At 45.8% G+C, this 144,179-nt stretch overlaps 3 protein-coding genes across 5 annotated transcripts; 1 reads left to right on the top strand and 2 right to left on the bottom strand.

Annotated features, from left to right (window-relative positions):
* The first annotated feature begins 4,955 nt into the window (after window positions 1–4,955).
* si:ch73-330k17.3 (IGFBP domain-containing protein) lies at window positions 4,956–7,884 on the top strand. Its single transcript, XM_061222560.1, has 4 exons — window positions 4,956–5,307; window positions 6,743–6,830; window positions 7,003–7,198; window positions 7,762–7,884. Exons 1-4 carry the CDS (start codon window positions 4,956–4,958, stop codon window positions 7,819–7,821), a joined length of 696 nt encoding a protein of 231 aa, XP_061078544.1. The 3' UTR covers window positions 7,822–7,884.
* A 3,377-nt stretch (window positions 7,885–11,261) lies between these two features.
* On the bottom strand, window positions 11,262–19,308 carry parp16 (poly (ADP-ribose) polymerase family, member 16). Of its 2 annotated transcripts, XM_061222145.1 has the most exons (7): window positions 19,215–19,308; window positions 17,134–17,330; window positions 16,543–16,680; window positions 14,320–14,526; window positions 13,768–13,939; window positions 13,474–13,618; window positions 11,400–13,148 (listed from the first exon to the last, which is right to left on the bottom strand). In XM_061222145.1, the coding sequence occupies exons 2-7, from the start codon at window positions 17,320–17,322 to the stop codon at window positions 13,013–13,015; spliced, it is 987 nt and encodes a 328-aa protein (XP_061078129.1). In that variant the 5' UTR covers window positions 17,323–17,330; window positions 19,215–19,308; the 3' UTR covers window positions 11,400–13,012. The 2 variants fall into 2 exon arrangements, with proteins under 2 accessions (XP_061078130.1, XP_061078129.1); XM_061222146.1 differs by lacking the exon at window positions 16,543–16,680 and having other exon boundaries at window positions 11,262–13,148.
* Window positions 19,309–48,458: 29,150 nt separating this feature from the next.
* LOC133111941 (immunoglobulin superfamily DCC subclass member 3-like) lies at window positions 48,459–115,460 on the bottom strand. 2 transcript variants are annotated; one of them, XM_061222582.1, is made up of 14 exons: window positions 115,356–115,460; window positions 107,885–108,190; window positions 75,098–75,242; window positions 73,648–73,778; window positions 72,501–72,638; window positions 64,372–64,530; window positions 61,924–62,089; window positions 54,225–54,472; window positions 52,022–52,186; window positions 50,724–50,912; window positions 50,257–50,391; window positions 49,544–49,679; window positions 49,160–49,364; window positions 48,459–48,666 (listed from the first exon to the last, which is right to left on the bottom strand). In XM_061222582.1, the coding sequence occupies exons 1-14, from the start codon at window positions 115,417–115,419 to the stop codon at window positions 48,517–48,519; spliced, it is 2,337 nt and encodes a 778-aa protein (XP_061078566.1). In that variant the 5' UTR covers window positions 115,420–115,460; the 3' UTR covers window positions 48,459–48,516. The 2 variants fall into 2 exon arrangements, with proteins under 2 accessions (XP_061078566.1, XP_061078567.1); XM_061222583.1 differs by having other exon boundaries at window positions 50,287–50,391.
* Window positions 115,461–144,179: the final 28,719 nt, after the last annotated feature.

The following is a 144,179-nucleotide window of genomic DNA, read 5'->3' as shown; positions in this document are numbered from 1 at the left end:
GCTGGCAAAGAACTGAGATCAGTTTACAATTGTCTAGTATAAATTCATCAGTCATCTTATTCAGAGACGCTTTTAACCTCAGTTAGGACTGCACAATATCAGTGTGAAGATAAAGTGGGACTGGTTGTGATGTTTTTTTCCCCCCTGCTCACCACTGATGGATCTCGACAACAGAAACTTAAAAATTGCCTTAACATTGTGCCATTTACAAAAGCAAATCATAATTCACGGGCTGAAAATGAATATCCTCTTTACTTCGGGTTTACTTTATTACAATGATGGTTAATTAACAAATTAACATAAAAAAGTAAATGGCATTCTGCTTTTTGACAACCATCTGCTTCATATTTTTGGTGAAGGAATGTGATATTCTACTACACAGCATTAGGAGTGCAAATATACTTGAAAAGAATACAGCAGCCTGATTTCACATCCAGTTTCAATGTCTTGGGCACCAGCAGCCTTTTCAGTGACTTGCTTCAAAATAACAATCTCCTGCGAATAACAGAAAATAGCATTTAGTAGGCCAGATCTGTTCGATTCCAGTTTTTCTCTCTGCATTTTGACAGACTCTGTCTCCTGGGAACATAGTGACCGATGCCTGCAATGGCCTGCAAATTACACTGACCACAATTCTAGCAATGGAGGGGTCTCCATTCTAGACACAAGTAAAAATTGAAATGTTTTGTAGGTGGTTGATTTATCAAGTGATTACTTCAAAAACTGCTTCAGCATGACACGCTGGATATGGCTGCTAGATAGCTATGGTTAAACTCAAAGCAATGTTTCAATAATTATTCAATAGTGATAATTAAAATACATTGCATGTGTAAAAGTATCATCTTCTCTTGAACATTATGGAGAGGGACAGGGTAGTACATTACATTTACGGCATTTGGCAAATGCTCCAGAGCGACGTATAGTTCATTAGACTAGGCAGGAGACAATACTCCCCTGGAGCAATGCAGGATTAAGGGCCTTGCTCAAGGGCCCAACAGCTGTGCGGATCTTATTGTGGCTACCCCAGGGATTGAACCACCGACCTTGCGGGTCCCAGTCATGTACCTTAACCACTATGCTACAGGCCGCCCTGTACAGAAAGGGTAGCATATGCAGGAAGTTTGCACAGGGCAGACTGGGGGAGACACCCCCTGCTCATGGGAATAGTAGGCCTGGGGGAAATGATCAGGTACATACACTCTGTTCCTGACTTAGTCTTAAATGTCTTATATTTTTACAGCTGGATACTGCAATTCAGGCTAACGTCCTTGCGTTAAAGCACAACAGTGCCTTACCCAGGATTCCAAAAGATGACCTCACCTTTTCACACCTGGTGTTCCACATTGACAAAACCAGAATCTACAATAATCTACACAACCTGAATAGTTCCAGCCTTACAGTAACCATGAAGCACAAAATCAGTTTGATCTCACTTTTTGCACCACTCAGATATGCTGTTTCTGTAGCTGGCACAGGGACAAAACAGATTGGCCAAACTTAACATTAGTTCACAAATAAATTAGTATGTTCTCTATTTTCTTCATGCACACACTTCTGAATTTTTGTGATTCCTGAACTCAAACGGTGCTTCTGGGGGGGGAAACTAAAAAACTTTTACCTTCGAATTGCGAGTCAACGGAAATGACAAATGCTGACTGGATCCAGGCCAATTTCTTATGAGCTAGCCAGGTGCTGGAGAGCCTAAGCTTTCCAACTCTCTTTAAACCAATAACTCACTGCACAAGTAAATCAAACAGATGTGGGACAAATCTTTCTGAATTAAAAAGATTAAAATTAGAAAAGAAATTCAAAGTGAGGAGCCATGAATGGAAATGAGCAACATTAGGACATGGACATTAGGAAGTGGTTACAGTACGGAATAGATTTACCGGGTCATGTAGTGGAGGCATGACCTGGCCAGTGGGCTTCAGACCAGGCTTGATACGGTGCTAAATACTCTCTAGCTCTTTGGTAAACTAAGCATTAGATGCTGTACAATTTAGTGGTAGGAAAAGGGCTCCATGGCCTGGTTGTCATTAGGTTAAATGTTTTATTAAAATACTGTAGATATTCTACTCTTTGTAAAAGTATTTTTTTTAAATGCATTTCACACAGCCTATTGATTTGGTGAGATGGCAACAGGTTTATTTATTTGTGCATATACTCTTTAACCGATGCGGGCCGACGTTGACAACCAAAGCTCGATGTGCTTTAAATAACACAGAGCATGCAAAATGGCCAATTTGGTTAAAATAAATTATGTTGAATGCATCTATAGCGGCTATAGGCTCAACCCATTGCTGACAGTGCAATTAAGTTCAAAACTTTGATGCTGATAGGGTCCATTTACACTATTTTGTACACTTTTCTGCATTCATATCTGAGTACATCCAGCTTGAAATGTTTTTTTTCAGATGAGGTGCTTTTCCAGAGGTAAGAGATAGGTGACCAAAACCGTTTTAGGATGTAATCTTCATAGCACTCAGTAGTAGTGGTACATACCTCCCTCTAGTGGTGAAACACAGTCCTGGGTCAGTTTTTAGGGATCCAAGCAACACTTGACTTGAAGGTTGCTCCTGCTGCTTATGTTCTATATGAACATGGTTTCACAGTGTGACACAACTAAGCACGTACAAATCTGTGCGCCACAAACCTGTGTGATCCTTGCCATTCTCATCCTGATAGAGGCAGAAGGAATGCAGCATAAGATGGCTAAGAAATAAATAAGAATTAAGTTGGTTTGAAAAAGCCAAATGACGGTTCTCCTTATTATTTCTTTGACTTATTCTTATGCCACATAAATTCTCTGTATGCCGGTCCTCCTGACCTACAGCTTTTCAGTCAGAAGTACCAAAACTGGTATAGCTTCAACTAGAATGGGATTAGGATGTGATTTACGTTTTTACATTTAGAAATCTGCCATTAATGAACACTTGGAACGGATGTCACAATCTGTTGCTGCAGATCATGTCTCTTGTGAAGTTTCTAATATATGAAATCTCTGTCAAGTTGAGGAACGTGCATCACTGCAAGTTCAACTGAAACTAAACTAGTTAATGTTCTGTTAGCAAAAAAATAACTGCCACATCTACAGTACTACTAGTGCAATAAACAGAAAGGCTAGTTTACTTCTCTTTGTCAAGCCAACATAAAGTTTGACATCAAACTTCCCTTTCTGTAATCAGTATTTAGAAATGGTTATCATCAAAGGACCACAGCCTGCCGGAGACAGAATAAATCCACACCATATGAATACATATGAAAATGTAGTTTAAACTACATGATCAAAAACCATTCCTGCAACATGACGAGTGTGAGAGCAATGCTAGTATCTGGTAGTTCGGGTCATATATTAACCCTAAAATGACACAAAAGTAGACACAATTACTGCACAAATTTGAATGTAGTTGAACTACCAGCAAACAGCAGCAAAATGAAATTATAGTACTAGATGACTTGTAGTTAACCCCTTAAATATCGCCCACAAGCTTAAAAATGACATAACCAATATAAAATACTTACTATTCTTCAACCCTTTTGACAACAGGCATAATCCCCATCTCTTCTGAAAGGTAACCCTTTGGGATTCATTTTCCAACAGTCAGATTTTGTAGATTAATGTGGCTGTGGCTGTTGTGCTTAGAAACACAACGGAGCAAAGTCACAACATGGGACAAATCCCCTTTCAGATTTGAGGACAATATCACCAAAAATGAGCATTCTACATTGTTTTTCTAATCTACTATGGCTAGGCAGTTTTCTAAAAAGTACGTTTGGAGACTCTCAAAGGACACATGGAAGCTAAACGATATTATGGGTCTGCATTTTGCTTACTTAACTATACAACACTTTCTATACTGAGCACTTCCACCCTGCCTGTCACCTACCCCTACCTCTCTGTCCAAAACTCCCTCCCCTTGTAGCTCTCCTCAGACAACAACAGATTGAGAAGATCATAAAAAATAAGTACAATAATCACAATAATAGCACCTTGTATACCACTATATTCATTAAGGTCCATTGATTGACGTTTTTGCCAATTACCCAACCCCCATCAACAAGTCACACACATTCCATAATTTCACTTGTAGGTGAGACTTAAGGGGTTAAACTACTCCACGATAATCCAAGTGCCAGATAACCTAATTGTTGTTGTTGCTGCTGTACCATTGAGTGAGGCACTTTGCATACCTTAACTGGCATATAGTAGGTGCTCTTCTTCAGAGTCATTTGCACAGATTACATTTTTTTACATGCAATGTGCTTAAATTTTCATTGTTTGATTTGTTTAATTGTGTGTGATGCATTAGCATTTGATTCATTCTGACAGAGGGACACCTTTTATTAGGCTGCAAATTTGTGCCAAAACTACAATTTTATCATATATAAATCTGAGAAATATATGACCACCTGTGTACTGTGCCAAAGATAAGGACCCAGATAGATGGCAGTCACCTGACCTCAGAGACGTCTGTGACAGCGTTCCACTCGAACCAGACAGTGGATTCTTTCTTTTTTTCATTTTTATTACGACCATGCCGACTTATGAAAAGCACACAGGTTTGCTCAGATAACCTGCCAATGTCCTAATCTTCTCCTTGTCAGAAACAGCTGATTATCAGATCATACCCTGAATTGCCCCTCTTTCAGAGTCATGTGACCAACATCACAAAGGGACCAGTCTTTTCGCTCCGCACGAACTTATCTAAAATTGCACAAAAGGAAGAAATGGTCGAAAACAAAAAGAAAACAACAGGGAGATCGTAAAGATAACACCGGGGGATAATTAACGGGCTCGCAGACGCGTACGCGCGTACGTCAAACCCCCTCGTCCATTGGCTGCTCCGGAGGGAGGTGGTCATGAAGCTCGGCCAGGGCTGACCCGCGTCGAGCCGCATAAAAAGGCAGCCCCGGGCCGTCTCCCCTCAGAGCAGGGGAGGTAAGCACACGCAGCGATGAGCCTCAGGACACTGGAGATGCTGCTGGCGTTGGGCGCTGCCCTGCTGGCTGCAGGCGCAGAGACCCAGGAGGGCGAGGCCTACTCCCTGCAGGCGCTGCACTGCCCGCCGTGCGAGCGCATCCACTGCACCCCGCGCCGCGCCCTCCGGCAGCAGTGCCAGGGCGGTCTCACCACGGGCATCTGTGGTTGCTGCCCCGCCTGCGCCCGCACCTCCGGGGAGACCTGCGGGGGCACCTGGACCTACCTGGGCAAGTGCGACGAGGGGCTGGTGTGCGTCTACCCGGACCCGGCCCCGGCCCCGGCCGACGGCACCGCGGAGGCAGAGCGGCACGGGGTCTGTAAGGAAGGTAAAACACCGTCAGCAGAGAGAAGGCTTTAGGGCGGCCTGTAGCGTAGTGGTTAAGGTGCATGACTGGTCGGTGGTTCGATCCCCGGTGTAGCCACGATAAGATCCGCACAGCCGTTGGGCCCTTGAGCAAGGCCCCTAATCCTGCATTGCTCCAGGGGAGGATTGTCTCCTGCTTAGTCTAATCAACTGTATGTCACTTTGGATAAAAAAGTGTCAGCCAAATGACATGTTAAGTGATCAGTGTAGGAGCATCTCATCCATATTGAGGAATGTGGATAATCTGTGTCGAGAAAATGGTACTGCATTGCATTGCATTGCATTGGATTGTAAAGTAATGCACTAAAATTCAGAAAGGCGGAAACCCATTGTTGAAACATATAGATTTGCAGAGTTGAACATGCCTAATTAATTGAAAATTATCCATTAGCAGCTGATTATATTTTCCATGATTGCATCTCGCCACATGCATATTACAGAAAATATCCTTTATTATAATGAAAAATAACGAAACTCCAATTGCTTTGTTGTACTCATTACTCAATGTAATGTAATTATGACTAAATACAGTGGGAAAGAACAGCAATTGCACATTGGATTAAGTCATTAAATCATCTGCTGATCAGTGACCCATTCATAAATTTGCAAGCTAATTTTTTTTATGAAAACCAATTAAAAAGATTTCCCTTGAACACAAGTCCTCTAACTAAAGTGTTTCTTGCTCACACACCAGCACTGGGTGTAATATATATCATAACCTCAGTGGGTCACCGGGCAATAGGAATGGACAGCAATTCACTTCCAAGAATTTAATATACAGTTTCTAGAGACTTTTTGACAGTCATATGGCTAGCTGGACACCTAGAAAAAAATGATTCTTCAGGGAGAAAATAGCTGGTGTTAAAAAATCATTAATATTGTCCGATAATAATAATAATAAAAAACAGAAATGGATGTTATTACCATTGAAGTGCAGTCCATCCTCTTGTGTTGGAAGTATCCATCCCTGGACCTGGGTTGCACAAAAGCATTCAGCTAGTTTTAACTGCAGGGAGCTCTTAGTGATAAGCACCTGGCAGCGTCAAAGGCAATCTGATTTATGAGCTGTGAAGAACAACAGTGCGGTCAAGGCCTGCTTTGATTCAAATGTACTCTCTGAAGTCAGTAAAGTCATAATTACCCCTCTTATCTCAGCCATATTGCAAAAAAGGGGCCCATTTATCTAAACTATAGATATGCATCTGCAGAATAATAGCAAATTCAACTGTCTTAGAATTCTGCATATTTACGTACATGAAATCAACACATTGGGATTTGAATACTTACTGCATAATTTCTGAAAAGTAGATTCAATAATTTAAGAATAGAGTTACAGTAGCCTTTGCAGGATGCTGTTAAGAGCCTTAAAAATGTGTTTTTTCTTTTTTGTGCTACAGTACTGAATCTCTTGGAGACCGTAACTTGTCAGCCTGCATGCACCTGGGAATACTGCCGAGATCACCCCTCTGCAACATGCTCTGCCGGGTAAGCAGGGTCACGCTGTCCTCCAAACTGATCCAGAATCAGCTCTCCCAGAACCCTTCCTAAGCAGATCCATCAGCGTTAGAGTGGGATAATGTATGGGGGTCAGGGCTCGATGACAGGGAGTGGTGTCCACCACACAAGCCCTCACAAACCAGCCCCTCTCCCCCTGCAGGTCTGTGGCCCTGGGGAAGCAGGACTGCCATGGGTCCTGCCAGCACACCTCGTGCTCCAGCTGCCTGGTGCTGAAGCCCCCGGCCTGCACGGAGCCCTGCGGCCCGGCCGACTCCGCCTGCCTCCAGCGCTTCGGGAGGTGCGTGCACAGCCACATGGGGGAGACGCTCCACTCCACCTGCCACCAGAACCTGCACGTGAGTCCAGCGGCCACTGCATTACATTACATTACAGGGTTCGATCCCCCGGTGTAGCCACAATAAGATCTGCACAGCCGTTGGGCCCTTGAGCAAGGCCCTTAACCCTGCATTTCTCTAGGGGAGGATTGTCTGATCCAGAGCAACGTACAGTTGAGTAGACTAAGCAGGAGACAATCCTCCCCCGGAGCAACGCAGGGTTAAGGGCCTTGCTCAAGGGCCCAACGGCTGTGCGGATATTATTATGGCTACACCGGGGATCGGACCATCAACCTTGTGGGTCCCAGTCATGTACCTTAACCACTACGCTACAGGCTGCCGTACCCAGGGGCCACAAAATTTGTAGGGGCCACAAAACACTTGCTACTCATCATTTGGTTATCATTGCAGCATTTGTTTTAGCTAAAGTTTCCCCTAGTGAAATCATAAATACAATATTTTTCAAAGTATGCTGTTGAATTTCACAGGCCAACTGTACTTCTTCAGGGTAGCACAAGGTTGCTGCTTGTGCATATCTGTTTGTGGGTGAAGACTACTCAATAACGCAGAGCTGCTTTCCACAGAGTAATGCAGAGGGGTACTTCCTGTGCCTGATGCCTACCTGTGCAAGCACGGTGAGCTGAAGAATTATTTTCCCCTCAGGAGACCCACAGAGTGAACCTTCACTGAAATGTAGCAACGCTGGCAGCTATTTTACGATACTGATTTGTATCAATTTTCAAGAAAACAATTCCTTTGTCATTTAACACTTTTAAAGTGTAAACATGTAGCATATTGTATGGTTTACGGAAATAAAAGTTAATATTCTGAAACTGTTGTTTAATACTACCTGCCATTTGGAATTAAATGCACTGCAAATACCACTTGTCCCAGTCTCAAATTATTATGCATGGTTAGTGATTCCATATTGATGATATGTCAACTGAAAACAAGACTCTTGTGACTTTGCAACTTGATGTATTTGGTCAAGCACAAAACAAAGGCTAGTCAAGGTGTAAATCAATAAACAATGTCTAAATGAGCAACTTTGGCATCAGTTAATCTGGAAATAAATGCTTACTGAAAAAAGCTAGTTTTCCTTCTGCCAGGTTGTCCGGTAAATGACACATGAAGGCTAGGCAGCACGTTAAGCAGTTTTAGTACCATTTAAATTTGAATGCCTGCTGATATCTATGAGAGATGCATATTTAGAATCTGAATGGCATAAACTAAACTATCAAAATGTGCTCATGGCCCACCGAGGACAGAGACATGAAGACAGGTTACTGTATAACGTCTTTTATGGGCCTGCAATTAGACCGGCTAAAAGACAAGAATAAAACTCGGACCGACAATGGGCAGTTCTGTTCACTGTCCTTTTGAAGTTGGTCGGGTATAAAGATGCTGGGAAGAAGAAACAGTTAATTATTAAAAATGCCCCTCTCTCAGAACTAACCTTTATGAGTTTATGAGAAATGGCCCAATCACCGTTTTTAAAGATGTTATTTAATAACAAACAGGGTGTTTTCATGCTCTGGGAATCAGGCTATTCCTTTATAGGCCTATATTTTACCACAGACTTACCGCAGAATTGGGAAATCAACACTATCAAAGTAAAAATAAAATTGTACAAAGGTTTTTATAATGGTAAGGATTGATAAGACCACTATGCAATAGGTCAAATTTGAACAAAGATGTTATTCAATTACACAGACCACAAAAAAAAATGTGCACATCTATACATCTATTGCACAATCAACAATTCCAGCAAGGTATTTTGCTTTACACATCTGATCTTTCAATGCGCTGAAATTCAGAAACTACAAGGATCCAGTAAGGTAGATACTCTCACAAAATCTCTGCAACATGATCAGTCTCCACCATACTGGGTTCTCAGACAACAGTTCCAAAGAAATTAAATGTAAAGTGCTTCCTGCATAAAATCTCCATGTAGTGGAAACGCAAGACACAAATGAAAACAAACTGCCACAGAATCCACATATAAACCATTCACAGTTTAGCATCTTCTTAATATCAAATCTAATTGGGTATACTAACAGAAGTCCTGTAACTGTGCATTCACGCAGCCAAGCCATTTATCAAACTTTGATTAAACTCCATTTAATCAAAACTACACTCACTGAGCACTTTATTTGCAAATATTTAATCAGCCAATCATTTTGCATCAACTAAATGCATAAAAGCATGCAGACATGGTTAAGAGGTTCAGCTGTTTTTCAGAACAAATGTCAGTAAGGGTGAAAAAATATGATCTATGCGACACTGACCATGGAAGGACTGTTGGTGCCAGACAGAGTGGTTTGAATATCTCAAAAACTGCTGATCTCCTGGGATTTGCATGCACAAAGGTCTCTAGAGTTTGTAGAGGAAAAAACATCCGGTGAGCAGCAGTTCTGCAGGCAGAAACGCCTTGTTAATGAGAGAGTTCAGAGAGGGCCAGGTCAAATCTGACAGGAAAGTGACATTAATGCAAATAACCACACATTACAACAGTGGTATGCAGAAGAGCCTCTCTGAACACATAACACGTCAAAACTCTTAAGTAAATTGGTTCCAACAGCAGAAGACCAATAAGTGAAATAAATACCTATTAAAGTGTGCACTGAGTGTACATCACAATTCTCATGAGAGGTCACCATGGGATAACATGGACACGTATCGGTTTTTGACCCCGAGGAAGTCAAAATGTCAGTCTCCCCTGTACATTAAACAGGGTGCATTTCCCTGAGCTCAGGCTGCTCCACCATCTAATATTTGTGGCTAATCCCTGTGAAGTTGCCATGGTAAGAAGACTTTCTTCCTGACTGTACAACGATACTCAATCTTTTCAGAAGGACCTGATCCACGCAAAGCAAATGACCTTGATTGTGTAATTTTGGGCCGTGATTTTTCAGTGAACTCTGGAGGGAAAGAAAGCAGTGCGTTCCGTTACCGAGCAGTGAACACAAGCGAATGCGTAACCTCACTATAAACCAAAGCCGCCTTTGTAATCCACCCCATATATCATCCTTGTTATTCTTTACCGATAACGGCAATCTGATAAGAGCGGATCTTAAAGGTGTCAGGGCCATAAACCCATCTCACAGATACCACACACTTGGGTCAGTTCTTTGCGTAATGCAAACCCCAACTAAATTTCTGAACGTTTTGAGCAGGAAGCAGACAGCTGGTGGCTACATCATAGAAGCCGCAGCAGAGAAAATAAGCGATACCATCAGTAAAGCTTAACAGCCTGTCTGTAGGGGACAGTGGTCCTCTAATTTGATTTGGAGGACTACACTACCCAAATACAAGGTCAATTTCACCACAGATATGAAGTTTACATAAGTTTGTGCTGGAGCCATTTCTAAATGTAATTGTACCTTTCTCCCTATGGGTTCTGAATTTTGCGCAGTTTAAGACTGTGGGAATGCTGTGCAGCAATTGCAATGTCACCCCTAGATAAAGCATCTCAACAGCACAGCTTCACTTAAATCACCAGATGTCCCTGTGCTAAATTAAGAGCACCATTCACCCAACAAATCAACCTGTTAACTATTCCTCTTGAGACGGGAAAAGAGCATTGGCAAGCAGCATGTCTTAACCAAGGCCATGAGCGAGGCCACGGCTATATTACACACCAAAACATCACTGTCGCCGGTTATTATTGAGAAATGGAAAAGAACAGCTCAAACTACAGACATCTTTTGTGTGCAAGTGCATACATAAGCACTACGCTGAGGGTTTCTGTAGTATAATTAGTAATGGATACCCATGTAGGAACAGGACGCAAGATTATTTAAGTGGAATTAAACTGAATCCCAGACTCAACAGGTTTTATTCAAGTGAGGACTGGAACGTGCAGAAGACTCTTAAACGACTCGTCACAGTGAAACCTCCGTTCAGCAAGGGCAAGAGAGGCCGTACTACTGCACGCTTTATATTTTCTAGATGATATAGTTGTTTGTGTGCTTCATACAAATTCATGAATTGCAGAAAATGTATTCAGGAAACATATTTACATAGACTCACTGGTGTTGTTGGACAGTATTACTTGTAAAAATCAGGTGAATGCACTCGAAAGTTCTCATTGTAAATTGTATAATTATATTGAAAATAACACCATGAACATCTGCTAAATCCATCCATCCATCCATGTAATGTAAAAGTCTTCCTGAAAAGATTCATTAACACACAACTTTACACATTAACAGAATAGTCCAAGAATATACACAAGTACTTTTACTGAATTATCATCCCATTTTTTACAGCTAGTTTGCCAGGAACAAAATAATACAGTGCACGGATAAAGAAAATATTGCCTTAAATTAGGGAATGATAACAAAACTTTGTGATTAGACTGAATGGCCCAAACAGCTGCAAACTCGTGACGTCTTTAAACCAGCACAAGAAAAAAATAAAATGGCTAACCAATGATTTACTGTTTTTAGGTAAGCAATAGCAGATACAGGACCTGTATTTGCATAGAACAAAAAACAAAACAAAAAAACACAGAGAAGTCCTAGATGCCAAATTATACATATTCTGATCCCCCATTTTATATTAGATATCACACTATATTAGACAAAATAGAATTAAAATTATATATATAATTATATTTAAAAACCTAAGCTTTCATCCATACTTATATGTTGAAGAAAGTCCAGAGACCCCTCTGTTTAGAAGACCTGGAGACAGTGGGCAGGAAGTACTTATTGGTTGTCTTGGTCCAAACTCACAACATTTCAAATTGTGAGAGGAGACATCTGCAGGTGTCATCTGGAGGTAGAGTGCAAGTAAAAGGATACACTAAATGTTTCTATACACAAGGCATGACTGAATACATTACATTTCAGCAACCTTGGCCAATTTTTTGTGGTCGTTTGAGGGGGTGGGGGGGTGTTTACAGTGCTGAATGTGGTGGTGTCTCATTGCCCTTCCCGACAGCTGAAGTCTTAAGTACATGATGTCTCTTTGTCTCTGACACAAAAGTTCCACAAGAACAGTGTGTCTTCACACATCAAGGATCAGGGGCAAAGATTTAAAACATTATATCACACCCAGGCATCACTAGTGGCAATTATGACTCAGCAGCATGGATGCGCTGGTCACATTTTACATTAGATTAGCCTTGCATTTGTGCAGCTACATACCGTATGTAAGCATGAAATCACACATTAGCAGATAGAGTAAGAACATGTCCTTGCAGAATACTTATTTGCATATACTATCATTTCAAAGGAATAAGGCCACAGCAATGTAGTGTGACTGCAGAACATAACCAGGGATGGTTGTGGATAGATTTGAGTTTTTTTTCTAAGAATAGGCCTACGTTCAAGAATGAGGATTGGAATGTAAAGAAGATTTAGAGACAGGATGCAGTGAGCCCTTGGGTAGGACCTTGGAAGGACAAGCATAATGACATCTTATTGCATACTGCCAATAAACTTACAATCTTTCTGTCTGACATTTATCGACATGGTTTTCTGAACCGAGCTAGGCCAAAGAAATGAGACCAGGCTATCCACTGATATGGGACTGATATACGTCTTTGTTTATAATTTAGCTAGATTTCCACTCCTTACCAAGCGTGGGGCTTGAAGCATAAACAGAGCAAGCTGGTTGAGCAGCCAATACCAACAATTGATACATGTACAAAAATATGAAATATTGCAATTAAAAAAAAGAGACAAATGAAGGAAATAAGGTGTGGGGAAACTTCCTTCCTCTCCTGCTAAGGGAAGAAGCCACACGTCTCCTGTGTGATTGTCCTGCTGAGCATTAGAGAAGGCACTTCGGGCAGGGATGGAGAGAGACGCGTGCCCTGGTCTCCTCTCACCGGAACAGTCTATGCCAGAAGGACTGGAAGGTGGTGGAGTTGAAGGCACCGATAAGGATGAGCAGCAGCAGGTACAGGCTCATCATGATGGCAAAGTGGTTTCGGACCAGCCAGGACGTCCCTTGAGTATGCCTGGAACCCGGCAAAAAAACCAACAAACATTCAATCCACTCACACACACTTTAATATCTACTGGTGCTCTCAATCCACACTCACCTCGACCAGAAACATCATTACACTGGAGACAAATGTAAACCTTGTGTGGAGATGGACCCTCGCGGGGTAAACACATTAACATTACAAGAAAAGGTCTTTCAGAAGTTCATAGAGCACCTTATTTGAATGATTGATTGACCATCTACCATGATCCCCACAGAGGTGCCTGTCTTAGGTTTCGCAACAACAAGGATCACTTCTTTACTAAGTTTGAGCACCTACAGTTCCGTACGCATCTCACCTGGTGCGGTGCTGCTTTCGGGAGTAGACCAGCAGATACTTGACACGGAGGAGCTGATTGTTGGTGACCACAAAGTATTTCTGCGGTACCTCACCCCCTTCGCTGTTCCGCGCCCTCGCCCTGTGACGGTCAATGCCCTCAGAGTCTGAAACGAGGTTCAAACACCAACAAAATACATGTATTACCCCCAGTAACAGCCATGATATTAGGACTGTTAATATGGGTGTATTATCTCCAGGATGGATCGATTTGGGGGCGGGCGTGCGTCTTAATCGACGTTCTGCTCAATGTTACCTTTTCTCTTCACTTGACACTTCACGTCCGGGTGGTCGATGACCTCACACACGGCGATGCAGCTTAGCAACGGTCCCAGAAGGCTCTCCCGCCAGCCATTGCCATGGGGACTGTAGAGGACAGCCATGCTGAGGTCGCTAGTCAGGTAAGTGCCTTCGCCAAATAACGAAGTCTGCGAATAAAATAACTATAAATTAATAAAATAATTGACTGCCGATGTTGGCCACAGCCTTTTGTCTGTCACCTGCACACTGGGCAGAAAAAGTCTTGTTTGTTCATGACCATTGAACCTTGCAAACGCGTGAACTCCTGTCACTTGTGCCCGAATGTGAATAAAAACCATTTTTTTAATATATAGGATTCACTACACAGCAGTAACATGTTAATTCAGAATTAAAATAGCTATAGCTTAATATAAGGACATAAAAATACATAAATACATTTTAAATACTACAGCTACTGTTAGCAACCGAGCCAGGGCAAGCAGTAGTAAAGTTTCCAAGCAAAACAGAACAGCAGGGAGATTATCCTGGTTACGAGGAGACCACTGGCCTTGTTCAGGTGACAGTGTAAACCGTTGTGAATGATGGAGTGGAAGTTCTCCAGCCGGCTGCCGTGGAAAGCGTAGAGGAGGTCCCGCTCCCCTCGGGTCTTCTCGAAGCGGGCGTTCATCTGCTCGCAGTACTCCAGCTCAAACAGGAAGTCCGGCACAGGAGGCGAGGCCCCCTCGCACTCCGTCAGCTCCCGAATCCGAGTGAACTGATCCGGCGGGGCACAGAGAGGAGAGGGAACCGTTGGGGAGAAGAACACAGAGCACATACGACTGCCTGATCTCTTGCCTATATGCAGCTGAAATACAAGTCAGGAGTACACTTTAAGGTGTAAGACCAAAAATATGTGATCTTAACTGAACATTACATCGCTGATGTAATTGATGTAACCAACTGATAATTGAAAACATGGCCTGTAGTGTAGTGGTTAAGGTACAGTGGGAGCAATAATTATTTGATCCCTTGCTGATTTTGTAGGTTTGCCCACAAAAAATGGAACTGTGTAGAATTTTAATCGTAGGTACATTTTAACATTGAGAGAGAGTATCACAAAATAACACACAATAACAACATCATATAAATTTTATCGTATTTTTGCATGAAATAAGTATTTGATCCCCTACCAATCAGCAATAATTCTGGCTCCCACAGACCAGTTAGTTTTCCATTAAGAAGCACTCCTAATCTCAACTCATTACCCAAAACACCTGTGTCAACACGTTACATCATTATGTAGCTGTATAAAAGACACCTGTCCACACAATCAATCAGATTCCAACGTTTCCTCCATGGCCAAGACAAAGGAGCTGTCTAAGGACATCAGGGACAAAATTGTAGACCTGCACAAGGCTGGGATGGGCTACAAGAAAATAAGCAAGGAGCTTGGTGAGAAGTTAACAACTGTTGGAGCAATTATTAGAAAATGGAAGAAACACAAAGTCACGGCCAATCTCCCTCGGTCTGGGGCTCCACGCAAGATCTCGCCTCGTGGGATATCAATGATCATGAGAAGGTCAGGGATCAGCCCAGTACTACACAGGAGGAGCTCGTTAATGACCTGAAGGCAGTTGGGACCACAGTCACGAAGAGAACCATCAGTAACACACTACACCGTGAAGGATTAAAATCCTGCTGCGCGCGCAAGGTTCCTCTGCTGAAGAAGGCATATGTACAGGGCCGTCTGAAGTTTGCCAAAGAATACCTGGATGATCCAGAGGAGGCTTGGGAGAAGGCGATGTGGTCAGATGAGACCAAAATAGAGCTATTTGGCATCAGCTCGACTCGCCGTGTTTGGAGGAAGAGAAATACTGAGTACAACCCCAAGAACACCATCCCCATTGTGAAGCATGGAGGTGGAAACCTTATGCTTTGGGGGTGTTTCTCAGCTGAGGGGACAGGACGACTTCACCGTATCGAGGGGAGGATGAATGGGGCCATGTACCAGGATTTTGGGCGACAACCTCCTTCCCTCAGTGGGAGCACTGAAAATGGGTCGTGGATGGGTCTTCCAACATGACGATGATCCAAAACATACAGCCAAGGCAACAAAGGAGTGGCTCAAAAAGAAGCATATTAAGGTCCTGGAGTGGCCTAGCCAGTCTCCAGACCTAAATCCCATCAAGAATCTGTGGAGGGAGCTGAAGCTTCCAGTTGCCAAGCGACAGCCTCGGAACCTTAAGGATTTGGAGAGGATCTGCAAAGAGGAGTGGACCAAAATCCCTCCCAAGATCTGTGCAAACCTGGTGAAAAACTACAACAAACATCTGACCTCTGTGCTTGCCAACAAAGGTTTCTCCACCAAGTATTAAGTCCTATTGTTCTATGGATCAAATACCTATTTCATGTGAAAATATGATATTAAATTCATAAAATTCATATGATGTTGTTATTGTGGATTATTTTGTGATATTATGTCTCTCAATGTTAAAATGTACCTATGATTAAAATTCTACAGTTCCATTATTTGTAAGTGGGCAAACCTACAAAATCAGCAAGGGATCAAATAATTATTGCTCCCACTGTATATGACTGGGAACCGCAAGGTCGGAGGTTCGAAATTGTGGTGTAGCCACAATAAGATCCGCACAGCCGTTGGGCCCTTGAGCAAGGCCCTTAACCCTGCATTGCTCCAGGGGAGGATTGTCTCCTGCTTAGTCTCATCAACTGTACGTCACTCTGGATAAGGGCGTCTGCCTAATGTAATGTGAAAGCTCCTAGCCCCCACCTCCTCCTTCTGCAGCGTCTTCACAGCGAAGTTCCTGGAGGAGAGGACCCAGTGCATCAGAGCCAGGTGCTGCTCCCCCTCTCCAGGGCCCTGGCGCACCAGCGCCCTCACCCCAGGCAAGGAGCTCGCGTCAGCCAGCTGGAGGAGAGGCGAGACAGGCAGTCAGGTTGCTCCGACGTAGCGCAAACTGTTCACCGCAAACACGTGTGCGTGCATGTATGTGTGAGTAGGGTATACGTAATACGTATGTGTTTGGAGTGCGTGTTAGCGCTTGTGCATAGATGATGGATAGCGACGAACATAATTTCTGTTTTGTGGTACATTTTTGGGGTGACATTGGCTCAGGCGGCAAGAGCAGTTTCTGGCAATGGGAGGGTTGCCGGTTCAATCCCCAGCCCAGGCTGTGTCGAAGTGTCCCTGGACAAGACACCCAACCCCTAAATGCTCCTGACGGGCTGGTTAGTGCCTTGCAAGGTAGCCAATCACCGTTGGTGTGAGTGCGTGTATGAATGGGTGAATGAGAAGCATCAATTGTACAGCACTTTGGATAAAGGCGCTATATAAAATGCCAACCGTTTACCATTTACTCACCAGGGCATCGAAGTCTTTGCTGTCCCCGCTGACATAGCGCGGCGGGAAGGGTCGGAGCACGGAGTCCCGCTTGTAGCTCAGGGCAGCGGCCACGAACAGGCTGCAGCGGAGGTCTGCCGCCACCGGGTCTCCGTGCAGGTGCAACCGCACGAGCTCTCGGGCTGCGGCAGGCGGGAGCGGGGGCTGCATTCCCAGCACTACGACACAGACGGGCGCGCACGCCATTAGCTACACGCAGGGCTAGCGCGTGGGGAACCGATAAAATAACAAAATAACAGTAAAATAAACAAGGAACAGATTGGTTACAAAAATTTTTTTAAACGGCCTGAAACCTGTCTGACTAAAAAGGGTAAATGATTTACCAATAGCACTGTGTACCCGAGTATGACCCATACTCGAAACATCTAGCTGTTGTTTACTGATATGCATAAAACACAGCCAGGAGTTATAACAGGTTTTCGGTGTATTAAGGTGCATAAGTGTGCAAACGAGGAGCACAAACAAACAATTGCAAATTATATCAGAATTCGACGGTTGTTGCTAAAAAGCCTACAAGAACTTTCCGTCAGTCAAGACCAGGGCAAATTTCGCTGTTGAATGGAAGTGAAAAGATTCCGTCACATATAAATGGCGACAGCCAATTCAAGCGGCGACTTTGATTTTCGCTGACCACACGGTGTGTGAAAACCGTGTTGCTTTGCCAATTTCACCATATGTATTTGAGTCTGATTTGGCCATTTTTGGCCTACTGTCAAACGCCCAAAAGGTTATTTGTTTATTATGACCCGAAATAAATTGAACAGATATATGTTCAGAAAAATGCAAAATTTAGAAATGAGCCCCGTTCGGTACATCCATAAATTGCAAAATAGCTGTCACTTCCACAGTCAATTAGGCTATGAGCTGTTTTGGGAGAAGGGAGAGATTTGAGAGTTTTAGCCACAATGTGTGGGAAAGATTTGACAATTGGTCCTATTAAAATGATTTCACTTTCAAGGAGGTACAGAGAGAAAAATCTATTACAAATTTCATTATTCCATGCTCGCAAACCAAAAATGTGATACAATATATGCTTGCTTTTGCTGATAATAAAACAATAGTCAATGGAATATGTTCCTCAAACCATTTTGTATTTTTGTTAGGCTATAAGATTAAGATTACGATACACAAATAGTGAACCAAATAAACCATCAGTACCAGATTATATTCCTAAATAATCTACCCAACACTGTGAAGGTGCAACAGCTGCTAAAAACCAGAGACCTGGTACCCAACTTGCTACAAGCTAAGCAGCCGTTTTGCTCTCACGGCGAGTTAAAACCGTTTGGTTCTCTAACAACGTTCTCATTAACTACACGAACCGCACTTGAAAACTGCGATATCCCCATTTGTTTATGTTAACTAACTCCACTGTCATGTTAACATCACGAGAAAAAAATTCCTGCAGACGGCCAATAGTCTTGGCCAATCCCAGTATCATTAACTAGCAAGGCTAGCTCTTCAACTTGCGGTTAACCAAGTAGCTAACCAGCTAACAGCGGAGCAAGCTATTCGGGGGAATGCAGTGCAATTGGTTAGGTTAACGTTGTGAAGATTAACCAAAGTAGCCAGCTAAGTAATGATTGCTTGCTTTTTTAGCAAGCTCTTTTCCACTCGCAAATTCGCCACACGTCGCTCCCCCAAACTACTGAACTACAAAACAGGAGGCCGACTAAAACAACTGAACAATTTCCACTAACATTAGGAAATCTGCTAGTTAAATATACATATTTCGAACCTCGCCATGCGAACATAGGCTAGCTATTTATATTTTTGTACAACCAGCCATTACCGCGTGTTGACCAAATTGCCGTGTATGTTTTAAAGTAAACATTGGCGTTCCCGATAGCTGCAGAGGCTACCATCGCTTGCTACAGTTAGCAAAACAGCTGGTGCAAGAACAAAAAGTGTCACTTTTCTGAATGGTATTGCATTTTAAGGCTATTAAAAAAGGTTGGTACACACATAACACATTTTCTATCACAATTGAGCTCAGGCAGCATTCAGAACCTAAACATTAACTGCTGACTTGTCTCACTCACCTCAAGCACACACTGTATAGTTTATGCACTTCTGTGGGTTTATCCGAAACTGGAAGACCCACTGCTGTCTACGGAAATGCCTGAACGAATTTCTGTCTCACAGGAACAAACATCACTGCCATCTAGCGACATACGGCGGCATACCACCTATCTTTCTTGTCAACCAATGTTTGGGAGTATTACCGCTACCAACTGGAAAGGCAATGCGTGCGGATCAGGATTCTATTTCCTCAAATTATAAACAAACAAACAAACAAAAAAACGAAGACCGCTAGATCATACTGATCAACCCCGTGCTTCTTAAAAACTGAAATACAACATTTATATACTCAATGAGCACTTCTGCTGCTGTAGCCAATGATCTTCTGCATACCATGTTTGCGTTGTTATTTGCGTTACTGTCACCTGTTAGCTTTGACCAGTCTGCCCATTCTCCTCTGACCTCTTTCATTAACAAACCGTTTCTGACCGCAGAACTGCTGCTCACTGGATGTTTTTTTCTCTCTCGCACCATTGTCTGAAAAATATAGAGACTTGCGTGAAAATCCGAGGAGATTTTTTTTTTCCGAGGAGCGGTTTTTGAGATACTCAAACCACCTTGTATGGCACCAACAATCATTCCAAGGGCCAGACTGGTTGAAGCTGATAGGAAGGTGACAGTAACACAAATAACCACACATTACAACAGTGGTATGCAGAAGAGCATCTCTGAACACACAACGCATGGATAGTCTACAGAAGTAAAAAAAAAAAAAAAGTCTAATAAATACCTAATAAAGTGCTCACTGACTATCTTCTGCTACAAGCTGCCACAAGCTACCCAATTTTCTCTCTTTGAGTATCGCCATGCACACACAAACACACACAAGCACGCACACACACATCCACACACGCATACAAATAGTGTTTCAGAAAATATCTTGTTCAGTCTGTTTGCCCTGAAAAGATGGATTTTTTTTGTTTCTTTGTCATTACGCTTCTCCCCAGTCTTATCTTTGTCAGGCAAAGGTATATCTTCCATAATGCTCACTTGGGATACCAGGATTGCTGACACTATCTGAAGGCACTGCAGTGCTGTGTGCAAGAGACATTAAAGGGATGTGTTCACGGACTGAATCTCATTTTCAATAGCAACCTTAAACGACCTCTGCACCATAATTATTTTCCACAAGAGGGCAGTATTATATCTTGTTTCAAAACTAGATTGAAGACTTCAGAATAGGTGGCACCATGACTGCAGTTCAGTAGTACATTTTTGTCAGTCAAAATGTATTTGGAATATTATTGTTCTGATTTGTATTAATTTCCACAATGGCTTTAAGTTATTTGCTGATTAATAAAATCAACAAATAGTGTGTTAATTTTGAATTATATTTTAGATTATGTTATAACACTAACATATTGGTCCCCAAAACCCAATCACCACCATTCCCCTCCCCTCCCCTCCCCTCCCTGCCCCCAGTCTGGAAACATACCTAGAGCAGCCAGAAAGTGAGAGCCATGTCTGTGCACTCACACAGTTCAAAGGCAAGGTCAATGTCAGTCAGTACTTAGTGTCTGATGCTATGTTTAAACCCTTCGTTCCAGCAGAGTGAATGGTCTTTCAAAATGACAGTGCCTCAGTACTCGCCCATAAGTTTGAGAGGCATTAGCCATAGATCACAGCTTTGTTGGCCACCAGATCTTAACCGAATGAAGAATTTATGTGATATTCTATAATGAAACCTGAGACAGAATTTTCCACCTACATTAAATAAGTATGAGTTTAAGAGTGGTGTGTATGGCTCTTGCAGAATTCCTGACCCTAGGAGACATACAATGCCATATTAAGTCCTGAAACCATAATGGCAATGTAAAATTCATTTTATGACTTACCAATTACTCTATTTTCCGTTAAATTAAAAGCCCTGAGGAATCAATATCACACTGTTTTTTTCAACACTTATATTGTGCATTATGATCTAGAAATTATATTAGGCCAATTGTATTGAGTATTAGATTCCTGAAAGAGATACTAAAGAAATCAATAGCATAACTGTGGTGGGCTGGCAATCAGAACACAATCAGACTTGAAAGGAATAACCAGAACACACAATACATATATACAAGGCTTTAGCACTCATATTAAAAAATGACACACGTACATGAAAACAACTTTTTCTTGTAAATAAATGAATCCTATTGAACACTGTAATGCAAGAAAAAAGGTTGTTGTGTTGGGTCTTTTAACAGACTGCATCTTTGCAGTTATAAGCTTTACCTTACCAGTCAGAATGGATAGATATTTGTGCAGATCAGTCACAAGAGGTCACTGTGGAGCAGTATTGGGAAGGACTCCTTGTTGTTGATTATATCAGTGGACTGAGAGCCAGTTCCAATGTATGAGAGCCTAGATCCAGCAGTCAGACGTTTCCAGTCACAACAGAGGGAAACCGTGTACTGCAATATGATTCAACAATTTCTACTTTGAGTTGTATCTTTGTTTTAATGGCTTTATTGCTTGTTCCAATCCTTGTGTACAAAACATGCACATATGATCTGTGCATATTGCTAACATAATGTAACTACATTATATTTTAATGCTAATATCTGGAAACACTGATAGGCAATAATAATGAATATATTTGGACTGGAAAATTAATAGTTAAAAATCCAGACAGATATTAATATTAATTTCCTGATAAGTAAAGAGATATGATCAAAGGATAATGAGCAATAAGCTCTCAATTTTGGACTCTGTGACATATCCCCACTTTGCCTAATTACCTAATTAAGGCTTATTTCCTATAATTTTTTTTTTTTCCCTTTTGGACTAACAACCTTATAATTGTGTGACTGCATTATTTTAGAGATTTAGGAAGACATTAAATATTTATTTAAACATTCAGTGTGCTGCGTGCGCTTATGTACCCATGCATAATTATCTGAATATAAACCCCCCGTTCTCCTTTACTCATTAGGCAGCAGAATGCCATTGCCTGTGACTCATCGCCATTTTATAGTTCAAAATTTTGACAGTTAATCCGCCTGAATTAACATCTCATGATAATCATCTTTAATCTTTGTTTGTGTGTGTGAATGTGTGTGTGTGTGTGCATGCGTGTGTGTCCGTGCACCCTGTGCGCATTTGTCCATGCGCATTTGTGAGTGTGTGTGTGTGTGTATGTGTGCGCATGTGTGTGTGTGTGTATGTGATTAAGGAGATTTCCTGTAGGTGAGTATCTGAGGTATGAGGAATAGACAATGAGTTTTTGCTAAATGTGAAAGACTCTTTGTTTGTTAATGAGAAGATGGCGGTGTACAGTGTGAGACCCCACTGTGAAGACAGCAGAGAGGCGGTGAGAAGGACCCCATGTTGGTTACTGCTGGCAGGGTGAAGCGTTCAGCCTGTCTGCGAGAGATAATGGAAGAGGAAATAAGTGTGGGGTGAAGGAGCGGACCCTCACACCTGCCTCTCACCTGCGGGGTCCTCCAGAGATCCACTGCAGGAAGCTCAGCCGGATGCCTGCTGTGGGTCCTTCTGGTATCTGCGAAAATTTCCATGGAAAATTTTGCACAAACATTGATAAGAGAGGGCATTTGTGAAATCTAGCAGCCACGCGCCTGGTGCCTGGATAAAAAAACAAAACAAAACAGACAGATGGAAGAACAGTGTGTGAGTTGGTCTGTGGTGCTCGCTCTTAAACTCTCTTTCCTTCCCCTTCTCCTCCTGCATAAGTAGTTTACAAAATTTACTAAACTATAGTATATTATATATAATTTGTTCTTTCTTTGTTTTAGTTTTGTGGGCTTTGTCAGTTTCATGTAGGAGATAGCAGGTCTGAAAAGATGAAAATATTCTCCGAAAACACTCAAACCTGAAACACATTCCTGGTCTGACCAGGTGGGGTTCCATTCCAGAGAGAGTCTTAATGCAGACTGCTGTAATCTATGCTTCTCATTTACCATCTCAAAATAAAAAACAGTGAAAGACATGGATATGATGTGCAGCTGCAACAGGACACAACTCCATGGCAATTAGAGTGATGGCTGATACAGCTCATTATTTTCCTTTTCTGAATAGCAGCCTGCTTGTCTTTTGTATTAGTTGAATGAGAAGGTCTATACGTAAAGTGAATGGGCGTTTTGTGGTCAGACCTCTTGACCGGTATCTGTAGCGCTTGCATTCCCCTAACCTTTCACGTGGGACCTCTCCGAGGGCCACCTCCCACTGGCCACTCCACTCCTAAAACCACTCTCAGCCAGGTACAGATGGGTGGAAGGGTCATATCACAAGGGCAGCCACCCTGCACCCCAGGAAAAGAGAGCCCACTTGAGGCTTGCTCCGGGGGTGGGGGGTTGTTGGACTCAAACGGTGGGGGTGGGGGTGGGGGTGGGGGGGGGTTGCCTGTAGGAGTGAGAAAGGAGTAGGAGTGGGAGGTACCCCACCCACCCCCATTGTGCTCCTCACGCTCCACTCTCGTCAAAAACCCCCCCAGCCTGCCTACGACTGACCTGAGGCGCGGAGGTGGGGTCGGGGCGGGGCGGTAACCAGGCAGCCATCCCTGCTGAATAGCCCAGGAGGGGGGGTGGGTTCTCTGGCTGGGCGACTGTGGGTTACAGGGTCCCCTTTCAGGGCATCCGTGGCTCTCCCTGCGGATGGGGGTTGGGGAGACGCGTATTGTGCCGGATTATAATGGCCTGTCTGAAGGTCAGGTTCACCCGGGTGGAGGTTGTGGGGGTGATGGGGACCGTATAAAGGCCTGAAAGGAACAGCCTTGGTCCCCCAGCACACCTTCTGTGCTTCCCTTCCAGCCAATCAGACACTCCGTGGCTATATGGCTGAGAAAACAGGCACTTCAAAGAACACTCCCATAGTACCCCTATGCTGCCTGGCGCAGGCTTATTGAAGTCTTCTTCAGGCAGTACCTTTCAGCCTATCTGTATGGCCCGTGCATGACATAGTGCTGTTTCTATAACTGATGTAACACCATTCGAGCATCAGTTCACGTGTATTTCTGAATTATTCCTGTATGTAACTTTAAAAAAATGAAACGCCTACTAAACACATTCATTCAAGGTAAAGGATGGATCACTTTGAAGTTAGACTGAATCGAACTGTAAGCCTGGACTGCACTGAGCACAAAAGGAAACTCTTCTTACAATGTTTTTATATGTTGCCTGTAAATCAAAGAGATTTTAATAATTTCTTTAGCATTCAAAACTGAATTCTATGTTCAAGTGTAAAATCTATGAGCCTTTTAATTGAGAAGCCACCTTAATTAATTCAGTTTGAAAGCAGAAAAGATGATGGAATATTGCATTTAAAGAATAACTGCTGGGTTGATAGGCAGGGAAGTCAGCTATATGAAAGTTTTGACCCACCTAATACATTTGGTGTTATATCATCTCTTCATCTAAAGGTTACTTTGCATTCCAATGTTAAGTTATTGAATCTGCCAGTAGTCAGATTTCCATTAGAGCGTCACAGCCCATTTACCTTGAACAAAACAGGCAACAAGAAAATTGTGTCCAAAAGGTTAGCAAAAGTATAATCTACCCTTTAATCATTACAATTATATTGTCTGAACAAGCCCTGAGGATGGTTATTTCTATTCACATAAGGGTGATTTGGATATTTATGAATTTGTAAATGTGCAAAGATGTACCCAATCATTTTGCAAACATGGCTAAGGTTTAATGTTTTCATAAAACTTTTTAAATGTCCATTCTTTGTTTCCAGTAGCCATGTCGCACAAACCTATGAATGAATGTTCTAATATAACACTAAATGAAATGTGGCTTCGGCTACATGAGGGGAAATTCAAGCTTTCTTAACTTCAGATGTTCAGTACGTGATGTGGCAGGGTACAATCACGACCTCTCACACTAGGCCTCTGCTACAAGAAAAAAACATCACAGACAACAGTCCTGCTTTATGCATTTGTGGTAAATCAAAGCTGGAACAGTACAGTTTCCAGCATCCTCCAGCATGCTGTGAGTGTCTGGTAGCCCTGCAGGAGCTCTTCGTGACAGGCACAGTTGCCAATAATAATAATAATCATTATTATTATTATTATAATAATTACTATTATTATTATTTATGTGGCCAAGTTAAGTTACCATGCATATGATAAAACGTGCAATATGTAAGAACATACACTCAGTGACCACTTTATTATATATTTATTGAACTTATTTTTTAGACTTCTAATGCTGTAGCCTATTACAGAGTTATGATGCGTTGTGTGTTCAGAGATACTCTTCTGCATACCACTGTTGTAATGTGTGCTTATTTGCGTTACTGTCACCTTCCTGTCAGCTTTGACCAGTCTGGCCATTCTCCTATGACGTCTCATTAACAAGACATTTCTGTCTGCAGAACTGCTGCAAATGTTTTTCTTTTTGTTTCTTTAGAAACTAGCACGTGTGAAAATACCAGGCGATAAGCAGTTTCTGAGATACTCAAACCACCCTGTCTGGCAACAACAATCATTCCTCAGTCAAAGTCACATAGATCACATTTGACTGATGTAAACATTAACCGAAGCTCCTGACCCGTATCTACATGATTGTATGCACTGCACTGCCGCCACACAATTGGCTGGTTAGATAATCGCATGAATAAGTAGGTGTAATAAAGTAAAAATGTTCCTAATAAAGTGCTTGGTGAGTGTATAAACAGAATGTGCAGATACTATATAAATAAATAATCAATTCTTTGACCAGACACATCCCCGAAGAGCACCAAGCATTGCTTAAAAGAAATGGAGTCAAGCACACTTTCACATGCCCGGACGCACTGAAAATCCACGGGGAGCTCCGCAGTATACAGCTGAGGAAGATGGAAGGAGAGGCGTGACCCAGGCCCTGGTCTGTGCCAATCGCAGACAGGAGGACGGCTTGCATGTCTGGCAAATGAGGGAGGAACATGACCCTATTCATCTGTCTCAGGCATTGATCCTTTCCACAGAGGATACAACTGGAGGCCATTAGTACTCTCAAACACTTAAAGAGCTTTTAATAGCTTGATAATTGTGTTCTGCGGCTCGGTGGACCTGCTCAGCACTCACTGTAGCGCAGCAGAACATTTGAAGGGTTCAGAGCATTGTTCTGGAGCGGTGTGTACATTTTATGACATGCGAAACACATTTGCGCTGTCACAGAAGTTCTGCCATATTCTCTGTCTCCCGGAAGTGAGGTCCAATGGATCGTTCTTAATACACGTCACAAATCATCTGACCTTGACTTATCAGCCATGCTGGGGGATGGACAATATTGTTTTTAAATCTCAGGTCAGCTACAGCATATACAGCGAGGGTGGGGGTGCTTGTCAGGCACCGTAGCCACTAGGGCAGCCTGCAGCGTAGTGGCTAAGGTACATGACTGGGACCCGCATGGTCGCTGGTTCGATCCCCGGCGTAGCCGCAATAAGATCCGCACAGCCGTTGAGCCCTTGAGCAAGGCCCTTAACCCTGCATTGCTCCAGGGGAGGATTGTCTCCTGCTTAGTCAACTGCAAGTCGCTCTGGATAAGAGCGTCTGCCAAAATGCCATCAATGTAGGCTATCAGCCGCCCTGTCGATCATTGATGGCAAGGCAAAGATCAATTAGTGGTGAAGGATTTCCAGTGTTATCACATGCTAACACAACTCATTCTGCCTCCTCTTCCTCCGGGGCTGTGGAATTTCCTCCCCCTTTCCCTGATCCCCACCACAGCTCCTCAGGCAGAGAAGAGAACGACACACGGCCGATAACCTCCTGTGCTGACTTACCATCAGGTGACTTCACCTCCACATCTCCTCCTGCCTGAATAAAGTGGAAGAACACAGGAGGAGGGTGGACTGTGCTCTACGTTATTAAAGGAAAGTTCTAGTCAAAAAAATCCAACTCCACCAAACTGACAGCTAAATACTGTGAATAGTGTGTAACCGACACCACAGAATCAGAAGTCAGCTATTCTTGAACAAATGATTATTGTTCCACAGAAATTCTGTGTAATTATTGTAATTAGTCAAACACACCACAGAGGCCATGGGCTGCCTGTTTGGCTTGGCATGAGGAGGAGGTGGAAGGGGAGTGATAGACTTTTCACCCTTGCAATAGCAGGCAAGTTTGACAGGTATTATGTCACACAAAAGAATATGTGGCACTGCACTTTTTCAAATGCAAATACATAAGAATCTGACGATAATGGATGGCAAACATCAGCAGAATTTCAATAGTAAATCAAGGCTTCAATGAAACTTAAATTAAACAATACTAGATGATGTATAACCATTATCTGGAATCCTGCTAATGGAGGAGTCAGAAGAAGAATTGTGATCCTGCTACATTTAATTGATGTGCTTGTTTCCTGGCATCTGTGCTGACTACCAAGTATCTGGGTCGTGTTATCTGCCCTCATTGAGTCGGCTTTGCGCAACAGAGAAACATTTGTGTCTATAGAAATGTGTGTAAATGTTTGTGTGTGTGTTTGTGTGTGTGGGATTAACTTGCAGAGAGAATATCAGTCATATCTCTTCAGAAGATGAAACCACATCTACAGGGCAGAGATCGGGTTGCAGGTATCAACCACCAGTGGGATCTGCTGAGGCAGAGCTGGGAAACAGGGATACACTCCAGTTCCTGTGCTGTTTGTTTCATAACACACACACACACACACACACACACACACACACACACACACATATATATATATACACACACACACACGCATACATATATATATATATATATATATACACACATGCACACATGCCACATGCGCACACACACATATACATATAAATACACACACATACATACACACACACACACAAATACATACATACATACATATACACATACACACACACACACATACATACATACACACGCACACAGGCACATGCGCACACACATGCACATACATACATACATACATACACACACTTGCACATACACACAAACACACATACATACATACATACATACATACACATGCATGCCTGCACGCACGCACAAACAAACACACACACACACAAACACCAAATAAACATTATTCTTTTATGTTGACGCAATGGGTAAAGCAATACATATTACAGTAAATAAGACATTCCATGTATAAGACAAAGAATTCAATGACACTTGAGGCCACTTATGAAATCTAACTGTGGTTAAATTTACAGGCTGAGTGAGAAGATGTGGGAGTAATCTGCTGAACATTTGACACCTGTGATACAACAAAGGAACAGGTGGGTGCAGTAATTACAACAAGTAAGGGAGTTGTGCCATCGCACATACAATATGCTGCGTTCACCCACAGCGCATTTCTGCACGCGTACTGCCTCCTGAAAGCACTACTGTAGCACAAATTAATTTGCTACAAGAGGGCTGTGGTCTGAAACCAAAGACAAGGCACAAATGCTGTGTCCATCAGTGAGGTGGTTCACTTGAATCGCTTTGGTAAACACACAGCTGTGAAAATATTTAATATGTAAACTACATGAATAGCTCCAGGGAAGGTCATCTGCTAAGCAAGAAACAAAAAATCGAGATGCTAAGCTTTAATTGCACATCGTTCTGAATAACTCAAAATGCTTGCAAGTAATTTATTGTAGATTTTGATAATAATTGAATAAACATGCAGGTCCTTCTAGTGATTGTAACTCATATGATAGGAGACACTATTCTTTTAAACAGGACATCTTGACATATTCATCAGTTCAGTGCTAAAAATAAATCTCTTTCAGATTCTCAGATCGATTTTTCCACCGTGTGCGTGGCATGATGGACAATAATGGAAAAGTGAAATAACATTAATTGGAAAAGGCTGTGGAGAAATTACCTATTTTATTTGGTGAAGGACACACAGGTTACTAGCTGGCACATGTAGTAACTTGCCATTACCTGGGAGAAATGTGACTGCTCCCAGCTTTATAATATTCATGATATATCAATCTTTAATTTCAATCCATTTAGTTTTCTGATTGATACTGGGCATGCGTGTATGCACATTGATGGAGACAGAGACAGAAAGAGAGAGAGAGAAAGACAGAGACAGAGACAGAGAGACAGAGAGAAACACAGAGAGATAGAGACAGAGAGAGGGAGAGCTAGAGAGTGAGCGAGAGAGAGATAAACACAGAGAGAGAGAGAGAGAGAGAGAGAGAGAGAGAGAGAGAGAGATAATGCTTATGAGCTCTGGAGATTGGTAACACAAATCAGACATGAGCCATCATAGCATCTGACATAAACGCGACAGGAGTTGCGGTCTGAGAGGGCCTGAAATTGATCTCTCCTGGGAAGCTCACAGAGGATATCTGTGCTTCCACAAGGTATCGATCCACTGCAAATTCTGCATGTACAAATACCATGAGCCAAATACCGCAAAAACATGCAGGTGTAAACTGCCAATGAAATAAGAGCAGACTCAAAGAATAGAAAGAAAAGAACATTCTAGGAGGGACACAATTTGCATGAAGTATTTCACAACCTGAAATGGGTCAAATGGATCAAATCGGTGTGTGTGCGCATGTGAGTGTGTGTGTTTGTGCATGCCCGTGTATGTGTGTATGTGTGTGTGTGTGTGCATACGTGAGAGTGTGTGCATGCGAGTGCATGTGAGTGTGAGTGTGAGTGTGAGTGTGAGTGTGAGTGTGAGTGTGAGTGTGAGTGTGTGTGTGTGTGTGTGTGTGTGTGTGAGTGTGTATGTTCCGCCTCCTCCACAGTCTGACTGAGACTGAATTGCTGGTCTCCTCGAGGAGATGGGCTGTAAAACTACAGTGATATATCGCTTGACTCCTTCAGCCAGTGATTGACAGCCGCTCTGAGAGACAGTCCCCAAGTGCTGCCCAAGCATCTCCCCTTCGATGACAGAGCAGCACTGGATGTGGGGGAGCAATGACGGACATGACAGCACAACACACAGCGAGAAGGAAAATACTGCAGGCCTGAGCAAAACAAGGCTCGCTGACGAGTGGTCTAGCAGGTGCTACCTGTGCTCCCTGTACAATACTGCAGGTCTCAGGTGTGACTGGCATGATGCTCGTTCCCTTCCTCTGTGTGGTTACATGACTATTTCTCAAAGAGTGTGATTAGGAATCGAGAATGGTAGCAGCCCACAGCTGACAAACAGCTGAATCCTCGCAAATGTAGTCTCGACATATTGTCCAGCTGTTGGAAGGAATCAAGAACATGTAAGAAGAGAGGACAATCAGCTTTGCTCAGTATGCAGTGAAATAGAAACACACACATAGCCTGCACATTGTTCTTTCACAGGACCCATAGTTGGACAGGAAGAAGAGAGAGACCGCTGATAAATACTTTCCTTCTCACAAAGCCCCAAAAGCTAGCAACCGTGTTTTCACATATCCACTGGTAATGGGCTTACACCAGAGATTGGGCATGTAATTGGATAATGTCCCAAACACTGGACCTCACTGGAGCTCTAATATAATGTATAGTATAATGAAGCAGCACTGAAAAGAATGAAATTTTCCTCTTACTTTTGAAGACTAATTAAGGGAACACATTGTTATCACTGGAGCACATGGGTATTGGCTTCACGGGTGTTTATGATTAGCAAGGTGTGTTCAAGTGCTTTCTTGTTGTAGGTATAATACAGTTTTCAGTATCTAGGCTTAGGTTTTTCGTTGCTTTCGTCTGTTATCAGTGTTTGTGAACATAAAGAAAGTCAAGGAAGCCATTATGACACTGAGAAATACAGTCACAGAAATTGTTGGGAACAACTGTTGGGAACATCATTAAGAAGAAAGATAGTAGGAGTGAGGTCAGTAATTGCAAAGGACCTGGTAGATAATGAAAAACCTCTATCATTGAGGAATTCTAACCATCATCCTGTCGGACAGATCACAGACACTCTTCAGGAGGCAGATGTGGATGTTTGAGTGACTACTGTCTGCTGAAGTCGTAATGAACAGAACTACAGAGACTATACTGCAAGATGGAAACTTTGTGCAAAGAAGTACCTAAAATAGCCTGCAGAGTTCTGGTTTGGGTGTAATGGTTTGGGCATGTACGGTGCCAAGCTTGATGATTCACTTGTCTTCATTGATAATGTAAATGCTGATAGCCACAGCAGAATGAAGTGTGAAGTGTACAGAAGCTTCTTATCTGCTCAAGTTAAATCACATGCCTCTAAGCATATCCAGCACATCACCATCATCATCAACAAAAGCGTTTTTCAAAAAATAAATATATTCAAAAAAATAATATATAAATATATAGTCATTTACCTGACCTCCAATCTGATTGAAGACACATTCATATGCTGAAGAGAAAGTAAAATTAGCTCCCGAAACAAGCATGAGCTGAAGATTGCTGCAGTCCAGGCCTGGCAGAGCATCACCAGAGAACATACTCAGCACCTGGTGATGTCTATGGACATACTGATGCCAAGGAGTCATTGCATGCAAAGGATATGCAACACAATACTAAACATGACTGCTTTCATTTCCATAACATTAATACACTCAGTGACCACTTCATTAGGTAGACCGGTACACCAGCTTGTTAATGCAAATATTTAATCACCCAATCATGCGGCAACAACTATATGCATAAAAACATGCAGACGTGGTCAAGAGGTTCAGCTGCTTTTCAGATCAAAGGTCAGAATGGGGAAGAATTGTGATCTAAGTGACTGCTGATCTCCTGGGATTTGCATTCGTAACAGTCTCTGGAAAATGGTGCGAAAAACAAAAACTATCCAGTGAGCAGCAGTTCTGCAGGCAGAAATGTGCTGTTAATGAGAAAGGTCAGAGGAGAAGGGCCAGACTCATCGAAGCGGACAAGAAGGTGACAGTAACGCAAATAACCAAAGATACAACAGTGGTATGCAGAAGAGCATCTCTGAACACACAAAAAGTTAAACCCCTAAGTGGATAGGTTAACGCAGCAGAAGACTTAATGAGTCTAAAAAATGGGCCTAATAAATACCGATGAAATAATAAATGTCCCAAACATGGGGACCCCATTCCTTGAAATGGGGGTGAAGGCTACATAAAAAAAGTTATAGAATTTATACCTGGTGAAAACAAGTGTATAAACATACCCTTAAATAAAAGCTGAAAGTGTGCACTTTAACCACAAAACTCCACAGAAAAGCTTTTGTCCCAAACATTGTGGAGCTCACTATGAGAGATTAGAAAGGGAAACAAGGGGCCAGCACTAAATGAAGGAACAGACTGGGAGGAGATGGACGTCGGCATGGTGGATGACATGGTTCACTGTTCAGAATCAGTCTGTGAGAAAGTAAAGGTGTGTTCAGAGAAATGGAAAACCTGAATGGCTGGCCAGAAGATGGCAGTATCTTTCTTCCCTGTCTCAGAGATGAGCAGCTACCAGAGCCTGGTCTTGGGGCTTTTGACCAGTGGTCATTTCTCGAGTAGAGCTCTTCAGATAAGAGAACAAAGAGCAAAATACCAAAAAACATAAACTGATGAAATAATCAAATGGGATCATGTAGGAGGCAAAAGCAAGGCAAAAAATGACCATGACAAAAATCAAGAAAAAAGTACAAACCATCCCCAACTTAACAGCTAAACAATGACAACAGCAGCAACCATTCCCTACAACTCTACCAGTGGTTAGGCCAAAACTTGTTCCCAGGTCAAAAAACCCCAAACTACATACGCCTGTAATGGAAAAGAGCAAAGAGGAAGGATGGAATCATGAAAAGAGCGAGAGAGAGATAAAGTAAAAGTAGAGGCAGAGTGATACCCCGGTACCCCGGTGAGCCATAATGCTAATCATCTGTGTATCAGCCTCCTCATTCTCTGCTTTATGCATTATGATCTTTACCATTTAAATGTTATTTATTGATCTGGGATTCACAAAAGATACCAGCTTCCGGAAGCTGTTTCAGTGACATATACCCCTCGCTGATCGGTGGGGTTTGCCCGCTTTGAGTTGACCTGTCTGTTGGGAACAATAAGCAGACTAGAAGTCAGCGACCTGGATGAAACCGGACTGCATGACCCCCTGACCTCATGTTCAAAGACACGCCAACAACATCTCCCTTCAGGCCTCAGATATGTTCTGGCATTATCAGTCGTTTTTCAAGAAGAGAAACGCAACCAAACCCTCTGTGTTTGGAGCTCTCGAGTGTGATGTAACCAGCATGCAATATAACTGCCCCACCGATCCACACACAGGCCTCGGGATTAAACAAACTTCATTACATAACTTGTGTATTTCCAAAACAACATAAAGTATCCTACCTAATCATCGAGCAGGTCTCGGCTGTCACAGGGAAATAACCTGATTATGTCAATGTGCACAGTGGAAAAAGACGCCATTTCTTTGGTTATTCCCGAGGGAACATTTTGTATCCGGGGAAAAATGTAATGGTGGTTATTTTTAATATTTGTCATTAATTACATACTTTCCTTGGCACTGTCACCCTTGGCTTGCTTTTATGGGAGGTTTTGCCTGAGGTATGCACTAACAGGTGCTTTATACAGCATTTTACAGCAAGACATTTTCTAAGGGAATTTGGATTAAATGTCTTACCTAAGCATATGACAGTGGTATCCAAACAGTTATTTAAAGGCTAAGAGGGCAGAAAAAAGAAGAAAAAAACAAGGATTTTTGCATAGAATTATGTGTCAATGGTGTAAGAAAGATTTATTCAGTAAAACTTCTTAAAGGTACAGTAGGTAACAACACTGTTTATCCCTCCCCCTTCTCTGTAAATGCGTTGATGTTGAAACACCATTGGCTGTGGTAATTAAAACCAATTTTCAACCAATGAGCTTGAATTATTGTACGGTTATACAATGTTTTGGTACAGAGTGTCGGGCCGTCAACTGTATAACTGTATAATGATAGGAAGGGATTTACAATGGTATTGTAACAATGTTTTAACACAAAAATCTTACCTATTGTACCTTTAAAACAAGGAATAACATATTAAATAGAACAAAACAATGCTAGTGGAACATTTCTATCTTAAAATAAATTAATCTTAAATCAACAAGGCTGTTCATAATGAACATTAAGATTTAATTTTCTGCTTTGCTGATGCTTGCAGTAGCCACAAGTGTCCTCTTCATGGCAAATTTATTTCCAGACTGATTTACTTACCACCTCCCTTTGATGACTACAGACAGGAAGAGTCCTAATATCTGGGGGTGTGACTTTCCCAACTAGGGCTCAAAGGCTTAAGGGGTAACCCTAGACTACCTCCTCAGTCACCCCTTTCGCCAGGAGAGACGGACACATGGGGACGATTACATAAACTCCACTCTACCTCCTGGCGGTGGAGGCAATACTATGCAAATGAATTCCAAACAATAACTTGGCCCTAAAAGTCCCCCTCAACCTCTATCTGAGCATGAGTTGCAGTAACAGATTGGCTTACTAGAGATGGAGGCTCTACAGCCCTCCATATGGACTTACTAGTTTAGCAACTAGTTTAATACATCAAATGTTACCATGTCAACCTATAGACCAGAGGAGGATGGGCATTACCCTATAGCCGGGCTTCTCCAGAGATTTCGTCCGATCAGCAAATTCTTTCTTGCCACTGTTTGAGGGTTTTTCTCCCCATAAGGGCCTCGTTTGCTATTTGGTGGCTTAGGGCTGGTATTTTCTCTTCCCTTCTATTACTCTGACTTTTGGACAGTGTTCTGAGAAAAGCGCAATACAAATAAAATAGAATTGCATTGAGGTTCTATTGGAGAGGTGCAAAAGAACATGAGCCCCGCCTTTATCTTAAATTAGAGGGGCATCACCCTATCGTACTGCTCGGTCAGCCATGACCGGGAGGCACACCAAATAAAACAGATGCATGAAGAACCAGGGATACACTCGTGGTTCTGACGGCGAAGTGCATCGAGACATTAGCATTTCATTCCATTTCATTCAGTGCCAGACCACTGGGATCCTAATCAACTAAAAACTAATAAAACTGGCGCAGAGCACCAGAGCGTGTAAAATAAAAGTAGAGCCAAAATTACTTCAGAGACTAAATCTGCAGCTTTTCTACAGAATGATGCTCACAATGTGTGAGGAGCAGAATGGGGTGAAAATAGCACTTATCATCAAATGGTCAACACCACCACCAGCAGAAGAAGAGGAGGAAGAAGAGGAATAGGAAGAGGAAGGAGAAAGAAGAAGAAAAGGAGGAAGACAGAAGAAGAAGAAGAACAAGACCAAGACCAAGACCTTAATCACTCCCGCCTTATGGTTCCCTCACTACGAGCACCTGGTGGTTGAGCTGCACGTTCACGCTCGATTTCCGTTCTGGTTCCTCAGTGGTGGAATAACTTGCCTACCACTGTCAGGACAGCAGAATCCCTCCCCCTATTTCAACGCACACTAAAAACACACCTTTTCAAACTGTACCTCCTGATTCCCCCCCGCTTTCCCATATCCCTCTTGTCTAAACCCAAAATTGCACTTACAATGACTGTAGTTTTTGTTTAGAACAGCACTTCATGTGTATTCTACTAGTTATGGATGTGATGCTTTAACCTGTGGAACCTATGCACTTGTAAGTCGCTTTGGATTAAAAGCATCTGCCAAATGACTAAAATGTAAATGTAAATGTAAATGTAAGAACAAGAACAAGAACAAGAACAAGAACAAGAACAAGAACAAGAACAAGAACAAGAACAAGAACAAGAACAAGACGAGAAGAGGGGGAAGGAACACAGGATTGGTCAGGGTCACCCTCAGAGTGAGTGATGGGTCCGCAGGGGGAGGTAAAAATAAATACACAAACCGGATGTGCAAAGCAGATCCTCTGGCCTCCACGCCAGCACTCCATCACGCAACCTGTGGGACAGCGATGCTAACGCAAAGTTATTACAGGAGCGGTGCCTTCCAGGTGACAGGGGCCAACAGGGCGATAAGTCACAGAGCCACGGCCGCGGTCTTGAGTTTCAGCGCGGCGTTGGGGAAAAGAAAATAAAACAGACAGGGATATGCGGCAGAAGACAAAGGAGAAGAAGTGACATTCCCGCGGGACGGGAGCTTCGGCGGGATTAGTGGGGTCGGCGGACGAGGAGGGCGCGAGCGCGGAGAGAGCGAGGCCAGGCCAGAGCGGGGAACCGCGGGAAGGGGGAACGCGTCCCTTTTGAAACTGATATGCCGACATTTTCTCTGCTGCGGATCACAGGGGCTGCTGCCGCCACCCCCCCTTCAATGCCCGTGTCCTCTGTGATTTATTTGAGTATCATCGATTCAGTTCCCCCCCCCCCCCAACCCCGCCCCCTGATTCCAACTGGCCCTAGAGACAGCTGGGCAAACACTGACCCATAATGCACCGCCCTCCCCAGCTTCACCTCGCCAGCATAGCAACCGAACCCGCCCACCCACATCACCGTGCGTTCTCTCGCCGCGTCTTTGAGCGCATGTGAACCGGGGGGGGGGGGGGGACTCGCTTAAGACTAACGGCAAACAGAAAGGGTCAAATGCAAACATTAAGAGGCGACGGGCGTTGGAATACGTAAACAGGGATGAAAATCCCGTCGAAAGGAGAGGAAACGCGGGTGCGGGCGCACGCCTCCGGGGCGGGAGAGGGGTTCCTCTCCCCGTTTGCGAGCCGGGGCTGCTCGTTGCCGCCTCCCGCATTTAAGCGGAGCGGACGGTAACAGGCGAAGGCCAAGGCCCTCCGTCTTCCCCGGGGTGTCAGAGAATGAATCATTTTCATCACAATGGCGTTTTCGCGCACGGCCGAAACAACACACCCCCTGCAGGCAGGTTGAGGCAGATTTACTGTGTCCCTCTCGCTGTGTGTCTTCGTCAGCCTGCTGGGGTACTACGGTGACACTGCGACCGGGAGGGGGGCAGGGAGGGGGTGACTGCTGGTAGCCTCTCCCCCTCCTGTGGCCTATAGGGTCCCAGCATTCCCGGCCTCCCCCCAAAAAAAATAAGAATACATTACTCACTCTGCGATCACTTAATATCACCGGGGAAAATGGAACAGTGAATCCCAGAATATGTTAAGTAATCATGTTGTCGGTTTCTCGCTGATTTGAACAAATCATAGTTTCTCACTAATTTGAACAAATCATAGCGATCTCTCGACTGGTTCACACAAATCAGGAAAATGGAAGCCCCACCCATTATGGAGCTCCTGAGGTCACACTCTTCCATCACTAATATATTACAATTGTAGTATGTATACAAATACATACTACACACACACACCTGCATATGCAGTGCATACATACACTAACAATAACAATAACAATAGCAATACAAATAAATAATAAAAATAATAATAAAAATAATAATAAAAATAATAATAAAAATAATAACAAAATAATAATAATGTGCATGGCAAAGATGCACACACAGGCGCGCACACACACACACACACAAATGAGCATAGACTCCTTTCCATCCTCTCCCCAGAGCTCTTTAACCCTGCCCAGGCACTGGCTTTTATAATCTGTGCAAAATACATTTGCATACATTACGCTGCGCCCCGCTATCCTAAGCCCTGCATTTGTAAGCCTCGTGGCCCCCTGCGATTAACATATGTGCATTCGCCTCCATATTTCTTTGTGCGGATATATGTATGTATGCATGAACGTATGCGCAGGTGACAGACAGGAAGAACAAGAACACGTCTGCCTGGCGGGGCATGCGCGGCCAAGAGCCTGTGATACAGAAACAAACACATTAAGACTCCCTCTACCCAGCCGGCTTCGGCTAATTGGTGGGTATGACTGAGGTCATTATGACTGAGGTCATTAGTTCTGCGACGGGGCTGAAGGAGACGTGAAAGTCACCTCTTCGCTCGCCCTGTACTCCGGGGTCCGGACACACGGGCGCAGTGCAGTCCGTGACGTGGATTCACGCAGCCTGCATCGTGATAAGACGCTGATATTCCGGCGGCTGGCTTCCCCGCGCGTTTATCACCGAATGATCGTACAGGACCGGGGCTGGGAAACGACAATAGGACCGTTCCACAGTTTCATTCCGGCGGTTTTATGCACTCAGAACATGCGTGAGATTGCATGCGGCGACAATCACTCACAGTAACATTACTCTGCAGTAATATATGCGATATGATTATGGCATGAACTGTTGACTTGATTTCTTGTGTTGAATTTACACACGGACGGAGACACACACACACACTTGTATAATTCCAAATAAATAATAGCATGTGTATATAAATATCTTATTCATAACGTCTTTATGTGCCCAGTCAGATGTGTCATCACGCTCGGGGTACAGCTGTTGTCTGCCAGCAAGTTTTCCAGCAAAGGCCGGAAGCACGAATACGAAAGAGCACGATTCAGCTTTTCTCCGTATTCTTTGTAAAGCCTTGCTTTCTTTGAGTCATTCCATTCTCTCTCCGCCTTTTGTAAGCTGGTAGCATTTACAGACCGCTGAAGACGTGGTCAGCGCGGCCGCCCTGACCTTCACCGCTCTGAGGAAGACGGAATCCAGAATCATCGCGGGGCGACCGGTCACTAAATCAGGGCCGCCGGTCACACTGATCCACGAGAGACGGCAACGATATGAAGAGGACTGCAGCTATGAGAAAAGCCAACGCTCAAAAGAGTCCCTGTAAATCATACAGTGAGGAACAAGCACACTATTTCTGCTGCCATGTTGTAGTCAAAGGGAGGCAGGCACAGCGCAGCATCAGTTTGTCTTTATTGTTCCTGACAGAACACACGGTCATAAGCAACGCTCTCCCTACGGTCCAATCCACTTACCGTACCTTTGCACCCGCCATCCCTCCCACCCAAGCCCACCTCCCCGGTTTTATTTAGCTAGATTTCGCTCCGCTCAGAGAAATTCAACCGGGGAGAAGCGTGACTTTCGGGGGAGCACGGATCACTGCATTTCGTGTCATTTACCCGTTCCCCGGACAGAACCGAGCACGGAGCACCAGGCACTCGAGGGAAGTGACATCGCTGCTGACCAGCCGCGCCCCTCCCCCGCTCCCACGGGGGGCCTGGGGAGACTGCAGGGGAGCGGGCGGGAGCCAGGACTCTGTATCCGTGTGCTTTCCGCATTAGCTCACTGCCACCAGAAAGGTCACTACGTGAAATATATGTCAGCCAAATACTCATAAATAGGCTCACGGGGGGTAGCTTATTTCACTGGTGTTACTCAGGAGAGAATCACAGGCTCATCACTTCGTGTTAGCAGCGCCTGTTGTCCCTCGGCTGCACGGGGTGAATACACACATCCTCCGTCAGGCATGAAAAACAACTTGCAGCTTTGAAACCTGCGACTATTCCGCCATGACCGAGCTGGGAGCTCAACCTCCGCTTGTTTAGAGGCAGCGACAGGGTTTTCAAAGCGGCCTCTCCCCCCACCTACCCGAAAAAATCAGCAAGAGCTGACAAGATGGCCCCGATTATTTGTGACTTGAGATTTTTTCCCCCCCCCTCCAGTCACCTTGAAAGTGTGTGACAGTGAGGAAATCTGGAAGCAGTTAAAAACCAAAGGAGAAAAATCCCGGAGAACTTCAGAAGGCCCGTCTGCCCTCTAACCCCCCCCCCCCCGCTCCCCTCCCCCGGCCCCCCCTTCCTTCACGGTCGCTCCCTTTGAGCCGCTGAAAGGCGTGCGGTGCCCAAAAGCCAAAAGACAGCTGCGTCCCCGGCCCCCGCCCCCCCTCCCCACGGGGCTCTCGGTGAGAACAGGGACCCCTCGTCCGGCCCCGCCCCGCTACGCGGGGTCAAGAGGGGCCGGGGGTGTGTCGCGGCAGGGGTGGTCCAGGGATTGTCTTTCAGGCTTTTACGGGGGGGGTGGTCGGGGCCCCGTGTGGCGGGAGAGGGGCCACGCTGCGCGTGAACACGGCTCCCTCTTTCCTCTGATTTACAGGCGCGGGAGATAATGAAGAATCCAGGACCGGAGGGGCCCCGGGGACGGCATCGTTAACCGTGGCCCCGGACGCGTAACACAGGAAGCGGCGGAGGGCGGGAGGAGGGAGAGAGCGCCGTCCTCACCTTCGTTTCAGCTGCCGAACTTCACGTCTGTCGAGTGCAAGGCTGTAAGACTCAGGTCTAAATGACGAATGAAGAGAATTAGAGGAGGATTACCATAGACGTTTTAAAAAACACAGGCCCGGGAGTCATTTGTGCAGTAGGACCCATACGGGCTCTGTGTGTGTGTGGGACTGCAGCGGGGTGTGGGCAGAGTGTATGAGCCACACACAGATACCAGCGTAGGGGTAGAGTCCACCCTCCAACCCCCCACCCACCATCCGACCCATGCCCCCCCCCACCCCGAGGAACAGCAGAAGGAGCCCCCCCCGGTGCTGTAAACGCAGGCCCGGTCACGGGGAGAGCAGAGACGCTGCAGACGCATTAAACTGCACGTCATACTGTAGTACGCCCTGGGGGAGGGGAGAGCCTGGCACCGCCATGTTGACAAACAGGGTCATTAATCCTGTTACTATAAGAGCGTGGCTCAGTGAGGGAGAAGCCCCACGATGGCAGGAACCGCTCTGCCCCGTGCTCTGAAGGGCGGGGCACAAGGGTGACCCCTCTGTCCACACTGCAGGTGGCCCCTTACTGACAGGGGGGGGGGGGCAGGGGTCATTTGGGTGATTTTTTTTTAACTGACGCCTTTAATAACAAAAATGACTTCTAACTTCCTGTTTCTAGATACCACATCTGAATAGCAGCTTATACTGCATTTGTGCATAGCTCTGCATAGATCAAATATGAATATTCAGTTTGAACTATTAAATATTCTTTGAATAACAATGCTCAGAATTTCATTGTTAACTTTTATCAACAGAATTTCTGTGCAAAGACACTGGTATGAATAGGTATGCATAAATAGATATAGATCAAATTGTGACACGTACGTGAAAAGTTGAGCTATTCCTGGGAGTAAACCTGTGAAATGTGAAACAGCATGTGATAATGAATGTGGCAATTATAGTGTACTGTGTTTGCACTGGCATCCCCAACCCCACACACAGATCACAGCCCCAATGGAGAAACACACAAAGCACACAAAGGCCATCGTGCTTACTAGAACTAGTTTATTATTATCATTGTTGTTGTCATTTTTTTTGCACAGTGAAGACTAAAACAATACAAACTACAAAACTGTCTAATTTGCTCTATACATATATACATACATATACATACGTGTGTATATATACGTATATATATACATGACCGGAGACCACTGGATCAGGAGGAACAACATATCAAATTTTCAGAACACAACTTTTTTTTTTTTTTTTTGTATCAAAGTACTTCCTGACTGAACGTTGTGAAAACATTGACCTGAATTCTACTGTAGCACTAGAGAGAAGACAGGGGTGCTGATCACAGCGGATTGACGCGATTAAGCAGCTTATTGGAGGAAAGAGCAGCAGAATTCAAGTCAATTCGCTGCCATGCTACCTTTGTACCCACCCAGCTGGCAGCTCTCTCCCATCTACCCACACCACACTAGCAAATGGTGGCTTCCTTCTCCAAATCTTGCAGACAGTATAAGCACCAAGATTGGCTGTGACATCTATATTTGGCATTCTTTTTTTTTTTTGCTTGCACAGTTTCACATTCTAACCTTGCATTACAGTGGAAAGGTGTGTGTGTGTGTATGTGTGTATATGTATGTGTTTGTGTGTGTGTGTGGAGTCCCTTTTGCTGAAAATATAAAAAAAGAAGGAATAATCTTATTAGCATTTTTTTTTTCTTGCATATGGCCGCTGGCTACAGCAGGAGAGTGGAAATGGAAATGGAAATGGACAGAAGGAACTTAATGTTCATGGGGGGTGGTGGTGGTGATGTGAGACAGGATCACTGGTGACACTCACTCAGGGGCAGATACACTCGCTGACCCCGTTATCAGAGCTAGCCCGTGGCTGTCCCTCTGCTGCACCACTCACATACCTGCGCTGACAGGACTAAGAGCTTTAAGAGCACAGCAACAGCACACAGCTACTGCGGGCGCTACGCTAACAACGGCTCAACACAATGTATCAGGGCTGAGGGGGGCTACTGCGGGGGCTACTGCGGGCGCTACGCTAACGACGGCTCAACACAATGTATCAGGGCTGAGGGGGGCTACTGCAGACGCTACGCTAACGGCAGCTCAACACAATGTATCAGGGCTGAGGGGGGCTACTGCAGACGCTACGCTAACGACAGCTCAACACAATGTATCAGGGCTGAGGGGGGCTACTGCGGGCGCTACGCTAACGACAGCTGAACACAATGTATCAGGGCTGAGGGGGGCTACTGCGGGCGCTACGCTCACGACAGCTCAACACAATGTATCAGGGCTGAGGGGGGCTACTGCAGGCGCTACGCTAACGACAGCTCAACAGAATGTATCAGGGGTGAGGGGGCTACTGCAGGTCAGTTCTACTAATAGCCATCATAAATATCTGTAGCTGTAAAGAGACTACAGATGCCATTGTATCTGTGGTTGATGCACACTGTGCAGTAAGTACAGATGTAAATATTTGTTCCTTTATGGACTGGTGTGTTACAAGGGCATGGCATTACAATTACATTACACTAGATTTTCCAATCAGATACATGACATACAAAACATGAATCAGGAACATTTTCCCCCAAAATATTGGGGAAATGTGTCCGTCCCCCCCATGGACCAAAGCTCATTAAACTGAATAAATGAATATTGTGATCGGTGCTAAATTTTTCCTGGGACTAAAAGAGCAGGTCCCTGAAACAGATAATATGGTTTTAGCTACACTTTGTCCCCGGGATTAAAATGTACACTACTAAGCATACGATCCAGTTCATCAAGCGGTTTCCTTGTAGATAAAATATACGTCAACAGTGATGCTCTACGTGCTTTTTATGTTTGGTTGAGTTGAGACTATGAGAAGTAAAAGGGAAGTTCATAAAGCTGTTGAAAGAGGACTCTCAGTCCGTTTGCTGTTCAACACCACTCTCTCTCCTTCTTTTCACATAGGTTTGTTTACCACTTTTCATTGTTCACTCCAAGCAGGAAATACAAAGAGAGCAGAAGATGACCATGGTGATACTGGCTATGAGATGCTGTACTTGGTCATGGAATGGCTAATTGCTTTAAACGTATTCAACACGTTTAAAAGTGGATTCTGATGCAAAGCGAAAAAGGTTCAAATAGAAGAAAGTACTGACAACCTGAAGAGGTTTGCGTTTGTCACCGTTGAGGGGGCGGGAGAATGTCACCGACACCGGTCTGAACACCGCAATCAAGTGCTATCAACGAGCTAAAGGCTGCAAAACGGCAAACAGTAAGCATCCTTCAAAGACTTCAACTCAGCTAAAAAAAAATTCAATTGGAATCCCCCCCATACAGGGACAATCTGCACGCTCTGTCAGTGGGAGACGGTCTCATTTGCAGGGAGGCGAGGCGATGTTTATTAAAAACACCTTCCTCTGGAAAGGCGCACAAAAGCTCCACACATACCAGTTGGACAGGAGGGGTACTTGGGTCGGCGTTTTGTGGGACCGAATTTCCACACTCAACGTAATTCTGTGTAAATAAGGATTGTACACCGATTGTACTCATCGGTCGGTCATCGAAAGTAAATGGTTCAAAACACAAAGGACCCTAACGGTCTTCAGGACCCGAGCAGCATCTTACTACGGCTGAAACATGGTGTGGAGACCAAGACTCCACCTACTGCCAGAAGGGATGAAGGATCCCAGGGAAACGACTACAAGGCCAGGACTGATAAGCACCTTACAGGGAACAGGTGCTGAGCGATTATGAGGAGGCACATAAATTGCCCAAGTATTTTGGTCGCTATAACAGCTTAGTTTTTCCACGGTAAAATTTTTTTAAGGCTGCTTGCTCCTACAACCTTTCATCTTTCGTTTTTTTTTTCTGCGTGGGAAAAAAAGGAGAGGGAGGGGATTGACGCAATTTTAATCCCTTTCATGCAGGGGGGTTTAGTTTAAAAAGCTGACACGGTAACATGTCGTCACTGGAAAAAGCTATTTGTTTTACAGATCCGCGGTTTGATCTTCCTTTTACAATCTTAAATACCCCACTGTTGCCATAGCGCTGGCTGTGGCTTAGCCAGCTACATGTTAAGGTTTCGGCTCTGCTTCTCCCTGGGGGACTCTGGGGCAGTGGGGGGCTCGGGGTGCTAATTTTGATAGACAGGCCTTTCTCTATAGGATTTGGGGAGGGAGGAGGGGAGTGAAGGAGGGAGGACAAGGAAGAGATGGATGGCATGGAAAAGTGCTCCTCCTGGAACACACTTGCAGTTGTCATCTCTACAGTTGGAACATCCAGATAAAATTCTGCCCAGTGGATTACGATCATCTGCTCCGTATGCTGCTAACAAAAAGCACAACACAGCCCCCCCCGAAACCAAAAACTGGCTAAAGGGGACCAAGGATTATGGGACATATGTGTTCTTAAAAGGAATGACACAAAGAGCGAGCATCTTCATACATCCTCAAAACCAAACCCAACGAAAAAGGCTCTTATCAAAAACGGGTACAGCAAGAGCAAGAAAAATAAAATGAATGAATCTCCCAACTATGAGAGGTGGAACATTACTATGATAAATATTATTTTAAATCATAAACAAGAAAGGTGACTCCATATGCGACTACTAGATTGGCCTGGAATGATTGCGAGGTGATGGCGTTTAATGAAGAACTCCTTCTGCACTACAATGCAAGGGTGCAGGGTGAAAGATTAGCACTGTGACACTGCAGATTATCAGCCAGGAGAGAAAGACGTAAGGTTTCAGTCAGCACCAGTCTCCGCTGCAATCAGCATCCTGCTTCTCAAGAGAGACCCCTCAAGTATTAAAAAAAGCACCAGAGGTTGAGTACCACATTGGTTTATAAATACACAAGTAATATTAAATCGGGTACTTCAGCTAGAGTGACTATCCTCGTTGTGTTGAGGCTTGTCAGAACAGAACGTTCTGAAATGTACAGTAACAATAACATACATGGGAATATACCTGGAGAGCCGAAGCCGAAAGCAAGCAATACAATGAACAAATCTACAGCGGAAGACCTCCTTTGCCTCCCGCCGAATGTAAAATTACATAAACGTATTTGCCAGCATTTACAAAGTTTTGTATATTAAATCAAAGCAACCACTGGCTCTCTGGTTGTAGAACAGATACAATTCTCTCTGGAATGTGTATTCTAACTGTACAATGGATAGCACATACAGAGTTCCATTAATAGCAACAGTTTTACAACACAGCTTAGCATATGTCCCCTTTAATCAGTGTCACTTCAAACCCCTATGACATATCGAGAAAGAATTGATCACTTGACACACTTCTTTTTTTTATTTTTTAAAAGCACTGGTGTTTTTCCTGCCTTTGTTTTAAAATACTGATCACATTCATCAGGGGTAGCTAGGTCACCAAATGGTATTACAGTGTACCGTTAAAATAAATTAAAGCCACACAAACTGGTGGCGAGAGAATCATCCGTTTTTTTTAATGGTTTGCTTCGATAAAATGACTAACCTAATCATTTTCTTTTACTTTTGTTTTAAAGTAATCCTCCCCAATGCTATTGTCACACTTAAAAGGGCATTCACGTCATGTTCTGTCAGCAGAAAGGCAGTGAGCAATTTTTTTCCTTTTCCAGAAGATGCCGGAACAGTTTGTTTTCATAGAAACAAATCAGACTCCGCTCTGAACGGTGAACAAAACGAAAGAAATAAAACCACATATCCAGGTGAAAGGAAACGCGAGACGATTCAAAATGATATTCTGAAAAAAGCACAATTCCATCTACATTTACGTGCACAAAAAAAGCTACATATGAAAACATGAACAGTTTTTTGTGTCACATGACTGCATGTCCACTGAGTGATTGGCCCTGAGGGGAAGCTCCTCCCTTCCCAACATTAGTTGGTATAAATAAGCGTTCTTGCATCTTCCTCCCTAGCAGGGAGACAGGCACCTGAAAGCACGGATGTTGCATTGAGGTAGGTCACCATAAACACGTGGCAGCTGACATATGTGCCGTAACTCTGAAGGGAGTAGAGAGAAGCCAAGGAGATGTCACACGTCACCTCTAGAGCTTAACAGTGTGTAAGGGAGTCAAGGTCAGGCGTTTTTTATGCTCTCAGTCTTGACCAATCAGAAGAAATGCCCAGATTGCCGGGGTCTCAGCAATGAACTTTGAACGGGAAAGCTGTCATAAAAGTCCTTAACTTTCATTTAAATTACAAAAACGACGTCTTTCTCTCTTCGCGAACACAGCTCGGTTGAGGTAAGTCTGGCGACCGCTAACCTCAGCCAAGCTGTGTGGGCTAAAGAAAAATGACAATTTTTGAAAACTTCTGAATCATTTCCAGGAGTCATTGTACGCCGGAAAGTGTTTTATGTGCCATATGCTCTTTTGCGTGTTGGCAGTACAGGTGGAGTGGGAACAGGGTCTTAAACAACCGTACCACCCAAACGCCTCCATGTAGGGCCCAAACCTCCCCTCCTGAATCAGAGGCTCCCTTCAGTACAGGGTTGGCAGGCTGAGCAGGGAGGACCCACCGCCAAATAGCGTTTGCTCAGCTCCAGCTGTTAGTCCTGCAGTCTGATTGGCGTGCAGTGGTCTAATGGTGTTTTTGATTGGGGCTCGCTCGCCCGGTTTGGGGGAGCTGGCAGGGTGAGCGTGGGTGGCATTGTTAATAGACCGCTAGGCTTTATGCGTTTTGGCACATCCCGGACAGGAGCCCTGAATTAAATTCTTTTTTTTTTTTTTGCGAGTAGAATTTTACAATTTACTCTCACAGCGTGGAGTGACAGCATCCCCATTTCAAATCCACAGTCAAGTGATGCTCTTGCCAGTTCAGAGAGCTATTTATTTTGAGAACTGCAATAACATTCATTCCTGTCAATGCCCACGCTGACGTTTTGATATATGTACCTGCTTTAATGTGTAAATGTCTCACTTGTGTAAATGTACACACACACCTGCACACAGACAACACACCTGTGTGCACACACACACCTGAACTCACACACACTTGCACACACACACACACACACACAGATACAGTATATACCTGCATATGCAGACACATACACATACTATACATACAATATGTATACAACCATACATATATACATACATACCGACACACATACATACATTTACACAAATGCGGTTATGTATTTCAGTTGATCAATTTCCAAAACCTGTTCATAGCTGTATTTTTCCTGAAATTGTAAGTGCAGTGCACTTAACAGTCTACATCAAAAAAAAATTAAAATAAAAAGGATATAAAACGAACAATTACGCCGAGGGGGAATCCTACACAGAAAAGTGTCTAAATACGGAGCTCAGAAAAGAACGCTCTTTACAAGCAGAATTCAAACAACATCGGTCACACTTCCATGAGGTACTGACACATTCACAAAATCACTGGGGTGAAGCCAGGATCTCACAACCGAAGGAAACGTTTCACTGGAAAAGAATAACAACAACAACAATAACAACAATAACAACAACAATAACAACAACAAACAGCAAAAACATCAGCATCATCATCATCATCTTGAGGTAGAATATATACTTCAGTGTTTGGAAGTGCTTTACGTTGGATTATTTTTTTTTTCTTTTTTTTTTTTAAACTCGCTTCAATTAGCAGGAGAGTGAAGGGACGTAACATCTGAGGTAGTGCGGAATCCATTTTGTTTTTTTTCCGACCAATCGCTCTACGTGTAAAGTAACTCGAAGACGAGGGAAGACGCGGGGTCAAGAATGCTTCCCTCCACACATTCATTCCGGCTGAGGTAGGTCTGCATTGTGTATCCTTGGGCTGATGTCCAGGTCTATAATCAGCCTGCCTGTAGGCCGAGAACCAAACAAAACCACCGATAGCGCAGAAAAAAAGTCCTGAGACAGAATATACTGTATCAAATCCCTGGAACAAGGCCTGTGTTGTCTTTCACAGCTGGGTTTATGGAATCACCGATTGGCTGAAAGTAGGCAGGAGGGCTTGATTTGTCTTGAAAAATCAAAACAAAACAAATCGTAAGAGGACCAATCCAAATGCAAATATGGAAGGTTTTTTTTTTTCCGGTTTTCTTCAGAAAGCAAAGACACTCCAGGGCCATACTGTTTGTGCTGCTGGCAGGCGGTCAAACAAAACAAAATAAGGATGGAAAAAAAAAAAGTCTCTTTTCCCACTAGTCAAGACTAAGTGTAGCTGTCTGGCATGGAACCGCTCCTAATCCAAGGGGTGGGATGTTTCCTTGAATGACTTTAGACGTTTTTCCACCTCGAAGGGTGTTCTGTTTACTGCTAATAAATTGTTGCACAAAAAAAAGAAAGATAAATGAAAAGAATTATTTAAATGGACCTGAGAACGAGTACAGTCATAGCAGGGACACTGCGTGCGGGGCGCGGGAACGTGGAGGGCTTCGACCGTCACCCCTCGCCCTGCTGCCCGCTCGTACCCCTGCCCTCTGCTGGCGGCTCCCGGAACTGCGTCTCCCCCTCCTCCACCAGGCTGAAGTCGTCCAAGGGCAGAGTGGACATCTGCGTCTCGTCCAGCGGACAGGAGGCCACGCCCTCCACCTGCGAACACCGACGCCCCATTGGCCGTTAGCACAACACGCGAGGAGGGGGGGAGTGATCGTTTATGTAGTGTGGAGATGTCCACCTCATGATTACATTACATTACATTACATTACATTAATGGCATTTGACAGACGCTCTTATCCAGAGCGACGTACAGTTGATTAGACTAAGCAGGAGACAATCCTCCCCTGGAACAATGCAGGGTTAAGGACCTTGCTCAAGGGCCCAAAGGCTGTGCAGATCTTGGCTACACCGGGGATCCCAGTCATGAACCTTAACCACTACGCTACAAGCTGCCCCTGTGAGGTTTATGTTCCCTCGATGGTGGATGAAGTCCATTAGTGGTGCACTCAGCTGACCGTCCAGCAATGGGAGGTACATATTAAAAACCACACATCCTGCCTTATGTGACTTATATATAATGCATATAAACTGAATTTCTGCTGAATTTCAGCGGGCGCCACCCCACCCTGACACTCGCTCCACTCACCATCAGTCCTCTGTGTCGCCCCGGAAACAGTTGCTCCAGCTCCTTGGTTTCCGCCCGGCTCTTTCCCACGATGCCCCCGTTGCCCTCGCCGCTGGCCCTGCTGACCCCGTTCAGGGACACGGCACCCTGGGAGGGGTCCAGGGCCCCGCTGCGTCCCGCCGGGGGAGTGGCCAGCCTGTCCTGCACCGTCTTACACATCATCAGCCTGCAGAAACACAGAGCGCAGTCACGCTCAAATTCACAAGAACAGCCTCTGAGCCCAAACCCCACTGGTGAGGACCGAGTGTGAGCCTCGGGGCCTCAGTCCACTCTGCCAGGCTGAAGAGCAGAGAGCACCGCCTGTAGGTGAACACGGGGGACGGCGCGCAGAGGAGCGTCTCGTACCTCCCCCTGTAGCCGAACATGAGGAAGAGCACGCAGAAGATGATGCAGGTGACCCCGATGTGGATGCCGATGATGATGCCGGTGGTGGAGGTCTTGCTCGGCTCATCCTTCACACAGTCACAGGGAGTGTTCAGAGCTGAAAGAGCAACAACACAGAGCTCATCAAAACCACAGGCCTGAGCTCTACTGCATGTATCTGAGGCAGCATGCCAAAGAACAGACCCCCTATGCCCACCCTGCCCCTATACACACGCATGCACACACACACACACACACACACACATGCACGCACGCATGCACGCACACACACACGCATGCAAACACACACACACGCACACACACGCACACACACACATGCACGCACGCATGCACGCACACACACACACATGCATGCAAACACACACACACGCACACACACACACACACCCACGCACACACACAAGCATGCACGCACACACACACATGCATGCATGCAAACACACACACACACACACACACACACACACACACACACACACACGCACGCACGCACACACACACGAACACGCAAAACACACACACACACGCATGCACACACAGACACACACACACAAACATACGCAAACACACACACACAAATACAAGCACAGACATGCATGCACACACAAACACACAAAGCCTTCATACTGATTTTAACCATTTGAAAAAGAGACATTTGAAGTTGCGAGGCTGACCACAGGGTGTACCGGTGAAGGGACAATCACCAGATCTCTCCATGGCCTCCTTCAGCGAGATGAAGCGCAGGGTGGCATTGCCGTCTCCGTGCTGGTTGAAGGCCAGCACCTTCACCTCGTACACCAACGCCGGGTCTGGGGAGGGGAAGAGGAGCACAGGGTCACCCAGGGGCAGGGGCAGAGGCAGAGCTCTGCGTCTCTGCTTCCACATCACCCCAAACAAACTCACAGCAGACTTTCCCCAGATACAGGCTGAGAGTCTAAGTGCGAGAGCTGAGAGTCATTCAAGGTGACTTACAGCTCCAGCTAATTAATGAATGCATGATCACACAAATGAATAAATAACAAAGGAACACATCTATTTTGCATGAGCTTGCCAGACAGCACGACCCCCCCTTCCCCCACCCGCCCTTCCACAGCCAATGGCAACACACCTCAACCCGCTCCCCTCCCAAACGCACACTTACCTAGCTGTGTGATGTTGTATTGGGTGACGTTGCGAGTGAAAGTCAGCGGTCCCGTGAAAGGGAACGAGTGGACCTTACGGTAGTACAGCCTGAAGCCCTCGTGCTGGCCCATCTTTCCGGAAGGTTCCCACACGGCCAGCACCGTGGTGGAGTTCACCACCTTGGTGAACAGGGTCGGGGGGGCCGGCACTGAGGATGACAAACCCACCCCACAGTGAGCTACTCCCTCGGCCAAGGAAACAAGCAGCCACTGAACCACTGCAGTTCTTATCCCATTTACAACACCAGCCCCTACACTGCAAAAAGTGAGACATTTACTGACTGAAATTTAGTTATTGCATTGGTAAAGCTTGAGATGAGATTTGCTTAAATGTACAATAAGTAAGATTGTTTTAAATCATTGTTACAAGACCACTGTAAATCCCTTCCTTTCATTGAAAAAGGCTCACTGACATGTTGACTCACCCTCCGCCCGTGTTTATAGTCCTTAAATTCGGGTTTCAAAATATACAGTTGACGACACTCTGTAACAAATCATTGTATAACTGCACAATAATTCAAGTTCATTGGTTGAAAAATGGTGTTTCAACGTCGGCGCGTTTACAGAGAAGGGGGAGGGATAAACAGTGTTGTGGTTTGAAGGTTTTTGTTGCTGCTATTCCTCTCCTGACCGTTAGAAGTCCGAAATTATCTATCGTACCTTTAACAAGTGAACCTCTTACAACATTCTCTAAATGAGTCAAACTGTCTTACCTGATTGGCAATATTTTCATCGTATTTAACAAAAAAAGTAAACAAAATAAGATTTTAAGTCTCAATCGAAGACGACAATACTTTCTAGTTTTTGTTTTTTGGCCGGGTAGCGCAGTGATACAGCCAAGCACCGTCAACCCTCCTCACACACCAGCAGTGCCAGCTGTACTGCACTTGGAGCAGGATGGAGGCACACCGAACACAGAGCTGTCTGCTGGCTGAAGGCCTTCCAGAGGACAAGCTTCCTAGCGTACGCTCTCCTGAGGACGAGCGTGTTCCACCGATTACATAACTGCGATCGGAGGGGAAAATAAACGTGTGAAAAAGGATGTAAACAAAAAGCTGTCCTGGCCTCCCCCTCTGGACGCGACCCCGGAATAAGGCTAATGCGCACTCCAGCCCGAAGCCTCTGGCAGGAGCTTTGCAGACGGCGCGGTTATTAAATAAGCGGAGGTTTTAATTTGAGGCCCGCGCGATCGCGATAATTATAGTAAATGCGAAAGGGCGCGGCGGTGGGCGTTTGAAGTGCAGGGGGGGGCGCTCACCCTCCCCTGGCGTGCTCTCCACCACGTGGTCCGAGGGCTTGCTGGCTCCACGCGAGGTGTAGGCCTTCACGTAGAAGGTGTAGCTGGTGGAGGGCTCCAGGTCGCCCACCACTTGCTGCAGAGTGCTCTTGCTGACAGCCTCCTGGTACTCCATCTCGATGGGGTCTGTGAACGGGGGGGAGAGGGGGGTGGAGGAGGGGAGGGGTGGGGTGGGAGGCAGGCGGGTGAGAGACAAAGAGAGAGGAATGAGACAAGCAGGTGGGAATGGAGACGGTGCTGAAAATGATAAGATAATAACAGTCATTATTCATTATACGCGGTCGCTGCTTTTTAATTTTCAATGTTGTAATCACTGTTTTCCCATTCATTTTTTTTCTGAATGGTTTTGGCTATGGGAGTCATTGTGTCGACTCCAGATATAAAGGCTGTATTTAGAGCTGGAACCAAAAGTGTGGAGTAAAGGGAAAGGAGAGAGATAAAGGTAGGGAGAGAGCGTGAGAGAGGGGTAGGGAGAAAGAGGTAGAGAGAGCGTGAGAGAGAGGGAGGGAGGGAGAGAAAGAGAGAGACAGGAGAGAGTGAGTGAAAGAGGGAGGAGAGTGAGTGAAAGAGGGAGGAGAGAGAGTGAGAGAGAGCATGAGAGTTTAAGTGAGAGAGAGAGGGAGGGAGAGGGAGAGAGAGGGATAGGAAGAGAAAGGGATAGGGAGAGAAAGGGATAGGGAGGGAGGGAGAAAGAGGGATAGGGAGAGAGAGAGCGTGAGATAGTGAGAATGAGAGTGTGAGAGAGAGTGAGAGAGGGAGAGAGAGAGTGTGAGAGAGCATGAGATAGAGGGAGCAAGGGAGAAAGAGAGAGAGAGAGAGAGAGAGAGCACAGGCTGTGTTAACTCAGACCCACTCACCCATTACTGCCATCTACCTCTGGCCCTAAGCCAATCAGAGTTTCCTGTCTATGGCTGGTAATTAAAGCGTTTCCTATTGGATGGCCCCCGGGGCCTTTAATTATCCATCTGATAGCACTACCAGGCGAAGAGGACCAGCTGTGGCCAGGCAACCAGAGCAGACAGAGGAGGACCATCGCACCGGCGGATAGGCAACCCCGACGAAACCGTAAATAAATAATAAGAAACATGCCTTCGTGAAATGAACGCTGATCCAATTATCAATTGAAAGGCCCTTTATGGCCAGCAGAAACAGGATGGATGACGCCCGGCTCACATCCTTTCTGCAGTCGGGGAAGGTTACCCCCTCCTTCCTCTGGCTGTCCGTCAGTGTCCTACCGTGACGGACAGTGAATGCCGTTTCTGTGCTCCGGTGAGACGCCCATACGAGGCGGTCTCCCACAGCAGGAAACACTACTGTAACTCAGCAAAGTGTAAACATTCATCCTCAAAGCCTCTGTAGATGCCTGGGCCCTCATGGTGTGTTTATATATTATTGTAGCATTGTTTATCTGTTTACCCTGCTTATTTTCTTATCAGTCGGCTCTTACACAGCTTTTATTTTGCATTATCCCTGATATGGTTGGATATTTGCTGAGCCAATCCAGGTTATGCACTTGGTTCAGAGATACAATAGCGTAATCCCTTCTGATACGAGCACCAGCACCTTTCAGAATAAAAGACCTGCATATTAACTGCCACACCATACTATTGTCCTGTAATAGCAGGCAGCCTAAAAATAAACATTAAAGGTACATTTGTAGACACACCTTTGTGTTAAAACATTGTAGCAAGACCATTGCAAATCCCTTCCTATCAGTGAAAAAGGCTCACTGACATGTTGACTCACTCTCTGCCTGTGTTTATAGTCCTTAAATTCGGTTTTCAAAATATTGAGTTGACGGCCCGAAACTCTGTATCAAAACATTGTACAAGTACAATAATTCAAGCTCATTGGTTGAAAAATGGTTCTAGTTGCCACAGCCAATGGCGTTTCAATGTCAGCGCATTTACAGAGAAGGGGGAGGGATAAACAGTGTTGTGGTTTGAGCGTGTTTGTTGCTGCTTTTCCTCTCTCGACCGTTAGAAGTCTGAAACTACCTATTGTACTTTCAAGTGATTGCCCATACCCTTTCACTTATGTGAGAGAGGTGCGAACTCCTGAGGAAATGAGTCACCGAAGCCGTGTTTCTTGCCCATGAGTGGGCAGAAAATGGCCTCACTGTGACCTCCCCACATGTGTCCGGGGGCTCGCCGGAGCCTCTGACCTGCGGTTTTGCGGATGTGCAGGACGTATCCGATGATGTCCTGTGTGTTCTGGCCGGGCTGCTTCCAGGACAGCTGGATGGCGTTGGGGGAGAGGGGGTCGGCCCGGACCAGGCCCGGGGCCCCGGGGAGGCCGTCGGCCCAAAGCACCGTCAGCCGGGCGCTGGCCTGGATGGAGCCGGCGCTGTTCTCCGCGATGCACTGGTAGATGGCCTCGTCCTCCGGGCTGATCCCGTAGATGGTCAGCGTGCTGGGGGGAGGCACAGCAGAGAGGAGTGGGGTGTTAAAGGACTCGACATGGAGGACGCGCACCAGAGCAGGGCACAATGCAATGTAATCTACTGCACAACGGAGAGGAGGAGGTACACTAAAAACCTAAATGCACCCTCTCCACAAAGGAGTACCCACTAAAAGTGTCCTCCCCAGGAACTGTATTTATTCCCATTGGTGAAACCACACCATCTGTCTACACACACACACACACACACACACACACACACACACACACAGCAGACTCACACAGACACACACACACTCACACACACGCACACAAATGCACGCACACACACACGCAGACAGACACACACACACACGCAGGCAGACGCAGACACACACACACACACACACACGCATGCACACATCTCTTTCTCTCCCTCCCTTGGTTCACAAGTTGTTGCAAGAGGACTAGGGGATTATTATTAGAGCTGAATTTATAATATAACAGCTTGTTGCCGTTAATCTTTGGGTTATGACGAAATAAAAAATTTAACAAGTACAAGGAGCAGAATATTGAAATATGCCCCGTGGCTTAATGTCACGTTGCGTGCAGATGGATTAACTGACTTATTCATTTTTTTTTTTTTATTGAGAGTTTCTTTCACATCGTTTTCACTGCGAGAAATAATTAAAATGTGATACTCTCTAAGAGAATCCTAAAAATGAGAGAACTCTGGCGTAAAGAAAGTGTTGTTTTGCGTGACATGTGGACTGGGATTTGTATGACACTCCAGTGTTGTAAGCATAGTGTTTACAAGGCAGACCTGGGTTCAAATGGTATTAGTTTTGTATTCAAATACTTTTCTGCATTTGACTACACTATCCTGGTACACTGGAACAAATGAAATGATCCCAAAAGTGTAAACCCCGCCCATGTGCCCCTCCTTGCAGGCCCAAATGCCACAGGCAAGATCAATAGAGCATAGATATGTATTTGAACCCACGCCTCTTACTAGGACAGCTAGTCCCATGGGCTGAGGACAGGTGAATACGATGGGGTGCACTCAACATGGCCATTTAAAGAAATGGAGAGAAAGGAACCAGCTCTCTCCTTCCTCCCTCAAGGCCTCATTGACATTTTGCAAACAGGGTCCAAAAACTAAGTTAAATAAGCTTTTCATTCAGGACATTGGAGGCTAGGCAAGGATGAGCTCCGTCAGTCTACGCAAACACACTCCTGCAGCTGCCCATCGCAGTGATAACAATAATGGGGGACTTCTCAGTGAAGACAAAACACCCTTTCTTCAGCCCTGTGTGTGTGTGTGTATGTGTGTGTGCATGTGTGTGCGTGTGTGCGTGTGTGTGTGTGTGTGTGTGTGTGCATGTGTGTGTGCGTGTGTGTCTGTGTGCGCGTGTGTGTACATATGTGTGTGCGTGTGTGTGTGTGTGCATGTGTGTGTGCGTGCATGTGTGCATGTGCATGTGTGTGCGTGCGTGTACATATGTGTGTGTGCGTCTGTGTGTGTGTGTGTGTGTGTGTGTGTGCGTGCATGTGTGCGTGTGCATGTGTGTGCGTGCGTGCGTGCGTGTACATGTGTGTGCGTGCGTGCGTGTACATGTGTGTGCGTGCATCAGTGTGTGCCTGTGTGTGTCTGTGTGTGTGTGTGTGTGTGAGAGAGAGAGAGAGTGTGTGTGTGGTGTGCGTGCATGTGCGTATGTGTGCATGCGTGCGTGTACATATGTGTGTGTGCGCGTCTGTGTGTGCTTGTGTGTGTGTGTGTGTGTGCGTGCACGTGGGCCGTCATCCCATCAGCCTCTCTCCTAATACCTACCCTCAACTCCGCTTAATTAAAAACCAAATCTATCCATTAAAGGATTTTTCCACCTAAAAAGCCTATGACATATAATTATTCTTATATAAACACAGTACGACATGGAGCAATAGTAAGTGATTTTGTATGAATAAGATATTAGACACAGTATTATGAGCACAGTGAATGAGCTGATGGTGAATCAAACAGGGCTTCCACACCAGAAGCCTGTTCTTCTACTGCACTGCGCCCGGCTTCTCTCCTGTTACAGTTTCTCAGCACAGCATTCCTCCCGTGGCAGCTGTCATTCAACACTGAATCCAGTGCAACACATCTCAGTGTTACATTTACAGATTACAGTACATGTCATTTGGCAGACGCTCTTATCCAGTGCGACGTACGGTTGATTAGACTAAGCAGGAGACAATCCTCCCCTGGAGCAATGTAGGGTTAAGGGCCTGGCTCAAAGGCCCAACGGCTGTGCGGATCTTATTGCGGCTACACCGGGGATCGAACCACCGACCTTGCGGGTCCCAGTCATGTTCCTTAACCACTATGCTACAAGCCGCCCTATAGCATTTAGAACCACAGCGGTGAGACTGAACGCTCATTTTGACCGCAGAAAATTCCCCGTCTCTTCAATATGCGCCTGCACAGTTTACAGCACACACGTGTACAATCTCATAATTTCAACGTATGACCCGAGGACTGGTTACAGCGAATTACACGCAGAGGAACAGCGCATTGAACCGGGCCATTATACGCAATGTGACAAGAGGGAGAAAAAGAGCCGGCCGATGATTACTGTTCAGAAGGCATTACGCGCCATCAATTGAAGTGAGCAGAGAATGGCGGTCTGTTAAAAACATGATGATGTAGAAGTGAATATTAAAAAATAAAAAAAAGGTGTGTGTGGCAGCAGTGGGATGCTGAATAGCTCATTGATCACGTTTCAGACGGGAACGGCTCCGAGCCTTTGTCGGGCTGCGTATTGAGTGCAGTGTCTGCCAGGCGAGAATCAATCTCCCGGGCTTCTTCTCTTAATTAACAGGATGGAAAAGGCTTCCAATTTCATCCTCCTGAGCCCCGCACCTTCCCCTGGCTGGTCTGCCTGTGACCCTTAAGGAGCCAGTAGACCCCCCGCTCACCCCTCCCCCCAGCCTGCCAACGTCAGCCCTGAGTGAGGGACGGACAGCGTGTTTTCACTCAGGCGAACTGACCGGACGCCCCTGACGCACGGCCAAAGGACCCCCTGTTAGGAAGGGGCTCAGCCTGTGAGTTTGAGCAGAACTCCAGCGTCTCGAGCAGAGACCCCCGTACTTCAGAGACCTCTGCGCGTGTCTTCCTCTCCGAATCCCCCTCCCTGCCAACAATGCGCGCACCACGGAAACCTGCTGTCGACTCGGTGCTGGTGAAATTCCACACCCGCCGGCAACATTCCTGCCCCCCTAACCGACCGACCCACCCCCTCACCTCCCCCCCCCCCGTCCACGAGGCACCACACAGCCCCTCCCAGCCCGCGGCCCATGTGCCAGTCAGGTAGTGGAGAGACTCTAGAGCCTCAGACACGCGCGTTGCCCTGACAGCAGAGCGCACAGCCCGGGCACCGCCTGTTACAGCCGAGCAGGCACCGAACAAGAATGGACATCTCCGTTATGCTCACCGCTCTGACAGCTTAGGCAAGGCTCCCCGCCCCAAAACGAGCTGGCAGACGAGCCCCGGCGGACGTCTCTCCCCGGCCCAGAGCGCAGACACACCGCCAGGCCCCGGGCCCTGACCCGCGGGCAGAACGCTTTCCCACACGGACGGAAGGTCGCGGTTTCTCCCCCCCCTCCTCTCTGTCTCTCCTTTCACTCCTCGAGCACCACATAATCGCCCCGGATAATCAAAATATACTTAAGCTGGAAACGCGCGCTACGCGACCGCATAAAAGGGAGGGGTTCCAAACAGAGGGGGACAGGCACACCATCCCCCCCCCCCGCACCCCAACCCCCTGACAAAATCAAAAGAAAGAGAGACAGGGGAGGAATACAGAGTGTTTTTCAGGGGGAAAAACAAAAGGTGTGTGTTGGGACCATCTGCCTGGCCTTGCCGGGCGAGGGTGGGGGTGGCAGCCAGCCCAGAGCAACATTTACTCATCAGTTCAAGGCCACTTCACAGATTGATGGAGGCAATGGCGGGGGCTCTAGTGACTGGGGCAATGCTTGCAAAGTTGCCAGTCTGCGCCTTTTCAGCCCGTTCTGAGGCAGGGGCGGGGGGGGGGGGGGGGGGGGCTGGTTCCCACCGAGCCGATCGGCGAGAGAAATAAAGAGGGGGTTGTGAGGGGAGGGGGTGGATTTCGGGGTTCGGGGCTTTGAAGAGGGGCAGGCGGGAGGGGCGGTCTCACGACTCGGTGGAAGGCGAGGGAGATGACTGATTGCGCGGGGGGTCAGAGGTCAGAGCCAGCGCCCAGGTCCCGGGGTTCGAGTAAAAAAGAAAAGAAGAAGGATGGGGGGGGAAAGGAGGGGTAGGGGGGTGGGGAGGTTCCCCTAAAAAAGTGAAAACGCGGTGGAGAAAGAGAGGGAAAAGGCACGCTCTGGAAGCAGATTCAAGTGCGCGTTGGAGGAGGAAGGAATCTCTCTTCATCGGTCTCTCTATTTACGTTTCATTCTCTCGCTCCCTTGCGCGCTCACTGGTAAAACAGCCATTGTTCTCATCTCCACAACATGAAAACAATACGCAGGCCTGAAGACGATCAGGCCACGACCCTCCACCCTTCACTTCAACACTGGGGAGTTCATGATACAAATATTTTAGCTCAGAGCGTCAGCCTCCAAAATGTATCTAAGCTGCACATAATTAATGGAGCCCTTTCCCAACAAAGAGAGAACGCACCCAATCCCCAGTCCTCACTCACATCAGGAGCTTCAGGATCGAGTCAAACATAACTATGAACCTAACATCATAAGTTTCAAACAAGTGAATCGGGAATGGTTGAATTTCATTCCGAGCACACGCCAGCGACCTATTTTCAATAAATAACTCCATTAGCTGTCATAGGCGTGGATCAGGCAGCGACACGCGAGCCCTTAATTCTCGGCACGTAGGGCGCCACCACTCCTCGACCTTGTCACCGTCGCATCCAGTGGACGGAGTCAGCACATCCTTCAATTCCCGCCCCGCAAATGGGAATTATGCGGGGCGGGAAGAAAAAAAAAAAGAAAAAAAAGTGCCGAGCTTTAGCGACAGGCAGGCGTTAAAACATGAGCCGCGATCGGAAGAGCCACTGAGCACAGCGCTAATATAAACAGGCATTCAGGAAAGGTGTTTCGCTCTAGTACCTGTGTGTGAACGAGAGTGAGCAATTTCGCTTTTAAAGCGAACACTTATGTTGATGACATGCAAATGGATGCCGATGCATTGCAGGCGCAGGTGTCGTGTGGGTAGGTCCACGGATGTGCGCCGGAATGCGTGTTTCTGTGAGCTCCGGAGGAGCAGAATGGATTCATGCTGAAGGTCATCACAGGGGGCTGCAGGGAGACAGAGGTGCTGTATCTGCAGATCTATACCGGCTGACTAACTACCACACCATGTCTCCTCTCTCCCTGCTGTCTTTGTGCTCTCAAACACACACACACATACGTACATACACATACAAACACATGTACACACACACACACACACACACACACACACGTACATACACACAAACATACACACACACGCATACATATATACAAACACATGTACATACACACATACACATACAAACAATGCACACACACACATACAAACACATGTACACACACATATACCTACATACAAACACATGTACACACATACAAACACACATACACACACACGTACATACACACACACGCATACATATATACAAACACATGTACATACACACATACACATACAAACAATGCACACACACACACACACATATACACACACACACACACACACATACAAACACATGTACACACACACACATACCTACATACAAACACATGTACACACATACAAACACACACACACACACATATAAACACATGTACACACACACACATACAAACACATGTACACACACACATACATACATACATAAAAACAAATGTACATACACACACATACAAACACATGTACATACACACACATACATACAAACACATGTACACACACCCATACAAACACACGGGCACACACACACACACACACACACAAACACACAGGCATGAAATGGTATTATTGGATGGGACACCCCCCCACCCCCACACACACAATCACACTAACAGTACCCCTCCATTTCACACCCGCACTCACACCCAGAGTGCATTTCATCTGAAGATGTCAGGCCACAGTTCTGTCATGGGACTGCTGAAGATCCCCAGAGCCGGACCACTTACCCATAATGCAATGAGTTAAATAACCCACCTCTCACATCACCTACGTGGCTGAATAATCTCCCATTACGCAAACAGCTTGAGCAAATTCCCTGCTTCTCTCAGCCGGGTTTAAGAGCCGCAGGAGGCCACTCCCAGCCGAGCCGCCACATTACACAGCGTGACGCACGCGAGGGAGGTCAGAGGTCACCGTGGTATCAGATCAGGGTCCCTGCCCTCCCCGCCCCTCGCGCCCCCGCTGCCACCTTCACCTAATCGCACAGCCCGACTGTCTAAAAACAGACAAATCCCCTCATTATTCTCAAAACAATCAATGAACGAAGGAATTACTTAATTAATTGATTAATTAGTGCCAAATGGCGGTGTGCGGAGGAAACTGCTGAGATCTGGCTCGATATCCCACGCCTGAGGACCAGGCAGCGTTAGTCTTTCCTCATATCAGGTGAGCTCCACCTCCCCCCCCCCCACGTATTCGGGAAGGGAAAAGACTGTAATATTAATTACTGCCCAAAGCATTCCACAGCTACCAGGGCTTGCCAAACACCCCACCGGTGCACAACGGCTAGGGGAGGGTACGACGGCCATCCGCACAGAGAAGCGGAGGGCCAGGCCCGGAAACCATTACACAGTATGTTAAGCACTGGAGCCGGGCCAGCAGCCGCTCCCGAAACTGCTCCCGCTGCCTACATATTTAAACAGCGCGGCGCTCGGAAATTACCCGGCCATATTGCACTCACTGTCTTTTACTGCTGAATAATACAGCAGCCCGCCGTGGCGTGAACTGGAGGAGGTTCAAAGGAGAGCGGTAATGGCGTCCACTCTCCCTCGCTGCCCTCCTCTTCGCTTGGCAGACGACTCCGCTGGCGGCTGAACTGACGGATCGGTACGGAGGTCTGCACACCCCAGCCGCTTCGGAAGTACGCACTGAGGTTGATATTTCTGAAAGGGGGCTGGTGGAGTGATGTGACCGCAAGTGTATTACGGGGGCATGTCACAGGGGCGACAGTGGCCCAGGAGGTAAGAGCAGGGGGGTTGCCGGTTCGATACCCCGCCCGGGCTGTGTCGAAGTGTCCCTGAGCAAGACACCTAACCCCCAAATGCTCCTGCCGAGCTGGTTGGTGCCTTGCATGGCAGCCAATCGCCGTTGGTGTGTGAGAGTGTGTATGAACGGGTGAATGAGAAGCATCAATTGTACCATTTACCATTTACCATGTCTAATCCAGTTGGGCAGTGCTGGGGATCTAGCTCGGAGCTCATTGGCCGGTGTCCTCGCGTTGGCGGCTCACCTGTTGTTGTTCCTGAGCTTGACGTGCCCTCCGGGCTCCAGGATCTGCCCGTTCTTCAGCCAGGTGAGCTGGGGCACGGGCTCGCCCTGCGCCTGGCAGGTGAAGACCGCCGTGGTGCCCGCCGGCCGGGCGATGGACTGGGGAGGGTGGACAAACTCTGCTGGAGCTGAGGAGGAGGAGGGAGGGAGGGAGGGAGAGAGAGAGAGGGAGAGAGTGAGAGAGAGAGGGACAGAGAGAATTGAATTGACAAAGAGAGAGGGAGGGATAGAGAGGGAGAGAGAGAGGGACATAGAGAGAGGGGGACAGAGAGAGAGTGAGAGGGTGGGAGAGAGAGAGGGACACAGAAATAGATAGAACAGACAGAGAGAGGGACACAGAGAGAGAGAGGAGAGAACGAAAGGGGGGGGGGGACACAGAGAGAGATTCAGGGCTAGTTCTTCATGGCCACAGGGCCTGCTGTTGTGTGGGCCTCCTTCAGCACCCCAAGTGTTTTGCTTTTGATGTAAGAATCTCTTCCCATTGTTTTCTTATTTGTTTTGCCGTGAGAGGCATACCACGTATGACATCACTGTATACATTCACTTGAGTTCAATTCATATAGTGAGTCTAAATGACAGCATGAAGTTACTCCACTCCTCCGGATCCCACCGTTCTTAAAACCTCAGAGTGAGAGAAAACGGACACCCACATGGAGTTTAATCTGGGCGGATCACACATATTATGAAGGTATTGTGAGCCGGGCATTAGTAGACAAATAGCAAACAAAAACCCAGCTAAGACGCAGATTAACTTGACAACAGCTGTGAAAAGCAGGCTTAGAGACGGGGAAAGAGAGAGAGACGAACAGGGAATCAATTCAGGGATGCAAATTGAAATGATAAAATAGATAAACAAATAAAAACAGGGAGGGGGGGGATTGGTTTCTGGCAGAGAAGAGTCCTTGCTCTTCATCGAGTCGTGTCTCATCCCTGCGAGAGATTATCAGTCCTCCCGATTCCCATGAAGCATCTCTTTGTTTGAACCATGCCTGGTTACCGTTGACTGATAAAGCAGTCGCGGAGAGCGACGCAAGGTAATCCCGTATAAGTGTTAAGTGCTAATTAGACAGCATTCCATTCAGAGATAATTTATTAGCACTGCTGTGCTAAGTGGGGTGGGTATTGCTGTTATTGTTGTTTTAATTATATTCACATAATTATTCGCTTTGTTATTGCAGTTAATGAGATGATACTTTTGTAAAAGGTTTGATGCAAATTGGCTGCCACAGGAATATTAAATTGCCAAACTGAGGCAGGTCCTAAGTCCTAGAAGAACGCTTTAACAAATGTTTCATTAACTTGCTGTGAAGTCGCTCTCCTGCTTCATAACAGGGCCGTAATATTGCCAGCTATCCGGGCGGGTTTGTGTGACGAACGTCATTTTCCGTCTCGGTTTCAAGGCTAATTAATCTCTGCCTATCTTCACATCCCCAGCCCCATCTTTATTTCTTTGTATCTTTATTGCTTTCTGTGCTAGTCCTCCGATCCACCTTGAGACTGTCAGATACATAATCAAATATTTACAAGGAACAGGTAAATATGTGCCTCCAGTGACACTGGAACAACAGACACCAGGGATAACATCTCCTGTGTTCTGTATCTATCCTTCTCTCTCCATCTCCACACCAGGAATAACATATCTGCTCTCTCTATCCTCCTCTCTCTATCTCCACACCAGGGATAACACCTCCTGTGTTCTGTATCTATCCTCCTCTCTCCATCCCCACACCAGGGATAAAATATTGTGCTCTGTGCCCCTCTCTCTCCTCCACAGCAGATACTGGGTGTAGGGAGGCGGCTCACGGACAGTACTGAAGTAAGACCACTCGCTAATCAGCCCTACTCCCTTTCCCTTTCTCGCACTCTCATCTTATCTTCCCTCTTTCTCCGTCTCTCCCTACCTCGGTCTCCTAACTGCTCTTCTACACTCTCTATCCCCATTTCACTCTCTCCCCCCTCTCTCTTGCTCTCTCCCCGTCTCGTTCCCTCTCTCTCTTGCACCCTCTCTCCCTGTGTGAAGTGAAGTGTGTAGGAGTGGTCATTGGGGCGTCAGTGTTCTCCAGCAGACTCAATCCCTCAGCATGCGGATAATCAAGAACCAGGCACCACGGTTTCAGTGTAACCTCTGCATACTATTGGACTGCAAACCTTTTATTATCCATTTAGCCGCCTTTTATAACCTCAGACTTCCCAATATACGCCGCCCCCTCGCCCCCTCCATCTCCGGTCTGCGAGCTCAATGGCAGCCAGCCGGCGGGGCAAAGTTGGCAACAAGGCCCTTAAGGGTTTCCCTCACTACGACTCAACTTTTCAACCCGATTCAACTGGCAGGAAATGCACACGGTAAATACTGCCAAAGCAGACTCTCTCTCTCTCTCTCCCTGTTCTGGTCCTCTCTCTCCCCCCTCACCTTGCACCACCAGGCGTCCCTGCGCAGTTCTGCGCACGCGGGTCCCGGGCTTGTTGGCCGCGCAGACGTAGACCCCCGAGTGCTGCACCCTGACGTCCGAGATCATCAGGTTCCCCGTGCCCAGCACCTGGATCCCCTCCACTCCTATCGGACGCCCGTCTGAGAGAGAGAGAGGGGGGGGAGAGAGAGAGAGAGAGAGAGAGAGCGAGAGAGAGGGAGAGGGAGAGGGAGAGGGAGAGGGAGGAAAGAGAGAGAGATGGAAAGAAAGGGGGAGAGAGAGGGAAAGGGAGAGAGAGAGGGAGAGGGAGACAGAGGGAGAGAGAGGGAAAGAGAGGGAAAGAAAGGGAGAGGGAGAGAGAGGCAGAGGGAGAGAGAGGGAAAGAAAGGGACAAAGAGAGAGGGAGAGGGAGACAGAAGGAGAGAGAAGGAAAGAGAGAGAAAAAAAAGGGAGAGGGAGAGAGAGAGGGAGAGACACACCTTTATTGTAACACTAGAACAAAACAGCACAAGGCACATAAAACCATCAACTTCCGCACATCACAAGGAAAGAAAAAAAAGAAAAAGGGCCCCATCAATCCCCCACAATGACAACATCTTCAGTATTTTTTGCACGAGTGAGAGAGAGGGAGGGAATGAGAGAGAGAGAGAGTGAGATATTGCATGTGTAATCCGACAGCTCGAGGAGCAGGTGCACTTAGTCTTGGGACATCAACTCTTGGCAGAACAAATCACAGGCATGTGTCTCAAAAATATTAACATTCATGTATCGCACAAATACCTGATCACTGATCAGGCATTCCAGTGGAAATGGGATTGCACAACGTACTGTATAATAATTCCAAAAATATTCAATGTACAGTACTGTGCAAAGGTTTTAGGCAGGTGTGAAAAAAATGCTGTAAAATAAGAATGCTTTCAAAAATAGAAATGAGTGAACAGAAGAAAAATCTAAATCAAATCAATATTTGGTGTGACCACCCTTTGCCTTCAAAAAAGCATCAATTCTTCTAGGTATACTTGCACACAGTTTTTGAAGGAACTCGGCAGGTAGGTTGTTCCAAACATCTTGGAGAACTAGCCACAGTTCTTCTGTGGATTTAGGCAGCCTCAAATTCTGTCTTTTCATGTAATGTTGAGATCAGGGCTCTATGGGGGCCATACCATCACTTCCAGGACTCCTTGTTCTTCTTTACGCTGAAGATAGTTCTTAATGACATTGGCTGTATGTTTGGGACCAATCAGATGCCTCCCTGATGGTACTGCATGACAGATAAGTATCTGCCTGTAATTCTCAGCATTGAGGAGACCATTAATTCTGACCAAATCCCCAACTCCATTTGCAGAAATGCAGCCCCAAACTTGCAAGGACCCTCCACCATGCTTCATTGTTGCCTGCAGACACTCATTCTTGTACTGCTCTCCAGCCCTTCGGGAAACAAACTGCCTTCTGTGACAGCCAAATATTTCACATTTTGACTCATCAGTCCAGAGAACCTGCTGCCATTTTTCTGCACCCCAGTTCCTGTGTTTTCACGCATAGTTGAGTCACTCGGCCTTGTTTCCACGTCGGAGGTATGGCTTTTTGGGCGCAATTCTTCCATGAAGACCACTTCTGACCAGACTTCTCCACACAGTAGATGGGTGTATCTTGGTCTCACTGGCTTCTGCCAATTCTGAGCTGATGGCACTGCTGGACATCTTCGATTGCGAAGGGAAGTAAGCATGATGTGCGTTTCATCTGCTGCACTGCTGCAAGTTTCCTTGGCCACTGCGTCTACGGTCCTCAACGTTGCCCGTTTCTTTGTGCTTCTTGAACAGAGCTTGGACAGCACATCTGGGAACCCCTGTCTGCCTTGACATTTCCGCCTGGGAGAGACCTTGCTGATGCAGTATAACTACATTGTGTCTTGTTGCTGTGCTCATTCTTGCTGACATTAAACTGTCTTCAGCAACCTCACCTTGGAAGCAGAGTTTGGCTGTTCCTCACCCAGTTTTAACCCTCCTACACAGCTGTTTCTGCTTCAGTTAATGATTGTGTTTCAACCTACATATTAAATTGATGATCATTAGCTCCTGTTTGGTATATTTGGTTCATCACACACCTGACTACATGCCCACAAAATCCCTGACTTTGTGCAAGTGTACCAAGAAGAATTGATGCTGGTTTGAAGGCAAAGGGTGGTCACACCAAATATTGATTTGATTTAGATTTTTCTTCTGTTCACTCACTTTGCATTTTGTTAATTTATAAAAATGAACTATTTTAATGCTTTTAAACATTTCTATTTTTGAAAGCATTCTTACTTTACAGCATTTTTTCACACCTGCCTAAAACTTTTGCACAGTACTGTATACACAAATATGCTTTTTTTGCCTGCACAGATGTACACACACACACACACACACACACACACACACACACACACACACGTGACAGAACAGTATGAACACAATTAAGATGTTCATTTTCACACAAATGCACATCACAAAACAGTTAATTCCACTTATTCCACAGCTTTCCAACACCTAATTAGGACAGAATGAAACTACACAGTAATTCACTTAAATATATTGCCGCCGTTTTCAGTTTGAAATATAATATTGAAACAGAATATTGAATGGGCTTGTGCATTAATCTGAACGGATAAGACCACTTAAGACAAGACCACTACTGCTGAAACCAATTCATCATTGTGCATTACACAGTCTAATAGTCGTACAGCAAATTGTCCAATTACATCTGGACCTCTAAAACGGAGTGACTACACATAAAAGGGGCTGCAGTTCATACACGGATCACCTGATATGGATGTAAATACGCTTGAAATAAAGCTGACAGGCTGTACCTTTAACCTTGCAACCTCATTGTTCCATTAGAAATCCTGAAATCCAGTGTTCTGGAGCACAGAGCCATTTATATCCACGTATTCCCCTCAGAAACAGAGAGGAGCGGAGAGGAGCTATAATAACACTGACGGAGGATAATAACACTGTGAGAACAATGGAGCCAAACGAGCTGAGCATGCAGGGCCCGCGCTGCAAAACCCCAAAAATATCCAGTATTTCAGCCTTATATCCAGACTTAAGAGTCTTATTCCTCTTACTTCCGTGCTAAATAAGATAGAAATATTGCCAATGAGGTAAGACAGTTCCAATATTTGCCAATGGAATAAGAAAATTTTGCGTGTCAAGCAAATCTCATCTCAAGACCTGCCCATGGAATAATACTATTTCACTTGTCAAGCAAATATTACCTAGAAACTAGCTAATATTTTCTACTTGAGAGAAGAAAATAAGATTGAGTTTTATTGCAAGACTAAATGCTTGTTTAAGACAGAATTTTTTTGCAATGTGTGAGGGAGGAGCAGGGTGTGTGTGTGTGTGTGTGTGTGTGTGTGTGTGTGTGTGTATGAAGGAGCAGTGGGTGTGTGTGTGTGTGTGTGTGTATGAGGGGAGCGCAGGGCCACGTGAGGCCAACCTCTGCAGACATGCATCCAGTGACACACATTCCTGTTGCCATGGTTTCGGCGCGAGCCAGTGTGAGTGACAGCGTGCAAAGGGGGCTGAGATGTGAGACTGATTGTGTGTGTGTTTCTGTGTGAGCCCTCCCTTCACACACAAAAACAGGTACACACAGCGCTACAGCGATATCTTCAGTGACTAGACTCTCTCTTCCTGTTTCCTGTCACAAAAACCTGAGCTGCGACTGGTACAGAAGGCACACAGAGCACTCTTCAGCAGCGATTCGCCAGCTCTCTGTGCTTGAATTATTAATTCTCGCTCTCTTTCTGCCTGGTGAATGATTACTGGTGGGCGATTCAGATTTTTTTTAAAGGGGGTCCTGACAGGACCCTCTTCCTGGCGTTCGGTCATTTAGCCGACAGCTGCCGTCACCGTCGGCGGGGCTCGGACGTGTTAAAGAGCAGCACGGGGGGGCCGGGGGGGTCGGGGCGGGGTGCCTCTTTGGCAGGCTACCACGGCTACGCTATCTCTGTGGAAGCAGGGAGAGGGGCCATATGGCCCGGCCCGCGTTTAAAACGCTCGCTGGTCACTCCGGCGCACGGGCACCGGAGCATGAAATGAATAAGTAATGGAACAGAATATGAAATATCTGCATACGTTGGACTGTCAGTGCGCCGAATCCATAGCATGTCCTAATTTAGATGCTGAAAATAACATGGGTAGCCGTGCTCAATTTTCCCAATTCCAAAATGCAGAGTATTTGCATATGCAATCTTAGGAGAGCATATACAGAGAACTACAGTCTTTTGGCACCTAAAGGCTTTGCACAAGCATAAGAATATGAAAAATTTGTTATATTTAGAAAGTATAAAAAAAAGAAAAGAATTTATACTTTTGTCTGCTTCTTCTTCAGCTATATTAAAACATATTATTGTTGTTGTTGCAAGCCCTCAGAGCAGAGTACTTATTTTTATCACACAAGTATTTTTTTTTTTAAACACGAACATGTGCACAAGTTCAGCTTGTTTAAATAACAGCAGGCTGTCGAATTCCCTGCCCCATTTGCGAAGCAGCTGCAGTTCCCAGTCATCATGAGAACGATGATGGAGGTCGACGTGATATGAGCATTCTCACAAGAATGTAATTCAGGATGACCGGCTTTTACAAACGGTCGTTGGCCATTTTTATCTTTCTTTTCAATGTACGTATAAAAGAGTAAAATAAATCTGCAGGCTCTCTTAAACAAGCCAGACTGTGGCGGAGCTTGGTCATAGCAGGACATGAGCTACATCCACTACACGATGACATCACTGGACAGCACTGTCTAGTCACAAAGATGTGTTGGCTATTTTTACCTTTCTTTTCAATATACGTATAAAAACAGTAAAATAAATACAGGCTCTCGTAAACATAACAGACTGTGGTGGGGCTTGGTCATAGCAGGACTACATCCACTACACGATGACATCACCGGACAGCCCCGTCTAGCAAGAACAGAGGAGGATTCCCCAGCATGATGTCATCTCTAACATACGCCTAATATCTGAGAGGTTTGTTCGGCTCTGCGAGGTGAAACATTTATGCCAGGCCTTCCCACGGATCCTCCGACTGACAGCTTTCAACTTTCAACTGCCAGGACGGCGTAAACTATTGTGAAACCACTGAAAGCAGATGAGTAGCAGCTGGAGGGAAAAGCCTGCATTAGTGTGGGCACGGAAAGCCTTGGATGACCTCTCCCTTCTGCAATGGCTGAATGTTTGGCTGTGTAACAGAGAGGCTTCACACAGTCCGTATGGTCAGTTCCCCCCCCTGAACAGTAGCCTAGCACCCCTGCAGCACCCCATAACTCTGGCACTAACTGGATTATGGACAGAGAGGGAGAGAGAGGAGAAGGGGGGGAGGAGAGGAGATGAGAATCCAGGCTCTACTGAATGAAAAAGAGGCAAAACAAACGGTGGCATTTAAGACTGCATAATGTGAATCAATTTCATTCATTATACTGCTCACCCATCAGCCACACCCCCGCAGTGCCCCAGCCCCCCCCCCCCCCCCTAATCTAATGCGATGAAATCCCATCGTGTTAGCTTTTAATTCCAGCCAAACTGCGCAAGGCAGCAGCCGCAATCTGATTAAAGGGGGCTGATCTGATTGGGGGTACGTGGAGGCAGGGGCCCGGGTTAGATTGGATGACAGCTTTCAAAAACATTAAATTGGAAAAGTGGGAGGGGCAGAGGTCAGCTGGGAGCGATCGTTTCCAGCTGGGGTGAGTACGCCACGCTTTCAGGCGATTACGCTGGACCCCTCGTTCAGTTTCCCCATCGCCCACAGCAGGGTTCTCTTCATTTCAAATGCACAATACACATACATGTATGTGCTGCAATTCATATGTACATGACAAACATGTACCAATGTGAAACACCCATACTGCACCAACACAAGCACACACCTACATAGACACACACACACACTCACACATACACACTCGCACACACAAACACACACACACATACACACACACACACTCGCACACACACATACACTCACACGCACACAAACTCTCTTGCACACGCACAGATACACACACACACACATACTCGCACACAAACACATATACATATACATATACACACACACCTACATAGACACACACACGCACACATACACACACACTCGCAGACACACACACACACATACACACACACACACTTGCGCGTGCACACACACACATATACACACACACACTCGCACACACACACACACACATATACACACACTCGCACACACACATACACTCGCACCCACACAAACACTCTTGCACACGCACAGACGCACACACACACACACACACATATACACACACACACACACAAACTCGCGCACACACAGACACACACACACACACACACACACACACTCGCACGCACACAAACACACATACACGTACACACACACACACACACACTTGCACACCCACACATACACGCACACACACATGTGCAGTAACACAAACATTCAGGCTCTGCATAGCAGCACCGCTGTCAGACGTGCTCAGACACTGTAACCATAAACTATTACTTCCATTAATTTGCTCCACGGTCAGCAACATACTGTACATTTCGGGCAGATGCTTTCAACAATTAATATGAACCTACTAGGTCAGCAATATACTGAACATTTTGGACAGATGCTTTCAACAAATCCTGTAAACCTATAGGGTCAGCATGAGAAAAAGACGCGGCAAGCACATGCACTCCTGTTGTGGGAAATACGATGATTTGTGGTTAGCATTTTTAATCTTTGTAGATCATGAGTTGGGGAGGAGAATAATTCCACGCATGATATGGCAGTAATAAACCATAATTAACAACCCAGTTCTCTTTGGAAAACAACATCGTGTGCAAGGGCTTAGTACCGGTGGAAGTGTTAATTGATGAAGCAATCACAAATATACTATGCTGGATATTAACATGAGTTAGGGAAGAAATTAACAAAAAAGAATTCTGCGGGAGATATATATATAACATTTTTCCCATTAAATAAAATATTTATCTATTTCATATCTGCCTCGTGTTCTCTGTGAAATGATGCATTATTTCATATGTTCCGATTAAAATGAGAAATGCTGTTCATGAAACAGAAAAGCATTACTGAAATGAGTCTACGTGCCATATGAACAGACCTCATGCACAACCGTTAGGTCATTCACTCACTGCACACAGTTCCATGTACGTCTGTAGAAAAGTACACAGAAATCTATGAAAACTACACAAGAATGAAAATAGCCGTTCTCATTTCCAGAAGAATATGTTTACATTTTGAATTCAAGTGCATCCATCTTTTATGCTGTACATACACATGGACATGGGCAATAATGAGCTATGGAATGATTTCATACATATTTGATCTCTGACAAATGAATCATGTCTGTTTCATGAGCTTCGAACTAGAGCAAAGGAAATTAGACTTCTCTCCATTCAATTTCTGAAACGAAATGCAATGATGAAACTCAGGAGATTATACATTGCCTCCCGCAGGAAAGCAACGCTCCTTTTGAAGGATTTTTCATTTTATGGTGAATAAATGCTCTGAAGGTTGTATCTCAGTGTTGTATCCGAATTACTAGTACAGCAAATGTGTTTCTTATTGTGCTGGTCACAGTGCCCGTCTTGCCAAACGCATGAAAATATGAAAGATGAGAGTATTCAGACCTGATCATTGTCACTACTGTATCTGTGACCATCGCACTGTCGGAGCGGTTGAAAGTTTTCAGTGCCCGACGGCGAATAACATGCACCTTAGCACAGTGTTGCAATGGGAGCGTCGATTCTAAAATAGTCTCGCTTGGCACACTCACTCCGTTGACTCCCACAGGGTGCACGTTCGTTCATAGATGTGTTCAATGTGTGTTCAGGGTGCCTGTAGATTGCAGTCAAACCCGCATATGAACCCGCTGACTCAACTCTGTGTGAGCCTAGCTGTAGTCTGAGATGTAAAAAGAAGGTGTCTCGGGGGAGAATTATGGATGTTTCCACTCATGAATCGGGCAGTGGGGTTTGCCCATGCAAACGGCTGCAGATGATTGGTCATTCCAAATTGGGGTGGGTATTGGATAGACCAAATTTAATAATTTTATCATTATAATAATAAAAATTCTCCAGGTGCCTTACCCAGTCGGCTCCAGGAGACGATTGGCCGTGGGTATCCAGTGGCGACGCATTCCAAAATGGCGGTCTGGTGAACGGTGAGAGTGAGGTTTTCAGGGCCCACTAGGATCATGGGTTCCTTGTAAACAGAAGACTGGGAGCCTGCAAGTGAGTGAGGGAGAGAGTGTGTGTGTGTGTTTATGTGTGTGTGAGAAAGAGCATGTTAGTTGAGTGAGCAAGGGAATGAGTGAGTGATTGCGTGAAAGCCAGAAAGAGAGAGAGAGATGAGGTTGATAGAGCATTAATACATGTTACTGTGAAAACACAAGACACATTAAAGCGGTATATTTAAGTGGGTAATTCAACAGCTCCAAGAGCACGAGTGTTTAGTTTGGACACATTATGTATTGGAAAACAATTTTTAAATCGGGCACGGTAAAGTGCTTTGAGTGAGGGAAAAGCACTTAGCAAATAAAACATACTATTAATAAGCCATTAAAAAAAGTCTAACAAATAATCTAAAATACATTGTCGATGGTAATTGAACCTGTACTTACTAAATATGGTGGGGCATGGTTTCCCATTTTTAAAATTGCACGCAAGATTACCACTGTATGTTACGTACGCTCTCATTTATTCATAGGCTGATCCTTGAAAGTACATTTTCCAATTATAATATATTAAGCATGCATACTTCAGTACATTCAAGAGCTGAAGGGATTTTCATCACATTTCACCAGTGTCAAGCAGAAACCTTGCACTGCATGTAGGGTTTCTACCCACACCGACAGCTCTCATCCAGCTCTGTCTACTATAGAAGCCTCACAACTCAAATACTAATAAAGTTGGTTGAATGCCCCAGATGACTATGGGGCGGCCTGTAGCGTAGTGGTTAAGGTAAATGACTGGGACAGACAAGGTCGGTGGTTCTAATCCCGGTGTAGCAATAAGATCCGCACAGCCGTTGGGCCCTTGAGCAAGGCCCCTAACCCTGCAGTGCTCCAGGGGAGGATTGTCTCCTGCTTAGTCTAATCAAATGTACGTCGCTCTGGATAAGAGCGTCTGCCAAATGCCAATCATGTAATTGTGTAATATTGTGTGGGTAAAAACAGTAAAGGCAGAGTTTTTAGAGGGGACGGGTAAGACAGGCGGACAGGGTCAGGGTGCGGACCTGACACGGTGAGTCTGGCGGCCGCACTGCGTTTGACGCCGGCGCTGTTGTGCGCCACGCAGTGGAACACGCCGCTGTCCTCTGGGCGCAGGCCTGTGATCTGCAGCACGCCTGTGGGCAGGAGCGTGTACCTGGGGGAGAGAGAGAGAGAGAGAGAGGCACCCGCAGCCCTGGTCTCAAAGCACGTTATCACTCCAGTAAAACCCAGCTAAACCTGCACACGCTTCTATTATACACTGTAACGTATACGTTGTGAGAAATTGCCACCGCGGGGATGGGAAAGCCAAACAACAGTCAAATCCCTTTTAAGAGAGTGAGAGGGAATCCCTGTACATAGGACTCAGGGAACATTGAATATGGCATCTGTGATAGCGGGAGGGTTTGTTTCGACTCGACTAAAGATAATGAATGTTGGTACTATAGTAGAGATATGTGCAGTACCTATGACACAGTGAGATTTGGGCTACATTACAGGTAACCCCTGTATGACCCCTGTATGACACTGAGAGTTGAGTTGGATTAAATGTAACCCCTGTATGACACAGTGAGAGTTGAGTTGGATTACAGGTAACTCCTGTATGACACAGTGAGAGTTGAGTTGGATTACAGGTAACTCCTGTATGACACAGTGAGAGTTGAGTTGGATTACAGGTAACTCCTGTATGACACAGTGAGAGTTGAGTTGGATTACAGGTAACTCCTGTATGACACAGTGAGAGTTGAGTTGGATTAGAGGTAACCCCTTGTATGACACAGTGAGATTTGAGCTGGATTAGAGGTAACCCCTGTATGACACAGTGAGATTTGGGCGGGATTAGAGGTAACCCCTGTATGACACAGTGAGAGTTGGGCTGGATTAGGGGTAACCCCCGTATGACCCCTGTATGACACAGTGAGAGTTGGGCTGGATTAGAGGTAACCCCTGTATGACACAGTGAGAGTTGGGCTGGATTAGAGATAGAGGTAACCCCTGTATGACACAGTGAGAGTTGGGCTGGATTAGAGATAGAGGTACCCCCTGTATGACACAGTGAGAGTTGGGCTGGATTAGGGGTAACCCCCGTATGACCCCTGTATGACACAGTGAGAGTTGGGCTGGATTAGAGATAGAGGTAACCCCTGTATAACACAGTGAGAGTTGGGCTGGATTACAGATAGAGGTAACCCCTGTATAACACAGTGAGAGTTGGGCTGGATTACAGATAGAGGTAACCCCTGTATAACACAGTGAGAGTTGGGCTGGATTAGAGATAGAGGTAACCCCTGTATGACACAGTGAGAGTTGGGCTGGATTAGGGGTAACCTCCGTATGACCCCTGTATGACACAGTGAGAGTTGGGCTGGATTAGAGATAGAGGTAACCCCTGTATGACACGGTGAGAGTTGGGCTGGATTGGAGATAGAGGTAACCCCTGTATGAAACGGCGAGATTCGGGCCGATGCTCTCTACCTCTCGTCCTCCGTGTCCACCTCCTCCCCGTCCTTCTCCCAGCTGATGGCGGGCTCCGGCAGGCCGTGTATCTGGCACTGGAAGCGGCACACCCCCGACTCCTCCGCCCGCACCGACTGGGGCTGCACATGGAAGTCGGCCATCGCTGAGAGAGCGGGAGAGAGGGAGAGGGCGCGTCACACACCGTCACCGCGCTAATCACCCTTACCCACACGCCAGGAGAAGGCTTCCGACAGAGCGTGTAAAAACTGCCGGTCTCCAGCGAAGGCTGCACCCTGAAGTTCGAAGCTCGAAGTGTGCCATTAACGTATTGTCAGAATAGTATAAAACAAATACCATAACAAATGATGTTGTGCTATGGCTTGGAAAATGATGCCTATATACAGTAAATATATGTTTATCTTTTGTTTTCTCGACTGTCCAATCCTCCATTAATGTGTTTATAGTGTTATTTTACTGTCTAGATGTCCCCATAAAAGTATTTAATGGTTAATTATTAGAATTAATAATTATTTTTTTTTTAAAGTGAGATTCTCTGTCAGCTATCTTTTATGTTTAAACTTTATAAACCAACTGACAACAGTGCAAAGCTTTGTGATTAAACTATCCATATGCCACTCATCATTACTGTACATGGAAACCCAATGCCTCATAACTGCTGTTGGTGCATGCATACACATGTATCCCTGTGTGCATGTGTGCATGCGTGTAACCCTGTGTGTGTGTGTATCCCTGTGTGCATGTGTGTGTGTGTGTGTGTGTGTGTGTGTGTAGGTGCATGCATCCATATGTGTGTATCCTTGTGTGTGTGCACACATGCACATCTATCCCTGTGTGCATGTGTGTGTGCGTGTAACCCTGTATGTGTGTGTGTGTATCCCTGTGTATGTGTGTGTGTGTGTGTGTGTGTAGGTGCATGCATCCATATATGTGTATCCTTGTGTGTGCACGCATACATATCTATCCCTGTGTGCATGACTGTGTGCGTGTAACCCTGTATGTGTGTGTGTATCCCGGTGTCTGTGTGTGTGCGCATAATGATAGCTGAAATATCTGTCCTTTAAAACGTTGTGATCTTGGCTTCTTTTCATCAGCTATTCTGAAATCCTTGACGCTGAGTTACAGGTTTGCTTTCTATTATACGCGAACCTTGAGCAATAAAATCAGAGAAATAAAACTTGAGAAGCTACAATACCTTGAAAGAGTAGTATTTTACTGTCACTATGTACAATTCAACCTGAATTTAGAAATAGTCCAAGAATAGTCAACACATTGTAACACTCTTGTGCTATAATAATCTCTTGTTAAGGTAACACATCTAATGTGCATAAACACCACTTCAGTAGAATCACACAAATTAAAAAAAGACTAAGAAGGATATAATGACGCAGGGGGAAAGGGGCGGAGGGGTTCTGGGGGCTGGAAATAAACTAGACAAAAAGACCACAACAAAAACTAGTGCAAGGTCTGTCTTTTCACTGCTTTCCCAACATCTTCAAGACAAGTGCACTTCTTTAAATGTCAGACGTAATTAACTGGGACTTATCTGAACACCCTCTGCATAACAACAGGGATAAAGCCTCTCCTTGTTGTTCACCTCCATTCTTCCCCAAGTGAAACATTCACTTAAGATGGACTGGCATTACAATTACACACACACACACACACACACACACACACATACACACAAACCCTGTCTCTCTCCCCACACACACACACACACACACACACACATACATATACACACACACATACACCCTGTCTCTCTCCCCACAAACACACACACACACACATACATACATACATACATATACACACACACTGTCTCTCTCCCCACACACATACACACACACACCCTGTCTCTCTCCCCACACACACACACATATACATACACACACACACACACACACACACATACATACACACACACACACACACACACACATACATACATACATATACACACACACTGTCTCTCTCCCCACATACATACACACACACACCCTGTCTCTCTCCCCACACACACACAAACACACCCTGTCCCCTGTCCCCGGCCCCCCCCCACACACACACACACACATTTCAAGCTTCTGAAATAACTTGTTTCTGTTGAAAGAATCTCACAACAGGAGAGGGAAAATGCTCCTCAGAGTGAGTTCCTGAAGAGGGAGAGAGGGAGCGAAAGAGAGAGGGAGGTAAATAGTTGCTGTGAGATCCTTTCTGCTGTAAGGCTGTGACGTAAGAACAAATAAAGAGCTGCAACAGCAGGCAGGGAAGTGTATGGATATTGCTCCACCACGGCCCAAGTTGTTTAGTTTTCATGAGTATGGCTATAACGGTATGGCTCTGCACCATGACCGGGCTCAAAAGGCAGCCCGTAACCGCACAGAGGACTAGTACTTGGATTAAAATTTAAACAGACTTGATTTTAAATTCTTCCTACAAGAAAACCCCACGGTGAGTTTTCACGGTAAAATACCTACAGCGGTGGATTTTCTCATATATTACATATAACACAGTAAAAGAAGAAGGTAACTGTGTTACGCTACAGGTGTTTTGTATCTGAGCAGGAAACGCTCCATTTAACCATTTCCCTGCGGAAGAATCTGCCAGTGGGCCCCTATGCAAAGACGCTTCTTCTAGATGCTTCTGTGGTGCGTCATTAGCAGCGATGATTATTGTCGGGTGTCGGCGCGGTTGCCATCGTCTCTCTCACACAATTAACCGGCGACGGGTCATTTCAGCCAGGGAGAGGAGCCGACCGTGTTGTATCCAGGGCAACGGAGAAGGTAGGGGAGGCAATGCACAGGAAGGGCTACTAATACAATTATGCGTAGCTCTCTGCCCCTACTGTACGCCTGGAAGCGGTCATAAAGCACAGCCGGGCCTGACCGCCCTGCCCTTTGGTAAACACCAGGGCAAACACATTACGCACGTATACGCGCATGCATTATGCGGCTTCCCAATCGGGCGGGGCTCCTCCACGCATAGAGGCCCTCGGCCAAACGCCCCCGGGGGAAGGGGGTAAAGACACACCTCCTAAACGACGCTCATCTTACATCTGTCCCCATCAAACCTGCCGCCATCCGTCTCGAGAGCGGCGCTCTGCCCCAACACCTTCATCACTCAGACCCCCCCCTCCACCACATCCACAGACACGCCAGCCAAGACGGGGCCTCTGCTATTAGTGCTCATGCATTAAACATGGACGGCACAGATTGGCCCACACGCTGCACCCCACACTCTGTGACCCCCCCCACCCTTCCAATCACACCCTCACACGCACACACACCAAGCTCACAGAGATAGATAGATCCAGTGTGTGAATAAGTGTGTATACTGTACACACACACACACACACACACACACACACACACACGCACACACATCAAGCTCACAGAGATAGATAGATAGATCCAGTGTGTGAATAAGTGTGTATACTGTACACACACTCGCACACACACACACACACACACACACACACACACACACACACACACACACACACACACACACTTACATTAACAAGATCACAGAGATACACACACAGATAGATCCAGTGTGTTTCTAAGTGCACATAATGTACACACATGCACACACGCACACAGAGATGCTTCCGTACAGACACAGATCCACAGTGTAAATACAGACACACGTACACCGACAAACACACACTCAACTTGAAAAACGCACCGACACACACACTCGCGGTAATGCACACAGCCCGGTGTAAACACACGCACACAAACGCTACAGATTGCACACAGTCGAGGCAGGCTCTTATAGCAAATGCCCAAAAGCCCCATTTTATGCTGCTTTTATCACTCCTCGCAGATTGTCACTCTGCCAAACGCTCAGAAACACTTGCATGTTATTACAAATTGGTTGTTTCCAGCAAGGCTGTGAGCTGTCACATAAGCAGATCTAATGAGAGGAGCAAAGGGCCAGGCAGACAGAGAGCGACACGCAGCCGGTTTCAGGACGGCGGAGAGATTAGAGACGGCCAAGTGGGGGGCTCCGTCGGCCCCCGTTTACAGGAAACTCTGGAGCAGGAAGAGACGGCACATTCTCACCTGTCACGAGCGCTTCCAGCGCAAGATCATTAACACCTCAATATTCTCCAGCTGCAAGTGAGCAAAGCTTCATTTTATCTCACCCCCGTTTCATCACGTCCTATCGGGCTCCATCGCGGCGCGAACGGGGCCGGCCTTCGGTCTTAATCCACCGGAGAACGGGACGTAATGGAAAAAAAGGCGCAGAATTTACCGCATATCAAATGCAATCTGGGGTATACGTCAGAAAGTAATTGATGCGTGAAAAACAGAGCAAGGCATAAAGTGACATAAAACCGTGTAAGCTTTCACGAAGTCCCGGTGACAAGTATGCGGACGGCGAAATAACAGTTTTGGCACGTGTGAACAGGTGCTCGGAGGGGAACGCCGGCACCGTTGATATATGCTTCCTCTATACGGGATGGCGGCCATTAGACGTCCTTCAGTGACTCTGACTCACGGAGATGACAGTTAATGACGCTGTAGCGTAGCGTAGCGTACCGCACGCCCTACGCGTGCAGAAGCCCAGCGCGTTACGAGGCTCCATCGAGCCGACCGCGCGCCCCTCTTTATTATAATCCGCCCCTATCCCCGCCCTCCCCTGCGCGGCCCCCTCAGAGCTCTGACATCATCCTCCGCGCGGCGCTCTCCATCAGGAGATAACTCCTCCGCTCACCGTAAGCATGCATAATGGAAACTGCGGCCATAAATTATGCATACGCGACGCTATCTCGACGCGGAGGCTCGACGGGTCCCGCAACGCGGCCTTAAATGGGTCCACTGAAAGGCTGTTTTCACGGCTCTCTGACGCAGACCTGCGGCCTCGTTCCTTCCCGCGACCGAGCTCGCGAAGAGAGTCTCGCGGTCGGGGTTTTGGGCCCATTCGGCGCCGGGTCTTTGGGCAGACCCAGGGAACAGTGTGTAGGGGGTGGGAATTTGACCAATTCGCAGACCCCCTATGTATCCTACGTGTCGGGCTGTCGCACGAGGGCAGTGTTCGGCCCCGTGACTTAATGTCAAAGCTCCTCTCTCCACCGTGGTTCTGGTAAGAGGACGAGACAGGGCCACAGAGACAAAGATAAATACGATGCCTCTCTGAGAGAATGAGTGAGCTCTGGGGGTGAGCGGGGGAAGGAGCACTAGTGTGTGTCACCCAGCTGTGGACCCAGGCCTGGAGATTACCCGGGCCATGGCAGGGCAGTCCCGCATGGCAGCCCCTAACAGACCCTAACATGACTTGGGGAGGGAGAAGGGGGGGGGGGGGTTATGCCCCCATGTATCGCAACACTGACTCACCTGCTCACAGACTCCCTGCATAAGGCTGTGCTCTCCCGACACGGGAAGGTCATACTGTAGCACTTGGCCAGGTCTAAACTTAACATTAGGAGAAGCACATATTATGGGTTGAAATGTGATAAAGAAAAGTCACCTCACCAGTGCAGAGCCAGAGATAAAAAAACTTCCCTCTGATACCAAATTACCGAAACTATAGACTGCTGGGCTTTCAGACGGAGGGTGTGACTTTCTGAATGCTAGCGAGGTCTCTGATACGAGACGGAGGGTGACAGATAGAGAAACAGGATGAGAAGCTGTTTCATCCTCAATGACTGTGTGTGTTTGTGTGTGTGGTGTGAATGTGTGTGTGTGTGTGTGTGTGTGTGTGTGTGTAGCGGGGTAGGAGGACGGGGGGGTGCAGCAAAGAAACAGCAGTTGACAGAATCCCGAGGCTAATTAACACATTATTGTGGTTCCCTTTCTTTTAAAGTAGCGGAGCAACCTATGAAAAGCCTCTTGTGTGATTCATATTGTAAACAGCGAATACGGTGCCGGTCTGTGTATGCTCGACCAAGGAGGGGATAAAAAGGAGATAGCAAGGTAATTAGTGGAGAAACATAAAAGCTATTTTTTGATGAAGTGGGGGCAGGAGGGGTTCGCGGGAATCCCTGTCACTCATTAAGCCATCTTCCTGTTGTGGTGAAGCTGGGTGCCGCAGGGTGCCGCTGACCCCCCCCCGCACCCCCACAACAAAGAGCGCCGGGACTCCTCTCGTCCCCTCAACTCCTCCGGAGACAAGAGGCCCGACTCTGCTCCGTAAAAAAAGCACTCACACAGACGTCGACGCGCTCGGCTTAATTACAAACAAAAAAAACGGCATAAAAACGAAGAGATTATTTAAATAACTGTGGAGGAGGGGGCTGAGAGCGGAGTAAATGGGAGCGAGTTTCAGTGGGGGGGGGAGTTGTGTGTGGGAGTGGTTGTTCTCCATTTGAAATTAATTAGCAAGGGTCTTTTTTGTCGTGGCTGTCATTGTTGATATTTTGATCCTTTTAAAAACGCATCAGCAAGTGTTGTGAGCGAGGAGGCGCGGGACAACAAAGACGAACCTCGATGCTTCAGAATAATACAATAAGAGAGGGCCTTTTGTTTGCCCTAATGATTGGCTACCAATGAGCTGCATGCTCATTAGAGCACTTCAAAAAGGACAGCAATTATTGAAAAACCTCCATAGGAATCGGGGCGACTCCACATCCAAGAGAGGGCCGGCTTCCTTTGCCCAGTGTCCGAGGGCTCCCACAATGCCGTCGGGCGCGCTGCCTCAGCAGTCCGGAGCCGGCCACGGACGTGCTCTTGGGAACTAGACCGCTGGCTTCACTCAATTAAAATCTCATTTGTTTTGCATTACATGAGCCCCGGCTTCAAAGAGCGCGGGGGGAAAAACCCGAGACCCCTCCAGGCCGTCTGTGGACAGCGGGAAGAGAGATGGCCCCGGCACTGCCGCGTCCGGGGTTCAAAGCCGGTCCGTACCGCGCACATCAAACGCTGAAGCGGCTGATAAATGACCGCGTGCTAATGCATTGCGCAGCAGGTGAACGCCTCGACCCTCAGTCAGGGATAAATTCTGTTAAAATGACAACGGAGATGGAACGGAGGCTAAACCCGCCTCCGTTCGCATCCTTATTTGCGTTCAATAACGCGGCCTATTGAGTTCTAGCTCAAAAAGACACAAAGAAGGGAAATAAATGAAGCTCTGCAGTGTAACACCACATATCCCTGCCACTGCTGGTCTGATAAAAAGCTCCAGGCCGTCAGAAAACAGGAATCTTTGGGTAATTATTAGTTTTCTCCTTCACTCCCCTCCTGACCCTCTCATTAGCGCATTCGCTGCGCTAGCTTCGGTGTGCGATTTGCGGTCAGGTTTTGAGGATCGACGTTCGTCTCTGCCTGTAATTTGAAATGTCTCTCCCTCTCTCCCGCCTCGGAGTGGCGTGGGGGCAGCGGGGAGGGGAGGGGCTCTGTGGAGTTAATGGGCTTCTCCAGGTTTTCCCTCTTTTATTCCGGTGTTTAAGGCAGAGAGCCCGGCGGAACGTGGCAGGAGCACGGCGCTGCACTCAGGGGTCTACGAGGGAGAGAGGGAGAGAGAGAGAGAGAGAGAGAGAGGGAAAGACAGAGAGAGAGAGAGAAAAAGAGAAAAAGAGAAAAAGAGAGAAAAAGAGAAAGAGAGAGAGAAAGAGAGAGTGAGAGAAAGAGAGAATGAGAAAAAGAGAGAGAGACATACAGTACAGAGAGAGAGAGTATAGAGAGAGAGACAGAGAGACACACAGTATAGAGAGAGACAGTAGAGAGAGATAGAGAGAGAGAGAGAGTAGAGAGAGAGAGACATACAGTAGACATACAGGAGAGAGAGAGAGAGAGACAGACATACAGTAGATCGAGAGAGTGAGAGAGACATACAGTAGAGAGAGAAACATACAGAATATATATATAGAGATGTACAGTCTAGAGAGACAATACAGAGAAGGAGAGACAGTATAGAGAAAGAGATACATACCGTAGAGAGAGAGAGAGAGAGAGAGATAGACATACAGTCGAGAGAGAGAGAGAGAGAGAGAGAGATTGCAATACAAAGCCCTGCAATACCAAGAGTTGAGCAAAGAAAACAATCCTCTCACTCAGCTGGCCCTGAACCTCAATTCTCATACACTAACACCTCACTGGTTCAGGGTCATACAAATAGGGTTAAAAAAAGCTAACAGAAACAAAATGATATCACTCCTTGGGAATCACAAAGTAAAATGAATGCTATCTGGCCCTAAAAATACAGGACACTGTAGCAAACTACCTAACCACAATCACAGCCACAAAAAAAAGAACCACCTTGACGAGGTACAGACTCAGCAAACACCGCCTAGCCACCGAGCCCGGCAGGCACCAAGATTCACGGCTGCCAGAAGACAGAAGATTGTGCCAACATTGTAAAGAAAACAAAATTGAAACAGAGAAACACTTTTTGATCGAATGTCCCATATTTGCAATGAATTCTACCCCAAATTCAGCCAAAAAGGCCCACAAACCAGTAGCACGCCTGATACAGATAAGATTCCCTTCTTATTGGGACACAAAGACTGCTGCATCCTCACTGCACAATTTGTCTTTTCTTGCTACACTGACAGTGAGTCACCCTGTCATGCGCACACACACACACACATACACACACACAACACACAGATACTGTATACACATACATATTTTGCAATGTGTTATTGTTTTTCCCACTTGTAAGCTTTGGCAATTCAAGTGAACAAATTTTTCATGCCAATAAAGCATGTTGAATTTAATTGGGAGAGAGAGAGAGAGAGACATACAGTAAGGAGAGAGAGAGATGTATGTTTATATGTTTATGTTCATAAACATAGTGTTTTTGAATTTGAATGTGAAAGAGAGAGAGAAGTGGAAAAAGATCTACACTGTGGACATTAACAGGAAATTAGAAAAGTAAAATAATAAGTAAAATTGAAACCTTAAATGCCCACAAAATGCTCCCCTATTTGTCAGGAGAAATCCATCAGACAAATTACGTCACAGCTTGCTACAAACAGAGATTGAGTACATCTGTCTGTAAACTGTATGTCCATATACATGTTCATGTGTTCAATGGTGTATGTTCTTTATATGTTCTGTTCTGTGCTTTGGCAACATAAGCTAATGACATTATTACCCTGGAGAAACCCTGCACGGTAAACAGCATATAACTTGTGTAAACCTACTTCTTCAATATAGAACAATTATTAAAGCGATGCCTCTTCAGCACAATTCTATTAAAAAATAATAATACACCCGTTAACTCATTAATGTATGTCGTTAAACAGAAACCGGGCATCTTAGAGCAGCCAGTCAGCACAACTGCTACCATAGTGACCGTGTATTTTATAAAAATAAGGGGGCAGTGTTGTATAACTGAGAATGGGGTTTGTAACTGAAAGGTAGCGGGTTTGATTCCCAGCTTGGGGGAATGTCATGGTACTTAACCTGTAATTTACTCTGAGTAAAAGTGTCTGTCAAATGGCCCAAAATGTGTGCCTACAGTACGTGCTCATAATCTCCTTCAGTCCTGGCACCAAGGCCAATCTCATTTCCTCCTTTTGAAGGTATTATCATTAAATTATTATCAGTAGTCATTTTCCCAATTTTTCTCTCCTTTAGTTTACACTGCGATAATATACCTCGATGAGGTGACTAATTTATTCCGAGGACTTCAGAGTGGCACAACTAATGCACCTTAAAATAGATTTCCCAATCAAGGTCTGTCCCGCCTTACCGCCAGGAAATCATTTCAAGCACTGATTGTCGGTGGAGGAAATGTACAGACCGCTAGTATACAGTAGCCTTGGGCCAAGCACCTAATTATTTCACCAAAAGCGCTTGATACAACTGGCCGCTTTAGAATCTCAATTATGGTTTTTTTTTTTTTCCCTCCCCCTTCTGGCGTAAGTTGGTGAACGCAGGTTCACACAAACAGGCACCATATCTCAACCAAGTCCCCACAGAGGAGAAACCCGCTCCGACAAAGGATAACCTTTGAAATACAACTGCCATTTTCTCTCCCATTCTCCCATGGAGTTTGAAATATGGAAAATGCTAAAGAGGTCTGGGGGAAAATGACCATTGAAAGTCAGATGGAAGGGGCTTCCCACTTTGTTGGTCGAAGCAGAAATTAAAGGCGTGAATTGTGCGTGCGATAAAACATCTCTGTTTTGAATAACAAAGTGGCCGGACATTTGGTATCACAAATCTCCCCAGGCAAAGGCCAATTCCTTCCGCCCCATTAGGGAGCAACTGTTCAGATCCATTCTCATGCACACGGTGCTAAATCTTAGTGGTTCTGCGCTTGTTGTCTGAAGGTCATTGATTTGAAAATACGACAAATCTCCATGAGCCAAATTTACCATCATCATCTAAAAAAATAAAAGAAAACTGTTTCCCAAAGAATACCTAACAGCCAGCAGGTCCCAAACAGACTGTGAACTTTACTAAGTCTTTTAGATTGAGCAAGATACACATGTGAAGCGGGAGAAAAATGGATCTTATCTCTACTGCAGATTTTGTGGAATTGATCTGTAAATATTTTAGTAGTTGTTCATACTGTATGAATGTTATTTTTAGTAGATCAAGAGGAGGGATAAGGTAAGGGCCAGTAATGTACACACTTTATTAGGTATTTATTAGACTTATTTTTAGATGTATTGGTCTTCTGCTGCTGTAGCCTATCCACTTCGAGGTTTGATGTGTTGTGTGTTCAGAGATGCTCTTCTGCATGCCACTGTTGTAATGTGTGGTTATTTGCCTTACTGTCACCTTCCTGTCAGCTTTGACCAGTCTGACCCTTCTCCCCTGACCTCTCTCATTTACATGTGTTTTTGCCCGCATAACTGCTACTCACTGAATTTAGTTTTTTGCACCATTCTCAGCAAACTCTAGAGACTGTTATGCGTGAAAATCAAAGGAGATCAGTTTCTGAGATGCTCAAACAACCCTGTCTGGCACCAACAATCATTCCATGGTCAAAGTCACTTAGATCACATTTCTTTCACCATTCTGACATTTGGTCTGAACAACAGCGGAACCTCTTGACCGTGTCTTCGTGTTTTTACGCAATTAGTTGCTGCCCCATGATTGGCTGAATACATATTTGCATTAACAAGCTGGTGTACAGATCTACCTAATAAATTGCTCACTCAGTGTATATATATTTAGACTATGTATGTTGTCACTTTGTATTTTAAAATGCTTTGACAACACAATCCTTTTCATTGCCATCACAATGAATCTAATTTGAATAGAGTTGAATAGACAGTGAAAGAAAGAGCAAGTGTGTGTGTGAGATAGAGACAGAGAGAGAGAGAGAGAAAGAGAGAGAGAGAGAATAGAGAGGGAGGGAGAGAGAGAATAGGGAGGGAGGGAGGGAGAGAGAGAATAGGGAGGGAGGGAGGGAGAGAGAGAATAGGGAGGGAGGGAGGGAGAGAGAGAGGGAATAGGGAGGGAGGGAGGGAGGGAGAGAGGAAATAGGGAGGGAGGGAGGGAGAGAGAGAGAATGGGGAGAGAGGGAGGGAGGGAGAGAGAGAATGGGGAGGGAGGGAAGGAGAGAGAGAGAGAATGGGGAGGGAGGGAGGGAGTGAGAGAGAGAATGGGGAGGGAGGGAGGGAGTGAGAGAGAGAATGGGGAGGGAGGGAGGGAGAGAGAGAGAGAATGGGGAGGGAGGGAGGGAGTGAGAGAGAGAATGGGGAGGGAGGGAGAGAGAGAGAGAATAGGGAGGGAGGGAGAGAGAGAGAATGGGGAGGGAGGGAGGGAGAGAGAGAGAGAATGGGGAGGGAGGGAGGGAGAGAGAGAAAGAATGGGGAGGGAGGGAGGGAGAGAGAGAGACAGACAGGGAGAGAGAGAGAGAGAGACAGACAGGGAGAGAGAGAATAGGGAGGGAGAGAGAGAGACAGACAGAGAGAGAATGGGGGAGAGAGAGAGAATAGGGAGGGAGAGCGAGAGAGAGAGAGAGAGAGAGAGAGAGAATGGGGAGGGAGGGAGAGAGAGAGAGAATGGGGAGGGAGGGAGAGAGAGAGAATGGGAAGGGAGGGAGGGAGAGAGAGAAAGAATGGGGAGGGAGGGAGGGAGAGAGAGAGACAGACAGGGAGAGAGAGAGATAGAGACAGACAGGGAGAGAGAGAGAGAATAGGGAGGGAGAGAGAGAGAGAGACAGACAGACAGAGAGAGAATGGGGGAGAGAGAGAGAATAGGGAGGGAGAGAGAGAGAGAATGGGGAGGGAGGGAGAGAGAGAGAGAGAGAGAATGGGGAGGGAGAGCAGACGGATGGCCTCACATCTGGCAGCTCTGTGTCCCCTCTCAATAGGGCCTGGGTGGGAAACCCCCAGTACGCTCTAGTGCACTTAAAGAAGAAACGGCCATTTTAAACTTCAACACGGCAGCTTAAATTCCCCTTGCGCGCACACACAAACACACGCACACACGCACACGCAGACAAAGGCACTGTTTGACACCCCTGCCCGTTGACCCCAGATAAGTGACGACTGGGCCTCTACGGACAGACTCCATGTGTAATGATGATGATGCAGACACTATACATCTACATACAACATTACCATTCCCTGTCCCATCTGTCCACACACTCCACCTGGCTGAGAGGGGGGCTGGAAGCAGTATCACTACTGACGTACAGGGGACTAAAATAAGCTGAAGCACTGTAGCTGAGTCTCAGGTTAAACCTCACGATGATGCATTTGTTGTTTGACGTTATATCAGATGATATAAGCAAAGATAAGTGAATAGACCATTAGGACACAGATGGGGGTCTGGTCAGTCTCAAACCACTGCTCTCAGACGTGGCTCTCACCCACACTCAACTGCACATTACTATTCATTTAGTCTCCACCACGATTACAGATCTCATCCATTTTAACACCTTCCTCGTGACATAAGAGAGTGGAGGTCTGAGACAGATGGACAGAGTGTGTGTGTGTGTATATATATGTATGTGTGTGTGTGTGTGTGTGTATGTATCTGTGTGTGTGTGTGTGTGTGTATGTGAGTGTGTATGTACGTATGTGTGTGTGTATGTGAGTCTGTATGTATGTATGTATGTATGTATGTGTGTGTGTGTGTGTGTGTGTGTGTGTATGTGTATGTGTGTGTATGAGAGTGTGTATGTGTGTGTGTTTGTGTGTGAAGAGAGAGCGCTCTCAAAAAAGGAAGGATATCTTAGCCACACCCACTTCTTTTATTTCAGCCATTAATATGGAGCCGCATGTATATTTTATGTTATTGCCGTTTGATGCCCTGCTCATTTCTGGGCCCTGCAATATTTACAGGTCTGTCGGTAAAGCACGGGGATGCTTAGAAAGCTCCGTGTCCCGTCAGGTATTCTCCGTAGTGTGCTCAGGGAGTGCTGTCTGGCACCTCCACTCACTGGTGCTCCGACTTGCCAGCTCAGCCAGCCCCCCCCCACCCCACCCGCCGCCCCGCTCCCCCTCCACAGCTCCACACCACAGCCTGGCATGGGCGCCGTGCCAACGCCGCTGCGTCTCCTAAGCAACCAGCACGCTGGTAGCGCACACAAGAGCCTGGCAGCCACATTAAAAAAAAAGCCATCACATCCTGCTTGGACAACATCTGGATTGGAAATTGAATTTCAGCCAGAACCTACGCAGGGGTGTTAAAAGATGTTGCAGGGGTCCGAAATTAATAGTCTGTCTCCCAGGTGTGTACTTTTTGACTTTACTGAGCCTATAAATCAAAGTCTTGTTTTATTTTATTTTTTAAATAAAGCATACAACAAACAAAATAAATCCAATGCATCCAAAATACAACAAACAAACAAGTAAACGCTGAACTGAACAGGCAGCTGATGGCTGTGTAAGCCCATGCCCAAAGAAAACAGATCATTGAAGGGTATCTGTACATGTGTCCTTAGACAGAATAACGGTCTATAGCAGGTACCCACACACACATACACATACAAATGCGCACATACAAGTGTGCATATACACACACCTACAGTACTGTACATATATGCGCCCGCAGATGCACGCACGTGCACCCACACACACATGCTCGCAGAAGCACACACACGTACACATGTACACACACACACGTGCACGCAGACTCACACACACACACACACACACACACACACACACACGTGTGCACAGACGCGCAGACTCACACACACACACACGTGCGCGCAGACACACACACACACACACGTGCACGCAGACACACACACACACACACCCTTCACGTTGACGGCGTGGCAGACAGTGGTAATAGGTTTCTTCTCCCCCGTTAGAGGCGTAAGCCGACTGGCACTCACTCGGGGGAATATTTCAGCTGGAATTGCGGCCATTAATCACAATCTGGGGCAAAACCGTGCCATCACGTGTGTGGCGAGCAGTGACGGGCTCACCGGAGACAGGGGAGGAGAGGAGAGAAAGAGGGGCGGAGGAGCGAGAGAGGGAGAGAGCGGCAGGATGGAGGAGGGCACAGAGTCGTCCATATCAGAGAAACTTCTCTCCCTCGCTCTGACGAACCTCCCCGCGTCTGGGGTCTGGATGAACGGAACAGCAGCCGAACTGCCGCATCCTCCACCAGAGACACAGGACTGGATTACTACAGACCCAATTACACCAGCCAGGGGGGGAGCGAGGCGCAGAGGGTGCTAACATCCCAACAAAACCCTCCACTTCCCAGGCACCCTGAAAACGAACATGGCACATCCCGCAGATACGCAGGAGCTGACCTGACGAGAGCAGACACGATAATGAAAGCATACATTAATGAAGAGTTTTAAAGAGGAAATAAATAATAAATACAAATCAGACGCACAGTCAGCCGTGACTGAAGACCCAGGAACAGGAGCGGTTTCCTGGGTAAAGAGCGACAGACAGGGGGGGAGAGTGTGGAGAAGACGTTCGGTGCCTTTGTGCGCATAATTAAGGCGCGTAAGTAAGGGACCGTGTCCTGTTAGCCTGTTTCTAAGGGAAACAGTCGCCATGGCGGTATCCAGACCTCTGTATCAGGTCCTCACAGAGCATTTGTCAGTTGGGTGGCCGGTCTTTTTTTCTTCGCCAAGCCTCCCAGCCACCAGCTGAGTTTTGTCACCAGGGAAATCACTGCCTCCACAGATCAGCACCCCTGTCCCCTCCAACCCAGCTAATCCATATGAATTAATGCTAATGCGCACCACCTCTCGCTCTGTCCTCCACCCCTCACACACACACACACACACACACACACACACACACACACAAAGACAGACACACACACATACACACACACACGCACACACATGCACATACACACACACACACACATACGCACACACACACACACACACGCACGCACACGCACGCGCACACACACACACACACACACACAAAGACAGACACACACACAAAGACAGACACACACACACGCACACACACGCACACGCACATTCACACACACACACACACACACATACACACACACATACGCACGCACACACACACACACACACACATACGCACACACACACACGCATGCACGCACACGCACGCGCACACACACACACACACACGCACACTCACACATGGACACACACTCCCTCTCACTCACACACACACACACACACACTCCAACCAACCAAATATGCATGCACAAGGAACACACACATACACAGCATGAGGTTCCTAGAATCACTCCCAGCACGAAACTAACAAATCACAGACAAAGCACAGAGAATTGGAATAAATAAATACATAAAGGCCCCCTCCTCAGGGTCACACAGAGAGGAATAGACAAATGCTCAGGTGTTCTGTCAGTATTGCCAAATTTTTCATATTTACAAAGAGCTGCTCACACCTGAGCCAACACAGAAACCTGGTAGAGGAACAGCTGAAAAACAATCTCTTAATAACACACAGAAACCTGGATTTACCTGGATTAATTAGGATTCTCGTCCTCTGTATAAATTCTATGTACTGTTCCTAGATGGACTCTCCAGTGGCAGTGTCTTGCTGTAGATAAATGGGGCAGTAGTACAGAGGGAATTCTGACCCTGCCCCCATATAAAAAACAATCCAATTTTCTCACAGACACTTCCAACAGACACCAAATATGCCAAACACAGCCTAGCACAAACCTTCCTGCTGCTTTGAATTGCAAAATCACATAAATATAAGCAGGTAAAAACAGTGTCATTTTCCTTTAGCCTTGCTGGTTTCTTCAAATAAAAATTGCCCGTTTTCTCCCTTCGGAAATGGTCAAATCAGCACTGTAGGTACCTGTAGGTTGCAGTCGCATCAAAATTCTGGTCACAAAGTGTGCAACCACGACTTGCAGTAAATCGTGCTCTCCGTCATCTGCTATAGTCCAGGCCTCAACTGACCCAGGACATGGCTCTCTCACTGAGGGTTATAAATGGCTTTCATAATAAAATGGACTATTACCGGCCGGGCAACAGTGAGAGATAGTAACGACCCCTCAGCAACAATAGTCTCGTTTTTCCTGTAATGTCTCAGAAAAGCAAGGCAGCTATTATGTGGACGATGATTCGGACTCCGTTTTCCCACCAGGGTGAAAAAAACCCTCTTCTTTGACAAGTATTCAACAGAGCCATACAATGTCAAAAAAGCCTCCCTGTATGACACTCCATATAAATTCTTTATTTGACAAGTGAAAGATGCAGTCTGACCTCTGACACTTAAGTGAAGCGGTGAGGTACATTTATAAGTCTTTTCTATCTAACACATAACCAGGTATGGATTTTACAGCATCTATAAAACCTCCTTTGCAATGCTGTGCAGTCTCTGCCCAGAGGGCTCCCCATCGCCCCGTTACAGCATATTTAACACCAGCGGAGCCCATGCAGACAGCTCTGGGGCTGCAGAACGGCCAGCCTTCAACAGCGCTGCCTGCCCAGGCTCCGAGGCCGGCCGCAGGGCCTACCGCACCCGGATACAGCCCTGGTGTGTCGTACAGGTGAGCTCAAGAGAAGGCATAGCTGTAGCGTGTTGTATAGGTGAGCTCTAGAGACTGCATAGCTCTGGTGTGTTGTATAGATGAGCTCTAGAGAAGGCATAGCTGTGGTGTGTTGTAAAGGTGAGCTCTAGAGACTGCATAGCTGTGGTGTGTTGTATAGATGAGCTCTAGAGAAGGCATAGCTGTGGTGTGTTGTATAGGTGAGCTCTAGAGACTGCATAGCTGCGTTGTGTTGTATAGGTGAGCTCTAGAGACTGCATAGCTGTGGTGTATTGTATAGGTGAGCTCTAGAGAAGGCATAGCTGTGGTGTGTTGTATAGGTGAGCTCTAGAGACTGCATAGCTGTGGTGTGTTGTATAGGTGAGCTCTAGAGACTGCATAGCTGTGGTGTGTTGTATAGGTGAGCTCTGGAGACTGCACTGCTGTGGTGTGTTGTATAGGTGAGCTGTAGAGACTGCATAGCTGTGTTTTGTATAGGTGAGCTCTAGAGACTGCATAGCTGTGTTTTGTATAGGTGAGCTCTGGAGACTGCATAGCTGTGTTTTGTATAGGTGAGCTCTAGAGACTGCATAGCCAGGCTCTTCAGTTCAGCTCTCAAGCGTTATTGTGTTCTGGAATGTTCCCACTGGTCGGAATGCTGGGACCAGCGATGCCCACGGCTGCGATGAACAACACGAAGCTCAACCATATTTTCATTTTCAGAGCTCATCGAGCTCTTTATAAGGGGCTCCTGAAGCAATTCTCTAAGACACATAAACCCCCCGAAAAACCCTGTGGGTGGTTTAACCTTATCAAACATTTATCAAACAACCCAGCAAGGGCCATTTACAACCCTGTGTGCTGGGTACACACAAACACGGATTTAATACCACTCTTTATTACCTCTCCATCTCACTCTGTCTCTGCCTCTATCTTACTCTCTCTCTCTCCTCTCTAGTGCTCACACAAAATGTACATACGGGCCAATAAGCTATTAATGAAGAGAAACCACTATGTATGCAAGGCGTGAGAATTTGGTTTCTCGTTTCATGATAGCGCATTTGGTCTGATGCCTATTCCTTGCCGCTGTCGTCAGTACTAAACAATTAATTTATTCATTAATTTATTAATTCGATCCCTGACAAGGAGGGATCGATATCCGAATCGCCCCCCCTCCCCTTGTCCGTATACAATCCTTTCTGCGCCCTAAAATGGCCCCTGGAATAAGGGAAGGGGTAGGGGAGGGGTGGGGAGGAGGGAGGACACGCACAGAGGTGGGTGTGTGGCTCCCAGAATCCCTCGCTCACATTCCAGCCCAGCAACTTCATCTAATTGGTTCCAGTGGAATTCCATTTCGGCCCCAGGCAACCTGCTCCGAGTAGGAGAATTTGAATGGCTTTTAACCCTGTCTAATTCAGGTGCACTGCCCCTGTGAGAAAAAATGAATGCCAGTCAGACAAATAATAATAAATGCCCATCCTTCCTCCCGTTTGGCTCTGCCTCTACTTTTATCTGTCATCTGCGCGCCTGGCAGAATGTCAGCTCCTAAATGTCACGAGCGACTTTCTGCATATCTTCCACCGCCAATGAGCAAGCGATGAATGGACCGCTGCATAATAAAAATGACTAATGCGCAAACAGGTAATGAATAGACTCTGGCTTATTTGCCATTTGTACTGTATTTTGTTCTGCGTTTTAATGCCCCCGTAGACAAAGGAGAATCCGGCGAATGACACGTAATTAAATACGGAAAAATACATCATAAAAAAAGAATGCGTCTGTCTATCAGTCTCAAATTTAATGCGATTTTATCATCCCTTAAGAGTCGCTCCGGCTTGTTGTCTTCCGGCAGGAGTGAAAAGCCAGCTCAGACGTTGAGGATCAGACCTATTTGTACATGAAAGGGGCGCCGTGCGCAGTTTAGTCACACAGCCGACGCAGTCAGCCTGCAGCCCGGAGAAACATTAAGCCGTCGAAACAGATCTCGACTGACGGCGTGACAAATCAGTGTCTTTTTCCGCATGCGAGCGTGTGTTTGTTCAGTGGGCGTCTTGCGAAGGGCCCGCTGGCTGTCGCGGGAGTGTTTCGGGTGGGGGGTGGGGCCGGGGCCGGGGGTAAGGAGGAGGCGTTGGCTCTCGGGATGACGTCAGTGACACGTGGGGTCAGCCGTCAAAGCCAAGGTCAAAGCCCCTGTCCTGCGGCTAGGGGGAGGTGGGGGGATGGGCGGGGGGCGGGGGTGAGGATCAGGCGGGGCCCGGGGTATTCTGCCCCAGTGCACACGCAGAGGTTACGGCCGTTTCCTGGCCAACCCGCACCCCCCCCTCCCCCGACCTCTGACCCCACCACCTGAGCAAATACAGAGACGGAGAGGCAGGGTGGTGATGGAGCAGGCGGGAGGGGGGTGACTGAATGGCCCGCAAAAAAAAAAAAAAAAAACAGAAAATACGGGGTGACCGCTTACAAAAGGGGGCCGCTCACAGCCTGTCAGTCAGTCGGGGGGAGAACAACGTCCGGGCCCGTCTGACAGAGACACGTGGTCCCGAACCGCGCTCTGTATAAACAGCATCTCCCCTTGTTCCCAGCCGCTCATGAGAGACTTCGCACAATTCAATCAGACCAGCGCTTTGGGGCGTCCCATATAAAGGGCAAGGGGGCTGGCGGTGGTGGAGGGGGACCTGACCGGGTCCTCAGTCAGATTATAGCCCTCTGCTGCCTGTCACTCTCACAGGGCTTTGTCCCCCTGTTTCATCCAGGGCGGGGGGCACGGAGAAAATGAGAGGACAAGGCACTGTTTCCACCCTCTGTATGCGCTACGGGTCTCTGGGACAGAGATGGAGGAATGGTATCAGAGGGAATATCACTGAGCGCACACAGCCAGAGACAGGCCTCAGAGTCTCAGAGTCTGCCATCCTCTCCATCTTCACAGGCCGTATATTTATTTTATTTTCTTTATCTCAGCCAAAAGGGGAGGATAATGAACATGTAGACAGGATAACGGCCATGGAGACGTTTTTATAGAGGGATGGTGCTGCTCCATGAAAGCGTTTTGGCTTTACTGCAGCACGTGGCGTTAAACGTAATGAAGCGCAGGGGGTAGAGCGCAGGGGAGGGTCTGGCAGGGGTCCGGCCGTGGAGCTCCACTGCAGGGTGAAAAACAAGCTTTAATGCTCACTAGCTGCCGACTGTCTCCTTCAGCCACACCAACAGAAACTAACACACTGAGGGACGCTGATATCAGCAGGAATACACACGACACCAACACAGGCGGAGTAGCAGAACCCACACTGAAACACTGTCTGGTCTTACACCTGCCCTTTGCCCCGTCTCCAGGCGACCTTTAACCTCTATTAGTCAGGAATTCCCCACATGAGCCTAGAAAGCAGGGACGGGAGGGGTGGGGGAGGGGGGCGGGCCCCGTCTCACTCTGTCTGACACAGGCCATGGTGGTCATGGGACATCTGGATTAACAAAAGGCAGAACTGATTAACAAAATACCACTCCCCCTGCTTCCAGTGCCTTCCCCTGTTCGAAAAAACTCAGTACTTCTTTCTTCTTGTTGTATTTTATTTGTAATATACCAAATAAGCTCAATATCCAATGGAGCTCAATAAGCTCCAGTCCAACATACAAATATTTTTGACTCATTAAGTCTTCTGCTGCTGTAGAGGTCTGAAGCGTTCAGAGATGCTCTTCTAATGCATGGTTATTTGGGTTACTGTCACCTTTGACCAGTCTGGCCCTTCTCCTCTGACCTCTCTCATTAACAACACGTTTCTGCCCTCAGAACTGCTGCTCACTGGATGTTTTTTTGTTTTTTGGACCATTCTCTGCAAAATCTAGAGAGTGCATGAAAATCCCTGGAGATCAGCAGCATCTGAGATACTCAAACCACCTTGTCTGGGACCAACGATCATTCCACAGTCAAAGTCATTCAGATCACATTTCTCCCCCAATCTGACATTTGGTCTGAAAAACAGCTGAACCTCTTGACCACGTCTGCATGCTTTTAGTTGCTGCCACATTATTGGCTGATTAAAAATGTGCAAGTGTATAATATTTACAATAAAAATAACTGCAATGACAACTTCCCAACCATTCCAGTAGTGTGTGATCTGCAGCTTCACAGGGAGCTAAAGCCCCCCCTCCCTCTCATCTACCCACATTCCATTCTCTACCTCTGCCTCTGCCATGGAGGATGCTGGGATAGAGAGGGGTGGGCAAACGGCAGGAAGAGAATGTGTGGGAGAAAGTGCAGGACAGAAGAAAGAAAGAGAGAGGGAGACAGAGAGAGAGAGAGAGAGGGGGAGAGCGAGAGAGAGCGAGAGAGAGAGAGAGAGAGAGAGAGGAGTAGGAAGGGAAAACATAACCCCAAAACACACTCCTCTCGTATTTACCGTGCAGCTGTCTCCACTTCATCTCCTGTGAAAGGATGTGAAGTCTCGGGCCGTACCTATTTACATCCCTGGCGCGGGGCCATGGGAGCGCCCCGCCAACGTTACCGAGTCAGCCCTGTTTCTCCCTGACCTTGTCACAACAGCTCCGCCGTCCCCGGAGGGAGGGTCTTTTCCCGGGCTCGCCCCCGGTCAAAGGCACCAAAGAGGGAGACGTGGCTGCGTGTGCGTTGTCTAATTGCTCCGCTACGGGGAAAAAAAAGGCACTCTTTCCCTCCGCCTGTCGCTGGGACGTTGCCAAATGTTCGCTCCGCGCACGGGGAAGGGAAAAAAAATAAATTAAAAAAACGACTGCTCACGGAAAATGCTATGATTGTATCTCGAGATACTTCGAATAAATTATCGCTTGTGTTTATCACTTAATCAATCTTATTTAAAGAGATTAAATGAGACGGCGTACTGTAGCTCACTGTGCATGAATACGGCGAACATGTTAAGTGGTCCTTTGACTGATCCCGTTCATTTCTGTGTGAATGCCGTGTGATACACCCTTATCACTGGGACTGGAGTCTCTCTGAGAGGGTCTAGATCTTTCTCCACTGTCACAGTGTGATCATTAAGAACCACTGTTAGACATCACCCACTCTGATCAGTTACCTTCTGTCTGTCCACCTACAGCTGCAGAAAAAGGGCCAAAAACAGAACCTATTGATCCTTTTACTGCAAATATTCCACAAGATCCCACTTCAGCCAGAGGGATTTCCCCCACTCTGAATGGAGCGTCGGGCTTGGGGAAACATGGAATGGGGACTGGATCATTTCACCCATTTTCTAATCCCCAATATGAGGTACAATATGTAAGATGTTTGTGTTAAAACATTGATACAAGAACATGTTAAATCCCTTCCTATCATTGAAAAAGGTTCACTGACATCACCCTCTGCCTGTGTTTATAGTCCTTAAATTAGAGTTTCAAAATATGCAGTTGATGGGCCGGCACTCTGTATCAAAACATCGTATATAGATAGTTCAATAGTTCAAGCTCACTGGTCGAAAATTGGTTCCAATTGCCACAGCCAATGGCAGAGAAGGGGTGGGATAAACAGTGTTGTGGTTTGAAGGTTTTTGTAGCTAAAATTCCTCTCTTGACCGTTAGAAGTCCGAATTTACCTACTGTACCTTTAAGGGCTGGGCTGGTCTGATAGCGATACTGAACGAGTAACATTGGGACAACACTGTTTACAGGGTTTCCTTGTGTAAAAGAACCGGCTGGATTTACAGAATCGTATTATGCTGTATGTTATGAGGGCATTCCTGCGGTATGGCAGTTAAGGGCTTGAGCTTACAACAGAAAGGTCTGAAGGCTTGACTGGCAGGTGAGGCATTGCAGCTGTACTCGCACCACAGTACTTGCACAAAAGCACTTAATCTGAATTGCATCAGTAAATATTCCGACATATAAGATGGGTGTCCACCGGGAAAATCAATAACGTCAATAAGGATATTTAGCAGAAAGCCCTGGACGTAATATGAAAGTGTTTACATGAGATCCATTTACACAGCAGGGCATGAAGGAACCGTACAGGAGCAATTCGGGTTAGTACCTTACAGTGCAGTACAGTCGTGACCCATTCAAGGTCTGAACCAGAGAACTCACTGCAAGCCAAGCTGCAGGAAGATTACTCGACAGGCCCACTCTGTTAGACAAACTAAATGGAAATGAGCCAAAGACAGGAGGTGTATGTATAAAATCAGAGCGCATAAGGCCTGTGATTTATTATCTTTGCGGTGAAAAAGTACAAATCTATATGTCCTTAGAGCTCCGTACCCCTTGGGCAACCTTCAACCTATAGAAGGTAATCAATACAAGTGATTCCATCGTTTTTAATAGTCCAAGAAGCCACGTTCCAGGAACACAAAACGCGCGGCCACTTTCCGAGAAGGGAACGCCACGGATGTTTCTAGAATTTCCGCAACGTGCAGTACGTACGAATAAAGGCATTGAGAATATGGACAGGCTTGTGAATATACTGCTCTATTCTACGTGGGGAATGCAGAGAGGGGGAATGCAGGCAGATAAAACATACTTCTAATGCAGCTCCGTAATACAAGTAACTCCCGACCCCCGTGCAGTTATGCTCTTAATTATAAAGCCGAGAGAAGAGAGATGCCACGTACCTACGGTCGCGTGTAATGTCCTTACACAGTGGAAAAGGGAAACGAGGCAGATTATGTCTTGATTACACAGAGCATATTTAACGCAAACAGCTGATGTAAATCCTTCAGAAGACTGACAGTCGGGCCAAATGATTTCAGGCGCGGGTTGTTCTCAGCAGCTCCTGGCCAAGGGGCAGAGCATTGCATTACAGAGCCGTTCAACAAGAGTGCGATTTAATTACACCTGACAATCTATCACATCCACGTCAGAGGGAGGGAGAGAGGGAGGGAGGGAGAGATGTAGCGAGGGAGTGAGGAAATATGCTGCCTCTTGCAAACGCCACGCAGCCGGTCAGACGCCATCGTCGCGAGGAACAAAGGAGCGGGCGGAAGAGAGCGCAAGAACGCCCGCACACGAGGGAGGGGCGGGAGAGAGGAAGAGAGAACAGAAACGGCGCAGGAGGAAACAGAGACGCGTTCAGTAAACACGACGGAGAGCATCAGCGTCTCCATCGCGGTGAAAGTCAAATTAAGCTTTGGTAAAGACGCATTATAAACGCGGTCAGACAGACGCGTGGAAAAGTAAGATTTGGGAACAGCTCGTTCATCTTGCAATGCAGCGCATCGATTTTGCAAAGGAGTGGGAGAGATTCAGATAGCGTTTCATTCTGCTAGCAGAGCAAAGCCCCCGCTAAGTTGGCCTTATTGTCTTCCCTTGTTATCGTAATGCACAGAGTGGTGAGAGGGAGGTTACACAGCCATGTTCTATTGTCAAAGTAAGTGCAGACTTAGCTGGCTGCTTGTAAGTGGGGGAACTCAAGCATGCTCATAACCACAATCTTCCAGCCTGCTTTCCCTCTCCCATTTCTGATCGTGAATGTATTCGTTAACATTTTTCAAGCCTACTGAATAGTAGGTACTTTTGGAATATGTCAGTCAGTATACTCACCAAGTGATCTAGAACACTGATTTCAATTACTGGTAGAAGTTTGAAATGTTACATTACATTAAGTTAATGGCATTTGGCAGATGCTCTTATCCAGAGCGACGTACAGTTGATTAGACTAAGCAGGCGACAATCCTCCCCTGGAGCAATGCAGGGTTAAGGGCCTTGCTCAAGGGCCCAACAGCTGTACGGATCTTATTTGTGGCTACACCGGGGATTGATCCACCGACCTTGAGGGTCGCAGTCATTTACCTTAACCACTATGCAACAGGCCACCCCGCTATGTTCAGTTAAGAGCATTCTAGTCACACTGTATCTGACACCTGAATGGGTTGCAACAGCTTTCTAACCTTTCTAACCTCATCTCAGAAGCACATTCCATCAGCTGCAGCTTCCTCTCAAAGCACAGTGCACCAGCTGGGCTGTGCGGTCAACGTTGTGTGGTCAACGCGCGGGAGAACCCCACGTCACGCACGGCTGGGCTGTGTGGTCAACATGCGGGGAACCCCACATCACGCACAGCTGGGCTGTGCGGTCAACATGCGGGAGAACCCCACGTCACGCACGGCTGGGCTGTGTGGTCAACATGCGGAACCACACAGCCGGAACCGCCAGGTTGGCAAGACTAGTCTCCTCACTGACGTAGGAAAAACCCTACCAACAGAAGCCCTCCCTCCCAAGGCAAGGCCGTGGATAACTGCAGAAGGGCTCCTGGCTAACTTCTCCGCTGGGCCGGCCTTTCCCAGGGTGCATCACACCACCAGGGACAACAGCCTTAGCTGGACCGCCTCTCCAGGAGCCCCCTGAATGTATGCCTGATCTATTGTCCCCGTCTCCTGCCCTGTGAGTATCTGTCATTGAGCTCAGTGACAGTAGAAAGCACAACTTCAAAGCCCAGTAATGAACCAGGGGTGGGAGGCTGGGCTGGGCTGGGCTGGATGGGTGTGTGTGTGTGTGTGTGTGTGTGTCTAGGTTCACAAGGGAGACAAAAGAGACCAGAGAGAGGTGGACATGTGATTCGGCGGGGACCCACTCGTGAGGATAGGGGGGCAGGGGCGTCCCCCTGAACACGGTCCCAGGAATGTCTTCACCCCTCCAGGACCACACCTACCGACCCTGGTCATGTGCAATTCTTCAACAATTATATGTCAACACGCTCCCCCCTTCTCCCCCCCACCCCTACACACGCTGCACAGTACGGACTACAAAAAGACAGCTAAACCTAAACAGATCGATTCCTTGGTCACACACAGAACATGTCATTGTATTTTTACATCAACTCAATCTAAACAGGAGATGGTAAAGTGGAAAGGCAAACATGGCCGTCTGACCTTGGGAGAGAAGTGTGACAGCTCTCTCTAGAAATCTTTAACTACGGGACTTCAACTCGAACCCCCCCCCCCCCCCGCCCGCCTTTCAGCCTTTCATCTCTAGCAGCTCCCCGGGACTTCACATTAAAGTCTCATCTCATCGGCGAGCGACTTTTTAAACCGGGCAGAAAACGCGTAAGTCACAGAGTTCATTAAAAAAAAATTATATTCAGAAATATCAAATTTCCCGTAAAATTTCGAAGAAAAAGAAAATAAACAAAAAAAACATTGTCAATATACGCCGCTTGTCCCGGATCTTCAAAACTTGAATCCCTAGGTCAACGATGGTTTCACGTCGTGAAAAGAAAGCGGGAAAAAAGAAAATAAATACTAACTTAACAAAGCCTAAACTCTTTCCAATTAATGGCCAAGAAAGGGAGAAAAGCCTGTCCTTTCGACTGATCATTAAAGCCATTTTGTTTGGGGGGCCATTGTGTTGGGTTGCTTAGAGACGGGCCTACACAGGAATGAGGGCCGGACCTTTGGTAAACGGCCGGCTGGGTCCGGCGTAATTCACAGAGAGGATAAAAAGCTTCCTGAGCCCAAGCTAATGAGGAGCTCCAAGGGGGGGGGGGGGGAGGGCGAGAGAGAGAGAGAGAGAGCGAGTGGGCTAGGGCGGGGAGGGGGAGGAGAGTCCATCAAAGTGATAACATTTACAAAAATGAGTGTTTCCTGGCTGGCCTGGTGATAGAGACAGCCGACAGGGAGCCCCGCGCTACACTGGTTCCCCAACCGAGAGCTAACAGAGACGGCGGACAAGCAAATAAGAACGGCAATTTATGAGCGAAGGGGATTTCTTTATCCGAGGGGGGTTCTAAAAGGAGCCTCTCTAATTCAGCACCCTTTGCATGGTGGCCGGCCTGACAGCGCCGGGCTGTAGGGGGTCCGTAATAAGCGCAAATTACCCCCGAGTACAAATTGAGCAGGAGCGGGGATGCTGACAAATACATAACACAAAAAAAGAAACCTTTGATCCATAGAAGGTTGAAAGAGGATCTATATTTCACCTCACTTAAGGGAATAAAAAGGTCCACACGAATCCCCAACCCCCCCCCCTCACCCCCCACCTCCTTTCTCCTTTCAAAACGTCCCTCCATTGGCTGGAAATGAAAGAATGAATGCCTGCTGTAATTGTTGGCGATGCACTCATATGCTAAATGCTCTGGCTTGAGGTTGGCCATTAGACCGATCTCCCTGTGTGTACAGTATGACAGTGGGCATGGCCTACTGTGACAACGATACGCTGTGTATTCCCCGCACCACTGCGTGCTACACTCACACCTCACTCCTTCCCCTCGGGGAACCCAACACAGAGCGCGCCCGGCACAATACTCCATAGTCATCATTTTAACAACAGAGCGACGTAAACAAACAAATTCAAGTGACGAGGACACACATATCCGTTCCTCCAGGTTGAGTGGCAGTAGTCTGCACAAATAGGAGCAGGTGCAGGCAAAGGGTGTAAGTAGGGGGGGGTGCATTCACTGGTTCACAATACCGTGGCAGATGGATGGACACTCAGTATATCCATCCATCCTATCTAGTGCACCCATCCACCAATCCACCAATCTACCAATCTACCCATCCACCAATCCACCAGTCCACCAATCCACCAATCCACCAATCCACCAATCTACCAATCTACCAATCCACCCATTCATCCATCCACTCATCCACCGGTGAGCTCGGGCTCCACAGCGGCTCCCTGGACCAGGGCAGGGCAGGGCAGGTGAGGAGCCACGCCTCTGAAGCACAGCCTGAAGCTGAAGGAAGCACTCTGCTGCTGAAGCCCTCTGAGACTCCAGCACATCTCATTACATTATTCACACGCCGGGCTGCAGTCCTTCTGCAGGGGAAACATGCACAGCTTACACGCCTTTCATACTCATTGTGAGCTTAAGGAAACACGGGATGGCCACTGTCCCACAGGGGAGACTAAACCGCCTCAGGGCATGCAGTGCAGTCCCTTCACCAGTGTACCCCAAACCCAAAACCCTCACACCGTGCCAACTGTACTGCCTTTATGAGTGTACCCTGAACCCAAACCCTCACACCGTGCCTATGTACTGACTGGTACTGCAGTGGTACTAGAGGGATAACTGGTACTGCAGTGGTATTAGAGGGATGACTGGTACTGCAGTGGTACTAGAGAGATGACTGGTACTGCAGTGGTACTAGAGAGATGACTGGTACTGCAGTGGTACTAGGGAGATGACTGGTACTGCAGTGGTACTAGAGAGATGACTGGTACTTCAGTGGTACTAGAGATGACTGGTACTTCAGTGGTACTAGAGAGATGACTGGTGCTGTGACGGTACTAGGGAGATGACTAGTACTGCGATGGTTCCAGACCAGAGAAACAAAAAGAAAGTCTTCAGACAAGCATCTCAATCAGCTCTGGAGCTACTTTTGGAGGACAGATGGTCAAGTGCTCAATAACTTCCCCCTCGAGCGACCGTCTCTGTTTAACACCCATCAGCACGACACCTCCAACCCAATCTCAGGAGCCAGAGCGCGGGGAGGTGAGAGGTGAAGGCCATCAACCCGGATTTCCAATTTCCAACTCAAATACACAGAGACGAGGGAGCGGCCGGAGAGCCGCTAAAGGGCAAGCGTTCGCTCCACTCTCATCAAACACACTTCCGCACACACTTCCTGCACCCGCACGGGCGCGGGTTAAAACATTTTGAGTCAAAATACGGGTCAGCGACTCCTCCGTCAGGAAGAGGATGGCACGCGTCGGGGCCGAGGCTATTTTCAGAAGAGAGAGACGACAAAAGCACTGCAGCTGGAGCGCGAGGTGAAATGAGACGTGACAGACTGCTTTTCAAAAGGAAATATGGCTATGCTTCATACATTAATAACACTCCAGGTGCCTTTACAAGATCCAATTCATAGGTAATGATTTTTAGCTCAAACTCTCCCTGAAAGCAGCACGTCTTTAAGTGCCATTAAAGGGACATGAAGCATAACTCAACACGCAGCGAGAGAATCTCCAGCAGCATGCCAGGGAAACCTTTTGACAATTCGGACACAAAATTGACAACGTTGCCGAAACGCTACATTGGCGCTCCCTTCCTTCGGCCGATGACTTTATATCCCATTGAATATGTACACGCCTACAGATATACGACTTTCATGTGTGTAGCATGACGTCTTTATAAAGGGCTCGTGCAGTACCATATCATGGCTGGCACAGAGCGTCACAGAACAGTCGCATCACATGATTATTCTCTCCAGTTAAGGAGGTAGGTATGTGTGTGCTCTGTTTTACATGGGTTACTGTAGACCGTGGGCGGAGTGTGCCAAGGTGTGATGAAGATGAGAAAACCTTGGCAGCCTGCTAAACCTTCAACGATCACAGTTTTCTGTTAGCAACGGCTAACGCTACATTGCTAAAAAGCTGAGTCTCTTAATTGAAATTATCTGTTGTCTATGTATGCTCACACATGTATGTGTGTGTGTATGTATATCTGCATGGGTGCATGTGCATTATGTGTGTGCTGTATGTGTGTGCGTTGTGTGCATACGTAAGTCCGTCTGTGTGTGTGTTCTTGCGTGCTGCCTAAGTCCTGTCATGAACGTACGATCTAGTCTCTCCTATTAACATTTGCTTGAGAGAATCTGCACATTCCGTTTGAAATGAAAAGCAACTTAAATGTTAATAGAATCAAGAGCAAGCTGATACTGTGGATTGTAGCCCGATGCATAATGCAAACAGTATGTACATTGTTAATACGCCCGCTTTCCATTCCGCCATTTTGTGATTTACTTATCGTCACAGGGTGAGCTGATCGCTTTTGACAATGAGTCCCTTTCTCTGCCAGGGATGAGCGGGTCTGTCAATCTGTTCACCGGTTAATTCATAAATCATACAGAGAGGTGCATTAAAGATTTCCCCCGATATTAAATTTGAAATGTGCTGAAAAAATGCAACTATAGCCTGACCTTTTGAAAAGGACTCCCTGGGGAGAATTTCTTATGAGAAGAGCTTTCTTGTGTGTTGCGGCATGGGTGTGCGTGGCGTGGTGGAGCCGTTCCCATGCACAGCAGAAGGACAGAGACTGAACGGCCCATTGCACAGTGAGAAGCCTCCGGAACCCTAAAACAGCGCAGCAGAGAGCTGTCCACACACATAGCAGGCCACAGTCTCTACCGTCTGTTCTCCCCCTCACACACAGGCTAAATATACCCACATGTATGTAGAGGGACTGCCAAAACAAATTAATTCCACTGTGGAGCGTATCAAAATGTGGTAACCGAGCTCATTATAGACATGCTTATTGGATGGGAATGAACAACATTATTAAAATAAAATTAACATTATTTTATAACATATTATAACATATGTATTAGCTTTATATCATTATTATTAGGTATATCAACCTTGTATTGAGTTCATTCATCCTACAGTAAGGTGCTTCTGTGAGAATACATCCACGTAGGACAAACTAGTACCATCAAGTGCTTTGTGTGTGAGAGAGAAAGAGACAGAGAGAGACTGAGAAACAGAGAGCGAGAGACACAGAGAGTGAGACAGAGCGAGAGAGACAGAGTGAGACAGAGAGAGAGTGAGAGAGACAGAGAGAGAGTGAGAGAGACAGAGCGAGAGACAGAGAGAGTGAGAGCGCACGTGGATGATTTTCAAAAGCAGGAGATCAACAAAGATGAATGGCTTTATTTTGCAGTGTGATCAATAACAAACATGTGTGCAGTGATTTAAACAATAGATCTTAAAGCTTGGGCCGCAGATTGCTTCTCTGGGGTTTGGTCTGGTGTCGGTGTCAATATTTGCTTTGTGAACTCTTTACAGAGGAGCCCAGGAGAACAGGGTTATTTTTGCCCTGGAAGCTCATCCAATCAGGCCGAGAATATTTTATCTGCCCGATTGGATCGTTTTTCGGCCTTCTGCTTAGCGGCACCCAGCACGGAGCTGACACAGTCAGCGCTCCAGCACATGTGTAACCCCCTGCTCTGGGAGTGAGCCAGGGGAGGCTCTGGGGCTCTGGCCCTGTTTCAGCGGCAGGCTACATCACATCCCTGCTCCAGCGGCATGGGAATGAGCCCGGGACAGACCTCTGCTCCGGGCCCCGTGGAGCCGCATTGTTAAACGGGCAGCGAGCAGCACCTGAAAGCTTAAAGAGTCCAGATACTCCCAGGAGGATTACCACCCCTCACCCCTCTGCAACTTTCACTACCTACCCCACCGCTCCGCGATTCAACCCCCCGTCCGGCACGCTGTTGAATTAAACCGACAACGGGTGAACGGAATGGCCTGTTCTCTACATACAAAACATACATGCAAACACACATCCATTTGAGAGCACCGGATGTCTTTCCCGATTCTTCATTCTCAATAACCTGCGATATATAATGACGTGTCGCATAAATACATGTACACAGAGCAGCCGTGGGAGGCGAAGACCACAACGTTGACCAGTGTCCAGCGTGGCAGTGTTTTTCCTCCTCATTAAGGGCTTCTGGAGACTGGCAGGTTAAATCAATAGACTGACATACAGGCTGACAGGGATACGGTTATTTATATGGATAGATGGGCACATATGTTGAGAGAGGCAGGGAGACATTTCTCGTTTCGCGGCTTTGATTGAAAGACAGATAAAATCTTCTCGGCCCGACCGGGGTCGAGGCAAGAGGACTTCACAAGCTCTAAACACCTGTCTGGCCAGCAAGGTTGTAACAGGGAACTTGCACAAAAAACGGCAGATTAAAAACTAGCGCAGTGAATGTACAAGCGGAGATATTTTCATGCAGTACACAAGGAAAACAAGTTCACTATGTGTGCTGTGCTTCTGGGGACCAAAGGCTCTAAATTTACCGTGACATACTAGGCTGCAGTGGAACATCACTGCTATTACGTTATTGGTTTGCTTAGGCTCCCTTACCCAGAGACACTCTCACAACTTAAATTATGTACAAACTATCCGTTTATAACGCTGGTTACCCTACAGAGGAAATTCAGATTAAGTACACGGCTCAGGGGCGCATTGGCAGCTCAACTTGCAGCCTTTGAGTTACGAGCCTGGTTCTTTAATCAGCACACTAGACTTCTAGTTATATTAAAACAGGCTAGGCACTGTATTTGGTATCAGTAGTGTACAGCTACCATTAAGTTTTATCCAGGTCCGTGTTCCGGCGACTTTAGCAGAGCAAGTGTTAACACTGAGTTATTACACATGTTAATATTGTTAGGTTTCATTAGAAAATTCCAAGGCCCCCAGTCCCCATTGATTGTGCACTCGACTTATAATGTTGAATGCCAACTAGAAGTACCACCTTTAACAGGAAAATGCGCTCAACTCAAATGAATAAAACACTTTTTTTCGGAGTGCCAGAACCTTAATAAAAAAAGAAAATAATTCACAGAACTACCACCTTGCTGAATGCACATTCAACTGAAAGCTTCAACACAATGATATAGGGTAACGCTTGAAATAAAGCTAGAAATAAAGACCTTTCCTGCGTTCACACTGCCTTATTCTACTGATCAGACTCCCACTACAGAGCGTCTATTACCAGCAGAGTCTTGCAGCAGGCTTAAACAAACCAAGAACTGCAGGTCAGAGGTCTAACTCAACTAATCAAGTTTGAAGTCAAAAGCAGGATGTGACTTAAAGTAATTACAGTATGAAACAGGAAATGGGTAAATGTGCCGTGGTCATCTTCAGAACTCAGAATGCAGGCATTATTCAAAATTGTCATGTGATTTTACCCAGCACCCCCGATTCACTATAACGCACTGTGATATGAAAGGCGCGATATAAACACCACCCATTATATATTTATGACATTTGCAGTAAGCTGCTTTGGAAGCGGACATCTGCAAAATAGCCCAATGGGTTGCTTTATAATCATCATCATACTCATGACCATAAAAAAGGACCCCAAGTACTAATTACTAATTACTTAATGGGCATTACATTTGTTTAACAACATTTGACAACAATAATATTCTTTTTTACAACTGCCTTCCAACATTTCATGTAGCAGGCCTTGTTGGCACGAAAGCACCAAAGACCCATGACAGTAGAAGCAGGAGTGTCGGACCCAGAAGGGGCGATGGGGGCACTTACTTGCGGCCTGCACTCGTGCCCTGCGGCTCACCACCAGTCCGAAGGAGTTCTGGGCCACGCACTCATAGTCCCCCTCATCGGAAGAGCCGTCCAGCTTGGTCCTCTGAAACCAGCCGATCAGGAGCGAGCCGTTCACAAACATGGCGTAGTTGTGGTCCTCCAGAAGCAGCATGCCGTTCCGCCTCCACTGCGTGGTGATTGGTGGGATGCCCTCCACCTGACAGTGGAGCATGAGGGGCTGCTCCTGCACGGCGATGATGTCACTGGGCTCCAACGTGAAGGACAGCTCAGCCCCCGAGGTCACACCTGGGTACACACACACACACACACACACACACACACACACACACACACACACACGCACACACACAAATACACACACGCACACGCACACAAATACACACGCGCACACACACATACACACGCGCACACGCACACAAATACACACGCGCACACACACATACACACGCGCACACACACATGCACACGCACACACACACACACATCCACACGCAAACACATACATACACACATACACACACGCACATGCACACGCACAGGCACGCACACACACGCACACCACACATGGACACACACACACACACACACATTAAAGTAAACCATATGTGAAGAACACTTATAAAAACCCACTTTTCAATCTGCAAGGCCGTAAGATATACAACGCGTGCTACTCTCAAGGCTCAGATCCTTTTAACCCCAGCTTACCCTTGCCACATATACAAATTCTATTATCAAACCATCAAATAAGCAAGGCACAAATAAATCATATTATAACAGTCTTTATACTATAGAACATCCCAGTGGGTGTTTACCAGTCTTCCCAGAGTTTTAAAGCTACTGCCTGGCTTTTCCTCAAGTCAACAGGAGAGGAATGTTCCACAGACATGGAATGAAACAGCCACCATACATCACAATTTCTCCATGATGTCAGTGTCAACATGGTCATTTTCACTGTTGCTAAGGGCCCAGTGATTTACCACCGACAGCACTATTTTCAGCTCGGACACCTTTATCGCATCAGAGCGGCGTTTTCCGATTGCGTTCAAAGATATGTTATAGGCTTAGATATAACGAGAGACCACCCCGTCATCTACAGAAATTGCAAGATTCTGCAACAACTTTGATTTCCACCTTGCAGTAAATATTGTGTATGAACATAAAATACTCTTCCTCAATTCCATAAACAAGAGTGAAAGCAAAGGGTTCAGTGGTCGAAGGAAAGAGCCATACAAAAGCAATTATGTGAACATCTCTCACCTTCACCTTGAATTCTTTGTTCCCGGGCAGATAAGAGGGAATTTAGAACGGGGTCTGAAGCCTTTTAAAGATGCCTGATAAAGGAATGATTAAATACGAGACTTCAGAGATCTGGGTTTTCTACAAAGTGGTGTAAAAAAGCCAACAGACTGCTTGCAAAGGGCCAGGGTAAAAATAAATGCACAATTATTATTTGAGATGCATAAAATAAAAATAAAAAGAAGATTTTATGGAGAGGAAAGAAAGCTTTAATTCCCTGGGATAACCATCGTTTTCTTCTGTTATAACAAATCTCATATTTTTTGTGGTATTCACTTGTACCTGACTAGAAGTGGGGAAAGCACAGCTCATCAATGCTGATTAAACACAACCATGGTTTTACTGTACTAACAAAAAGCTCCCTCTATTTTCATCAAAATCTCAAAGGCAGACGACATAAGAATAGAGGGAAAGCCTCTTCGCATTTCTCACTCCATTTTATATTTATTTGTGACCTCAGGAACGAGCAACCACTTCTCCAAACCACATTAAAGCCAGAAAACACATGCTTTTTTTCTTTATAAAAACCGTCGTCATTAAATAAATGTTCTTTGTAGTACACTTGTGTAGCGGGACATGGTTTTTTTCTTTAAACAGACACGTTATCTGAATGCTGAGGTGACAGCATAAGGAGAAATGATTCAATGCCCTTGGTTAGTTAATGCGGCCCGATGGTAAATTGAAACTGAGAAAAAAAAACAGTGACTAAACGCAGTCAGGTAAGAAGTCTGCCCAGTGCTGTGTTTGATGAAAGGGAAAGCTCAGGGGACTATCTCTTGCATTCATGGCTCAGGGTATTAGATTTCAACTGGCAGAAGGACAGGGAGCTGCCTCTAGCCTTACAAGCAAGCAGAAGAAGGTGGGTGGGCGGGTCAGTGAAGGGGGGGGGGGGGGGGGTCAGTAGAGCGAGAGAATGGTGACATGGGATGGGGGTGTTGGGGGGGGTACCTCAAGCATAATCACTAACACAGCCCCCAAAATATCAGTCTTTTGCGAGCAGCCCAGGAACACACTGTCAAGTTTACTTCGTATCCCAGCTTCTTTTTTCTTCCGCCTCTCCCTCTCTCGCTTGCTTTCTGACACACTAGCATTTGTCCCTCTCCACGCCAAGTCCACATAGCATTTAACCTGTGTGACACAAACACAAGCTCACAGCTAGCCTGCAGTTTGTGTCCGTCCAGCATGTCACACTCGCTGTAATAACGGCGACCTCACAGGAGGAAGCGTGGGGCTGTAGCTGTAGCTCTGTCCAGAGTGCTGCAGGCTGTCTGTGTTCTGCACTTTCACAGTTTAGCACAGGATGCCGGCACGTAAACAGCACATGATGAGCCCTGGAGCGCACCAATCAGTGTGCTTTCTGTTCAGAGTGAAGCATGCGGGCGGTCGTGAGTGTGTGTGTGTGTGTGTGTGAGTGTGAGTGTATATGTGTGTGTGTGTGAGTGAGTGTGAGTGTATATGTGTGTGATTGTGTGTGTGTGTGTGTGAGTGAGTGTGAGTGTATATGTGTGTGATTGTGTGTGTGAGTGTATGTGTGTGTATGTGTGTGTGTAAATGTGTGTGTATGTGTGTGTAAATGAGTGTGTGTGTGTGTGTGTGTGTGTGAGTGTGTATATGTGTGTGTGTGGGTGTGTGTGTATGTAAGGGGGGGGGGGGGGCATAACTGAACATACTGTAAAATCCATGACAGAAAAATCTTTTAAGGGAAACATTGGAACGTCTGTCTTCTTTAGAGGTGTTTAATGTACAACTTCGTAAAACGGCATAGTAAAATTATCCAATTTCATCCCGTATTGAAGAGTGTTGGGTCTGACTTGTGTTCTCTACTTGTAAAACACTTATGTTGTGACTGCCAGAAAACAGATGCAAGGTTAATAAATGCGAAACGTGCAGGGAAAACGCGCTGAATTATGCAGTGGAAGCAGGAGGAAACAGCCTTTCATAAACAACTGCCTTTCCCTCCTGTTAAAATTGACTCGGCAGTATAATCTAACGGGATCAGGTCTCTGTGCGCTGCAGCTGTGCATAGGCGCGATATTGATCACTGTGCAAACATTTCATTCTCAGAACAGTGGGGAATGGGAGTCTGGCTTTTTCCTCATTCGAGGGCCTGAATTGAGAAGAAGGAATGAAAGGACTGTAACGTGGCGTGGAGGACTTGCGGGAAAGGCGCAGTTGAAACAGGGTCACTATCAGCAGCGGAGTGACACTGGCCCCACCGCTGACTGCGGTACTTGAGTTACTGACAGAGAGAGTGAGAGGGAGAGGGAGTCTTGGTTTGCAGAGAGTGGGGATAGCGACATGGCTGGTCAGAGCAACTGCACTCGGATAAAGAAGAAGGCCGCTGACCTGCATCGTAGCTCGATATGCCAATGACGTCATTCTCCGGCCATGAGAGCCAACAGCCGCTGTGGCCTCCACAGTCTGCAGCCACTTCTCAGAAGGTGTTACTTTTACACACAAACCAACATTTTCACCTTAGCTGTAGCTTTTCGTTTTGATACACCGTGCTGCTGACTTGCACATGTAAAACTCACAGGGGCAAAAAAAAACAGAATCTCTATCAAGCAATGACAAGTCCTCAAGTTCAACTGAAATCCCTGGGTTATTACAGAACCCAGCATAGCGTGAGCGCTCAACAACAATCGCTATCACACTGAGGACATTTTCCTTGGGATATTCTCAGCCAATCCTGGTAAGACGCGGGGTATATTAGTGAGAAAGAGCGCACTTAACGCTGGCTCTAAAACGGGAATGGGTTAGTGATTCCTCAATCTCCGCAGGGTGTGGGATTACCTCAGCAGAAGAGCAGGGACCTGACAGGATGGTGGAGACGACCTCTCTTTAAGAGCTGAGCGGCTTAGCTTACAGCTGACATCTGGCAGAACCCACCGTACCCAACTGGCAGGACTGAGGTACAGCTCCTTCTGATAAATATGGGCCATTAAACCCTCTGTCTTCCGCAGACAGGTGACGTCCATTTTCTATTATGTGCTCACGCCCTTTCTTCTTCATTTTAATGATGTGACAAAAAAGTCCTTAATTTGACAGTTTTGGGGAAGCCGGAGTTTTGTCAAGAGTACTACAGTTGATCATATCAACCCAAATGTAGATACTGATGATCCCTGTTCCCGTGTGTATTTCCACTGTTGCAAAGAGTTTGAAAAAGGGTTTGTAAGAAGGCTGGGCTATTTCAGTAAAATGTAAACCTTTGCTAAATAAATAAATACAATCTGATAATCTTATTTGGATGTAGGCCAGATTTAATATTTAAATGCTCTATGTGTAACTTATGAATACCCTCCCATTAGCACTGTTCACGCTATAGCCTACATACACATCTTCTGGGACAATGTGATAACACTGACAAATGAGCTCTGAGCGATTATGAGATTGTATTGTGTCCTAGTAGCCACACGAACAGACATTATATTGCATATGTGCTTATCTACATCAATAGTACAGTCGATATTAAAAGAAATGAATGGAAATGTATCAGTTTCATCTTCACAATATTATGCCTTCATTATGAGGGAAGGCAGAAGCACATAGAGCCTCTTCTATGTTCAAAACGCCTTCATTTCTGCATTTTATACCTCCCTCCAGTTCCCTGGAGCACAAGATCAGGAATTTATTCCACAATAAAAACATTTTTAAAGAACAACAAGATAAAAAAAACATTGAGGAGTCAAACTTTACCAATCATTGCCCAAGCATGTTACTTTTGTAACTTAAGGGACCGACCAAATGTACATTTAATACTGTATTAATGCTCCAGTGAAACCTTCTACACAAAAACAAATGAAGGCCTTCCACACTCTGTTTGTCTCCATCTCTCTTTCTTGCTCTTATTCGCACAAAATCAATCTCTCCCAAGTTCAAAAAACAACTTTACGACAACCTACGGAAGGCAAATCCATCTCCAATCTGTACTTGCTTGGCCATCTGGTTACCCCATGGCTGATGTACAAGGCCACTGACCATATCCTTCATAAAGTAACTTGCAACTTCCATTGGTTTTGATGGGGTAGTTTTTATGTGGTGTCGTAAATTCATGTCCAGGAGCTCCTCTATTGCCTTGGTCTTGTTATAGGCTACATTTCAGTGCCCCTTTGTTTCACACAAACTTTAATATAAAGATTATTACTTTCCGGCAAAAATGTAGGCCTATGGCAAGACAAACCATTACAATCTGCCTGTTTTGATAAGATGACAAATTGACCCCTAAAACAGACCATTTCACTTCCCTCATTGATATGGTACATTCATTTTGAACCTTTTTGAACCACTGACTCTTAAATGAAAACCAGATTTTTGAATCAAGTTTTTCTTTCTTAAACCACCCCTTAAAACTCATGTTGTCTGGTTTTATCGTGAGCAGTTCTTTTTCTCCACACTTTCATCTTTTCTACACTTTAGTACAGGTTAAGACGCAACTCATCCGATCATAAAACTTTGTTCCAGAACTCTAGTTTTTCTAATGAACTTTTAAGTGAATTCTGAAAGTTCATTCTGTTTGTTTTTGAGGCTTTCCAGGGATTAGCATCTTGTGGTGAACCCTCTTATATTATGCTGGTGTCAACTTCTCTTTACGGTAGCCTTTGACACATCTATGGCTGAAGCCTAGAAAATGTTCTTTCTCAGTTTGACAGTTGAAAAGGGTTCTCTTCACAATTTAAAGTATTCTTCGGTCATCCACGACAGTGTTCTACCATTTTGTTTCTACCATTTCTGAGCTCACTAGTGTTTCTTGCTTCCGTGCAATGTATGAAACAACTAATTTTGACATAGCCAATGCTTTGATCTTTTCTCTTCTTTTCTCCCAGATTTCTCAGCCTCATGATGACCTGCTTCGATGGCATTGACACTTCTTTGGTCATCATGTTGAGACAACAGCAACAGACTCCAAATGCAAATGCCACACATAAAATCTATTCTAAACCTCTTGTCAGCTTTCTTGTGCATGAAGTAATGATGTACAGTACAGCAGCCAAGAAACAGTCGAGCAGCCAATAGTCCAATTACTACTCGGGCCGTGTAATTCCAAGTTTCATCTTGTAAATATATGTACATACATGCATGCAAATAGCCTACCCACGAATTAAAGTTGACAGTCTGAACTAAGCTCATATTCAGTGCTCAATTTCCAATATAGTGTGCTGGAGTGCAGAGTGAAAACAACAAAATCGTGTCACTGTCCAATTACTTTCGGACGACACTCCAAAAAAGAGGGGGAATCAAACTATTCTTAGCGAACTCCCGACCTTTCTATGGTGAAAGCCCGCATGTTAAATGACGGATAGTGTACATGTTAAATATAGGCTCGGCCACGGAACCTCGTAAATCAATATTTTCAGGAAACACATCCAGAAGAATTTTGTGCTGTCAGTTGGCTACTGAAGACCGACAAGAAAACTGACGCACGTTCCAGTAGTTTCTTTTTTTAAACGCTGGTTCAACCACACACATATCTTTGTTCATTGCAATTCCTGCAACTGACCAAGTACAAATACACACTACTGGTACATAGTGCATATTTAAAGAAATTCCCAAACTATGCTGACTTCTGTAGTTAAAAGCTCAGAAGCGACGTTCAGTTTCAGTTTTTCAGTTCATCTTGGCCATAGGGAGATTAATTGAACATTATCCAAAGAAGCACAGATCACTCTATTAAGTAGAATTTTGTAAAAAGAGAACCAATCGGATAGATCCTCTCTTCATGAGAAACAATGAATGTAAACATATGGCATGGTTAAACACATTTGCAAAAGAACATCGTATTTCTGAACAAAGTAAGCGGTACAAATCTAGGGAGGATCACTTTTAAGCTTAACCGAAACAACTGCGTCCTACTGTGTCGAAATGATAGAAATAAGATTAAACACGCATACCGCTACACATGGCTACTGTACAGCCAACTACCGCAGCAGCAGCAGCACAAGTAGATCTGAGACTCGCAATATTAAGAAGCTGCATGCTCCTTAAACCACACAGAAACAACATGCCACACAGTAGCGATGTGGGGGGAAAAAAACAGGTCAGCAAGTTAACGTTCATTCCTGCACAACGCTCACCATTCAATAAACACCAAACAAAAAGCAGGTGTTACTTAAGGAGCAAGAGCAGTAGGCTATAAGTGATATCAATTAACACTCACCGACTAAAGCACTCAAGAGTAATCCAAGTAAGCATGAAACCCGGCAGCGCTTTCTGGTAGCCATTTAAGCACTTAAAATAATACGAGGCTTGGAAAAACAAAGCGAGGCAAAAGGTGGCAAGCAGTTAGCTAGCTCTTCATGATCCAAGCTACAACAATTGGTGGCTCGCATTGGTAGAATATGCTTGCGCCATTTTGCACATCTATCAGGAATCTGTCAGCATCTCGCGCTCTCCCTTTATTTTCCCCTCTCTCTCCACTGTCTTTCCTTTTCACTTGCAAACATTCGCTCACGTTGCTGCCTTTTCCACAACCACACCGTATTCTCCCCTTCTCTTTCTCCCCACCTCTCTCTCTCCTCCCACTGCCTCTCGCTGTCTCTTTTTTAAGAGGCTCCACTTGGGGGAACAAAAGACCTGACCACTTTCAAGACTAATGCAGGGTAGCTTAGATTTGCTTATTTGAATCTCCAGTGTTGCAGAGTGTGAAAATTACAGTTAAATTATTTTAATATGGCGGCCATGACAGTCCCATAGCAAATAGGATGCTGATGGAGTACCATATTAATTGGCTATTAATTGCTCATCAGTAACATCATGAAACGTTATCATTAAAATTAAATAATAAACATCACAGCATGTTCTGTACATATCTACTGTATAGCAATCCTTCAAAGAGCAGGATAGTGGTCCGGATTTTCATATTGGCTTTGTAATCGCAAATGCAACGTAAAACGACTTCATTGCAGCAGATCAGTAAATGCACTGTTACGAAAAATGCAAACTTTAAATGGGTCAGTACTGTAGTTAACATGGTTTATGCTTCGAGTCAAAATTAAGCATAATAGGCGCATGTGTCTTTTGTGCATGTTTCATTGGTTAAGTTCAGGTACATTGCAGTAAACAAAGCATGGTAGTAAACGCACTTGACAGAAATCGGATAGCAATAGGCAACGGGGAGCGACACCTACTGGCCATATTGTGAAGGCATCCCACCGAACAGCGCGCATCTTATGATTCGATTCTCTCAATACCGCTATTTGCGTAATTCTATTTACAAGACAATCTCCTATGTAAATGGAAGTACTCGTATTTAATTATTTATTTATAATAATATTAATAATAATAGTGGTTGTAGTACTAGTAATAGACGTAATCTTATGGATTATTGTTCATTTGAAATCAAATTAAATAAAGATTTCAAGCTTGCGATGGCTTGTTTACCGGGGTTCCCAAATTGGAAATCTAAACGGTTGCCTTCCACTTGCTGATTTCATAGACCATCTTACGCAACTATTTTAACACATTCGAAATCCCAAGATATATAGAAGGAATTTTTTAACTACAGCTCTTGCACCAGCATCAAATTTCCTCAATTTCCTCAATTGCAAAATTCACCAAGAGATGAATCATTGATTCAATACAGTAATAATTAGTTATGCCTGAATGTTTGAAAACAGGACACATTCATACTCATCTGCAACTCACCCAGACCTCTGATTAGGAAAGGAACAGGCCCAGGTTGTACCATGGATACCCATATCTAGAACCATGCCTCCCAGTACCCCACTGTGTCAGCCCCCGGTCTGGATGATGATGTGACATCGGAGGTGGGGGTCTCCACTCAGGCCCACACAGGCACAGAAAGTGGTAAAGGGCCCATCCAGGCTGGCGTGGAGTCAGTCACAGTCATGGCTTCTGGCTGAGGTAATGCCATCAGTTCAATACCCCTGATTGGGCCTTTATCCTGCATGAGCACAAATGTGTTCATAAGTAACCTCTCTTAATAGCCATAGACCATGCAGTAAATCAGTCAGCTAAGATCAAGGCTGTTAGCTAGATGTGTCACTTGCTGTTTAAAATGGCAAAAACTGAGCTGCCACCAATGAAAGAGTTTCAGAACACATTTTCTATAGTGTAACATGTTCATTGGGAACATCAGCAAACATTAACAAAAGCTACAGTATATACCAATAAAATGCAATTGAATTTCAGAAATGGCTCACATGATTTTGTGTATCACAAAGTTATCTGTGGTGTATTTGTTAAGGACTAGTAGGCTGCTAGTACAGACTGTGTGTGTACAAGGTCATTATCCAGCAGTGTCTAGTAAATATTCAGGTAGACTGGAAATGTGTAAAATGCAAGCACTGCAAGTTGTAGATAATGATTGAATAAAAATGAGATATGTGTGTTAGGGTCCAAGCACAATCTTCCTACCCCTTCTATAGTCTGATTTCAGGGGGACAATAGGAAAATACACCTTATCAGGGCAAATGCAGCGAAAAATGCCTTGTGCTCTATTATATGTAAATATGTGCATGTCTTGTGTGAATGAAATTGTAGCTTTAAGGCATATCACTTCCTATAATTGCCCTACTGTAACACCATTCTGAAGAGCCATCAACTCTAAACGTACTGTATCCGTGAGTAACTGAATTTGTTGATGCAATTATCCATTTACATTAGGGGGACAATGTTCGACCAACTGATAACAACCTTAGGCAAAAAACAGTATGTTCATTGCAAGAGAATAAGTTAGAATTGCTGTCTGAGTTGTAATTGACTAATAAACAAGACATGACACCTCTCTAATTGTAAAGGGGTGTGGTGGATGGATCCCCAGAAGATACCATTATGCACTTTCAGTGCTGACCAGAGGGACAGAACTCCGTTTAGATTGTGTAACATTAGAGCACTTCAAAATCAGACTGTAGCACATTCAACTTTGACTCCTTTATTTGATTTCCATTTGTTAATGTGTCTTATAACACATTCACATAACAGTGGAAAGGGAATTGGCAGGGATTCATTCATATTTGAGCAGTTTGGAAAATGATTGCTCTAAGTCTGCATCAAAATACCAGATAACTCTACGCCACAAATGTCAACTGTGCGTAATGCCTAGAATTCTGCTTTTCAAAATGTTTATTTACGTAACAGCCGCGTTAATGCAAAGATTTCCCTTTTCGCGTGATGTGCGCATGCGCACTGGAGGAAACTAGACGGAACAAAAAGTACCGCAGACACGCACACTGCTATCTAGAAATTAAGTGTGACACTCCCGCTCCTAGACATTACCTAAAGACAGGGCATCCCGTGTAACAGAAGACCACAGAATAGAGGATGCATTTCTGAAAGTGGTCAAGGCAAATCCCGCATACGAGATTATACAAAGGAGCAATCAAAGCTTTTTTCGAGCGGCTCGACAGCATGTCCCATGGGATCCTACATCTAACGCTGTCACTCTCAATCGCCCCACTGTGAGACGTAAGTCCCCAAGTCCCTCGCTGCACACCTCGATCTTCATTTTAAAGGTAAAAATAAAATGCTTGGAAAAATAACATTTTTGGCTGCACAAAATTTCTAGCGCAAAAGCCTAACCATTTTCAAATGTAGGAGTTTTGTTTTACTATTTCTTTATTTATTTTACAGTCTTAAAATGACCTGAACTGAAAATACAGTCATGAATAAAATAGGATGTAGTCAACAAGCAAGGCATTCTTGGTAAATCTATGGAGGGAAAAAGAAGATTGTTATTGGAAATATATGCACCGGGCAATGTAAGCACCGTGCACAGGCCTGTACCCGACTCTAGCCGAGGATGGAAACGGCAGGACCATCGCATAAAGGGCGAATTGTGAAGAAAGAAAACAAAAATGAACTCCTTGAAACCGGAGCAGCCATTTCCAACGCTCGAGGCAGGGTTGTGAACACTGTATTACCGTTTCAGACCCGAGGTCCTTTCACATACGGTAAAAATGAATCGCAATAGATGAACTACAAAGCAACTTTCAAAAATCCAAGAAAACAAACTCTTGGAACTATCGCATTTGCCAGAGGACGCAGCTTTGGAAGTAAAAAGTAATAAAGGGGGACTCCAATGAAACCAAATACAAAATGTGAAATACATCAATATTATATTTTCTCCAGTAGGATAATATAAGTAATTTGATGGCCATTTTTGAGTTAAGCAAGCACATCATTTGACTGGTGCAGTGCCCCTTCTACAGTATATTATTTATAAGCATTCATGAATTTACTAATTAATGCATGTTGCCATAAATGGTCAACGATAAGTCAACAGCTGTCTTCATACATGGTACAAGTCACCTGTCATATATTAGTTTGAATATTTAGTATGCTGTCTTGTTGCATATTACTCTCATTCAAAGTGTTAAATTAATAAATAAAATACAAATTCAGAATGGACCATTCCAGAGGACATTTTTAGTTTTCCCATCTATCGGGATGCATATATAATTAAGTGGTTGAAATCATTGTTTGCATTACAAAAGTAATCACATTTTCCTGAAGAAAAAGATAAGCATTGATCAAAAGGTCACCCCCAGCAGGTTTGCACATGGTCAGCTCCAGTATTACCAAACTACAACTGAGAGCTCTGTGCTCTACCTACCTTTGCTAAGGCTTTTCATTAAAGCCTAAGTCCTGTCAATTTATCATTTGACCCTGATGTGCATTTTCACATCACTTCGCTTGCATTTTCTACCCTTTTGGAACTTCTCGTGTGTCAAAAATTCAGATTAAAACAATCAACTGATATTGAACTGATATAACAAGTCAGATATTGAAAGACTGTTTCACCTAGGGAGGAAGGAATGAAGGAAGATAGGTAGATACTGTAGATAGATGGCTTCCAGCACATCATAATCACAAACCTGTGGTGATTGGCTCCTGTGGTGATTGGCTGCTGTGGTGATTGGCTGCTGTGGTGATTGGCTGCGGTGATTGGCGGCTGTGGTGATTGGCTGTGGTGATTGGCTCCAAAAAAGTGAGACAATCAGAGCCAGAGGCTGAAGAAGGTGAGTGTCTGGAGGGCTTTTCTAGAGAGGTGATGGCTTTTCTCAGGGGAATGAAAGGCCTTGGTGAGCCTCTTTCTGCCCTGCCGTGCCCACATTTCTGTGCCCATCTGGGCTGGCCCTCCCTCCTGCTGTGATTGGCCTGAGGGGTGGGGTTGTAGGGGATTGGGCATGGCCACCACACTTTCTGAGAGGCTGACAACTGGGCACAGCTGTGGACAAGCTGTTCTGAAAGGGTGCTGCTTCCAGACAATTCCCCCATCCCCCATGCCCAGAACCCCTGGTCTTCTTCCAAATCTGACAATTCAGAGCGAGCAATCACTTCTGCCTCTACCTGGTTACTGCACACAGAGGAAAATAGGCCCAGCCCAGGGTCACTGTGTAGAAAGATGAACATACAGTATACAGTAGAGATAATTAATTTTAGAGAAGGGCACAGGAATTCTACTCTGTGATGCAGCCGTAAGTCCCTCGAGAATCCCTAGCCAGCTCAACTGTTCTCTCAACAGTTCTCTCAAGGGTCATCCTACAATCCCATTTCTATAAATAATTTTAACAATGAAATGCAAGGTCGATACTTCAGCCCTACGCACAGATTTTCACTATTCTGACAAAGTTAAATTACCTTTGAATTGTCTTTCAAAGAGCCATAATTTGACTTGAACTAATTGAATTCCAAAAAATGGCTACCGCAAGAACGTTACTTCATGAAGTACGCATTTTACTTGCATCTCAACTTTACTGAATAATTATTATATTATTGTGCAGGGTAAACAGGACCTAAAATTGACCTCTGAGGAATGCCCATGTGTTACGGCAGAGGAAGATTAGTTATCTACAGTATCAGAGACTGTTCTATTTGTGAGGTAGGAACTGAGCCAGTTTAAAACTGCCAAAAGCTGTACTCAGGTCAAGAAGTATATAGTTGCTAATATATACTTGCTGAGTTTACACTAGGCTTTTTCAGCAGGGGGTGGACAAATGCATGTTTACAGATGGAAGGAAAAGTGTCTGTGGTTGGAGAACTGCTCATAATAGAAAATATAGTAGGAGCAATTGATTTAGACCAAGCAATTTGGGTAAGACGTTGAAGGAAAAGGTTGCATAATTATGAGGCTTTACAGAGAGATCTCTGCCCCCCAAAAAAAAAAACACCTCACTTCTGTGGGGAGGATTCAAAACTGAAGCAAGGGAAGGGGCTTACTATGGAGTTAGTCACACCTTGAATCCTTGAGTTATTACGTTCGTTGAGATGCTGATCTTGGTTTCCTTAACGGCTTTCTGGCATTTAAGCAAGTGATCTGAGAGAATGTCAAAGGAGACTTGCAATTTATCCACCTTCAACTTCCATTTGGCTTTTCTACACTTTCTTTTCAAAGCCTACATACTTTAATTTAGCCTTGGTTGCGATACTAGATTTGACTGAAACTTTCTGCTCTCCGCAGGGGCAACAGAGTCTAGGATAATTTGGAGGGTTCCTCAGCATTATTCCCAGAAGACTGGATAATATTGGAGTTAGATATTTCTGAGAAGGCCTCTTGAAGTCAGATGTCAAGTTACGGAAGCGAGAGAGCACAGAATCACGAGAACTAGAACTAGGTTGAGGTAGCAGTGGGACATTAAACACATTTACCGTATGGTCAGATATGTACATATCCTTAATGGTAAAAATGTTGACTGTAATGACAGTTGACAGTATTGATCAAGATTGTGGCCTTAGCATACATATATAGCTTGAACAAGATTAAAAGACTGAACAAGATGCAATGACTCCAGTAAAGGGATTGATGGGACAGGAAGACATGGATGTTGAAATCTCCCATAATAGATCACATTACATTATTGGCATTTGGCAGACACTCTTATCCAGAGCAACATACAGTTGATTAGACTAAGCAGGAGACAATCCTCCCCTGGAGCAATGCAGGGTTAAGGGCCTTACTCAAGGGCCAACAGCTGTGCGGATCTCATTGTGGCTACACTGGGATTCAAACCCCCAACCTTGCCTGTCCCAGTCATTTACCTTAACCACTATGCTACAGGCCACCCTAATAGATAGAAATTCAGAGAATTCAGGAATAACACCTTAGCTCTTGGAGCTCTGTAGGGTAGCACACACAGCAATGGAGCTTTACCATTGAATATGAGACAGAAATCCAAATTTGGAGAAGCAACCAAGGGACAGACAGCTGAAATTTTTGTTATAAATGACACCAATACCACCGCCTAAACCAGATTTCCAGGGTTGGAGGAAGTGGGGAAAAATCTGGTGGGGAAGCTTCACTAAGAGGGGTAATATCACGATCAGTCATCATGAAAACCCAGTGAAACCTAGCAGTCGCAGTCATCTGTAACAGGGATGGTAACATGATTAATGGGCAATATGCTAATTAAGTTGCGTTGATGAACAGGTGCACAAGATTAAAAAAACTGTTGGTTATATTGCGACGAAATATGAGTCTCAATTTCTGAAAAGGCAGTTGGAGTAGTATGCCTGTTACCCGGAGGGGTTTGCAGGACTCGCATCTCCGGTATCAAGAAACAATAGCTGTCTGGAAAGACACAGGCAGGTTATCCCCCTGCATACTCCGGCATGTAGCCTCACGTGGTCAACAACAGGGGCTAGCAGAACACAGCAGTCAGGCCTGAAGCATTTGGCATTTGGCTAGCGGTTAGCGAATGAGCTCCTAATTGGTTGGGATGCTGACTGTCAGTACAGAAGCAGCTATCCCAGAGCCAGAGAAGGTCAGAATTGGCCAGATAGAGGATTGGCCATTACTGTGACATGATTTAACACCTTCCTACCCCCACAACTATGGTGAGGGAGGGGTCAAGGCATGACAACATTTAAGCTTGGGTTTTGTGGGTTTCACGGACTGACAGTAAACAGCAGTCATGAGGATGAGCAGGAAAGGATAGCAGGGGGAAAGGAAAACTACAGATCTCATTGACAAAAAGTCACCCATCTTTGTGATGACACAATCGCCATCTTGCATGTCATGCGTTATGTTTTAATGAACTACCTTTGGGGATTTCTGTCATCCTCTGCCTTTACCCACTTAATTACATCTGTTCACATCTGATGACAGTTTCCACACACATAAACACACACACACCCACACACACATATAACCGAACACATGCACATTCGCATGCACGCACACACACACACATACACACACACACACACACACACAGTGGAATGAGACCATTGGTGAAACGACGGTCGGTCCGTATGATGCTCCCAAGCCGCAGTCATGGGATCACCAAATCGGAATCATCAAAACAACTGCATTTAGTTCAGGGATTTTCTACATTTTAATCTGCAAGTGACACATTACTGTGAAAACAGGCGATTTGACATTCGAGCTGTGTACATTCAAGTGTGTAAATAAATAAATAAATAAATAAATAAGTACTCATCTTCAAAGTATATCAGGTTACAAGCCATCGTGGGGAAACTCTCAAGGGGCAGTACGCCCACGGCCATTTTCCCCCAGAATCACCCCGGCAGAAACCTGAGACTGACTGCAGGGAGTGTGTCGGATTAAGACTGCTGTCACACTCCAGTGTGTGCCTCCCATCTTGAGGTTACTGCGTAAAAGGGTGTATGCGAGTACGCATCCCTATGTACCGAGTCACACTAAACCATCCCTTTAGACTGGCAGCCCGTCTCGCAATGCTGTGATCGTGAGCATGCGACAACCTGTGCCGTCCAATTTAGCTTCAAATGCCAAAATCGACCCGGTATGAAAAACCACAACATTATGCGCCATGTAACATCCTCTTAATCGCATTGTGAATATGCACGATGGCTGCACAAAGCTCTCATTAGCACTTGCGTTTGCTATCCTTATTAAAAAAAGCTGTGTATTTTCCGAGACGTCTTTTGGCAGATGTTCCTACAGGAGAAAAGAGAGTGGGTGGAAAAAAAAATCTGCTTTCTTCGTCAAAGCTGTCATTGCTGTAGGATGCTGCAGTCACTCCCTGCACACACAAAAAAAAACTTGGTGTCCTCAAATGGCTTAGCTGTGTGTGTGTGTGTGTGTGTGTGTGTGTGTGTCTGTGTGCGTCTGTGTCTCTGCAAATAAGCTTAAGGGGAAGATTAGAGAGGGGCGGTGGAGAAGGGGGAGAGGGGGAGAGAAAGAGAGAGATACAAACCGCAAGCTCCATATGCGCTCTGCGAGGCTGCTGCAGCCACAGTGGAGGGCGGCCTCCGTGGCACTGTTTTTTGGCAAGCTGGAGCGCTCACCTACAGCCCCCGCGGGGCCCGGGGTGTCCTAAGGACAGGGGGGGCGGGGTGCGGAGCAGAGGGGAGAGGAGTGCCGGTCCCTGACAGGTGGTGCGCTGCATCCCTCTCGGGAGCTCCCGCTGTCACAGCCGGCAGAGGGGCTGGGACGGGCGGTGTTTGTACAGTTACCTGGGGGTGTAGGGATCTCACGTCGCGTTGCCGGGGCAACCGATCGCCCTCCCTATCCGCACACGCGTGTCCTCCCTTACCACCGCCCTTCCCAGCCTGATTGATGAGCTGACAGAGTACCAGGCCAACGAAAAGCCCATTTCATTTCGGTCTGTGCGTGCGTGTTGAGTCGGTTAGTCGGTTATCCCATTGCGCTCACCCCAACTGAAACCCTGGCGGTTAAATTGACATGCGTGAGTAACAGACACGTCAACGCATGCAGAAACATACACAGCTTTCGCGATGACCTTGGCTACAGTAAAACTGTATGAACGCTCAGTTTCTATTTCTACTGATTGTTCAGTGCTCGTTTGCTCTGGGCGTTCTAGACGGCTGCGTGATCTATTACCGATAGAGACAAGCTTCCCAGCCACGCAGCCAGTTAGTCACTGTCAGCGAACGTGGAAACTTCCACTGTGCTGCTGAAGGAGCCGCCCACCCGCTGCCCTTTGGACTGCACTGCTATAGCGGGTTAAGGGATTTAGCGCCCCCAACAGGATGGCAGAGCTGCAAAACTTACTTGGAGAAGGAGAATGAGCTTGTTCCATTATCTGTTTAAGCGTTAAGGAATGAGAACCCATTGTATATTGGCACGGCTAGTGGGGTGGTTAGGCACGACACGAAGTGGAGTGAATGTTTTATTTAAATAAAATTATATTGTTTTCCCAACTCACAGCAAGGAGGTCCTGGGTTCGAATCCCCGTCGGCCGGGGCCTCTCTGTGCGGAGTTTGCATGTTCTCCCCGTGTCTGCGTGGGTTTCCTCCGGGTACTCCGGATTCCTCCCACAGTCCAAAGACATGCAGGTTAGGCTGATTGGAGAGTCTAAATTGCCCGTAGGTATGAGTGTGTGAGTGAATGGTGTGTGTGCCCTGCGATGGACTGGCGACCTGTCCAGGGTGTATTCCTGCCTTTCGCCCAATGTATGCTGGGATAGGCTCCAGCCCCCCTGCGACCCTGTTCAGGATAAGCGGGTTCAGATAATGGATGGATGGATGGATATCGTTTTCCTGTATGTTTGAGGCGGCACGGATGGTGCAGTGGGTAGCACTGCTGCCTCACAGCAAGGAGGTCCTGGGTTTGAATCCCCGTCAGCCTGGACTGGCGACCTTGTCCAGGGTGTATTCCTGCCTTTCGCCCAATGTATGCTGGGATAGGCTCCAGCCCTTCTGCGGCCCTGTTCAGGATAAGCGGGTTAGGATAATGAATGAATGAATGTATGTTTGAACATAAAACATATCATTATCCACGTTGTTAATAAATGCAGCCTTTTCTCTCCATTTTTATTAAGGGTGCCAATAATTCTGGAGCCCACTGTATTGCATGTTTCACATAGCGCAGTGGTGCTGTGCAGCACACAGTGCAGGTGACCACACACAGGGCAGAGCTGAAGAGCAGTTGCTCCCTGCACAGCCAGAGGGACGTGGAGCGGTTGGCTGAGGCAGGGCCACAACTCCGGGAGGCAGCAAGGAACCATGGGTACTCAATATCAATACCCCCTGCCTGTCTTACACACCATTCAAAGTGACTTCACAGAGAGCCCAGCGGTGACCTCTGACCTCCCACAGTGAAGGGCGTTCTGTCCATTCTTCCTGTCCTGTCCACACCGCCGTGTAGCGGTCACTCATGTGCCCTCTCGTTCACCTCGTACAGACAGTCAGGGGCTGAGTCACACATTAAACAGACGGACAGAAGAGACAGAGAGGGAGAGAAAGAGAGAGAGAGAGATAGAGAGATACACAGAGAGAAAAAGAGAGAGAGAGAGAGAGAGAGAGAGAGAGAGAGAGAGAGAGAGAGAGAGAGAGAGAGAGAGACTGGGTTGGCATACACAAGCAGAAGTATTTAGAGGAGCACAGTTCCAGCAGACACATACATTCGGAGCTCTGGCACTGCAGTTACAGTGCACAGCCAGTAAAGCATTGCTTTACAACCCTAACATGGGTATTGGCAGTCTAGTAAAACACATTCTTGGAATTCTCTCCTGCACATTCATTCCAGCTCCACTCACAATCACACAACATCTATAATGATAAAACAGAAAGCCTGGCCTAAAAGATTGTGAGATGTGATACAAAGGAAATCAAATCTCCATGAAGTGACTTCCCTGAAGTGACACAGGCAGGTGGAACAATGGTTACTGAAACACCCGTTTGTCCATTTTTCACTAAGAAAGATTAAGTGAAAATGCTATAGACTGATTTAGATGAAATATCGTTCTGAAATTATTGAAAAAAAGGAAAATTAGTTTAAGATTGCTATGACAGTTTAGAATCCTAAATTTAGTTGAGAATTGCTATGACAGCGGTGAATGGAGGGAAAGTATGCAAATTATCTAGTGCCACTCAAGTTGAATGACTGACTATACTGCAGAAAAGGCCCATATTAACACATGTTTTAGTCTCGTAATGAGACTTACAAGCTCACTCTTCTCTCTTGGGCAATGTTAGCTTGTTTTAATCATGAAATTGACAAATGAAATTGTCTTACGCCACTGGAAAATCTTTAAATGAGTCAAACTGCCTCACCTCATTGGCAATCGTTTTGTCATTTTTAACAACAATATAATAGAACTAAGATTTAAAGTCTAAATAGAAGACTAAAATACGTGATAAGATTGGCTTATTTTTTGCTATGTGGATTTATTTGTTATACTCGCTACCTACCAAGATCATTGATGATGTTGAGAATGTTGAATTATGTTCCTCAGCTTGATTAGATGACTCTCCAAGCCTCTCTCTTTCTCTCGCTCTCACTATTGGTTAGCTCCCCTGGCAGTACGCCATGTGACGTAAGTCCATATTGGCTCTCCACTCTCAGCTGGGAGTGGAGACGACTGAGTAAGGCAAACAGGAAAAATACGTAAGTTCTGGGAAACATAATAAAATAGAATATACATTATTGAACCCCAGGGGATGACCTGTATCTGAACTCTCCCCCCCCCCATGCGCAACACAATCACCAATCAGAGACTCTTGGCCGTAGCTGACACTGATATGATCCCAATTCGATATGGACAGTAAAGCACATCGCTGCCTGAAGGAAATGGGCCACTGGAGAGACACATGAAAAGGATTTTACTATGACTACTGCTCTGCTGATACTGCTGATCTGGGTCTGAGGACAGAGCTCACATCTGCCTGCTGGCGGTGCACAGAAGCCTTCTGTGTGTAGAACACACGAATGCAAGCGCAAACACTGCACACAGACTCGTGCACACATATGTACATGTGCACACTTAAAACACAAATAGACATAGAAATAGTGGCAGCCTGTAGCGGTTAAGGTAAATGACTGGGACACGCAAGGTCGGTGGTTCTAATCCCCGGTGTAGCCACAATAAGATCCGCACAGCTGTTGAGCCCTTGAGCAAGGCCCTTAACCCTGCATTGCTCCAGGGGAGGATTGTCTCCTGCTTAGTCTAATCAACTGTACGTCGCTCTGGATAAGAGCATCTGCCAAATGCCAATAATGTAATGTAACATATACACATTGTAGTAGCTTACATTGCATTGCTCGCATCAGGAACTTTCAATGTGAACGTGTGCAAAGATCAGGGATGAAAGTGCAGTGATCCCCCCCCACCCCACACACACACACACACACACACACACAGTAGCTGTAACAAACTCCCAGGTCGGGAGTTAGTTGACGGTGGGGAGACACGGACACGGCATGATGGGGACGAGTGTCCTGCGTTGGCAGGTTCGTATCCATGACAACCGCGTCTGGGGCGACGGGCTTTTCCATCCGCAGTGCGGAAGCTGGGCGCGGCACTGAAGAACAGAGCACGTCGGGTCCAGACGCTGGCCCACAGGGCACGCGCTAAATTCAGACGCTACGCTACCGGAACAGTGTAACCGTTCCCGAACCCACACCCCAAAGGACTATCCAAATTTGTGGTACATGGTCTGAGCTTCCTCTTTTTCTCAGAACAGGACCGTTGGGTGGGGGGCAGGGGGGCAGGGGGGCTGAGGGGAATGCGCTGCGGACAGTAAGAGGGCCTCTTTCAGCCTCACTAACCATGTACTGCACTTTTGATCTGGCTCCCTGGATTGCTGCTGATGTTGCGTGCTATGACGAGCTAAGCCATCGGGTAGCATGTGCTACATCACTGCTCTGCTGAGGTGGGGGGGTGGGAGGGTCATAGATGTTAGACCACAACCAAACACAACCAGATGCTCGCTGCTTTGAGAGACGGGCACTGGCTTTTATTTATCTCTTTTCCCCAGAGTGTCTCCCGTGCTTCTCTCTGGCCAGCCTTGGCATCTGACCCTCAGAACCTTATAAAATGCTGATTGGTGGGGCCTGGAGGGGAAGGGCCCATAAATAGCCCAGAGACAGGGTGTCAGAGTGGGCTGAGCTTCTGGGCCTCCAAGTGACGCCGGGGCCTCTGAAAATAACCCGGGGCCTCCGGAAAGAACTCCTTTACATCTGCAACATCCAAGGCAACGCTGCCAGAGACATCAAGAGATCTACAGTAGGCCGGGGGGAATATCCAGTGATTGGCTAAATAAGAGAAAATAATATCTGTGACAGGGAATGATAGCTGTGAAGATTTTGGGGAACAGGATTTCACAGTCCTAGCTCAGAGGTCATCTTTGGCTTTTTTAACTGTACTGCAGACCCAACCGTCAAGACAGCTTAGCAAACAAAATAATGTCTTTAAATATTGACAAAGTACAAATAATTTCATGCAGTAACATGGTTGTATTTACTCTCTACATCATGTGTTATTCACATGGACTAGGAGTCCTACTGTGCAAATTCCGCAAGGAAAAAAAAAATCTACTGAACAAGCCAAAAATATGGGTAAAAAAAATGTGTATCATGTACAAGGCGCAATATATTGTGCACAAATCCAGGACACGCTGTCTGCCTGCCTGCCTGGGTACCCTAGAGACCAAGTCTGTCCCTGCATGACTCACACAGTAAATGTGACTCCACAGTGCCATCTAGTGTACAGACGCTAAGAGGGCAAGAGGGGGCAATACAGAAGTGAATGCCATTAGATGGACAGAACCGTCTTATTTGGCTGAAATAATGCAGGGTTCACATTAAAAGGGTATTTAATGGAGGAAATTAACTTTGCCAAACCGGTTTACAGACATGAAAGCAAATAGTGCAGTCATGTCAGACATTCCCTTGAGCTCCGGTGCAGAGATCAGTCTGAGCCATCTGTATAAATATGAGGGGATAATACTGGATGAAGTGAGTGACAGCTGGCCAGTAAGGCGGCGTGAAGAGATATGGAAGACTGGTTATCGCTATGGAGACAGCGCACTCTCCGCTCCTTCCTGGTCAGTCTAAAGAGCACTGGCCGCTTTTCAAATGGATAAACTAAGGAGCTCGAGGGATGGAAATAGTTACTCGGTTCAGTGGTGCAGACACAACGATGCTAAGGCATTGAGAAAGTAAAGCTTAGTTAGTACTTCATTCACTTCCTTTGGTTAGGCCTACAAGCAGAGATACAATGTGATACACTGAAATAGTAGATAAAGACTACAGTCAACAGTGTATGTAAAATATAGGACGGTGCGGTGGTGACAGTTGGAGCTGGACACAACCTGCTCCAGGACACAAACGGTTTGGGGGTGCCTCTTTCCCCCTGCCGTACAGAGCGGTCTGTCCTGATACCATGGCAGTGTTCTAAAGCCCGATTTATACTTCTGCGTTGAATCTAGGCAGAGGCTATGGCGTAGCCTACGTGTAGCACGTTCCCTACACAGTAGCCTGATGCGCACCTCCCCAGAAATGTAACTACGCACCGTAACCTCTCCGTAGTCTACGGCGTAGGGAACGCGGCTACACGTAGGCTACACCGTAGCCCCTGCATAGATTCGACGCAGAAGTATAAATCAGGCTTTAGGGCTGTACCAAAATCATCATCTGCCCACTGTTTACTCAGGCTACGCTTGCAAAAACATACATTTCCTTTGTCTACCATCTAGTTCCCACATAACATCAGAACCAGAAAAGGTGAGAAGACAGAGGTGATTCGCAGGCAGAAGGCTTCTGCGCCCCGCTGAAAGACATCCCTTATGCAGCGAGAAGCTTCACATGCCTGCCAGACATGAAACTACTCTTCACAATTGTCAGGTGGAATCGTAAAATGTCGCTAATACAGCAACCTCTGATTCATTCACAGAACATTACTGTGCGCACAAGTGTGTCAAGAATCAATCAGCAGTAAGTAAATGCAGGTTATACTTAGATTTCTTTCCACTAAAGGGTTAAAAAGATGACGTTCGGAAACCATGCGCTCTGTCTCCGGAAAGCCCCTCCTGCATCTATTAGAGAAGCAGGAACAGTTGACATTTTTAAATCAAGCCGTTTTTCATGGTATTATAGTCTTCCATAGTATTACTCAGTCATTTTATTATTTTATTTTCTTACTTTTACACCTGAGTGTATATGTACATGTGTATGTTATATTTACTATTTATTGCCGTTTTATTGTAAAGTGTTTTCAGACCTACGTTGGTGATAATGCTCTTTAAATAAAATTGACTTGACATGAAAAGAGAATCAAAAGCCATTGAGAATCGTTGGGCAAATGATTCACTTAACTGAAAGGGCCAACTACATTTATTGAGGGAAGGTGAACAGTGCATAAAAATACGAGATGAATCCCAGTCCTTTCTCCCCCGGCCCCTCCTGAGGCCAGATGGATTCCTTCCCCGCTGAGGTATCTTCATAACTTACATTATGGTAATGAGCTATATGGAAGCATGTGCATGCTTTCTGGGATACAGTCAGCATCTTATACATTAATAATTGAGATTACATTAGATGGTTCTTGATTATGCACAAGGGCCCGCAGTTTTATTTGGGTCAGCCTGCCTTCACTCTGAAGTCTGCGTTAGCTTTCCAAGAGCTGTGTGTGTGTGTGTGTGCCCGAGTGTGCGTGTACGTAGGCACACGCACACACACACACACAGACGTGTCTGCGCGATGTACAAAATACATGCACTTAGGATGAAACGAATCATGGGCAGAACAGAGGTTTCAGTATTAGCCTCTAAAGAGCACTGATAATTGGGCTCGCAGAAAAAATGCTTCCTGTCAGCAAGGCTGAAGGGAGCGGAGGGACTGGCAGCCCACCTCACTGCACCGTGCGGTCCCCTTCCGGCAGGGGTTGAGGGAGGTTAGTGCCTGGGTTATTCGTCACACCGCAGTCCTGGAACCGGGGAGGCAGGGCCCGGGATGTTGGGGCCCCAGCCGCGATCCATCACAGAACCAATCCCCCATGAATAGCCACAGGCTCACCGAACAGACCCACGGACCTGATTCTACAGTACTTTCACTGTACAGTACTTACATATTTGATGCTATGGAATCATGAAACTCCATATACCAGTCACACTCAGCAGCTAGCCCTGTAAAAAAAAGTCCCATCTGCAGATATCCCCAGTTCAAAGTCTAGGAAAAACTGAAAAGTAAATAGAGAGAGACAGAGAGAGGTGGAGAATGAAGGATTGCAGTCATATGAAGGATGCAAGGTTGAGGGTTGCCAAGGGAATAATATTTTCTATTGATTTTCTATGAACACTGCCTGTAGACCCTGGAGCTGCCCCCTCTAGCAGAGATCCTGACTGGCTTTATTTAAATGGCCAGAGCCATCCAGTGTTTTCCAAAGCACCCTGTCGCCCATCGCCGTTAGTTAAACAGGGCAGTATAAATAACCCACAAGGAAGAAACCCTTCAGCACACAAACGCACAAAATACAGAGAGAAATTATGAGGTCAGGACCAACCCTCGCCATTATTCCCAGTTACAGGCCAGGAAGCGAAATGGACAGGGCCTTTAACTGCGCTCCCCGCCCAGGGGAGGTGACAGGAATCAGACAGTGAACACGGTCACTCCGTTACGAGGCCGTAATGAATACAGAGGCAGAGAGGGATCCTGTCCTCGATTACTCAGACCGCACCGGGGCAGAGGTGCTCGTTAAGCCTCCCCGACTCAGCACGCTAACGAGGGGAGTCGCAGCGGGGATCAGGGGAAACCAGCGGAGAGTAGACTGTTGATTGGTCAGGCAGTCTCCTCTCTGCGGGCGGCGATAACCGCACACCGCGGCTGCTCTGAGCGCCAGTGTCCGCGTCAGTCATTAAGAGGAAAGTTCAGCTCTGACACTATACCAATTAATGTGTAGTGGGCTATTTGTAAGGAGAGCCCCGTCCCGCTTTATGATGAGATGAGCAAGTCGCTGTCCCCATGTGCTCTCTGTTCCCTGCAAGGCCTGTGCAGTAGAGGGAATTATGGGTATTAAAAACCTGGAGAAGATTTCAAGGGTTGCCAACCGTATTTCCATGGCTGTGGAGTAATTAATAACAACCTTGTGTGTGTTAATTTGAAGGCCACGTATAGGGTAACTGCATGTATTGCTAATTATTAACTCTTGATGTCACATCATTTATTGGAATCAAGTATCCTAAATTGACAGTGAATGCTGTATCAATAGTAGAGGTCTAAATTCACAATTTGGCATTCTGAACTGTAAGAGAATACAGTTATATGGTATATAATGAACATCTTGCTTCCTCTGAACATATAGACTTCTAGAGCTCCGCAGGGGTGTGGAGTTGGGGATAATGTTTGGGAGAGTGGGGAGAAGGGCTGTTCCCAAGGGACAGTGGGCCAGTGCTTTGGGCATTTGCAGCAGTACCTGAGTACAGCATTGTCACTTAAGCATTTGGCGGTGGAGTTGGAGGCCATGATACGTGATACGTGCTCAATCATTACATTACATTACATTACATTAATGGCATTTGGCAGACGCTCTTATCCAGAGCGACGTACAGTTGATTAGACTAAACAGGAGATAATCGTCCCCTGGAGCAATGCAGGGTTAAGGGCCTGGCTCAAAGACCCAAAGGCTGTGTGCATCTTATAGTGGCTACACTGGGGATCGAACCACCGACCTTGCGGGTCCCAGTCATGTGACTTAACCACTACGCTACAGGCGCCCCCTGTAGCAGCCGGCCCTTCTGTAGCGCCCAACCGGGCAGAGAGATGAACCTGCGGAGAACGGAGCAGATAGAGGTCAGCACATAACGACCGACCGACTCCAAGCCTTCACAGGGGGGGGGAGTTCTTGTTAAAGTTGCTTTAACCTCAAAGCCTGCTCCCCTGTAATTAATATGCTAACCCCTGAAGTGAACCCTTGGGACATCAATCACCACAACCCACCCACTGCTCGCCATGTCTTCACTGCGCTGCACAGTGTTAATCTATACAACTTCCTGCTGCGGCCAAACTAGTCAATATTTGCTTTCTCCTGCCCCCATTCACTATTGCAGCTGACATGATGGATACGTCTTCAGTTCTACTGATGCACACGGCAGCAAATGGTCTCAATTCCCGAAAAGCAAAAAATTAAATAAAAGATACTGCCATATCCACATACCTGTCAAACACTATTTTACTAAGCTGCCTCCATCTTGTGTCTTTTTTCCATCGGGTAGGCCTACCTCTCTGTGTGCTTCCTGTACCCAGTCACAAACATGTTTCAGTATTACTCAATATTTAAAAAAAGAAATAAACAAGTAGCACTTATCATGCAGCTGGGTAAGGTGACAGCGAGAAGAGTTCATCTGACATCTGAGGTGAACCACAAACCAGGTTTCATTTTCTCGAGAGGTCTGACTGTTGTTCTCTCTCGAAGTTAAAGCTAGCGCAATCTCGCACAAACACACACACACAGACACAGACACACAAATGCGCACATGACCTGTCTCAGTTCAGCACATACATTTCAAACACATTTAAAGTACTATATCCATTTTTCTTTTTATCTCATCGAATATGAGGTGCTTCGAAAAGACAGAGAGAGCGGACAGGTCCCTCTCTTCATATTTTTGCTTGATTCATACAGAAAGCAGAGAGGGTAAGAGGCAGAGAAGGTATGTTGACATTGCGGGGAATCAAACCTCAACCTGCAGGACAGACATGGACAAAAATGAATAGATTTCTTACATATAATCCATCAATACAGGAGCAACATAGATTTAACACTATTCAGACATTTACAATGGCAGCACCCCGGCAGGCTCGGAGTCACATGGCCTGTCTCCAGGCTTTATGCAGCACTGTTGAGCCTGCGTCAGAGAGGAAAAAGGTCTGTTTTTTATTTTATTTAGGGGGCTCTGAGTACCTGGTTTCAACACATGCTCACAATGTCCTTCTGAAATAAGGCTGACTTGCTGCTGCCAGTTTTTTAACCAATCATTCTTCACAATTGCCAAACAATTTAATCTTGTGCGAATATAATGCGTTTGGTTTTGACTGTGGTGGTTCCTAGAGAGTAGTACTTTGCTTTATTAGATCAGTGATGCATAAAGAATTGCTCTTGTCATCCAACATGGAAAGGAGTGAAGCATAAATGGTTTCTCATGTGTAGGGGCTCTTCATATCAAGCATATTTAAAAGTAACATGTATGGCAAGAGCTTATGTTATACACGCTTATATTGGCTACTGCTTGAACTCATTCCAGGTCTTAGACATGGATACATTACATTACATTACATTAATGGCATTTGGCAGACGCTCTTATCCAGAGCGACGTACAGTTGATTAGACTTAGCAGGAGACAATCCTCCCCTGGAGCAATGCAGGGTTAGGGGCCTTGCTCAAGGGCCCAACGGCTGTGCGGATGTTATTGTGGCTACACCGGGGATCGAACCACCGACCTTGCAGGTCCCAGTCATTTACCGTAACCACAACGCTACAGGCCGCCCGGTAAACTCTGTAATGCAGTACTGCAATGGACCTTGTCGTGTACAGTAAGGAAAGACATAAAATTGCACTTAGATTGTCTATATTGACACTATTTAACTCTAGACTTGGAGAAGGCCAGTATGGTGGGATTATGGATTAGCTCACTTTTAGTATTCCTGACGCAAGAATAGCTTGTAGAATATTTGACTATAACTATAAAGGTGACTGCATTTTTGTCAAACAACTATCCCCAATGTTTCCACTTGACAATAAATAACTATGCAAATAGCAACACAATCATTGCTTTTGTGTATAATGATAATATGTTGGATAATAATCCTGTAAAAAAGGGCTATTTGATGTCAGGTTTCTGCACAAAACATCTTTGAACATTTACATTTACAGAACTGCACTTTATAAACATAAATAAAAAAGTAATCAAATTACCTGTCAAGAGGTGCAGATAAAAGTATGCTTACAACTCTAAAAACGCACTTATGAAAAGCATAGGCACGCAAATATTTTAGTCTACATCCATGGCAAACAGACCCTGACAGATTAAAAACAAGTTAATATTTTTCTACATTCTATGCCAATCTGCACTAGACAAACAAATCAAATATTGTTTGCTTCTTACACTGCATTTGCTTCTAAAGAAAATTAATGTTTGCTTTAGGAGCACACCCCATCAAGACGTATCAACAAGCATCCAGCAGAGTTGCGCCTGTGGGTATTCGTTTTTGGCCAATTAAGCAAAATGGGATTTTGACTCATCCAAAAGAAATCATTCCATGTAATGGAAGAAGCTTAAGAGACCAGCCAGATCTTCCTAGAGCACTAATAGGCCTCTCATCACCGAAGATGCCCAGAAAGGGAGTCTTTACAATGCCTTGGGGTGATGCGATGGGTGTTCAGTATGAACTATAAAATCATACATCACAATCAACCTCGGAAATCCCATCACACTGCACTCATGCGGTGCTATGCGAGTCAGTTCATTTTGGAGCTCATCAAAAGACCATCTCGCTGATTCAAAAATCAATTTGAACCATGCAGTGGCTAATTGGCAGTCCTCTCTTTAATTTAGCAATGTACACAATTTCCATCATTTTTGGGAGGGATCCAGATGCTTCACGGTGAAGCTAAATGTCCCTTTCAATGCCACGACACATCTCGATTCTCAGTAACAGAACCATCAAAGAAGGCTGAAATAATTTACAAACAAAGCTGAGACAGTAACAAGAATGATGGACATTTTACCGTATTTAAGCTCGCCTTAGAAATAAACTTTTTACCCCTAAGGCCTTCTTTACATTTTAAATGGGATAATTGAACGCACTTTAGAATCTGATTTATTCGATGAAATGTAAATTTACTTTACTTCATTAACAAGCAGGAATATCAGCATGTCAGCAACAACGTCTTCAGACCTCCTATCCTATGGCTTCATAATTATCCACTGCGTGACCAGAAATTCAAAGAGTTCTCTTCGCACCATCAACAGATACCATCTGCTGAGGTGTGAAGGTGTCACAGAGTCAAAGATATCACGTACACTATCTTTGGATGTGTGGTGGAAATCTATCATCAAACTGACAAGATGTCTCTCTTCAGGCTACAGAAAAATATAGGCCTCGATTCCAAATCTGAGGTTTTCCTTTGAGGTGCTAACAGCACTGTAATCACAGAATCCCCACAATTGAAAATACACTAAGAAAATGTATCTGTCAACGACTTTCCCAACTTCTGTAGTCAAATATTTCCTCAGCATTGATTATATGGGCCTGACACTGGCACCAGTGCACACACACTAATATAAACAAAAAAAGTAGCACTAAACATTCTTCAGGCCAGCTTTTCTAGAAGGACATTGTTAACCAGGTAAATGTGTAATCTACGCATATGTGAAAAAACCCTTACTCTCACAATCAAATCCCATGGAGAAAAAAAGTCCTACATTCCATCAAGACCAGTCCCTCCTACAAAAACCATGGCCAGTAACAAAACAACCCCTCCCCCCCCCCTTATCTCCCATGGGAATACAGTTGAGGAGGGTATTTAACACAATAATGACAGAGCAACAAAGAAATGGTGTTCTAGCCACACAGAGTTCAGATAACACTAATGAGATTTTAGCCAAGAGCATGTTTTTCTAATACAATTAACATAATTGCAGCATGTACACAACAACTCCTTGAAGACAAAAAAAGCTATTAACTTTATGAATAATCCATTAAGCAGGACTAGTTCGGAAGTATCCACTATAGAGGAGACTACACAGCCAACTGCACTAGCAGCAGTACAGAGGGAACACGCAACTTACACACAGCAGCAGTTTGTCTTGGCCATGGATGTCATGTAGTTTCTTCTAAAAAAAAATCAACAGAGCGGTCAGGCAAGCATAATACTCAGTGGGAGAGGTAATACTTCTACCAAAGACTGTGCCTTGGGGTACACCTACTGAGGGTTCAATCCAATCACTTCCAAGCAGATCTTCCTTCACATCCTTGCTACTTTAGGCACCAATGAACTCAAAATGAAACAGAACTTTTCATTTCGATAAAAGTTCAAATAAAAAAATTTAAAAAAGCAAGGCCCGAATTGTCCTTCGTGGTCCACTCATCTACTGCAACAACAAAGCATTGCAGGACACCAAATGGCAGCTGCCATGGTGTGGCTAATATTTAATTCCTGTGGTGGATGTTGCTCTTTACACTTCCTCACAGCTCCATGGCTGTGTTTTTGCCTCTTGTGCAGAAGTCTGGCAAAGACCTCTTCAATGCACACCATTCCCCAACTGCTTGGAACGGTAAGTTACCTGACAGGGACCTGCAAGGTCGGTGGTTCGATCCCCGGTGTAGCCACAATAAGATCCACACCGCCGTTGGGCCCTTGAGCAAGGCCCTTAACCCAGCATTGTTCCAGGGGACGCTTAGTCTGATCAACTGTACGTAGCTCTGGATAGCGTCTGCCAAATGACATTAATGTCATGTAATGTAATGCTTCATTACTGAGAAAAAGGTCAGCACTTAAAAAATTCACATGACCTAAAACATTACTGAGTGTAAACCTGTTTGCAGGTTGTTTGTATATTTATGGCAAGCTTTGACAAGTTTGCGCATACTCTTCCCGACTGCATTTTCACTGACGACAAAACCTTGTCTTATGTTATTTTTGTACAGCCTTATTCCCGCTGGACCAAACAGAAGGCCGATGCCCCCAGTGGAGTGAAGGGAACACTGTTTTCTTGTGACTATGAACTAATGATGCAAAAAGTCACAACTGGCCAAGAAACAGCTGTGCAGACCATTTTACAATTACGTTGTGGGAGGACTATGTAACAAAAGGTGTGTAATTGACATACTTATCACTCAATTTCAAATCCAAAGTCCAAATACTTATGCACAGCACTGTCTACACACACACAGTTAAATTGGGACAGTAACTTTGTGTGTGTGTTTTGGCTTTGTACTCCCACAGATTGCATTTTAAATAAAACAACAATGAGGCTAAAATGCACAGTGTCAGCATTTACTTAAGGGTATTTACATCCATATTGAGCGATCCATGTAGAATAGTGTAGATTGATCCAGCCCTGTTCACATTATATCACAGGCATTTGGCAGACGCTCTTATCCACAGCGATATACAATAATATAAAACAATGTATACATAGTCCCCCCATTTTTGGGTAGCAAATATAATAGGACCAATTAACATGGCCATACTTAGTACTTGGTTGCAAATCCTTTGCATTTGATAACTGCCTGGTCTGCAATCCATAGGCATCATAGTATATTTCCCTGGTGATGCTCTGCCAGGCCTGTACTGCTGCCATTTTCAATTCCTGTTTGTTTCTGAGGCATTTTGCTATCAGTCTTGTCTTCTAAAAAATGAACACGCGCTTCAATTGCTGGACAGGTGATTGACTTGGCTAGTGAAGACCATTCCACATTTTGGCCCTTTGTTCCGTTAGCTGTGTGTTTGGGGTCATTGTCCTGCTGCAAGGTGAAGTGGCATCTAATGACTTCTGAGGCATTGGGTTGGATCTGAGCAGATGTTTCTGTACACTTCAGCATTCATCCCGCTACTGCTGTCAGTAGTCACATTATCAAATAAGACAAGTGAGCCAGTTCTAGTGTCAGCCATACCATATTATGTTATGCCCAAGCCATAACACTACCTTGACCATGTTTCACAGATGAGGTGGTTTTGGATCATGAGCAGGTCCTCTTTCCTTCTAGTCTTCTCTTGGTGGTGATCTGTGACTACATCCTGGAGAGCATTCTTGATTGGTTCAACAGTAGGAACTAGAGTGGTCGGCTGTGGTTGTTTGGTCATAGCAGGAAATTTGGTATTGCTGAGCTCACCAGTAAATTCCTGCTTCCTACCAATGTATCAATCAGTTGATTTTGACACACCCAAGGCTTTTGGTTTTGTATAGTTGATTTATTCAGAATTATCAGCCTCACGATAGCCTGCATTACTGGTTTTGACCTCATGTAGAATCTTTTGTTATATTTGCTGTGCATTAACTAGCGAGGCAGAGTCACAGCTGGTCGAGAAACAACTGAGCAGCTAATAGCCCAATTACTTTTGCTCCCTATGTAGGGACTATTGAAAAGAAGGCTAGGATTCATACACGGATCACCCGATATGGAGGTAAATACCCTATTTATGTAGCTGGCACTAATCTCATATTCATAGTTTTATTTTAAATCCGGTGTGCTTAAGTAGAGCCACAAAATCATCGCTGTCCAAAAACTTATGCACTGCATGTAATATAGTTTATGGAGCTTTCAGCTTTGCATTTTGTTTCGATGCCTGGAACCAGTTCAAAGGCATTCCTGTCACTAAGCCTTCACAATTCTTAACAATTGAACCAGAAACAAGAGGGATGAATGGGAGGGTGATTGAAAGGGCTATTACAAACACCCACTTACACACACCCAGCATCACTCAAAGTGACCAATTAGGATGGGGAAGTTGACAGGCATGTCTCGCTCCGCAGTGTGCTTGGCAAAGGGCAGTGGAAAGTTTGTGGTTTCAGGATGATTAAGTATTAATTTTTAGGGTCTATAGTCAGGGTGGGGAATGGGAGCTGTCCTCTTCTCCAGTGCAGATGATTAATGGTGACAGATTTAAACCTCGCTTTTATTGGATGCCGGAGCTGACCTCCTAAACCTCTCAGTAAGATAAGTGGTTCCTTGTGCTTTAATGGCAGTGCTTAGCTGATGTAAAGCAAAAAGTGTCTGTCTGCAATCCCAATTCCCTCTGCACTTCTTCTGACAACTTACATAACGTGGAACTTGTGTTGTCTTATCTTGCGTGTCATTGGTCAGAGAGCTGGAAAGTATATCAGTTATGGAATCTACCCTGAGACAGTGTGTCACCATCAAATGCCATCAAAGGCTGCTCCGCCTGACAGATCTACTCTTACATTCACAAAGTCAGCTGAAGACACCTAGTGCCTTTCAGGGTGATTTATGACCATCTGAATTAAGTTGTATGAACGGAGTAATACTTTTATTATGACAAAGAACACAAATAAGCATAGCTATGGGCAAGTTCTCAAGTTCTCATTTCTTTCAAAACTCTGATGACTTTTCAAACATATTTGTGTTTCAGCTGAAACTATATGGGAAGTCTGTGGAGCAACAGCTTTTCCCACACTAAAAAAACAAAATGACATTAAAATGAGCCCCTTCCAGCATGTTGTGTCCAGCTCAATTGAGGCTGTTTAAGGAACAGGCCTGCTGCCCTGATTCAGTTGGTGGGCCATGTTTGCCCATATTAATTGGGGGAGTGTTTTGCCCTGCCTATCCGTTCCCTTCCAGTGGAGCAGTGCCAGATGGATGTTTGGTGCATAATAAACGGTCTCCATGGAAACCGAGACTTGGGAGTGACATATCAACAGATGGGGTAGTTGGGCAAGAGGCTGGCTACAGTGGCACAATACTGCAAACGCACACTAGCTTTGTTTCAAGAGCTGGGGCGGTGCCAAGGAAAACGTGGGTAGCAGGAGGCCATATGCAAGTATGTATAAATGTTTCAGCTAGACAGCCATCGGAAGGAGTAAGGAAGATGAAGGCATTCATAGATGGAGGTGCTTGAAAAGGTCACCACGTACAGTATGGACACTGTGAAGAGAGGAGGGACAGGAGCTAATCCTGTTTCTGAGTTCCCTCGGTCAGATTCCCAGCAGCGGAGCTCCTTGTGTGAATCCATTCTTCCTCAAAAGACACTGCAACCAGAGAAGAGCAGCTCACATCGAGACTTTAAGGAAATGTATATCAGCTGTTCAAATACTACAATCATTTTAGTTTAATCAAAGTAAACCCATAATGAGTTGAAACTTTATACATTCATCATTTATATGGAAATAAACTATTGTACACTGCTACGGCAAGTGTGCAAAGCGTATGCTTTGTCTACTGGGGAGGAGCGGGGCGAGGGAGAGACTCCAGTCCTTACAACCAATACTCCATGAAAGAACGACTGCTTATCAATTAGCTTAAAAGCAGATTTTAAATCCTGCTAAAAGGCCTCGGCCAGGTGACAGAACAGACCGTGTTTCCTCGAGTGTCCTGTCAAAAAGAGCCCAGTAAGGCAGGGAGAGAGGAAGGCCCTCCTGATCTGCATTTTGGCTTTCCGCTGAAGGGCTCGGTCATTAATGCTGCCATTAACAAGGACTACGGAGCGCCTGACAGCCTGCCTGCACTGCATACTCATGAGGAGCTGTAAGGAGGGTGTGTGTGTTTAAGAGAGAAGGAGAGAGGAGCGGGTGAGAGAAGGAGAAATGGGGAGAGAGAAAGGGGGAGAGCAAGAGACAGCCCAAAATGCAAGGCTCAACAACAACAAAAATGCAATACTGAACATAAAAATGAATCAAATATTTTCTGACGACAACTTCAACGTCCCGCAATGAAAAAAAGATTCTGACTAAACGTGGTGTTTTAATTACTGTACAAATCTGGCTTCTTCTTGATTTTGGTACAAAGCCGTCGGTTGCGATGCAGTTACTGTACATCCGACAGCATCAGACACCTCAATCAAGGTATCCTTCCAGTAGGGTTGCTTTCTTTAATTCTTAAAAGAACAGCTAGCTGAATGCATTCAGCGGGATAAGACAGTTTGTTATTCAGCATCCAGTTTGCTAATTAAATGTTCCGTGCCCTAGAAGATTTAGTGCAATTCACAGCAGCAATACTCAAGAGTACAGATATATAGATATATATTTTTTCCCCTTCAGAAATGAATGACAGAATGTGAGGGGTCTACTCACAGAGGCAGTGGGACCCACAGCGGGGGCTACCGCAGGACCGGCTGATCAGAGAGCCCATGAGTAACGAGCCCTCCGCGGCCTTAACGTGCGACACAAATCGACAGGCACCTACTTATTAAAGCACGCTGCGGATTTTGACATACCTATTTATTCCGTGCCGAATATTGAATTTCTAAGAAGTGGTTCCCTAGACTGGCATGTTCACGTTGCCAATGAAAGAGCTATTCAACTCCTGACGGGTGTCATGAATCTTGTAAACATTACAGCCAAAAGAAGATCACTCGTTTGACAGCCTGTGGCTAGACAGCTTGTATTTCAGAACTGACACATGCTTAGAGTGTGACAAAATATTAAAAAGGCTATGCATACAAAATGTTTCTTTCTTTTTTCTTTGCAAAATGCAATTTCTTTTTTCCAGACACCTAGCTTTGCTCCGGTTCCTGCTGTAGTGTAGATTCCCCTTGGTGTTTGGGCTATGGAGACCATGCTCTTTCTTGGTGGTTTGGGTGAGTGGTGCCCAATGGCTTAGTTGCCAAAAAAGTTGCCCTAATGATGTCCCCTTTAACCCTCTCTGAGCCTGACGGATCGGCATCCACATTTTGAAACACAAAGTGGCACCCTGCAAGATATCAGTACTGGAACAAGGGTGTCTCGAATCACACAAGCTAGAGAAACCCCCTGCAGAGAACACTGGACTCATCTGTATCCCTGCGAATTCACACTGCCAATTTGACAACGGCAGCCTGAAATCGGCTATCCGCGCCCCGTCCCCACCAGCAGCTCCCATTAGCCTCGTCTGCTCCTCTAACGCTGGCAGAATGCCCAGAAGAATGAGCCAGCAGCCTTTCCACTCGGAGATGAACAGTGGGCTCCAGTAGCCACACAGTCTTCTGTACGGGGGGGGGGGGGGCGGGGGGGTCAAGTATTTCAGCCCAGAACAGAAGGGTTAACCTGCACAGAGGATGGCTCCGCCGTAAACCTCAGACCAAAGAGAGGAAGTCACCGGGGAGCAAGAGAGCAGTATGCGGCGAACATTAAAGACGTTTCTTTTTCATTTAAATCAAAAGAAACGGAGGAAGGCTTATGATTGAGGAGCCCTGCTGCGTACTGTAAGGGGTGGGGGAGGATCATTTTAGGGACATGAAAGACCGGTCTTTCTCCCTCTGACTCCTGATGGGTCACTGGAGTCTCACGGGTCATGTGATCGATCGTCTCGCGGCAATTCCACTCCCACAAGCCGCTTGCCGTTTTGTAACGCGGAACAGCAGCCGAACGCCCGGTTCCCCCGGGCGGACAGAGGCAGAGATAAGGGGGGTACAGAGAACATAACAGGGGAAGATTTAGCAGGTACAGTACTGTATTAGTGGGTCCAGGGGGCCTCTAAGGTGTGTGTGTGCATGTTTGCGAGAGTGTATGTGTATGTGTGTGTGTGTATGTATGTCTGTCTGTGTATGTCAGTGTGGGGGTGTGTGTGTGTGCGTGTGTCGGGGGCAGGGGGGTGCTTATATATTTTTTCCATGCAGAAGTAATTTCTGGATGTGATCTGGGC

The sequence above is a fragment of the Conger conger genome, chromosome 15 (assembly GCF_963514075.1).
Source record: "Conger conger chromosome 15, fConCon1.1, whole genome shotgun sequence".
NCBI classification, from domain to species: domain Eukaryota; kingdom Metazoa; phylum Chordata; class Actinopteri; order Anguilliformes; family Congridae; genus Conger; species Conger conger.
The sequence above is the reverse complement of the archived record's forward strand: the minus strand, read 5'-3'. Positions and strand labels throughout refer to the sequence as shown.

Excerpts from the sequence above, each read along its gene's own strand:
- si:ch73-330k17.3 (XM_061222560.1), top strand. The coding sequence starts at position 4,956 with ATGAGCCTCAGGACACTGGAGATGCTGCTGGCGTTGGGCGCTGCCCTG. Across the intron at positions 6,831-7,002 it reads TCTGCAACATGCTCTGCCGG|GTCTGTGGCCCTGGGGAAGC; the intron begins GTAAGCAGGGTC and ends CTCCCCCTGCAG. Across the intron at positions 7,199-7,761 it reads CCTGCCACCAGAACCTGCAC|AGTAATGCAGAGGGGTACTT; the intron begins GTGAGTCCAGCG and ends TGCTTTCCACAG.
- parp16 (XM_061222145.1), bottom strand. The coding sequence starts at position 17,322 with ATGCAGCCCCCGCTCCCGCCTGCCGCAGCCCGAGAGCTCGTGCGGTTG. Across the intron at positions 13,940-14,319 it reads TACACTGTCACCTGAACAAG|ACTTCGTTATTTGGCGAAGG; the intron begins GCCAGTGGTCTC and ends TTTTATTCGCAG. Across the intron at positions 13,619-13,767 it reads GTGTCAAGTGAAGAGAAAAG|ACTCTGAGGGCATTGACCGT; the intron begins GTAACATTGAGC and ends ACCTCGTTTCAG.
- LOC133111941 (XM_061222582.1), bottom strand. The coding sequence starts at position 115,419 with ATGGCTACCAGAAAGCGCTGCCGGGTTTCATGCTTACTTGGATTACTC. Across the intron at positions 49,680-50,256 it reads CTTCACCGGTACACCCTGTG|CTCTGAACACTCCCTGTGAC; the intron begins GTCAGCCTCGCA and ends TTGCTCTTTCAG. Across the intron at positions 49,365-49,543 it reads ATGTTCGGCTACAGGGGGAG|GCTGATGATGTGTAAGACGG; the intron begins GTACGAGACGCT and ends GTGTTTCTGCAG.